The sequence below is a fragment of the Acanthochromis polyacanthus genome, chromosome 12, assembly GCF_021347895.1.
Source record: "Acanthochromis polyacanthus isolate Apoly-LR-REF ecotype Palm Island chromosome 12, KAUST_Apoly_ChrSc, whole genome shotgun sequence".
NCBI lineage: Eukaryota > Metazoa > Chordata > Actinopteri > Pomacentridae > Acanthochromis > Acanthochromis polyacanthus.
The window spans coordinates 4,349,616-4,450,944 of NC_067124.1; the positions used below are offsets into that span (position 1 = coordinate 4,349,616).

General features: G+C 41.4%; 3 protein-coding genes across 7 annotated transcripts; all 3 read left to right on the plus strand.

Moving 5' to 3' along the window:
* Window positions 1–225: 225 nt before the first annotated feature.
* LOC110966515 (acidic amino acid decarboxylase GADL1-like) lies at window positions 226–18,928 on the plus strand. Of its 2 annotated transcripts, XM_051956424.1 has the most exons (15): window positions 226–324; window positions 791–984; window positions 1,077–1,203; window positions 5,346–5,436; window positions 5,887–5,996; window positions 6,321–6,436; window positions 11,255–11,334; window positions 11,519–11,573; window positions 11,685–11,801; window positions 11,893–11,957; window positions 12,128–12,209; window positions 16,587–16,783; window positions 17,844–17,895; window positions 18,012–18,101; window positions 18,194–18,928. In XM_051956424.1, exons 1-15 carry the CDS (start codon window positions 255–257, stop codon window positions 18,365–18,367), a joined length of 1,620 nt encoding a protein of 539 aa, XP_051812384.1. In that variant the 5' UTR covers window positions 226–254; the 3' UTR covers window positions 18,368–18,928. The 2 variants fall into 2 exon arrangements, with proteins under 2 accessions (XP_051812384.1, XP_051812385.1); XM_051956425.1 differs by lacking the exons at window positions 226–324; window positions 791–984; window positions 1,077–1,203; ... (1 more) ...; window positions 5,887–5,996; window positions 6,321–6,436 and adding an exon at window positions 9,488–9,612.
* On the plus strand, window positions 9,488–70,179 carry LOC110967372 (acidic amino acid decarboxylase GADL1-like). 4 transcript variants are annotated; one of them, XM_051956426.1, is made up of 15 exons: window positions 53,144–53,328; window positions 53,791–53,984; window positions 54,077–54,203; window positions 56,292–56,382; window positions 56,956–57,065; window positions 57,390–57,505; window positions 62,034–62,113; window positions 62,298–62,352; window positions 62,468–62,584; window positions 62,676–62,740; window positions 62,911–62,992; window positions 67,942–68,138; window positions 69,200–69,251; window positions 69,368–69,457; window positions 69,551–70,179. In XM_051956426.1, the coding sequence occupies exons 1-15, from the start codon at window positions 53,310–53,312 to the stop codon at window positions 69,722–69,724; spliced, it is 1,569 nt and encodes a 522-aa protein (XP_051812386.1). In that variant the 5' UTR covers window positions 53,144–53,309; the 3' UTR covers window positions 69,725–70,179. The 4 variants fall into 4 exon arrangements, with proteins under 4 accessions (XP_051812388.1, XP_051812386.1, XP_051812389.1 ...); XM_051956428.1 differs by lacking the exons at window positions 53,144–53,328; window positions 53,791–53,984; window positions 54,077–54,203; ... (1 more) ...; window positions 56,956–57,065; window positions 57,390–57,505 and adding an exon at window positions 9,488–9,612; XM_051956429.1 differs by lacking the exons at window positions 53,144–53,328; window positions 53,791–53,984; window positions 54,077–54,203; ... (1 more) ...; window positions 56,956–57,065; window positions 57,390–57,505 and adding an exon at window positions 59,372–59,581 and having other exon boundaries at window positions 62,034–62,170.
* Window positions 70,180–88,455: 18,276 nt separating this feature from the next.
* Window positions 88,456–91,230, plus strand: LOC110967369 (potassium voltage-gated channel subfamily G member 2-like). The gene is made up of 2 exons (XM_022216942.1): window positions 88,456–89,187; window positions 90,346–91,230. Exons 1-2 carry the CDS (start codon window positions 88,456–88,458, stop codon window positions 91,228–91,230), a joined length of 1,617 nt encoding a protein of 538 aa, XP_022072634.1.
* Window positions 91,231–101,329: the final 10,099 nt, after the last annotated feature.

Sequence of the window (101,329 nt, forward strand, 5' to 3'; positions counted from 1 at the left end):
ACCTCAGTCCAAAAACTACAGAGCTGAAATAGATGTGCCAAAACTAAATCAGAGAAAGTAAATTGAAAAAATTAGTCACACATTGGAGTAAAACGGCTGGCTGGAGACTTCAAACATCCTGTGTTTTGTGTAAGGCAGCAAGCCAGTAGTTTTCCAGGCTTGTTAGGGGAATTTTTCTCACTCAGCACAAGCCTGTGTGACTGTTGATGTGGAAACTTACAGGAAGTTGGCCAACGCCGTGGTGCAGCATTGTGATGAATAAAAAGCTCAATGGGAGGCAGTTAGCACAGACAGAGGCATTAAACATGGAGAGACATGTCAAAGGTAAGAATATAAGACTTTTTTCTTAATTAGGTTAGAATTATTTTAATAGATACATGATTCATTCTAAACAATATTGTAAATATTTAACTGTTTTTCATAACATCACTACTTTGCAGGTGTCTAAAATCAGTTGTCTTGCAGATAATAAAAACAAGTTCTCAGGGAGTTGAATGAGGAACTATACAAGTGTGAAAAAATAGAAAGTACCAGGAGAAGAATTAATGGCCAAGTCACCAGGAAACCACATAACTGGCTTATTTGGAACAGAAGACCTTAGGAAGAAAGCTGTTAGCCTTCTGCCTGCCTGCAGGCCTGTATTGTATTGTATTACATCTTACAAAGAAGGCTTTTGTTGGAGTAATTCTGAACATGATCCACCTCCACTCAGCTTTTCATGGAACATACAGCTGTTTTTTTGGAAAAACCACTGATGTCCAAACTCAAATGATTTGATTTGTCTATTCAGAAGAGATTCCCAGTGAAGGCCAGAGTCCTGTAGCAGACCCTGGACTTTCAGAGAAATGTTCTCCGGTTGTGATTGATGATGTTCCCCTGAACGGTCCCACTCTGGACGGACTTGCAGCAGAAGAATTCATTCACCAGTCCATGGCCATCATTATAGAAGATGCAGTGAAAAAAGCGACAGACGTAAAAGAAAAGGTAGGATCGTACTTATTTACTCTTCTTTGTAACCATGTCATTAAATTCTACAGCTGTCTTTTCTAGCTGTCTTTGACCTTTTTGTCGGATAGGTTTGTGAGTGGCGCTCCCCCGATCAGCTGAAGGAGCTGCTGGACCTTGAGCTGAGAGATGGAGGAGAGTCTGACTCCAAGATCCTGCAGCGCTGCAGAGATGCCATCAGATACAGCGTCAAGACCAGTAAGTCTTCTAACTTTAATGAACTGAGATCAAAATACAGACACAGTTTTTACAAAGCAGCTTACTCAGCTGTTCTGGCATTCTTGAAGTAGTGTGGAGATGCTTTCGATGAACTCTGACAGCCATTTATGCATTAAATACTTAATAGTTCACCCTGACCTAAACCATGGGTGGCTTATGAGACAGTGGGTCCAGGGTGCATCTTTTGGAAGGTTGCTCTGAGTCTCTTTGCAGACTATTTTGCATCTTTATGTAGCCACTATGAGTCCTTTTACTTTCTGGTGTCTCTTTGTAATTGCTTGATGTGTTTTCATGCTAGATTTGTTCTAATTAGGATCATTTCACATCTCTGATTTATTCTTGTTGCATTTTTTTTTCTAAAAGTTGTGCATCTTTTTGTAGTCACTTCAGGAATCTTAGTGGTAGTTTTATGTTTCTTGCATCTCTATGGGTGTTGGTTTGTTTGTCTTTGATGTGCATCTGTTTTTAGTTGTTCTCAATCCTTCATAGTTGATTTGCGAGTCTTTGTAGTCATTTTGAGTCTTGTGGTTGTTGACTAGGAACAGTGTAGTATCTGATCTGAGATATATGTTGAGATACACACGTGGACAAAATTGTTGGTACCCCTCAGTTAAAGAAGGAAAAACCCACAATTCTCACTGAAATCACTTGAAACTCACAAAAGTAACAATAAATAAAAATTTATTGAAAATTACATAATCAAAAACAGCCATTACTTTTGAATTGTTGATTAACATAATTATTTAAAAAAACAAACTAATGAAACAGGCCTGGACAAAAATGATGGTACCTCTATAAAAGATTGAAAACTATTTGACCAGAGTGACATGATTAACTCAGGTGTGTCATTTAATTGACATCACAGGTGTTTCCAAACTCATAATCAGTCAGTCTGCCTATTTAAAGGGAGACAAGTAGTCACCCTGCTGTTTGGTGAAAAGGTGTGTACCACACTGAACATGGACAACAGAAAGCGAAGGAGAGAATTGTCCCAGGACAGCCGAAAAAAAATTATAGACAAACATCTTAAAGGTAAAGGCTATAAGACCATCTCTAAACAGCTTGAAGTTCCTGTGACAACAGTGGCTCATATTATTCAGAAGTTCAAGACCCACGGGACAGTAGCCAACCTCCCTGGATGTGGCCGCAAGAGGAAAATTGATGACAAATTGAAGAGACGGATCGTTCGAATTGTATCCAAAGAGCCCAGAGCAACCTCCAAAGAAATTAAAGGTGAACTCCAAGGCCAAGGTACATCAGTGTCAGATCGCACCATTCGTCGTTGTTTGAGCCAAAGTGGACTTCATGGGAGACGACCAAGGAGGACACCACTGCTGAAAAAAACTCATAAAAAAGCCAGACTGGAATTTGCAAAAATGCATGTTGACAAGCCACAAAGCTTCTGGGAGAATGTCCTTTGGACAGATGAGACCAAACTGGAGCTTTTTGGTAAGGCACATCAACTCTATGTTCATAGACTCAAAAACCAAGCATACGAAGAAAAGAACACTGTCCCTACGGTGAAACATGGAGGAGGCTCAGTAATGTTTTGGGGCTGCTTTGCTGCATCTGGCACAGGGTGTCTTGAAAGTGTGCAAGGTACGATGAAATCTGAAGACTATCAAGGCATTCTGGAGAGAAATGTGCTGCCTAGTGTCAGAAAGCTTGGTCTCAGTCGCAGCTCATGGGTCTTCCAACAGGACAACGATCCAAAACACACAGCCAAAAACACCCAAGAATGGCTGAGAGAAAAGCGTTGGACTATTCTAAAGTGGCCTTCTATGAGCCCAGATCTGAATCCCATTGAACATATGTGGAAGGAGCTGAAACATGCCATTTGGAGAAGACACCCATCAAACCTGAGACAACTGGAGCTGTTTGCTCATGAGGAGTGGGCCAAAATACCTGTTGACAGCTGCAGAACGCTCATTGACAAATACAGAAATCGTTTAATTGCAGTGATTGCCTCAAAAGGTTGTGCAACAAAATATGAAGTTATGGGTACCATCATTTTTGTCCAGCCCTATTTCATTAGTTTGTTTTTTTAAATAATTATGTTAATCAACAATTCAAAAGTGATGGCTGATTTTGATTATTTAATTTTCAAAAATTTTTTATTTATTGTTACTTTTGTGAGTTTCAAGTGATTTCAGTGAGAATTGTGGGTTTTTCCTTCTTTAACTGAGGGGTACCAACAATTTTGTCCACGTGTGTATATGTTGCTTATTAGAATAGATGTGTTTTTTTTGCTGAATGAAGTCATTTCTGTGATTAGATTGGGGATCATTATGTCCAGGTAATGATAATTGTTCTTTGGGGCCCTAATGACTCTTTGGGTGTCTTAATGATATGGGGTTGATCTGTGGGGTCTTGTTCCATGACCAGATCTTTTAATCAGGAAACATATGTTGTGACCTCATACTTGTCCAAAACATATAAATGTGATCTCAGATTGCTGTTCGGGGAGATTCATTTGGCCGGATTCTCCCAGAAAGTCTCTCTGTCTGATTGATGCTGTTCTTCCTCATAATAACTTATTATTAAGCAAGTCAGTGTCGACGGACGTTTCTTTTCCACCTGCACTTCACGAGCAGAGAAACTACGACAACAGCTTGCCGGGCACAAGACCCTTTAAAGAGAAGAAATGTCAACTTTACAAATTAAAAGTCAGTTGAGGGCTCTATTATGAAACAAGTTTGACATAGTCAATCTTTCCTTGCACAAGTTTGCTCAATAAAACTAAAACCTCAGACAGAGATAACAGGTGTCCAAAAGGCAGTAATCAGCTTTCTTTCTTAACTCAGTCTTTGTGTGTTCACATAAAGAGGTCATTTAACTGGTTCTGAGACTCTTCTTTTACAAAAAACGATCAGATGGTGTTCCACCTAGTACATTAGTCCACAGGCTGTTTTAATGGAGCGCTACAACGAATATAAAAATGTATGTCAGAAAGGAATTCTGGTAGAAAACTCTCATCATGCATTAACGTATTTGTTTTACTGATCGATGCAGCCACTTTTATTTTCTGCACAACAGCTGGACCTTGGAGCTGGTGAACTTAAAACTCCATTTATTCCAACCTATTGTACTGACGTGCATCAAATCAAAGTGAAATGTTATTGACTGAATCATTGCTGTGATGAATGCTGTGATCATTTTCTAATCTGTGTTTTATTAGCAGCAATGCCAGCAGTGTAAATGGATTTGGCAGCAAATCAGGACCAAACATAACTGTAGCTCAAAGCTGTAACTGCATTACAGTTTACAGATACAACATACTGCCTCAGATAAGATTCACTCAGAGAATCATCAGGGAGTGATCTGATTGAAGGCAGACACTTCCTACAGTCCATTTAAATGCAAATCTCAGAAGATTACCTTCTCCAGACCAGGTTAGTAATGCAGCATAAGTTACCATGGTGCTCTAGCCAGGTTAGAAGAGAGCTAGCTTCATGACACTGAAAACTCTGACTTCAAGTTTAACATACCTCACCACCCCACTAATCTTGCTTTGAAGTACAGCCCACTGGTATGACCGGTAGCTCATGGTGACTAGTGTTAGAGTAGCAAATTAGAGGAGATCCATAAGTAGAATCACAGAGCCGAGGCAGGATTAAGACAAAACCAGTGACTTCGCTGAACAAAGCAGAAGAGCGAGGCATCGGGCAAAAGCTCGAAACAGGGAAGCAGCCACTGGTTAAAATCAAGATAAAAACCACAAAAGACTGAAAAAGCAACAGGTGAGTGGCAGAATGAGCAAGCTGACAACTGATTGGCTGACAGACAAAGCAGGGGGAGTGGCAGTGGGTGGAGACTGTGTGCTGGAAGAACAGTTGGCAGATGCTGATTGGAGAATGAGAGGAGGGCGGGGTTAAGAGGAGGGAGGAGGGAAGCTCATGGCACCAAACTTCAGAGAAACAGTGCTGCTGTGTTGCTGGCACTTTTTGAGTTAGATTTACGGTTCCACTTTTTCTTGCTGTTATACTAAGAAGCTGGAGTAGATTTGTGCTGTGTAACTGCCACTCATGGCTGCAAAAAACATACATCAGAACACACACATACATACACAGTTAGTAATCCCACAGTGTTACCGTGCTAATTGTGTTTTCTGCTATTTCTAGCTCATCCTCGTTTCTTCAACCAGCTGTATGCTGGAATGGAGCCCTACTCCATGGTGGCTAGCTTCATTGCTGAAGCCCTCAAACCCAGTCTGTGAGTTACGCTACATATTGTAACAGCTAAATGTCAGAAATCCTACAGGATGTGGCATCATGGTGTTGTCATGGTTGTATTGTAGTATTACATAAATTTGTGCTCTGTGAGAACTGCAGTCATTCCATATTTGTGTCAGGATGGTGCCTTGTGAACTTTTCTTCTCTTTTTTTCATTTAAAATGAGAAATTGAAGTAACATTTCAGCTTTATATGCTGTGTTTGCTTAAACCATTGTATAAATGTTACAAATGCTAATTTTGGAATGTTTTCAAGCACCTTTGAAATACTAGTGGGCTCTGTCTTAGCTCTTGACTTGAATATATATTTGATTGATATTTTTTCTGATGCAAGTCATTAATATAACGCGATTGTGGAACAGAGTTAGAAATGTGCAATTCCTCAATGATGCATTTTCTTTGAGCATCGATACATGTGTGGTTTCCATCAGATACACATATGAAGTGGCTCCAGTCTTTACCCTGATGGAGGATGCTGTGCTGAGGAAGATGAAGGAACTAATTGGCTGGGAGGAAGGAGGAGATGGAATTTTCAATCCAGGTACAATCACTGACAGATACTGATGTTTAGTCCTCTGCTGCTAGGACAAGAGAAAATCAGTTCCCTGATTGCAAAATCTGGCCCACATGCTGTGAGGAGTGATGACCCACTCAGGACTGCCAACTGTCTGCCACATGCAGGCCTCTAATCAGGAGTGGACCACCTACGTATCATCATTCCATGTTGTAAAATGGAGGCCAGAATAATTTTTCCATCTATTTCCATGTGATACATGCAGTGTGTAAGGAATCAAAGGCAGATCAGTGATAATGTTCCACCTTAATATCTTGAATAATGTTATCCTTTGTACTGTTTCCCTTCCAGGTGGCTCAATGTCCAACATGTACGCCATGAATTTAGCCAGGTACAATCACTCTCCTGACATTAAAGAGCTCGGCCTCTCTGCTGTTCCACGACTGGTCGTGTTCACGTCACAGGAGGTAGGTTTGATAAGTGTGGAAGGAGATCACTAAATGCCACCCCAAAAGGTACTTGTGGGTGGGATTTTGTAGTGATTGTTGATCTGAGTTAAATCAACACATATTTCCAGGGACCAACTTTTCCTTTTTCTTAAGCTACAATTCTACAATTTCATTTAGCAGATGCTTTTGTCCAAAGCGACGTACAACACAAGCAAGAATTCAGACATAAGGAAAAACCTGTAATAAGTGCAAAAAGTGCTTCAAGTGCGATTGGTCAAAGGTGTTGCCATCAAGTTGCAGAAGAATTGCCAACCCCCCCCCCCCCCCCCAAGCTAAATATGTCCTTTTTTGCCTTAATGAAAATTCTTAATATAAGTTGTCTGTACTGAAATTTCCTTCCATCTTTATTCTTACCATTCTTTTTAGTCAGTTGTTCAGAGAAATTAATATCTTAATCACAAAGAAATTCAAATTGCTTCACACAGATCCTATAAAACATGAACAAAAAGTAATAGAAATAAACAACAAAGGATAAATTTAAAATTGAGAATTAAGTAAAACACACACAATGTTGATTGAAAGCAACAGTAGACAGACATGTCTTTAGCTTTCATTAAACAGTAGCTTTATCTTGTGTTTGAGTTTGTTTCAAATGTGAGCTGCAAAGAAGCGTGAGGCAGCTTCACCATGTTTAGAGAAAGAAGCAGAGCCAGCAGACCTGAGAAATCTGAAGAATTCAGGCACAGGCAGCATGGCTAAGATTTACTTCCAGCCAAAGCCTGAAGTGATTTATGGACTTATTTATGGACTTTTAAAGTCAATTCTCTGTCAGACTGGGAACATGTTTTTAGGCAAACCCTTATAAAGTAAGTTACTGTAGTTCAATCTACTAGGCATAAAGTTAGGCAGGAATTTCTCCAGATCTCATATGACATAAAATTAATGATTCTTCTAATATTGCTAAAGCTGGGGTAGGCACTATTTTTTTCTGCGTCATTGTGCAAAAATTCTATACTAAACTTTCAGCATTATAATTAAACTGGCCTGAGAGAAAAGTTGACTTATGTTTATTCTTTAAAAAATCCAACCCGTGATATGGGATTTTATCCAATCACAGTTCCTTTCACTCATCAGATGACAGTAAAAACACCAACAAGATCCAGGTGTTTTGGTAGCTCAGCTGGTTGAGTGGGCGGCCCATAAACAGGCCCTGACGCAGTGGTCACGGGTTTGAATCCAGCCCATGGCTCTTTGCTGAAGGTCTGCCTCAATGTGTCCTGTCTCTCACCACGTCCTATATAAAAAGATCCAAAAAATAACTGGAAAAAAACAAAAACAAAAGATCAACAAAATCCTCAGTGAGAAAAGGATATGTTAGCACGATGTGTTAAATGAGGATCTTTCACTCCAGAAAGTGGAGTGTGAATTATAGGAGTAGCCCCAAATCAAGCTGGACTTACATATCATTGTGTGTTCGAGGCGCATGCTTGTCTGGTGTTAGGGGCTCAGAACAGAGAGAGGAAGAACTGAAGGAGAAATGTTGTCTTTCTTTCCTTTTACACATTTCTGCCTGCTGTAGCTTAAAGGTGGTAGAAGGCTGATCTGATTATCTGTGGCTACTGGAATCTCTAGAGTAACGCCCACATTTCTAGATTGGGTTTTCTTCCTCTAGTACAGGCTGTGTCAACATAGACACATATAGGAAAGTGGTCAATTAATACCTATCAGTGCAAGTCTGCTGATAAACAACTAACAAAATTTTAAGGTTTGTGTTCAGAACATCAAGGTACCTTCACATGAAGATTATTTCCTCAAGATTTTTGGGTTTAGTCGAATCAAATGACTAATCTTTACCATCTTTGTTGAATACTGAGGCAAAATATTGTGATTCAGTGGGGTAGAACTATAAGTTTTACTGATAGTTTGTGCAAAAAAAAATAAAGAAAAGTCATTGCCTGCCATATCATGTTTGTACATTATTATTGTCATTATTTTTATACTTGGAGAAAAAGGGACTGTCTCAGACTTTTCAGCCTAACACTGTAAATATGACGACTCTCTCTGCAGAGCTCACAGTATTTCTGGAGTTTTATTTATTTATTTTGCCTTTTATGTTCTGCTGTGCTTTATATTTTTTCTTTATTTGGCATTTTGACCAGTGGGGCAGTGTGCTTGTCTGATTTGATTTTAAAGTTAAAGTTGTCTAAAAGGTCATTAAATGAGGTTGAAAAGGAGGAAAGTCATGGAGGAAGCATGAATAAATGCGACACTAAGTTTTCACTGATGTATTGCTTTTTAAATGATATCAGACCTTCTACGAGTGTGTGAGGTGGCAGTCATATTAAAGAATGCACAGGAGGGATCTACAATATAACTTTAGAGATATTAAGACTTTCAGAGGTAAACAAATCCTCTTTAGGACTTTTACTGTGGTTGGATTTGTGTAAATGCTGAGAAAGTCCAGATGTTTCTGGAAAAGATGATTCTAGAGTGATCATTGAAAAATGTTACCACGTATTTTGGTGAGTTAAAAAATGTTTTTAATTGCTTCTCTTAATATGTCAGAAAGATATAGAAAGGATTTAAAAGGACTGAGTGATATTCTCTTTACCACTGATTAAACAGTAACTCCACTTCCTCTCTGTTCTGCTCTGAGCACATTCACAAAGCTGTGGTACCATTGTTTTGGTTTTATTATGTCTGTTAAAATATAAAATCCATTTATAATCTGGGAAAATAGTCGCTAGTCAAAAAGATTTTCCTGGGAGGGTTCTGACATTTAGCAGTGCCAGGTGCTGTGTTTGAACAATTTTCTATTGAGGGGAAACAGAACTTGATAATACTGCAGACTGAGCTGCACACAACTTCTATCCTTCAGCTCTTTTTAAAAGAGGAATTTGGGAAGGTGTTGACATGATAGCATCGTCTCCACTGGATCTGAATCCCATATTTGAACTTTTAGGAATGACGTCTCCATGGTGACAGGGCTCCGTATTGCTTTGTGCTGGTTTCTATGGGTGCAGCTGGCAGCGCCAACTGTGCTCAGTTCAGTCGGTACAGACGGAGATGGACGGGTGGTGGTTGTCCTTTGTTTCTCTCTCAGATGATGGCTGGCACTGAGGCCAGAGATAGGAGGAAGACTGAGCTAGAGAGCAAGAGGAAGAGGTGTACTAGACAATGCAAACTGAAAGGAGGTGAGGAAGAGGACATGTTTGTGAATTGCATGTCTGATGTAGCAGAGGTAGAATGTAGCCTGCTATTGGCTGTTTACTTAGTACGACTTTCTCCTCCTCTTTATCTATTCATGTTTCGTTTTGTTTTTTTTAAAAATCTCTTTCACTATCAGAAACAACAAGAATGATGAAGGTGGTGGACCGTGCAATACCATTTTTTCTCTGTTGATTTAACTATTTTAGTGACAGTACTTGCCTCCCTGTTCCACTGAAACAGTTCCAGCAAATACATTTTGAGTGACAACATTGCTTAGCACCGCCCAACACAGCAGTGGTTAGTTTTAAGAAATACAAACACATATTCTCCTGTAGCAGAGTGATAATGAGACGCACTCAGACCATTCACCATGTCGCTGTGTCAGCGATAGAGAATGTTCTGGCTATGCGAGACTTGTTGCCAGCTTGGATCAGCGCTTCCTTTCTGACAGTGAAGCCCAGCTGAGCAGATGAGAGAGAAAGAAAGATGTCCACAGAGAATGTAGGCTGGACTTTCTGGGATGTTCAGAAGGAAGGCAAAGATGACATACAACACAAGATTATTATGTAATGATTGGTTTGTCTGTTTGTTAGTCTGTCTGTCTGTTAGCTACATTACTCAAAAATGAACTAATGGATTTGGATGACATTTTCAGGAAAGGTGAGAAATGACACAAGGACCAAGCCATTAGATTTTGGCAGTGATGTGGCTTAAAGTCTGGATCCACAGATTTGTTAAAGATTTCTGTATCATCTAGAACTAAGACAACAAGTGAACACTAAGTCAGCTGCTTTTGGTTCTAAAAGTCTTCTTACAATCGTCATATCTGTATGGTCTTTCCTCAGTGTGGACACGTTGGTGAGCTTTGAGACGAGAAATGTAGTTAAAGCCTACATGATTGCATAATCACATGATTGTGATCCTGCTAAAAATTGACCATTGTGGACAGTTTACCTAAGCTGTTCCTCATGAGTACATTCTATGTAATGTGTTTTTTTTTTGGTTAGTTTTTTTTTAACATGTTTTCTCCTACACTTATCCAGAGCTACTGTAATCTAAGCTGATTCCTCTGTTTCAATGCAACATAAAAATCCAGTTTTGCCTTTCAGTTTTGCTCCAGGATGTTTCCAGAGAGATGAAGGCCTATCCTTCCCACTTAGCCGTGTCTGCTGGCTTAAGCCAAATTCAGGAAATGTGACGTTATCCCCCAATCTTTGCTGCCCATTGCAGTTATGAGCAATAGGGCTCCTAGGGGCGTACTAGAATTGTATCATGAAGTTCACTGCTTGTTGCAATTGCAGAAATTGCAGTTTCTAATCCTGTAATCTTCTCCTACACTTTGTGGTTTAATGTGTATTTTGGAAAGCCCAGAGTGCCTCTTTCTCAAAAAGTTTATTGCACCTGTCAGAAGTCACAAAAGTCGTGTTACAACTGAACAAGTGGTCATTTGAAACTCAAAACCCAGAGAAAGACATCTGATGAGAGTCTCTCAGCTCACAAAGCTTCCACTCCTGAATTCATTAGACAGCAATTCACATAGAGAAGCAGAAATCACATCTGCATTGTGTGATTATACTTGTTATGCTTGTGTTCGAAGAAATAACTCTTTTTAAACATCTCTTTCAGTGTCATTACTCCATTACCAAAGCAGCAGCTTTACTGGGAATTGGAACTAAGAACGTCTATGTGGTTCCATCTGATCAGAGGTAGAGCTCCTCACACATACTTTCCTGATATTCTGGTTCTTTCCCAAGACATCAGAGGTAATGTGCTGGAATAAAAGTGTATTAGCTTGACTCGGATAGTGTTAAGATTTAATAAATTTGTTCACTGATTTGTTGTTTTATCTCAGACTGACTCATGACTTGTGAAACTGTGTGCATTTTTCAGAGGAAAGATGATTGTTTCTGCCCTGGAGAACAAAATAAAGACCGCTAAAAGTGAGGTGAGGAAGCCGTCTTGTCATTGGTTTTGTTTGGAGGGCTTTAGATGCTGCAGAAATATAGAGTAATATTTTCTTGTGTATGTGTGTGTGTGTGTGTGTGTGTGTGTTCAGGGTGCATTTCCCTTCATGGTAAACGCCACAGCAGGAACCACGGTGCTCGGAGCTTTTGATCCCATCGAAGAAATTGCCGACATCTGTGAGAAGCACAACCTGTGGCTGCATGTGGATGTGAGCTCAGTAATTAATTAGTTCCTCCATTCCCTGTAATCATGTCTCACCGTCGGTGTGCATCATCTTATTTTCTCGTTCACTTCTTCAGGCATGTTGGGGAGGAGCAGCTCTCATGTCTAAGAAGCATAAACACTTGTTAAAGGGCATCCACAGGTAAACAGTGCCATCGATTTAACAACATTACTGACTGAGATCATGTCATTGCATTTTGTTAGTGCCTGAACTGTGGAAAAAATATTGCTACATGTTAGCGAGATGAAATTTCAGATGTCTCTCGTGATAACACACTGTAAAGTTGTTCTCTGCTGTGTGCTTCTGTTAAGAGCCGACTCTGTGGCCTGGAACCCTCACAAGATGCTGATGGCATGTCTGCAATGCTCTGCTTTCCTGGTCAGAGACAAAACAGTAAGACAAGGGTTTTTACTTTTAATTTTTTGGCTCTATAGTGCCCTAAAGTGAGGCTTTGCAGTTAGTCATTCAATATGTTTTATTTTAATTTTGTCAGGAAAAAAATGCATGACAATAAACAAAAGTGTGTTTGTCAAATTAATTTTTTTTTTTTTACGTGCCACACACAAGTAAGAGAGAAAACACTAATTTATGCTTACATAACATTACAATTCCATGTTTCGGTAGCTTGCACCATTTTTCATGCACCTCAGAAACAAGGAAAGCATGTATTTCCTGTTTCTTCATGATGTTCACTTGGTTTGTATGGATTCACAGGTCAGGCTTTACCTTTATTCAGCTTTGACTGAACTCATGTACTTATTCAGTTGCTAGAAATGTAGAAGTCACCACATTAAGTACATTTCCACACTAATACACTACAAACTGTACTGTTGCATTCAAGAACGATACAAAAAAATTTGAGTAAGGTGTGGCCAGGTTTTTGTAGCCATGAGCTGTTCATAGACCGATCTCATTTGTCTTTTCACGTCTTAAGTGAGATTTCAGAAAAAAAGTTTGATGTTGCATTTTTGTGCTATCATGTTTTATTGAAACCACATGCAACAAGTGAGAGGCAGATCTGTCTGACAAGTCAAGGAAATTAAGCTCTACGATGCGATATCAACCTTTTAATTAAGCCTTGAAACACACCCTCTTTTACTGTCATTTTCTCTCCTAACAGGAGCATCGTTTACTAAATGTACCATATTGTACTGAAAGAGACTTGAAACTAGAGACTGAGACCATAAACTCATCAGAACAACGTTTACCATGGTAACAGATTAAGTGAGAAGTAGACTTATAGGCTTCTTTTTGAAGCCCTTAAAAATTCTATGCACCTTCTTCCCACATCTTTTGTAACACACTACATCATTTTTACTGATGACTCAACTCGAACAATTTCATGACAGTCCAAACTATAGAAGTGTTCCATCTGTATTGTAAAGACCTTTGTAAACATACGCTCTGAGCACCCTGGGACCTTTTCTGCAGAAGTTGTGACAGTTGTCTCAGTAGGTTTGATCTAGTATTATTGACTTATCATTTTCAAAATGGGGCAAATCTGAACCACAAAACAGCTCGACATACTTCAGCTTGTGTGAGGCAGTTTGGGGAAGATTTTTCCACATTTTAGCATTAATACTTGTGAAAAAAACATCAATATGTCACAATTTGTGTGCCAAAATCATAAAACTCTTTTTTAGTTTGCCTGACAATTTCACACAAACCGAAATGTGCATAAAATAAAACTGTGAATTTAATTTGTTACATCCAGTCGGAGTCTTTCCTCCAGTTTATTTAATACTGGCAGCATCAGATGAGAACAGGATCCATATGAACCTCTTCAAAACAAGACAGTTGCACACATTTACACATGTGGCATAACAGCAGTAACTTCAATAATTACTTAAACATAAAAAATATCCCCAAGCTGGAGGACAGCATCAGTCCAAGTTGAGTATTGAGCTCCATCAGATCTGTCTAAATAGTTTTATTTTGCTGTTGGTGAAGTGGTAGTTGGATTATTGTCACACATGGACAGTATTTTCAGTGTTTTACAAACCATAAATATACTAGAATAGTATTATATCATATTTTTGGACAGTTTGACAAACTTGCTATTAGGTTAGATTCAGCCATTTGCTGATTAATGCATGAGTAGACATTATACATCACTTGATGTGCTGTCCAGTCTTGTGTTTGTGACAAATGTTGTTGCACCATGACTCTCTGTGACAGTCATGAGTTTTTCTGAATGAAGCCATGAGGAACATTAACGTTATCAAGTTGAGACCTAAGTGGACATAAAATTCCAGTCTAACCTGTATGTGTATGCAGACAGTGTAGCATTTGGCAATAAAACAAAACAAGAGCAGTGGAAACCTGTTCCTGGTCTCAGGATGACAGTGCAGTTCACTACAGTCCTGTTTTCTCATAGTCTCACATTAGAAGGCTGAAGTCAAGCTGACAGAGCAATTTGGTTTGTTTGAGACTTGGAGAAAGAGAGATTTGTAAGAGTGTGAGTGGCAGCAGACATATTCTGTAAAATGCAACCTGCAAAATATCGTCATTATAACAACCACAGTTATAGAGGAGGAGTTGGACAGTTTGGAAATATACAAGGATTTTTTGCTACAAGTTGGATGAGAAAATGGATTCAACTGGCATATTTGTATGTTATCCAGTATACGAAGCAACAGGCAGCAGCTGGTTGACTTAGCTTAGCATTAAAAGCGAAAACAGGAGGAAACATCCTGTCAGTATAACAAAATGTGTTCTGGCAACCCTTCTGAAGTTCATTGACTGACACATTACTGTCAGACTAACTGTCCCACTGCTTCCAGTCTTTGTGCTAAGCTAACTGTGTCATGGCTGTAGCTTCATTTACTTAACAGACTCTATAGTGGTGTCAATCTTATCAGTTACACACGTGGACAAAATTGTTGGTACCCCTCAGTTAAAGAAGGAAAAACCCACAATTCTCACTGAAATCACTTGAAACTCACAAAAGTAACAATAAATAAAAATTTATTGAAAATTAAATAATCAAAATCAGCCATCACTTTTGAATTGTTGATTAACATAATTATTTAAAAAAAACAAACTAATGAAATAGGGCTGGACAAAAATGATGGTACCCATAACTTAATATTTTGTTGCACAACCTTTGGAGGCAATCACTGCAATTAAACGATTTCTGTATTTGTCAATGAGCGTTCTGCAGCTGTCAACAGGTATTTTGGCCCACTCCTCATGAGCAAACAGCTCCAGTTGTCTCAGGTTTGATGGGTGTCTTCTCCAAATGGCATGTTTCAGCTCCTTCCACGTATGTTCAATGGGATTCAGATCTGGGCTCATAGAAGGCCACTTTAGAATAGTCCAACGCTTTTCTCTCAGCCATTCTTGGGTGTTTTTGGCTGTGTGTTTTGGATGGTTGTCCTGTTGGAAGACCCATGACCTGCGACTGAGACCAAGCTTTCTGACACTAGGCAGCACATTTCTCTCCAGAATGCCTTGATAGTCTTCAGATTTCATCGTACCTTGCACACTTTCAAGACACCCTGTGCCAGATGCAGCAAAGCAGCCCCAAAACATTACTGAGCCTCCTCCATGTTTCACCGTAGGGACAGTGTTCTTTTCTTCGTATGCTTGGTTTTTGAGTCTATGAACATAGAGTTGATGTGCCTTACCAAAAAGCTCCAGTTTGGTCTCATCTGTCCAAAGGACATTCTCCCAGAAGCTTTGTGGCTTGTCAACATGCATTTTTGCAAATTCCAGTCTGGCTTTTTTATGAGTTTTTTTTCAGCAGTGGTGTCCTCCTTGGTCGTCTCCCATGAAGTCCACTTTGGCTCAAACAACGACGAATGGTGCGATCTGACACTGATGTACCTTGGCCTTGGAGTTCACCTTTAATTTCTTTGGAGGTTGCTCTGGGCTCTTTGGATACAATTCCAACGATCCGTCTCTTCAATTTGTCATCAATTTTCCTCTTGCGGCCACGTCCAGGGAGGTTGGCTACTGTCCCGTGGGTCTTGAACTTCTGAATAATATGAGCCACTGTTGTCACAGGAACTTCAAGCTGTTTAGAGATGGTCTTATAGCCTTTACCTTTAAGATGTTTGTCTATAATTTTTTTCGGATGTCCTGGGACAATTCTCTCCTTCGCTTTCTGTTGTCCATGTTCAGTGTGGTACACACCTTTTCACCAAACAGCAGGGTGACTACTTGTCTCCCTTTAAATAGGCAGACTGACTGATTATGAGTTTGGAAACACCTGTGATGTCAATTAAATGACACACCTGAGTTAATCATGTCACTCTGGTCAAATAGTTTTCAATCTTTTATAGAGGTACCATCATTTTTGTCCAGGCCTGTTTCATTAGTTTGTTTTTTTAAATAATTATGTTAATCAACAATTCAAAAGTAATGGCTGTTTTTGATTATTTAATTTTCAATAAATTTTTATTTATTGTTACTTTTGTGAGTTTCAAGTGATTTCAGTGAGAATTGTGGGTTTTTCCTTCTTTAACTGAGGGGTACCAACAATTTTGTCCACGTGTGTAACTTTAATACAGAAAGCACAGACTGACCTGGGGTTGGTAACCTTATAACCTGATATGGTACCATTTGCATTTGTTTTGTGTACACATGCTCATTCAGAGTAACATTATTCATTCTTTGCTATCACAAACGCCCTCCTGACTGCTGTTAAAATGTCTTTGCTTCATTTTTGATGGTAATTCAAGTTTCTTGCAAGGCCATGCAAACTATTCCTTCATGATTCTTTCCTCCCTGTGTCTATAAACCGTTCTTGTCATTGTGCTTCTTCAGAATCTCCAGCTATGCCACTCTTCTCGGGCCTCCTACCTCTTCCAGCCAGACAAGTTCTACGACATCAGCTATGACACGGGAGACAAGTCGCTCCAGTGCAGCAGGAAAGCAGATGCCTTCAAGTTCTGGCTCATGTGGAAGGCTTTAGGAAGCAGTCAGCTGGAGGAGAGAGTGGACAGAGCCCTCGCCATGGCCAGGTTAGTCTGGAGAAAGATAGGTAATGTAGGGCTGCAGGTTAACCTCAAATGAGATGGCAGACTTGGTTAAATCAGACGAGCCTGATGCAGAATTCTGACATACTACTGGACCGTAGTTTATGCAGACTGCAGGTAAAGACAGAAATCAATTTTTGGATGTTAATGAAGAAGATTGAGATGTTTGTTTGTGTAAGGATATTTATTTGCATAAAGTCACAATTATTACTCAATTCACTGACAAATTGAGAGCAATTCTTAACACACATGTAGACTGAGGAAGAGACTGCAGCATTAAAAAGTACTAAATAATCCATAACGAGCAGTCTTTTTGGCTTTAATTTAGAGAAGTCAGTTGGTGCACAGTGCCCTCTGCTGGTGATTTGAAGTTAAGCTTACTTTCATCCATCTATTATCTGCACACCACTTAATCCTCATGAGGGTCATGGGGGAGCTGGAGTCTATCCCAGCTGACTTAGGGTGAAGACAGGGGACACCTGGACAGGTCACCAGTCTGTCACAGGGCTACATGTACAGACAAACAATCACACTCACACTCACACCTACCGACAATTTAGAATCACCAATTAACCTCAGCATGTTTTTGGACTGTGGGAGGAAGAAAACCCACACATGCACTGGAGGAACATGCAGACTCAACATGGAAAGATCCCAGGCCCATGCCGGGATGCAAACTGGGGATCTTTTAACTGTCAGGCGACAGTGCTAACCACTGAGACACTGTTCAGCCCTTACTTTCATCCATTTTATTTAAAAATGTGAAAAATTTAAAAAATCTAAAAAACTATGTATGATTAATACTATTTGTCAAACACACAATGCCTAAAATTAATAATTACCATTTCATTTTGATCATTTCTGTGCCTTTGTCTCAGATGGTTTCACTTTCACGTTTGTCTTACTATGAGCTTGTAAAACACATCCAACTGCTCCATCCTGTGCTAAAGGTGTTATGCAAATGAAGTTTGATCACAAGGGCTTTTGGCCTACATGTCACAGAGTAAGCTTTCTTTGCTCTGACACTAAATGTGCGTTTTTGCAGGTATCTTGTGCAAGAGATCAAGAAAAGAGAAGGATTCCGTTTGCTGATGGAAGTAAGTTTATCCATAATTACATCCTAAACCACTAAATTGCACATGATTATGCTTATTTCATGGTGAAGCTATAAAATACTAATGAAGCACATGTCAATGATTTCCCCCTTTTACAGCCTGAGTTTGCAAATGTCTGCTTCTGGTACATTCCACCAAGTCTGAGGAACCTTCCTGACGGCCCTGAGCTCTACCAAAAGCTCCACACTGTAAAAATGTCATTACTAAAGAGAAATACCTTGATGTCCAACTCAATATTTTTTAATGTCAGTCATTGTAAATATCCTCCCTCATCCTGCAGGTTGCCCCAGTGGTTAAAGAGCGCATGATGAAAACAGGCAGCATGATGGTGGGCTACCAGCCCCACAGGGACAAACCCAACTTCTTCAGAATGGTCGTCATCAGCCCTCAGGTCAGCAGGCAGGACATGGACTTTGTCCTGGATGAGATACACAGTCTGGGGAAGGACTTGTGATGAAGGATCAGTGTCTTTCACCAACTTTACTCATCTGTCAGGGAGACATTTGTGGGCAGCCAGAGTGTTCATGCATTGTTTCTTGTCTGATTCTTCAACTGGTTTTGGGAAAATGAACCTCCTGCTGGCATCAGTTGGAAATTACACCCTCTACTGACAGTTTCCTCTCATCTCACTTACCTTCTCTTAATCGGCTCTGAGCTGAAATCGACTTTTGCTTCCTGTAATACAGTTTATTCAATACAAGATAATGTCTGTCTGTATTTTTGTTGTAACACTGACAGCATAATCTAAAATCTGTTTCTGTGTATTAATCTGAAGAGTTGTTGTTTACAACTGGTGATTTGAAACATGTTGCATTTTAAATCTATGTAAATGCAAAAAGGTGGGAAAGTAATTTGTGGAAAAGGTCTCCAGATGTGTATTTATTTCTGTGCTTAACTCATGAATCATGGCAGACTGTGCTGTTAAAGTGCAGCTATGTTCTCTGATTTATACTGTGAATATGTCCCTTTTCAATAAAAACAAACAACCTGACAATAAAAAAAAAAATCAATTGAGTCTGGTCTTGGTTAAGTGTCCGTATGTTTTATTCAAGGTCCAAACAGAGACATCAGTCATCAGCATGTAAATGAGGTATTCTGTGACTATTTACTCTGTTTGCAAGCAATGGTTCACACAATCAATGTGGAAAACTGAGCTTGGCTGTTTTACTAAAGCCCAGCAGGTCAACAAAGGCCTTGTAGACTCAGCTGGGGAGCATCTTAAAAGCCACAGCATTCATTGTGTTTGATTTAAAGTGAGTATATTTTGCAGGCGTCAATGACCTGAAATACTTATAACCCTGTGAGAGCACATAATAAAGTGTCTAGCCGTCAGACAAGTGGCTAAAGACACAACAAGCATAAACAGGAGTAAAATGACTTCAGTATACAGGATGTAGAACATACCAGCTTCTGATCTTTTTTGATTGCAGCTCCAAACATCTACAGAAAACTGTAGCATCTTTCAGCTCATTGCTTTGGGGTGAAACTTTACTGTTTTGAATAAGTCTCACTATTCTCATTAGTATCATTTCCAGCTTCTGCAGGTGTTTTCATGTGTGTGTGTGTGTGTGTGTGTGTGTGTGTGTGTGTGTGTGTGTGTTTTCAAAACAACAACACTAAAAAAATACTTACTGCACACCACTTGTGCACCATTTAAAGAGCGGACAAATAGATGGAGGCCAGCTGGTGGAGATAGTGAAGCATTTAGCAGCTGAAGAGGCAGATTTTCCCTCAGGAGATGTGAAGAACAAAAACAGAGCAAAAAGATGGAGTCAATATATGACAGGAACCTAGCTGAATGCTGAAGTTGCTCTCGGTACCTGTTTGCTCATAGTTTTGCAGTAGCACCTTTATAAGATGATGACATACCATTATTTAAGTCACAAATTGTTGCAGTAGCCGAGTGAAATAATCCACAAATAAATGCAATCAAATCCATGACACATATTCTTCCCCAGGTTGTTATCCAGGACAAAGTCCAGGTCCTCCCTGCTGACCTGAGGGTTGATGATGATGAGCATTCTCAAGATGTTGGGTTTGTCACAATAAGGCTGGTAACTCATCATCATACTGGCCTCCTTCATCATCCATCCATCCATCCATCCATCGTTTATCTTTACACCACTGCCTTCACCCCAGCCGACTTAGGGTGAAGGCAGGGGACATCCTAGACAGGTCACCAGTCTATCACAGGACTACATATACAGAAAAACAATCTCCTTCCGACATTTTACAGTTAACAATTAACCTGAACATGTTTTTGAACTGTGGGAGGGAGCCAGAGTACCCGGAGAAAACCCAAACATGCACAAGGAGAACATTCAAACTCCATGCAGAAAGATCCCAGGAAGACACAAACCAGGGATCTTCTCGCTGCAAGGCAAAAGTACTAAACACCAAGCTACTGTGCAGCCTCCTTCATCATGCACTCTTTAATCACTGGGGCCACCTGCAGGATCAGGGAGGACATTGCAATGACTGCTACCTTCAATAGAATTCAATTCAATTTTATTTATATAGCGTCGATTACAGTCAAATTGTCTCAAGACGCTTTACAAAACCCATATGCCTGACCCCCAGAGCAAGCCCAAAGGCGACAGTGGCAAGAAAAAAACACCCTTTTAACAGGGAAGAAACCTCGAGCAGAACCCGGCTCTATATAGGGGGGACCCATCTGCCTGCTGGCCGGGCGGGTTGAGAGGGACAGAAGAGGGCAAGGGGGAGGGATGGGAGAAGAGGGAGGGGTGGGAAAGCAAGGAAAACACAACACACATTTGGATACATGCATGACAGGATATGTGACACAGACAAAGTATAAGCTAACATTGAAAACTGACTCATAATTTACTCTTATGATGTACGGCTCTGACATTAAACATACTCCACATATAGCTAGCAGTAAAATTCAAACAGTATGTAAGTTAGCATAACAAGTATAGTGAAGGCGATGCGGAGTTGACTGGTGGAAAAAGGGAGCTGGAAGCAGAGGGCTGGAGGAAGGTCAGCAGCAGCATCCCACAGCGGACATGATGGAGACTGGACCAGTTGGTGGAACATCGACCGCAGATCTGAAGCATCCAGCTCTGGGACCAGGGACACTCGGAGAAATAGCACAGGGGGAAACAGAGTGAATGTACTGCAATAACGGTACACATATTAAATGTAAAGGTAGATAGAGAAGGGCTCAGTGCATCAAGAGAAGTCCCCCAGCAGCCTAGGCCTATAGCAGCATGACTCGGGGCAGAACGAAGGGACGTCCAAGAGGGAGTCAGCTGTGCAATGAAGACACAAGCCGAACCCCTGTGGGTCACTCAGTCAGCCCCAACTATAAGATTTGTCAAAAAGGAACGTTTTAAGCCTGGTCTTAAAAATAGAGAGGGTGTCTGCCTCCAGAACCCAAACTGGGAGCAGGTTCCACAAGAGAGGCGCCTGATAACTGAAGGCTCTGCCTCCCATTCTACTTTTAGAAATTCTAGGAACAACAAGTAAGCCTGCAGCTTGAGAGCGAAGAGTTCTACTAGGATAATAAGGTACTATCAGATCTTTAAGATATGATGGAGATTGGTTATTAAGAGCTTTATATGTCAGAAGAAGGATTTTAAATTCTATTCTGGATTTAACAGGAAGCCAGTGAAGAGAAGCAAGTATAGGGGAAATATGATCTCTTTTGCTAACTCCTGTCAGTACTCTCGCAGCAGCGTTTTGGATCAACTGTAGATGTTTCAGAGAGCTATTTGGACAACCCGATAATAAGGAATTGCAATAGTCAAGCCTGGAAGTAACAAAAGCATGAAGTAATTTTACTGCATCGCTCTGAGACAGAATGTTCCTGATTTTTACAATATTACGCAGGTGAAAAAAGGAAGTCCTACAGACTTGCTTTATGTGTGAGTTAAAGGACATGTCCCGGTCAAAAATAACTCCAAGATTCCTCACAGTAGTACTGGAGGCCAATGTGATGCCATCCAGAGTAACTATTTGCTTTGAAAGCGAGTTTCTAAGATGTTTGGGGCCAAATATAATGACTTCAGTTTTGTCTGAATTTAGCAGTAGGAAGTTAAAAGTCATCCAGGTTTTAATGTCCTTTAGACAATCTTGCAGTCTAGCTAACTGATCAGTTTCATCTGGCTTCATAGATAAATACAATTGTGTGTCATCTGCATAACAATGGAAGTTAATACAATGCTTCCTAATAATATTGCCTAAAGGAAGCATGTATAATGTGAAAAGTATAGGTCCTAAGACAGAACCCTGAGGAACTCCATGATTAACTTTAGTATGCTCAGAAGAGTCATTGTTGACATGCACAAACTGGAACCTATCTGATAAGTAGGATTTAAACCAGTCCAGTGCTGTCCCTTTAATGCCAATTGAATGTTCTAGACGCTGTAATAAAATTTTGTGGTCGATTGTGTCAAACGCTGCACTAAGATCTAACAAAACAAGTATAGAGACTAGTCCATTATCTGATGCTATGAGAAGGTCATTAGTAACTTTCACCAGAGCTGTTTCTGTGCTATGATGCACTCTGAAGCCTGACTGAAACATTTCAAACAAATTATTCCTTTGTAAGTGTTCACATAATTGATTTGCAACTGTTCTTTCCAGAATTTTAGAGAGAAATGGTAGGTTGGATATCGGTCTATAGTTAGCTAACACATCTGGATCTAAAGTGGGCTTTTTAAGCAAAGGTTTGATGACAGCAACCTTAAAAGCCTGTGGTACATAGCCTGTTACTAGAGAGAGATTAATCAGATCTAACACTGAAGAATTAATTAAAGGTAAAATCTCCTTGAAGAGTCTCGTTGGGATAGGATCTAAAAGACATGTTGATGGTTTGGATGTAGAAACTGTTGAAATTAGTTCAGAGAGACATATAGGAGTGAAGAATTCTAAAGATTCATCAGGTCTAACAGCCAATTCAAAAGCATCTGTGACATTTGTAGGAAGGGCCAGATTAATTTTTATCTCTAATCAGAACTATTTTATGTGTAAAGAAGCTCATGAAGTCGTTACTGGTTAAAGCTAAAGGAATACAAGGTTCAGCAGAGCTCTAACTCTTTGTCAGCCTGGCTACAGTGCTAAAGAGAAACCTAGGGTTGTTCTTGTTCTCCTCTATTAAAGATGAAAAATAAGTTGTCCTGGCATTACGAAGAGCTTTTTTATAGATTACTAGACTATTTTTCCAAGCCACATACACTTCCTCTGAATTAGTGGAATACCACTTTCTTTCCAGCTTTCGGGATGCCTGCTTTAAAGTCCGCAGCTGGGAATTGTACCAAGGAGCAAGTCTTCTCTGAGATATAACTTTCTTTTTTACAGGTGCAACACTATCAAGAGTTGTAGGCAGTGAGGCTGAAGCATTATTAACATGATAATCCACTTCTGTGGGGGTAAAATAATAATATCTGCCTTCTGATTTATCAGTAAATGTTGCTGAAGTAAACAGTGATGGTATTATTTCCTTAAATTTAGTTACTGAATTGTCAGATAAACATCTACTGTAATGATATTTTTTCCCATCTGCTAAACAATCCTTTACTTTAAATTGAAATGTTATAAAATGGTCAGAAAGAAGAGGGTTCTGGGGAAATACTGTTAACTCTTCAATTTCTATGCCATAAGTCAGGACAAGGTCAAGAGTGTGATTAAAACTATGAGTTGGTTTATTTACATGTTGAGAAAACCCAATTGCGTCTAATATTGAATTAAAAGCTGTCGTAAGGCTGTCGCTGTCTATGTCAACATGACTGTTAAAGTCACCCGCAATAATAACTTTGTCTGAACTGAGCACTAATTCAGATAAAAAGTCTGAGAATTGAGATAAAAACTCAGAATAAGGAGCAGGAGGACGAAATATAACAACAAATAAAACTGGTTTCTGAGCTTTCAAATTTGTATGAGAGAGACTAAAGGTCCTTACACACCGGGTGCGTTTTTTACGTGCGTTTTTTTGGGACGTCAATATTTTTTTTCGAACCTGTATCCAGTCAATATACGCGTTCACATCGGCAACGTTTTGTCGCTCAGCGATTTTGCGGCATTTATTTTTTCGCATCACGGTCGATTTTTCTAAAGTTTCGCATTCTTTGTGACCACTTCTGAGCAATCAGACTGCGTGTTGTTGCGACGTCCCGCTCCAGCTGCTGCTGTGACAGGTCAGTGACACTGGATTTCTGCTTACAATCGGTGATCTCTGAGATTCAGACATGTGTAGGCTTTTAAAGAAACTGTCAGAATGGCGGGGTGTTTTGTTTTGTTTTTTGAACAATCAAACAGAACTTTCCGCTCATTAAATACGCACATTATAAACAACTGTTGCAGACACACGGCCAGTCGCTGCTCCGGATCAATCGGCTCCCTGAAATTAGTCCTTTGCTTCTTCAAACTTGGAGCTAGCTGTTTTAGAAGAACCTCAAACTGGCCGACGGACATCCGAAAATAAGTTCTGAAGCGACCGTGGTATAGTTTAAGCTCCTGAACCAAGCAGTGGAACTCACCAAGTTCTCTTTTTTTGTAGTATTGGGTGCACCCATGTGCTGCGCTTCTTTTTCTTTTTTCTTTCTCGCTTCCTCCTGGGACGCGTCTTCCTCCCCTTCGGAAAGTCGCAAAAACGCATCGTGCTTGATATGTATGGACAGGTGCGTCAAAACTCGCATCCGAATATTTTGCAATTTCGCATCGTTTATTCGCATTGCTCCCAGTGTGTAAGGACCTTAAGAGTGAGATTTTTAAATGAGCTGTAATCAGGTTTAGGTCTCTGGTTCAATTTTAAACTAGAATGGTAGATTGCTGCTACTCCTCCTCCTCGGCCTGTGATTCGAGGAATATGACAGTTAATATGACTAGGGGGAGTTGATTCATTTAGGCTAACAAATTCTTCCTGCTGCAACCAGGTTTCAGTCAAACAGAACAAATCAATCTGGTGATCAGTTATCAACTCATTTACTAGCAGAGATTTAGACGAGAGAGATCTAATATGTAACAGACCACATTTAATTGTCCTGTTTCTTTGCTCTGTTGAAATAGTGGTATTAATTTTTATGGTTACTGTTACTTTTGTATATTTTTGATTTGTTTAATTTATTGAATTTTGGTGGTCGGGGGACAGACACAGTCTCAATAAAGCTAACTGAATTACTGGAGGGTGTCAGCTGTGAGGAAACTGCAGAGAGGTGTGTAAAACTACAGCTCTTTTTTTTTTTTTTTTTTTGTCTGCAAATCCACTCAAAAATGACACCAACCACCCATGGTGTCATTACTTAAGCTTCATGCAATTTTTTTTTCTTCTTTGTGACTGTGACTATCACCTGCCCTCATGGCAAATTAACCTATCATGTTTATTTCAAGCTGTTTCCTACATTATGCCATTGAGGGCTGTGCACACCCAAGTGAAACATAAAACAAACACAGGACAGCCTCTGTTACACTGTTTGCACGGAGAAGGAAAGACTGTTCTGTCAACTTGGCTAGCATTAGCCGTCGTTGGGCCCAGCTAGCACTAGCCGTGGAGCTTACTTTTCGCTAGCAAAAGCAAAACAAGCTTCCTACTGACAACGGAGCATGCCACCACTCACCTCTCCACCTGGCCCCTGCGATGGCTGTTTTCGGCTCAATCAAAAAGTCGCCGAACTATAAACCAGGGTCTCCATCAGATCGGGGAAGACGAGCGCCTCATTGACTCCATGCTAGCGCAGGGATCCAGCGCTGCTGGAGCCGGAGGAGGACCCCTGGACGACACCGTGCCATGGACCGGCTCGCCCACCGGGGACCAGTGGGCACCTCTAGGAGCCAAGCCCAAGTCTCTCCGGTGCTCAACTCCGGGGCAGCCGGCCCCATGGCGCCCAGTTCACCGCCGCGGCAGATCACTGAGGCTCTCACCACCCTGTCCTCCTCCACCAGCCCAGGATATCTGCCTGTCAAACAGGTTTGCTGTCCTGGATGAAGAGGAATTCCCACCAGTGTCTCGTGACTCGCTGCGGCCGCCCGGGCGAAGACGGTCTGCTCCCCCCTCGGCGCTGCACCGGAGCACAGTTTCGGTAGCGGCTCACTCTATTCTCCGAAAACCGGCAGCTTTTGTGTTCACCCCGCGGCCAAACCCGACTGCGTCTGGTCCATCCTGCCCTCTGGTTCCCAGGAGCAGGAGCCCAGGAAAAACTTTACCAGACCTTGGGATGGCCACTCAGCCCGCTCCGGTAAATGCCACCGCCGAAAGGCCACCAGATGCCATCAGGAGTCCACATCGTCGGGTGATCATCGGAGACTTCACCGTCAGACATGTGAGGTCTCGCCTCTCCACCACGCTGTGCTACCCCGCTGCCACAGTGAATGACATCACCACCAAGGTCCGCGAAGTACTGGAGGCACACCCCTCTGTCAAAGCGGTGGTCGTTCACGTGGGCGCAAACGATACAAAGAAACGACAATCAGAAATCCTTAAAAATGATTTCACCCAGCTCTTTCAGGCCCTAAAACAATTTGATGTACTCACTTTCATCTCTGGTCCTGTGCCGACTGTCGGCCGCGGGATCAGCCGCTTCTCCAGGCTCCTGAGCCTCCACACCTGGCTCTCCACCGCTTGTCGGCAGCACGCTGTTTTTTATTGACAATTTTAATCTTTTATGGGAGCGCAGGGACGCTTTTAGACAGGATGGCCTCCACTTGAATCCCCGTGGCGCCTGGCTGCTCTCCTCCAACATTCACTTCTCCCTCAATAACCACATGGTCAATCACCATCCACCTGTTCAGCTCGGATCATTATCACTCACGTCACTACCACCTTCTTCTTCACGTTCCTGACTCCTGATGCCACATGACCCAGGTACTGTCACCACCACTCACAACACAACTGGCTCCACCTGCAGTCTCACCGCTGACATTCTCTACTCATCAATTCCCGTCATCATCACAAACAGAAATAGTATCAGACCCAGTTGTCGCAGCATCAGAACTATAAACAAGGACAATCTCGCCTTCCCACCACCCATCACAGATCAAAAGACAGCAGTAACCATAAACATGGCACTTTTAAATTCACGCTCTCTTTCCAGTAAAACTTTTATTATTAACGAGTTGATTGTAGATAACCATGTTGACTTCTTGTTTTTAACTGAAACTTGGCTGGGGGCAGATGCATCAGCAGTTCTCGCAGAGGCCTCCCCACCAAATTTTAACTCCGTGTTTTCATTAAGGCATGGTAGGAGAGGTGGTGGCACTGCATCAATCATTTCTGGTTTATTCTCAGTTAAAGAAATTTTATTTGATCAGTACACCACTTTCGAATACCATGCCTTTACTTTTAACAATCCCTCAATTTTATGCATCACAATATACAGACCACCAAAACAATGTGCTGCTTTTAGCAATGAATTCTCTGAGTTTTTAACAATAATTCACAGCATGTATGACAGGATCATTATTACTGGTGAATTTAACTTACATATAGATAAGCTGTCAGATCCTATGTCTAAAGATTTTATTGATGTTCTTAATTGCTTGGATTTTAGACAACACGTCACACAGCCGACTCACAACAGGGGACACACTCTGGACCTGGTCATTAGTCACGGTCCTCTGTCCATCAGTGTGTCCTCTGTTGACTTGGCTGTGTCCGACCATTTCTGTGTGTTTTTTGGAGTCACTGGTTTTATCCAACAGGAGGCCCCACTGTGAGAAAGCGCTATTTGACTTCTGAAGTGGCTGCAGATTTTTTAGGCATTTTAGAGAACTATCCTCCTGCTTTTCTACCAGCTCCCTGCGATTTTATTGTTGACTATTTTAACTGTAAACTCAAGTCAAGCCTCGACTCAGTTGCTCCCTTTGTAACAAAACAGATACATATAAAAAAACATACCACCATGGAGGACTGAGGAAACAAAAACACTGAAGAGGAAATGCAGAGCAGCGGAGAGAAAAATGGAGGAAAAACAAATTGACAGTAAATTATCAAATATTTCGTGATCTAGTGTAGTGAATCGTGTTCTGCGTTGTGTTTGAATTTCGTATTAAACAACACAAGGATGGTAGCTTCGAACAGGACATTTATTTTCCTTCCCATGAGGAGTCACCATAAAAAGAGGAAGCAAGCAGAACAAAACACCCAATGTTATAAACAGCTTGACAAAAACACAGACTATATTAACTAAACAAAACGTTCCATTAAGGGAAAAACAAAACAAAACAAGGAAACACAAAGAGTGACAAAAACACATACCTTCCCATGAGGAGTCGCCATAAAAAGAGGAAGCAATACACCGCTTTTCAAAATAAAATACTGACCACACTTCCGGTGATTATTAATCCTCCTCCCTAATGGACATACTAAAAAGCTCATAACCATAACCGTAGTTAACTAGTCTCCCCACAGGATGTGGCCAATATTCAACATATTATTTAAAAAAAAACATAAAAACAATAAATACAAATATAAACAAAAATAAATACAAATTCATATAGCGCAACAACATCAATCTCATTCTATTACACTAGTAAAAACATACAACAGTGCACTTAAGCAAGCCCGAAACAACTACTTCTCAAAACTGATTGCCAGCCACAAAAACAATACCAAATTTCTTTTCTCAACCATCGACAAACTACTCAACCCCACTTCCAATAATTATAAGGGCATCATAAGTAACACATTCTGTGAGGAATTTGCAGTCCACTTCGGAAGGAAGACAGAGTCCATTAGATCTAGCATTTTATCAAATCTGAAAACTGCCTCTACTTTTACTGCTTCCGCGACTCTGTCTTTAACTGAGGAAACACTGGACAGTTTTGACCTGGTTGATGCAAGCACATTTGGTAGAATTTTATCCCAAATGAACCCAACAACCTGTCTTTTAGATCCCATCCCCACTTCATTTTTTAAGACATTTTGTGGGCATCTTGAAGACGAGCTTTTAAACATCATGAATTGCTCCCTTCAGACAGGGGTCTTCCCTGCTGCTTTTAAAACAGCAGTGGTGAGGCCCCTTCTGAAGAAGACTAATCTGGATCCTGCTATTTTTAATAATTACAGACCAGTATCCAACTTACCATTTTTTAAGCAAAGTTTTAGAGAAAATTGTTTTTACTCAGCTGAATGCTTTTTTAAAAAGACACAATATTTTAGAAAAATTTCAGTCAGGTTTTAGGATGAACCACAGCACAGAGACGGCTCTGTTAAAAATTGTTAATGACCTCAGGAGTAATTTAGACTCCCATAAACTTTTTGTTCTGGTGCTACTGGACTTAAGTGCAGCCTTTGACACAGTAGATCACCCAACTCTTTTATCTAGACTTAAACACCTGGTTGGCCTCTCTGGGACTGTTGTCATACAACAGGATTGAACCCAGGCAGCAGGCACAGACGGGTTGGTGAATTTAATAATTAAGTTTAATAAGAACTAAAAAACACTCAAAACAGGAACACAAGGAATAAACTCACTGGCATCGAAACTGAAACTAAAGCGACAGCGCACGGCTGCGGTGGGGAACTAAACAAAACTAAATACAAAACGGGAAAAGGAAACTCACTTTTAGTCCAAATGGTTCAGGAGATGGCACAGAAACAAAGCTAGAATACAGATAGCAGGGACATGACTGGGGCAATGGAGCAGGCAGAAACAGGAGTAGATCCAGGAGTTTGTGGAGCGGAGCAGGGAGGACGATCAGACGTGGGTTCCGAGGTGAGAAGGGGAGATGTGGCAACGGGTATCCCGGGGAAAAAAAAACAGAGTCCAGGGGGAAGACGACACGCAGGGAACGGTGAACAGCCGGTATCAGAGTGAGTAGTGTGGCGAGGAGGATTGTCAATGACGCAGCGTTGGGGAAATGAAGAACTCCAGGCTTTATGCAGCACTGATTGTCAATTACGCCCGGCTGCGTACTCCGCACAGCTGTCTGTCATTTGATAATCAGTCTGATCACAGGAGCGAGAGGTGTGACAACTGTTTTAAAATGGTTTTACTCCTATCTCTCTGACAGAAGTTTCTGGTAAGTTTGGATACATGCTCATCAGATGTCCACAAAATGAAATATGGCGTGCCTCAAGGCTCAATTTTAGGTCCCATTCTTTTTAACTTATACATGCTCCCACTTGGAGATGTCATCAGGAGACATGGAATCAGTTTTCACAGTTACGCTGATGATACTCAACTTTACATTGCCGTGTCTCCTGATGACACAGGGCCAGTCGATGCCCTTTTTAACTGTATTTTAGACATCAAATCTTGGATGGCAGAGAATTTCTTGCAGCTCAACCAGGACAAGACTGAGGTTTTAGTTATCGGCCCTGAAGCCAAGAGAGAGAAACTTTTATCAAAACTGTCTTCGCTATCTTTTAAATCCGTTGTTTCTGTAAAAAATCTGGGCGTCATTTTCGACTCTGAGCTTAATTTCATACCTCACATTAAACAAGTAACTAAAACAGGTTTTTACCATTTAAAGAATATAGCCAGAGTCCGCCCATTTCTCTCTCTAGCAAACACAGAGATGTTAATGCATGCTTTTATTTCTAGTAGAATGGACTATTGTAATGCCCTGCTTTCTGGTCTTCCCAAAAAAACTATCTCTCACCTCCAATTATTGCAGAACTCAGCTGCACGAGTCCTGACGAAGACCAGAAAGCGGGACCACATTACACCAATTTTAAAATCACTGCATTGGCTCCCTGTGTGCTTCAGGGTAGATTTTAAAATTATTCTAACAGTTTTTAAATGTATTAATGGTCTTGGGCCTTCATATTTGTCTGATCTACTTTTACCTTATGAACCCTCACGGACCCTCAGGTCCTCTGGCACTGGCCTTTTAACAATTCCCAAGGCGAATACAGTGACACATGGCGAGGCAGCTTTTCAACATTATGGCCCTCGCCTGTGGAACAGCCTGCCAGAGGACCTGAGGGCCGTAGAGAACGTAGAGACTTTTAAACGCAGGCTCAAGACTCACCTTTTTAAACTGGCTTTTATATAATGCTTTTATTTTTTCTTAATGCATTGATTTATACTGTTTATTCCCTGGTTTTGCTTTTATTTATACATTTATTTTATTATATTGTATACTATATTATTATTTCACTATTTTAGTATTTATTTTACTATCTATTTTACCATTTATTTTACTATTTATGTACTATTTTACTATTCTTTATCCTTTAGTAGCTATTTTATTCTTCAATTTTTAGTTTTACCTGTTATTTTTAACACGTCTATTTTAGATTCCAGTGTTTCCTCGGTGAGGAGCCGTCTGCATCTGGGGCTTTGTCAGGGCCTGGGCCTAATGGCCCTGGAGCTAGCTGGCCTGTTGGGCCTGACGGGGCCTGCTGCTGCCCCGGGTGCGGGCGGCTCTCATTGATGGTGTTTCCTCTTTCTGGTGCCTCTGCTCTCAGCCAATAGACACTATTATTTCTGCTACAAAAGTGTGTGTGTGTGTGTGTGTGTGTGTGCGTGGCTGTGTGACTGTCTCTGTGTGTATGTCTTTGTGTTCTTAGGAAGTATGTTGTGGGGCAGGGTTTGGGAGGGATGTGGGGCATTGTCTTTTTTTTTATATTGTTTGTTTTTAACTTGTTAAGCACTTTGTGCTACTTTTGTATGAAAAGTGCTATAGAAATAAACTCTGATTGATTGACAGACAGAAAGGTGAGGCATAGACAGTGTTCTAAGAGAAAAGGTGCATTTTATTTGTTTGTGCTCTTTAATTCACACCTTAAAACCAGTTACAAATCTAAGACCCTTCACAAACACCAGATATGACAGAATCCCAACTGGATCAATCATGAAGATATCAGGAGACCACAAGAAGGATAGATCAAGCAAAGTGAGATCCACAGACACTAATCCAGCAACCTCCACTGACTCAGCGACCGGAGGAACAAACTCTATTGAGTTTTGATAAGTGCCGGTGTGGTGGGTCTGGCATGCATGAAAACCTCCACCAAAAGAAGGGAACTGTCTCCTCCAGCCCAAGGAGGTCCACACAGCCCCCCCGCAGGAGCCACCGAGCAGAGAGCCAGCCCAGGAACCCGGAGTGACCCCCACCGACACAGCCAGAGCCCCAAGGCCAGCGCAGCAGAACAGGCCATAGCAGACCCCCACGGCGCCCCACCGGTCCACAGCTCCATCCATCCATCCATTTTCTTTCACTTATCTGGGGTCGGGTCGTGGAGGCAGCAGGTGAAGCAGGTCATTCCAGATGTCCCTCCCCCCCAGCGACGCTTTCCAGTTCTTCCTGGGGGATCCGAAGGCGTTCCCAGGCCAGATAAGATATATAATCCCTCAAGCAAGTTCTGAGTCTACCCCAGGGTCTCCTCCCAGACGGACATGCTTGGAAAACCTCCAAAGGAAGTCTCCCTGGAGGCATCTGAATTAGATGTGAATATTAGAGATATGTAATAGAATACAACTTATCAGTCAGTCCATCCATGTATCCATTTTCTACCAGTTATCCGGGACCGGGTCGTGGCGGCAGCAGGCGAAACAGGTCATTCCAGAAAGAGCAGCAGCTCTACTCCGAGCTCCCTGCGGATGTATGAGCTCCTCACCCTATCTCTAAGGCTAAGTCCAGCCACCCTACGAAGGAAGCTCATTTCAACCGCTTGTATCCAAGATCTTGTTCTTTCTGTCACTACCCAAAGCTCATGACCATATGTGAGGGTTGGAACATAGATGGACTGGTAAATTGAGAGCTTCGCTTTACGGCTCAGCTCCCTCTTCACCACGACGGTTCGGTACAACGCCCGCATCACTGCTGACACTGCACAATCCGCCTGTCCATCTCTGGCTTCATTTTCCCATCACTCGTGAACAAGATGCTTGGGGAAGCAACTCTCCCCTAACCCAGAGGGAGCAATCCACCGGTTTCCGGCAGAGAACCATGGCCTCGGACTTGGAGGTGCTGATCCGCATCCCTGCCGCTTCACACTCGGCTGCAAACTGCTCCAGTGCTTGCTGGAGGTCACGGTCTGAGGACGGCAACAAAACCACATCATCTGCAAAAAGCAGAGATGCGATCCTGAGGCCCCCAAACCAGACACCCTCCCCACCACTACTGCACCTTGAGATCCTGTCCATGAAGACCACAAACAGGATCAGAGACAAGGGGCAGCCTTGGCGGAGTCCAACACCCACTGGAAACGTGTTTGACTTAGTGCCGAGTATGCAGAAATAGCTCTCACTTTGGTCGTATAGGGACTGAACAGCTCGTATCAACGAGCCCGGTACTCCATACTCCTGTAGTACCCCCCACAGTGCCCCTCGGGGGACACGGTCATAGGCCTTCTCCAGATCCACAAAACACATGTAGACTGGCAGGTCAAACTCCCATGAACCCCTCAGCAGCTCCACAAGGGCAAAAAGCTGGTCTGCTGTTCCACGACCGGAACGGAATCCACATTGCTCCTCCTGAATCCGAGATTTGTTCGGAGCCTCCCTTCCAGCACCCTAGAGTAAACTTTCCCGGGGAGGCTGAGAAGTGTGATATCCTGGTAGTTGGCACACACTCTCCGGTAACACTTTTTGAAAATGGGAATCACTACCCCAGTCTGCCACTCCACAGGTACCGTACCCGATGCCCACGTGACATTGTATAGACATGTCAACCAAGACAGTCCAACAATGTCCAGAGCCTTCAGCATCTCAGGGCGAATCTTGTCCACACCTGGCGCCTTGCCACCGAGGAGCTTCTTAACTACCTTGGCAACCTCTGCCACGGATCCCCCCGAGACTTCAGGCTCTGCCTCCTCCACAGAGGACGTGTTTACCAGGTTTAGGAGTTCCTCGAAGTGCTCTTTCCACCGCTCAACGTTATCCACAGTACGGGTCAACAGTTCTCCACCCCAACTGTACACAGCCTGAGCAAAACCCTCTCCTTCCTGAGGCATCGAACGGTTTGCCAGACCTTCCCCGAGGCCGACCGAAAGTGATTTAGTAGTGTACTGTAAACATGTTTTCCTATTAAATATGACCTCCCTTAGCACGGCCCATTACAGGGGAGAAGCTGTGGGGGAGTCACATTTTGTTAACAGTTAACAATATCTGACTCCCCCATTATAGGAGATAGAAAGTTTTATCAGTGAACAATTATTTTATTGACACATATACAACACTGACGGAATACGAAAAATCTTTGGCGATTACACCCTGTCCTGATGTCCTCATACGAGTGAAGCTGAGAGTCACGTAGAATCTCCCCTGATGGCATTTAGACACTGGCGGTGCTGACATACGGATGAGAAGAAGAGGAGAAACTACCTAATCATATTTAACAGGAAAATATGTTTACAGTTTGCTACTTAATCACATTTAACCTGAAAATCATTAAAAAAAAACAAAAAACCCCAACAAAAAACAGTCAATGTACAACAGAAAACCCATAAAGTGGCCACAGAGTGAAACGTAAGCCGCGCACATTCACCTGAAGGGGGAGACAGATTTAGCTGAGGAGTAGGAAAAAACTACAACACTGGTAAATGTGGGGGGCCAGAGAGTCCTCAGCTCTCAGTCAGTCAGACCAATCACTGCTCTCTGGCTCCGCCCTCTGAGAATCTTCGTCTCTGGCTCCAAAAATCCAAGATGTCAACCAGGAGGTAGCAATATCCTGGCTTCATTTTCTCAGTGCAGAAACCAACAAATGATGTAAAGGTAGCTACGTCCATCTTTATTACACAGTCTATGGACAGGAGAAGGGTTTTGTGTCAACTTTAGGCCACAACCAAAGCCCACAGGCACTCATTCACACTGGTATTTCTAACTGAGATTGATATTGATTAAGACATTTGTTGCTGTAGCCTACAAGCAGTTCAACTTTACCCTCGTTTGTGGTGATAAGTTAGCTTATCACTTTATCAATGATTAACAGTAATTAGCAGTGGTCTGTTGGTGGGAGCCAGTATTGCAGTCATAAAGCTTGTTTTATGCTTGATGCTTCTGCGAGGTCAGCGTGGACAAGTTACGTCATTTTAGCAGCCACGCCCCCTCACGCGGCCCTTCTCAAGTGGAAAATTTCCACGTTGTGCACCTCCAAATTTTTCTAAAAACAACGTGATGGGAAAAGATCACGGGAGAACAAGAGCTCCTAGCAGCAGAAGTTCATGTATACAGGCTTCATCACACAAAGATCACAGTGCTAACAGGGTTACGAAGAATTCATGGCGTGAAATTTAAACTAACTGCTGAAATGCAGCTATTCGGTAAAATGCCATGTTGTAAGTGGTGTAAACTAGTGATGTGTCATGCAAAAGATGTGGCTCTAAGAGCGATGCTTTGTTGTGAATCAGAAGAGCCGACTCCCAACTTTAACACTGTCCTTGCAGAAACCACATTACTGGATTGTAGGTTTAAGAAGCTTGCCTTCAGTGACAACAGAGCTGTTGATGAGACACTTCAGAGAATAGGAGCAGTAGCAGCAGCCTGACACCTCCACCATTAGAGGACCAAGTGGAGGAGGAACCTCAAACTTCTACTGTGTGGAGGCTCTGTGATGGAAGAGCTACTGGAGATACTACAAGGAGAAATCCTACAGCTGATGTTGTAATGGAGGTGAGATCATATCTTGAGGAACCCCTCTTCCAACGAGTAGATGACCCACTGAGCTGGAGGCAGGCCAATGCCTCAGTCTTTCCCCCACCTGGTGAAGCTGATGGAGGGGAGACTGTATTGTGGCGACTTCTCTTCCTTCTTAGAGAATCTTCTCAAAAACAGGGCAGATCCTCACCAAAAGAAATCGTATCAGCCCATCCAAGCTCAGGTATCTGATTTTTCTGAATGCCAACCTGCACTGAGGACATTTATACTGTTTGAAAACGAGTTTGGTTCTGTTTCTGTTCTGGTTTGTTCTGTGGGTTTGTATGTAGTGTTCTGTTCATTTGGTTTTTGTGCAAAAATGTTTGATTAAAATGTTAAACAAAAGTAAGAATGCCTGCTTTTAAAAAAAAAAAAACAGAACAAATGCACAAAATAAGGCAATTATGAGGCTTCTCATAACAATACTGAATACAAAAGGGTTTATCAGAACACTAAACATTCATATTTACCAGGTTATGCTAAAATGTGAGGGTACAAATAATATTAAATTAGGAGCCGTTTGGGAGCTGAAAGAGCAGTCCCTTCTTTGGGAGCTGAGCCGAAAGAACCAGCTCTGAAAAGAGCCAAATTTCCTATCGCTAGTGTAAACGATGGCAAAGTTCTTCTATTCTAGTTTAATACCGTGGCAGACATATGTTTACGATACACTGTGCCCTACAGTTTGGGAGCAGATGCCACATGGAGTATAAAAGCCACACATGGTCTCTCATGCTGATTCCAAGTGTATTATTTCCTCGCATCACGCTCGTGCAGAAAGCATAACTAGCCATAACCCAGCCATTAGTCATGCAGAAATAAGAAAAGTTAAAGTTTTAGATTCCGATTTGCGAAAGCAGAATAAAATGGTGCATGTTCACTTTCACCTACAAAATATTCTGTGGTTTTAATCCAATACAGGTGTTACGGCCACCAGTATTGGTGTGCCGTCTGTTTTGAGAGGGTGTTTTGTTGGGGCCTTTGTGTGGGAGAAATGTTTGTGTGTGGGTTCAGCTGTGGCTTGTTACAGAGCCTTTTGGAGCCCCAGCTGCCAGCCGTTTCAGCTGATGACGAAGCTGATGACGACCTGCACTTTCGTCTGGTTCTCCCTGCCCTCCGACCGTCCTGATTGGGCCGCCCTCCAGCTCCTCCTCCTCCAATCAACCGGAGGCAGCCAGGCACCACACCTGCGACCTATAAAGCCCCACCATACCATCAGTCGTGGTGGCTGGTATTTTGACCAGTCCACCCTGGTGCTCTCTTTGTTCTGTGTGGTCTTTCGGTCTGGAAGCACTTGTGGTGGGTGCTACAGACAACTCCGACCTTCTGTTGGCTTTAGTTTAGTGTGGAGACTGAGGCTCCACTTCGTAGTCTGCCAACTCTGTGTAGAAACCACTATGTATGTTGAGCTGTTGTAAATTATGCTCATTATGTACACTGTTTCAGAGGCACCAGTTTTGTTTAGTTGTTTTGTACACATTTTGTATTAGTTTTTGTTTCCGGTGGTGGGTGTTGCTTCTATAGTTCGGTTTGGCTAAGGAGTTTAGTTGTTTTCTTTGTGTTTAGCTTAGTTGCAAACTCTGTTAGCCTTTGTTATGTTTTATTCTGTTCTTTGTTTTAGCAACACCCACTCGACTTGTGTTTTATTGTCACTTTTCCGTTCCTTTTACTACTAAGCAATACATCCCTTAACCTAAACCAATTACATCTGGTTATTTTGTTGCATCCAGCCAACCCCTAGAGGTTGGATTGTAACAACAGGCAATGCAAATGTAAATAAAAGGAGTAGAAATGGAGCTCCATAAAATGTTTTCACTCTATGTAAACATCACAGGGATATAATAAAGAGCCGGAACAAGCTGATGCTCCCAGTCACAAGAAATGCATTTTTAGCAGCCTCAGCAGTACCAAAAGGGGAAGCAAAGGGAAACATATGTTAAAGCATTAATTACATTTTTCATGACACTTACGTAATAAAACATTTAACTCAAAGCTTGGACACTTACAATCGTTAAATAATGATGAGAACTGAAGCAGCTGAGAAATTGTGCCTTGTAGTCCAAGTATGATGAGTTAACCCCAGATTGTGTTATTACCTTGTATTTCAGTTACATGGCCAAGTATCTATGTTTTAGTAGGATTAAAAGAAATACTCTGACCTTTAAAAAAGTAAGAGATTACGTTACAACAGTGACCCTGATTCTAGAAGTGCTTCTGACACGTACAGTCTTCTAAACATTTAAGTAAAACAGAGTTACATCTAGTGTAAAAGATAAAACAAAAACAGTTTGAGTGTTTAGTAGCTAATTGAAGGGGAAAAGAAATGTGCCACGTTAATCCTGACTCCATCAAGGTATAGAAAATAACACTAAAGACATGTGGAAATCAACTCCATTTCGCAGAATTCACATTTGCTTTTGATTTTTATTGCATTGCCCAAAAAGAGAAAGATACATTTTACTCCCCAAGACACAGATTGAGAAATCTTTCATTTTTCTCGTGCAGCCAACAGGCAGGACTTTTATCCAGATGACTGCAAGACTGCATGAGGATTCTGGAAAGACATTCACAGGGAAGTTTAATATGTTAATAATTTGTCCACTAATTAACTAAATGTACCTTTATTTTCTCAGTTTATTTATAAATTTTAGTTACTTCAACCATTGTAGATTGCTACTACTTTAGTCTTTTCACCCTTTATACACTACTTTGAGCTAGAACTAAAACTAAGCTGACTGTAAATGTGTTGATGCTGTAAATATGCAAATGCCCGATGGCGTGGCGAGCAATAAAGGATTATCTTATCCTATGTTATCTTAAAACATTGTTTTATTACCTTTAGTTTAATATTTCAACTGTTTACACACCACTTAGCTTCTGCATCATATTTCACTAGATATTTTTTTCTAATTATTTTTAACCACAAAAATTCAACAGTTTACCCATAACTTTAAGCTGCTGTGACCCTTTCTTGTAGTTGTTCATGTTCACTAAATATGTGGATATATTTTTAATCAAATGATCTGTTTTGTGGCTGTTGTAAAAGTACCATTAAGGTACAAAATAGATTGTCTTGTTTATATTTTTGTGAAAATCATACACATTTCTGTGATGTCAGTGTAAGCTACCTTTAGATGAATTTAAGATTTTTCACTTTATTAACCTAAAAGTTGTTCTTGCTGATGGATCAGCAATTTACGCACCATAAATGAATAAAAAATATTAATATAATACATTACACTTTCAACCACACAGTCGTACCATTTGTTTCTGCTCAAGAAGCTCAATGCTTAACACTGTTCACATTTTCTCTTCAGCGCTATACACGGTAACAAGCATTGTGTCTTGGCTGAGCAATACAAAAGGCTGCTTTATCTCCCTACCAGGAAACATCTTCACTGGCCCATAAAACAAAGTTGCAGTCCTACAGCAGTTTGGGGAACCTGAGGCCATTAAATCTATGTGTCTTGGATACAAGTAGACAGACAGAGAGGTTCTGTTAACATCCATCCTGGTAAAAAGAAACGAGGAGAGGGATAGTGCCGAGACGAAAGAGCCTCGCTGCTTTGGGAAGACCTCCAGAACTTGACAATTCATCAATTATCTGTTGAAGCAAAGGGAAGCTTCCTGAACAAAAAGAAATGTTTGGAGGCTGTAATGAGGCTCACCTCCATGACGAACTGAGTCAGCTCTCTAGAGAAGAATCATGGAAGAGGCTTAACCCTGACAGCAGTGTCCCTGCAATGTGCCAGACTAGCCATTGTTCAAAGGTTTCTCAGGAAATTAACTTGCAAATTAAATCTAAATGCTTGTGTTTATGCCATACTTTTTTTTAGGTCTTTTGTACATTATTCATTGTTCTGTCTGGTTTTCATGATGTTGTTCTCTTTTTTTCTTACTTTAGGAAATGTAAGAGGACAGAGCACATGGACAGATCAGTTTGGTTTTTAGTTCTCCCACTTCTACATCAATTTATTACTTTATCTATATCAATGATTAACTATGTTTTGACAAAGTTAAACAAGATATTCCATGTGAAAGGTCGGTCTACCAGACCCTGTGCTTCAGTGGTTTTCTTCTTATTTACAATTCCTGTAAACCTTTTTTCTCAGTCAACTTCTACATGAAAGTGGTCTGCCAAAGTTGCTTATTTCACAATAAAGATGTTTATTTTGCCCCTGGGCTCTTCACACATTAAATATTGTACTGTTTAAACATTTTATGTGAAAAACAAACAAGCAGATCTTTCTTAAGATAGATTTTTTTGGTGATTGTTAATCTGATGAAAGCAAACAATTTCATTTTCTGATTAAGTAAATGAAATTTAAAGTAAAACTCTTTGTTTTGTTTTTTTAACAGAAACTGTATCATAAGATTCCACAAGGATCAATTCTTGGGCAACTCAATTTTAATTGTTTCTATTTATTTTAACCTGGAAAATGCCACTGAAGCAGATTTATTGCACACTAAGACATAAACCAGCTACACAGAGATGAAAACAACTACACTATATTGCCAAAAGTATTTGCTCACCCATCCAAATAATCAGAATCAGGTGTTCCAATCTCTTCCATGGACACAGGTGTATAAAATCAAGCACCTGGGCATGCAGACTGCTTTTACAAACATTTGTGAAAGAATGGGTCGCTCTCAGAAGCTCAGTGAATTCCAGCGTGGAACTGTGATAGGATGCCACCTGTGCAACAGATCCAGTCGTGACATTTCCTCACTGCTTCCTCCCAGGAAAACCATCTGGACGCCAAATTCCTTCGTGGAGTCATCCGGGCTCTGGAATGAAAGGATTTCCAATTCCCTTGTTGAAGTGAAGCCGGCTCTCCCCTGAATGTACGCTGCCCCGCCTTTATGTCAGTACGGTTTTCCAGCCCTAGTGACACCAGAAGTATTTTTGTGATGTTTTCTATGAGGACCTTAGTGGTAGCTTGTCTATCTAGTTAGGTTTTAGGATTTAGTTTTGTGCTATCGTCAGTATTACTCAAGGCAGGTTTTGTTAAGGTTAGTTCTCCCTGTTTAGTTGTTTTCCTGCCTTGGTCATACCACTACTGGGTTAATTGTTTATTTTCTGAGTTGCCATTAGTTCTCCCCACCACTAGAATTCCTGAGTTTACTTTCCGTTTCCGTTTGTAGTTCTTCTGTGTTTGTATTATGTGTTGTAATAAAGAAGCTTTTCATTCTACTCGTGTTCTGCACTCTCATTTCCTGCTTCTGAGCCTCATGCACCCGCCATAACAGCTCCTAAATATTCCACAGTCAACTGTCAGTTGTATTATAAGAAAGTGGAAGTGTGTGGGAACGACAGAAACTCAGCCACCAAGTGGTCGGCCACGTAAACTGACAGAGCGGGTTCAGCGGATGCTGAGGTACATAGTGCCAAGAGGTCATCAACTTTCTGCAGAATCAATAGCTACAGACCTGCAAACTTCATGTGGCCTTCAGATTAGCTCAAGAACTGTGCTTCAGCAGAGAGCTTCATGGAATGGGTTTCCATGGCCGAGCAGCTGCATCCAAGCCGTACATCACCAAGTGCAATGCAAAGCATGGGATGTAGTGGTGTAAAGCATGCCGCCACTGGACTCTAGAGCAGTGGAGACGCCTTCTCTGGAGTGACCAATTGTGCTTGTCCATCTGGCAATCTGATGGACCAGTCTGGGTTGGGTGGTTGCCAGGAGAACCATACTTCCTCTTCCAACATGACTGTGCACAAAGCAGGGTCCATAAAGACATGGATGACAGAGTCTGGTGTGAATGAACTTGACTGGCCTGCACAGAGTTCTGACCTCAACCCAATAGAACATTTTTGGGACGAATTAGAGTGGAGACTCAGAGCCAGGCCTTCTGGTCCAACATCAGTGTGTGACCTCACAAATGCACTTCTGGAAGAATTGTCAAAAATTCCCATAAACACACTCCTAATGGGCTTATGAATGGGATGTCACTTGTGCTCATATGCGAGTCAAGGCAGGTGAGCAAATACTTTTGACAATATAGTGTACAAAAAGACAAAAAAAAACTATAGAAAGATGCAAATTGACTACAGAAATTCTCACATTGACTGTAAACACACCCAAATTGACTATAGAGAGATTACACTACAAAAAGACTGAAAATGAGATGCAAAGCTACAACAAAGGGCAAAACAAGCACAAAGAGATACAAAACAACTACAGAGTGATGCAAAGTGACTACAAAAAACATTAAACAACTGTAAAGTGACACAAAACAACCTCAGAAAGCCGAAAATGAATACAGAGATGCAAACATGGGGCGGCTGTGGCTCAGGTGGTCGGCGGTTCAATTCCTGCACATGCCTAGTCATGTGCTGTTGTGTCCTTGGGCAAGACACTTTACCCCCCTTGCCTCTAGTTCTGCTGTCACACTGGTGTATGAATGGGTGTGAACGTTGGTGGTGATCAGAGGGGCCGTAGGTGCGGATTGGCAGCCACGCTTCCGTCAGTCTGCCCCAGAGCAGCTGTGGCTACAAATGTAGCTTACCACCACCAGAGTGAGAATGTGTGAGTGAATGAATAATGGATCCATTGTGAAGTGCTTTGGGTGCCTAGAAAAGCGCTATATAAATCAAATCCATTATTATTATTATTATTAAACAACACAAAGAGGCAAAGTAATCACAAAGAGACATAAAACAACGGCATAAAAATGCAGACACAACAGACAACCACACAATTACAGTTTCAGCCAAATTGAATATAGCAAGATGACATTACAACGGGACATAAAAATGAGGTGCAAAGCTACAAAAAGAGGCAAAACAAGCACAAAGAGAGACAGAACAACTAGAGAGTGATAAAAAAGTAACTACAAAATGCACTGAACAACTTCAAAATCATCTTACAGAGGGAAAAATGAATACAGGAAGATGCAAACAACAACAAGAGGGAAAAATAATCACGAGGCAAAAAACAACTTCATATTGTTAAATGGTTGTGTATAATGATTGTTCAGGAGGCTTCTAACTCTTTAGCCGGAGCTATGCTTTAATGAACATTTCGGGTAACATGGAGTAAAACATACAGACATGTACTCGCGAGAGTGTATGAGATCTCCCTGTTTTACTCTCCAATGTGTTACCGTAAAACCCCTTGTAATGCGCAGGTACATTACACATCCACTTTGTATGACAGGTTGTATTTATATAGCGCTTTCATCCAAAGCGCTTTACATGATACATCACATTTACCCATTCACACACTGATGGCGGAAGCTGCCACGCAAGGTGCTAACCACGACCCACCAGGAGCAATTTGGGGTTCGGTGTCTTGCTCAGGGACACCTCGACATGAGCTCAACGGGCCGAGGATCGAACCGGCAACCTTCCAGTTACAAGACGGCCACTCTACCCACTGAGCCATGCAATTGTTGCCACAAGACCACAAAAATACATGAAAGAACTACAAATAGACCTAAAATAACTGCAAAGGTGCAAAAGGGATAACAAACCAAATATCTTTTTCAGCCTATGTGTCATATGTTTGTGTGACTGAGTGTTTTATTGCTCTGCCATGAAACACAGCAGAGTTATGTGACGATCGGCGTACCTTTGTCCTGCTGTGAATCTGTCTGTGTACAACATTACTCAAAAACAGACTAACAGATTCAGATGAAATTTTCAGGGAAGGTAAGAAATGGCACAAGGACCAAGTGATTAGATTTTGGCAGTGATACAGTTTATAGTCTGGATGCACGGATTTGTTAAAGATTTCTGTATCATTGTGAGATAGCGGTACGGAGTCACTGTAACCATGACAACAAGTGAATGCTACGTCAGCTGCCTGCTGATGATCACATGATTGTGATCCTACTACAAATCCACCCCTGAGGACTTATCTGTCAGCAATGATCTAAGGAACAACTGATTAAATTGTGGGGATGTTTCTGAGTCCCATCAGTTCCCACCGCCAGCTACATATTTTGGTCATGTGATTTGGTATCCGTACATAATATACACATGCAAGCAAGGTCATTGTGTTTGTGGGTACATCTATACTAAATGGACACATTCTATGTTGTTGTGATTTCTGATCATCAATAACAAATAAACAAATGCTACATTTCTACAAAAAATGCTGCATTTCAGACAATGCCATATGGGGGAATGAACAGCCTTGGTGGTTACTGGGCTCTCCGAGTGCTTTTCTTGTTGTTTGTCTGTGTTAGTGGATTTTTAAAACTAGAGACAATACATGTGTTCACGTTAAATCCCTGAAATACAGTGTAAAAACAGCCAAGACTAGAATATTTTCTGATCCCTTCTTTTAAAGTCAAGTCAGTGACGTGTACGTCTGTGTGGTGCATGTGGGTTGTTCACTGTCACTGGATTAGCGAGTGGTTGCACATGCATTAATAAAAAGCATACATACTGAGTTTATTTTGAATAAACTGTGTTTAAGGAAAATAGCCTTGTCTTCGTGTAATGTATGTAAAGGCAGCTGACGTGTGTTTCTGCACTGGTTGCTACAGTCCTTTCATGGCTGTCCATTCTAATTCACAGCGCTGACTGTTTCACCTTTAACAATACTCGAGGGATTCTTTTTCAGTCTGTACATGCATTATGTCGTTCCCTAGAAGTCAGTAAAAGAGTGAGATGCAGGCCTTTGTGACAAATAATCGCAAAGGAACAATTATTTTTTCTTCGAGCAAAATGTACACTATATTGCCAAAAGTATTCACTCACCTGCCTTGACTCGCGTATGAACGTAAGAATAGACCAGAATCTAATCCCTTTATTCTTCCCTGAAGGAAAATTCAGTTGTCAGGGTTCTTATCTGTTTAATTTTGAATTGAATAACCTGACTGCTGATGGCAAGAAAGATTTGATTTGAAGTGACATTCCATTCCTAATCCATCGGGTTCAGTATGATGTCGGTCCACCCTTTGCAGCTATAACAGCTTCAACTCTTCTGGGAAGGCAGTCCACAAGGTTTAGGAGTGTGTTTATGGGAATTTTTCACCCTTCTTCCAGAAGCGCATTTGTGAGGTCACACACTGATGTTGGACCAGAAGGCCTGGCTCTCAGTCTCCACTGTAATTCATCCCAAAAATGTTCTGTTGGGTTGAGGTCAGAACTCTTTGCAGGCCAGTCAAGTTCATTCACACCAGACTCTGTCATCCATGTCTTTATGGACCCTGCTTTGTGCACAGTCATGTTGGAAGAGGAAGGGGCCAGCTCCAAACTGTTGCCACAAAGTTGGGAGCATGGAATTGTCCAAAATGTCTTGGTATGCTGAAGCATTCAGAGTTCCTTTCACTGGAACTAAGGGGCCAAGCCCAGCTCCTGAAAGACAAGCCCACACCATAATCCCCCCTCCACCAAACTTTACACTTGGCACAATGCAGTCCCACAAGTATGGTTCTCCTGGCAATAGGGTGACCACCCGTCCTGCGTAGCGCGTGCACGTACAGCGTTTTAGGCTCAATTCACGCGTCCTGCAATTTGAAGCTTTGTCCCGCAAAATCAACATGGTCACAGTCCCAGAGTGAGCGAGCCCCCAGGCAGCCAAAAGAACAACTGGACATGAAACTGTCGCTCTGAGTGGGTGGGGTCAGAGCAGAGGTGGCCATTGTCATCATAGATATGAACAGTGGCGGTTTTTCACGGAGGCCAAGGGAAGTCTGGCTTCCCCAAAAATATGCAAGAAAGAAAAAATATAATCTTCACCACTATCTATTTTATGTTTTATATTTTTGTCATTCCTTGTTGTCAAAACACTACATCAGGCATTTCTGCTTTGTGAGGAGCAAAACAGCGCCCCTCTTGTCAAGCTCTTTTTGTGCATTACACTACGTCTCTCATGCCCTCTGTGCTGTCTGTCTGTTCAGAGGCCAGCTTCGCCTTGCCTCCCTTAGAGAAAAAAAAAGTCCGTATTAGCCAATCATATTGAAGCAAGGCTCATCGCTTAATGGTCGATGCATCATTTAAAAAAAACATAAGGGAGGCCAGATCAAATCTGGCTTCCAACCAATCACAAACTGTGATGAACAATACCCACACTAATGCAGCTGTCCCGCCAGGCACCAGCAAGCCCACACAGCAAGTATAGCCATCAAGCTAGCCAGAGAATGGATGGTGACAGGGACCTTGAGTTTCTTGTAAAAAATGACTTCACAAAACTTCTTTTGAAGTTCAACTACAAGTTAAAAGGGATGGTAGGCCAACTCCAAAGCTCAATCTAACTAAGTGTCGAGCTAATGGAAAAGCTCGCTCTTTTTGTGAAGCTAACTATGCCAGAAACGAGTGGCTAATGGGAAGTACCAAGCTTAACCGGCTTTTCTGCTGGCCATGTCTCCTATTTGACCGGTCTACCGGCTCCCTGAACAACCCCTGGAGCACTTAACCTCTTTTTTTTTTCACTGAAATGAATGAGAAGTCAGTAGAATAAAGGTACTGTAACAGTAGTCTGATTTGTTTACATGAAAATAACAGTTAAAATACCGAATCTAATTTGTTGTTCACACTGTCTTCCTCGGTAATTTTGGTCACGGGCCGTCACTGCCTGTCCTTCCTCAGCAATGCGCTGAAAATTTTTCTGTGAAAAGTATGCTGTGCTTGTGCTGGAGCAAGAAAATAGGACTGTCTGTGAGGTCTATGAGATGATGTCCTCTCTGAAAATCAAGCTACAGCAATGACGTAGTGAGTTTCTTTGGGGCCCAGACAACTGTACTCCTGCAGCAGTTTCCAGACAGACAGGCAGCTGTAATCAGAGAAGACATATCCAACTTCTATCAGTCCTCTCTCACCTACCTGGAGCAGCGCTATGACTTCTCAGACTCGAACTACCAAAAGAAAGCGGCTAACCTGGCACTACAGAAGAGCCCATTTAACTTCTCCCATCTCTGTGAATCTGTTGAGGACCTGCAGCTGACCAAGAAGTTGGACATGGATGCGCTGTATGATGAGTTCTGTGTCATTCTGCCACGGCAACAGGCCATCTTGCAGTCAGGAGCTCCAGTTGTGGAGAAGTGGGCCACCTTACTCAAACACACACACACACACCAAACCTAACAGCAGTTGCTTCATTCATCCTAAGTGTTCCCATCACCAATGCTTCAGTGGAAAGGGTCTTTTCACTGATGACAGGATGCTGGACGGACACAAGAAACAGATGTTCGGTGAACCTGATCAAGTCTGAAATCCAGGTGAAGAGCAACTTCTCATTGAGCTGCAAGGACTTCTACACTTATGTAGTGAAAGAAAAGGCCCTCCTCAATGCTGCATGCTCAAACAAAAAATACCAGTTCAAGAAAAATGTATGTATGTAAGTGTATTCACTTTGAATATATATTCAGTGAAAGTGCATCTGTCAATTTAATTGATTTTTTAAAAGAATATTATGAATCTTTATTTAGAAAAAATACACATTGAAAGCTAAAGGTTTATTAACAATGGTTGCCTATTCATGACCATACATTAGCAATTACAAATGTTTATGGGAAAAATATGTTATTAATATACCATTTAAAGAGGTATGTGATAGAAATGGCTTCACTACTATTAGTGAGTCTGGCTGCAAAGTGAAGTCACTGTCGCGCCGAGTGGTGTCCCACATTGTCCCTCAGAAACGTACCCCTTGTCCCCCCTTGGGCTTATTGGTAGGTGGTCGACCTACCTGGCAACCACCAAACCCAGACTGGTCCATCAGATTTCCAGATGAAGAAGCGTGATTGGTCACTCCAGAGAAGGCGTCTCCACTGCTCTAGAGTCCAGTGGCAGCGTGCTTTACACCACTACATCCCACGCTTTGCATTGTACTTGGTGATGTATGACTTGGATGCAGCTGCTCGTCCATGGAAACCCATTCCATGAAGCTCTCTGCTGAAGCACAGTTCTTGAGCTAATCTGAAGGCCACATGAAGTTTGAAGGTCTGTAGCAATTGACTGTGCAGAAAGTTGATGACCTTTTGGCACTATGCGCCTTAGTATCCGCTGACCCCGCTCTGTCAGTTTACGTGGTATTATTTGAGTTAATACCAATGTCTGGTAGAAATTTGGTTTGAATTGCATCTTTGGAAATAAATGTGATGAGAAAAAAGTTGACGTGTTCAATACTTATTTTTCCCACTGTATTTCTCTTGCAGACTGAAAAAGATTGTCCCCCAGGATTTCAGTGTATTTTGCAGCATTCATTCTGCCCTCTATCTTTACAAGCTTTCCAGGTCCAGTTGCTGAGAAACATCCCCACAGCATGATGCTGCCACCACCATGCTTCACAGTGGGGATGGTGTGTTTTTGGTGATGTGCAGTGTTTGGTTTCCGCCAAACATGTCGTCTTGTCTGATGGCCAAAAAGCTCAATTTTGGTCTCATCAGACCAAAGAATCTTCTTCCACTTGACCATGGAGTCTTCCACATGCTTTTTGGCAAACTCTAGTCGAGATCTAATATGACTTTTCTTCAACAGTGGCTTTCTCGTTGCCACTCTCCCATAAAGCTTTGATCGGTGAAGAACCCGGGCAGCAGTTGCTACATGCACAGTCTCTCCCATCTCAGCAGCTGAAGCTTGTAACTCCTTCAGAGTAGTTGTAGGGATCTTGGTGGCTTCTCTCACTAGTCTCCTACTTGCATGGTCACTCAGTTTACGAGGGCGGCCTGATCTAGGCAGATTCACACAAGTGCCATATTCCTTCCATTTCTTGATAATTGATTTCACTGAACTCTGGGGGATGTTCAGTGCCTTGGAAATTTTTTTGTAACCATCCCCTGAATTGTACTTCTCAATAACCCTTTCCCTGAGTTGCTTAGAGTGTTCTTCTGTCTTCATGGTGTAATGGTAGCCAGGAATACTGATCAACCACTCTCTGGACTCTTCAGACAGGTGTTTTACAACTCAGTCACTTGAAACACACCCACACCACTCAGGTGATCTTCATTTCACTAATTGTGAGACTATTGGCAACAATTTGATGGACCTCTATTAAATTAGACCATTAAATTAAAAAGGGGGTGAATAATTATGCAAACAATTATTTTCATTTATATAATTTTCTTTCATTAACATTACTTTATAGAAATCTGTTTTCACTTTGACAGTAAAGAGTTTTTTCCAATAAATTTTTGTGTTAAGAGAGCCAAATTTGATTGACCATGATTGATTTATGAAAGCAATAAAAGGGTAAACCATCAAAGGGGGTGAATACTTATGATAGGCACTGTATAAACTTTATTCTTAAAGAAAACCTGTTTTAGCTGAATTAGCATCAGTCTGTTGCGCTGCTGAATTATTCACTTCATAGCTTTAATGGTTCTTGAAACTATTGGATGTGGATTTTAAACAATGGATTTGTTCTTCTTCTTAGTGTTCTTGACCATTGTCCCGCTGGTGTCAGAACACTAAAAAGTGCATTTATAGTATAAATTACATGATTATGTGTACAGTATATTACTCATTGTGGGGTCATAACGGTAAACCTGCATGAGCACCTTCACAGTATAACCTGTATAAACCCTTGCCTGCACACAGAAACATCTGTTAAATGTCCATTCCCTTCCATTGACCTGGCAGCAATGCAACTTTTCTGTAAAACTTACAACAGACCTATGTCCGGTCAGTAACATTTCCCTGTCAACTTCAGCATAGCACAAGTCCTAAACTGCATTATGTCACAATACTGGAACCGCACACCCAGGTGATACACTAAGTGTTGTGTAAAACGATTTTGGCAGGGGATTGTTCACATTTCATGGTCAATAATTTATAAGGCTCTTTTCGACTTAATTCCTCCCTATTTGTGCACTTTATTACAAAGATAGATAGATAGATAGATAGATAGGTAGATAGATAGATAGATAGATAGAATTAACTTTATTAATCCCTTTGGAAAGTTCCTCAGGGAAATTGTGGTTCCAGTAACAGCATAGCACAAAACAGTACAAGATAAAATACAGAAAAGAAAGGAACACCCAAAATAGATTAAAATTTAGTGCAAAGATAAGTACAATCAAAAGTCAGTATATAAATAGAAAAACAAAATTGAAAAGTACGAATTAAAAATTAACGGTATGTGTTATTGCAACTCTCCCTTGCCATTCCACATATCCTGCTGGGCATTATAATGCACTATACCAACAGTGTCAACATCCCCCATCACCTATCCCACTGAGTGCAGAGTTGTACAGTTTGATGGCTCGGGGGATAAAGGAGTCCTTAAAACGGTTGGTCCTGCAACTGGGGAGGAGCAGCCTGTCACTGATCAGGCTTCTCTGCGCCTTGATGACCGTATGCAGAGGGTGACTAGCATCATCCATGATGACAAGTAGTTTGTTCAAACTTCTCCTCTCTGCCACTGTCACCAGGGAATCCAGCTTCATGCCAACAACAGAGCCAGCTCGCCTGATCAGCTTCTCCAACCTATTTATGTTCTTCTTTGATGTACTGCCCCCCCAGACCACCACAGCATAAAACAAAATGCTAGCAACCACAGTGTGGTAAAACATCCACAAGAGTTTCCTGCAGACGTTAAATGATCACAGCCTCCTCAGGAAGTACTCTGGCCCCTCTTGTACAGGTAGTCTGTATTGCATGCCCAGTCCAGCTCTTTGTCCAGCCACACACCGAGGTACTTGTAGCTGCCTACGATCTCGACCTCATCATCCCTGATCGATACTGGGCGTGGACGCGGTCTGGACTTCCTAAAGTCCATAACCAGCTCTTTAGTCTTTGAGGTGTTGAGCTGGAGATGATTTCTTTCACTCCAGGCAACAAAGTCATTTACCAGACTCCTATACTCATCCTCTCTATCATCCCTAATACAACCCATAATGGCTGTGTCATCAGCAAACTTCTGGATATGACACAGCTCTGAGCTGTAACAAAAGTCTGAGGTATATAGGGTGAAGAGATGGGGGGCCAGCACTGTCCCCTGTGGTGCTCCAGTTTTGCTGACCACGATGTCAGATGTAGCGTCGCACAACCTGACATACTGTGGTCTGTCAGTAAGGTAGTTGGTGATCCAGGATACCAAGCAGGGGTCCACCTGCATACTCAACAGTTTATCCTGGAGGATAAGGGGTTGGATGGTATTAAAGGCGCTTGAGAAAAAGGATCCTCACAGAGCCATTTCCCTTATTCAGGTGGAACTAGGTACGATGCAGAAGACAAAGGATGGCATCCTCCACACCAACCTCTGCCTGGTATGCAAACTGTAGAGGGTCATGAGCCTGCTGCACCTGGGGCCTGAGAAGGTTGAGAAAGAGCCACTCCAATGTCTTCATCAGCTGTGATGTGAGTGCCACCGGTCTATAGTCATTCAGATCACCAGGCCGATTCTTTTTTGGAACCGGGATGATACAGGATGTTTTCCATAAGGTGGGCACTTTCCCTAGCTGGAGGCTAAGGTTGAAGACATATTGGAGAGGCTCACTCAGTTCAGCAGCGCAGGTCGTCAGCAACCGAGAGGGCACCTTGTCTGGGCCCGCTGCTTCATCAGTTCTCTCCTGACCTGGTCTGATGTTATACAGGGAGGAAGCTGAGAGGAGGGGAGGGGGGAGGGGAAGAGGGAAGTGTGTGGGAGGGGCAGGAGGGGCGAGGAGATCATGGCCGCAGACACATGGGAGGCATTAAGATGAGGGGAGGGGGAGGAGAGCACCAGGGGCAGAAGCCGCAGAGAGGGCACGGGGACCACGGGCCGGTCAAACCGATTGAAGAAGTTGTTTAGTCTATTTGCCTCCTTCACCGTCCCTCTCTCCATAGATGGAGGAAACAACAGCAAGAACAAACAGCTGCTATGCCTTACGTTCCTGCGCTACTCTTGTTTTATCTGTTCCTCATGGAAGGACTGAACTTGGAAAAAGAGCTTTCAGCTTTGCTGCCCCAGTCTGAACTGAAACTGAATTTATTCCGTTTGGAGCCTTCAGTTTTATCCTGAGGGACAGACAACATGAGACCATTGAAAAATGCTGGTGCTTTTAAATCTTAAATTGTTGTTTGTTGTCTGTGTTACAACTCCCACTTTTTATTGTAAAACACTTTTTTGTCTGTTTTAAATTCTACTGTCACCTTTTTGTAACTGATTTTATGATGCGTGCTGCTGACCTCTTGGCCAGGTCACCCTTGTGAAAAAGATCCTGATCTCAATGAGTTTTATCTGGCTGAATAAAAATAAATAAATAAATAAAATATTGCTCTAAAAAACATCACAGAGAGTGTCAAAGGCAGAGTTTGCATGCCAGAACACAAAACCTGTTTCTCATTGATCACTTAAAATTCTAATTTATCCTAGACAGGGAGACAGGATTGATCAGGATGTAACAAAAAGTTACACCGTGCACTTTTCTCTGCTCCAGAGAGGTGATCGGTCTCACACAGAGTCACTCTTAGCTGCACCTAAACCATAACAATAGTTACAACATTTGGTTAAGTGTTTTATTTATTAATGCAATCTTATGTTCATGACAAATATTCCACATGTGCTGTAGCTCTTTTCTTCACTGCTGTGCTAATGTCTGAATGTAGTTGTGAGGAACATTAATGTAAAAAAATGGCTGATGCATTACTTTTACAAATTGACAAAGCCTTGAGAAACAGAAGAATGATGATCAGCAGTGTTTGCTGCTCTCAGACACACATTCCTTCAATCACAGCCACAGACTCACAGCAACATGAAGTCCCTCCACCTCACACACCTTGACGTTTACTGTTCTTCACCATTGTTACATAACTGGAACCAGATTGTAATGTAGAACTACGGAATTTAAAAAAGTGAGATTCGGGGGGAAAAGGGATTTATATTAGTTCAAAATGTATAAAGCTTGATTGATTGCTAGTTACAGTTGCATGCAAAATTATTCAACCCCTATGATATAATGAATACTGTAGACCTAAGAACATTGCTGAGCTGGAGTCCATTGCCCACGAGGAATGAGCTACAATTTCCAAGGAGCGCCTCCAGAAGCTTGTTAGAGACGATACCTCCCATCTACAGCAGGTCATGTAATAAGAACTGATGTGGCATTTTGGAATGGCTTGTGGAAATCTGACCAGAATATAATAGACTGGACTAGTTGACATGTTTTGATCGCAAGGACAAGTGGGTTTATATTTGTCATATTTTCTCCCTATCACTAATTTTTAGAAAAGAAACATGAAAAATTTATTTAATTTAGTTTTTGGAAATGGCTACAAATACAACAAAATGTGCTCCAAATTGTGCCAGAATGTCCCATTTTGCATCTTGATTTTCAGCAAAAGGGTGCCGAAGATACTGCCTCATAGGGGGGTGAATCATTTTGCAGCCTGCTTCTTGCAAAAAAGTTGAAATTCTGACTAGATTCTGAATAAAATCTTGATTTTTGCTTTCGTATTGCATTTCAATAGATGACGTGATCACCTCTTATATGATTTAGTTGCCTGCAGTTGTAATATGGCTCATTTTGCCAGAATTTCAAAAATGCCAGTGGGTTGAATAATTTAACATGCAACAGTAAACATTTCCATATGTAGCCCTAGCCCAAAATCTACAGAGCAGACATTGAGGTGCCAGAATGAAACCTGAAGCCGGGTAGTAGTAGGTTCTCTTCCCCTCCTCCCTTCTCTTGCTCCTTCTCCTGATTTGGCCAAAAAGAAAATAAATAGAAAAAAAAAATAGTCACACACTGATGTAAAACAGCTGGCTCGAAACCTCAAACATTCTATGTTTTGTCCAAGCAAAGGCAAGCCAGTAGTTTTATGGACTTGTTAGTGGAATTTTTCTTACTCCCCACAAGCCTGCCTCACTGTTGACATGGAAAGTTACTGGAAGTTAGGCAACATCACATCACATGCAGCTACAAATACAGAAGTCACTCAGTGAGCGCACACAGTGATCAGCACAGACAGAGGCATCAAGCATGGAGAGACAAGTCAAAGGTAAGAACATAAGACTTTTTTCTTTATTAGGTTTTAATTATTTTTAATAAATAAATGATTCATTCTAAACAATATTGTAAATATTAAACTGTTTTTCATAACATCACTACTTTCCAGGTGTCTCAAATCAGTTGTCTTGCAGATAATAAAAACAAGTTCTCAGTAAGTTGAATGAGGAACTATACAAGTGTGAAAAAGTAGAAAATACCAGGAGAAGAATTAATGGCCAAGTCACCAGGAAACCACATGGTTTATTTGGAACAGAAGACCTTAGGAAAAAAGCTGTTAGCCTTCTGCCTGCCTGCAGGCCTGTATTGTATTGTATTACATCTTACAAAGAAGGCTTTTGTTGGAGTAATTCTGAACATGATCCACCTCCACTCAGCTTTTCATGGAACATACAGCTGTTTTTTTGAAAAACCACTGATGTCCAAACTCAAATGATTTGATTTGTCTATTCAGAAGAGACTCCCAGTGAAGGCCAGAGTCCTGTAGCAGACCCTGGACTTTCAGAGAAATGTTCTCCGGTTGTGATTGATGATGTTCCCCTGAATGGTCCCACTCTGGACGGACTTGCAGCAGAAGAATTCATTCACCAGTCCATGGCCATCATTATAGAAGACATAGTGAAAAAAGCGACAGACGTAAAAGAAAAGGTAGGATCGTACTTATTTACTCTTCTTTGTAACCATGTCATTAAATTCTACAGCTGTCTTTTCTAGCTGTCTTTGACCTTTTTGTCGGATAGGTTTGTGAGTGGCGCTCCCCCGATCAGCTGAAGGAGCTGCTGGACCTTGAGCTGAGAGATGGAGGAGAGTCTGACTCCAAGATCCTGCAGCGCTGCAGAGATGCCATCAGATACAGCGTCAAGACCAGTAAGTCTTCTAACTTTAATGAACTGAGATCAAAATACAGACACAGTTTTTACAAAGCAGCTTACTCAGCTGTTCTGGCATTCTTGAAGTAGTGTGGAGATGCTTTCGATGAACTCTGACAGCCATTTATGCATTAAATACTTAATAGTTCACCCTGACCTAAACCATGGGTGGCTTATGAGACAGTGGGTCCAGGGTGCATCTTTTGGAAGGTTGCTCTGAGTCTCTTTGCAGACTATTTTGCATATTTATGTAGCCACTATGAGTCCTTTTACTTTCTGGTGTCTCTTTGTAATTGCTTGATGTGTTTTCATGCTAGATTTGTTCTAATTAGGATCATTTCACATCTCTGATTTATTCTTGTTGCATTTTTTTTTCTAAAAGTTGTGCATCTTTTTGTAGTCACTTCAGGAATCTTAGTGGTAGTTTTATGTTTCTTGCATCTCTATGGGTGTTGGTTTGTTTGTCTTTGATGTGCATCTGTTTTTAGTTGTTCTCAATCCTTCATAGTTGATTTGCGAGTTTTTGTAGCCATTTTGAGTCTTGTGGTTGTTGACTAGGAACAGCTTGCCGGGCACAAGGCTCTTTCAAGTGAAGAAATGTCAACTTTACAAATTAAAAGTCAGTTGAGGGCTCTATTATGAAACAAGTTTGACATAGTCAATCTTTCCTTGCACAAGTTTGCTCAATAAAAACTAAAACCTCAGACAGAGATAACAGGTGATCAAAAGGCAGTAATCAGCTTTCTTTCTTAACTCAGTCTTTGTGTATTCACATAAAGAGGTCATTTAACTGGTTCTGAGACTCTTCTTTTACAAAAAACGATCAGATGGTGTTCCACCTAGTACATTAGTCCACAGGCTGTTTTAATGGAGCGCTACAACAAATATAAAAATGTATGTCAGAAAGGAATTCTGGTAGAAAACTCTCATCATGCATTAACGTATTTGTTTTATTGATCGATGCAGCCACTTTTATTTTCTGCACAACAGCTGGACCTTGGAGCTGGTGAACTTAAAACTCCATTTATTCCAACCTATTGTACTGACGTGCATCAAATCAAAGTGAAATGTTATTGACTGAATCATTGCTGTGATGAATGCTGTGATCATTTTCTAATCTGTGTTTTATTAGCAGCAATACCAGCAGTGTAAATGGATTTGGCAGCAAATCAGGACCAAACATAACTGTAGCTCAAAGCTGTAACTGCATCACAGTTTACAGATACAACATACTGCCTCAGATAAGATTCACTCAGAGAATCATCAGGGAGTGATCTGATTGAAGGCAGACACTTCCTACAGTCCATTTAAATGCAAATCTCAGAAGATTACCTTCTCCAGACCAGGTTAGTAATGCAGCATAAGTTACCATGGTGCTCTAGCCAGGTTAGAAGAGAGCTAGCTTCATGACACTGAAAACTCTGACTTCAAGTTTAACATACCTCACCACCCCACTAATCTTGCTTTGAAGTACAGCCCACTGGTATGACCGGTAGCTCATGGTGACTAGTGTTAGAGTAGCAAATTAGAGGAGATCCATAAGTAGAATCACAGAGCCGAGGCAGGATTAAGACAAAACCAGTGACTTCGCTGAACAAAGCAGAAGAGCGAGGCATCGGGCAAAAGCTCGAAACAGGGAAGCAGCCACTGGTTAAAATCAAGATAAAAACCACAAAAGACTGAAAAAGCAACAGGTGAGTGGCAGAATGAGCAAGCTGACAACTGATTGGCTGACAGACAAAGCAGGGGGAGTGGCAGTGGGTGGAGACTGTGTGCTGGAAGAACAGTTGGCAGATGCTGATTGGAGAATGAGAGGAGGGCGGGGTTAAGAGGAGGGAGGAGGGAGGAGGGAGGAGGGAAGCTCATGGTAGCAAACTTCAGAGAAACAGTGCTGTGTTGCTGGCACTTTTTGAGTTAGATTTACGGTTCCACTTTTTCTTGCTGTTATACTAAGAAGCTGGAGTAGATTTGTGCTGTGTAACTGCCACTCATGGCTGCAAAAAACATACATCAGAACACACACACACATACACAGTTAGTAATCCCACAGTGTTACCGTGCTAATTGTGTTTTCTGCTATTTATAGGCCATCCTCGTTTCTTCAACCAGCTGTATGCTGGAATGGAGCCCTACTCCATGGTGGCTAGCTTCATTGCTGAAGCCCTCAAACCCAGTCTGTGAGTTACTCTACATATTGTAACAGCTAAATGTCAGAAATCCTACAGGATGTGACGTCATGGTGTTATCATGGTTGTAGTATTACGTAACTTTGTGCTCTAAGAAAGTGCATTACTCCTTAAAATTGTGATTTTCATCTGAATAACCTCACTATACAATAATATTTTCAGTTTGTGGCAAATCAGATGGACTTGCGGAGGTGACGATGTTGCATTAGTTTACTTTCAGCAATAAAAATGCCCTCTGTGAGAACTGCAGTCATTCCATATTTGTGTCAGGATGGTGCCTTGTGAACTTTTTTTTCTTTTTTTCATTTAAAATGAGAAATTAAAGCAACATTCCAGCTTGATATGCTGTGTTTGCTTAAACCATTGTATAAATGTTACAAATGCTAATTTTGGAATGTTTTCAAGCACCTTTGAAAAAATTTGTGAGCTTTGTCTTAACTCTTTATTTGAATAAATATTTGATTCATATTCTTTACGATTTGATTGTGAAAAAAGAGTTAGAAATGTGCAATTCCTCAATGATGCATTTTATCTGAGCATCGATATGTACGTGGTTTCCATCAGATACACATATGAGATGGCTCCAGTCTTTACCCTGATGGAGGATGCTGTGCTGAGGAAGATGATGGAGCTAACTGGTTGGGAGGAAGGAGGAGATGGAATTTTCAATCCAGGTACAATCACTGACAGATACTGATGTTTAGTCCTCTGCTGCTAGGACAAGAGAAAATCAGTTCCCTGATTGCAAAATCTGGCCCACATGCTGTGAGGAGTGATGACCCACTCAGGACTGCCAACTGTCTGCCACATGCAGGCCTCTAATCAGGAGTGGACCACCTACGTATCATCATTCCATGTTGTAAAATGGAGGCCAGAATAATTTTTCCATCTATTTCCATGTGATACATGCAGTGTGTAAGGAATCAAAGGCAGATCAGTGACAATGTTCCACCTTAATATCTTGAACAGTTGTATCCTTTGTACTGTTTCCCTTCCAGGTGGCTCAATGTCCAACATGTACGCCATGAATTTAGCCAGGTACAATCACTCTCCTGACATTAAAGAGCTCGGCCTCTCTGCTGCTCCTCGACTGGTCGTGTTCACGTCACAGGAGGTAGGTTTGATAAGTGTGGAAGGAGATCACTAAATGCCACCCCAAAAGGTACTTGTGGGTGGGATTTTGCAGTGATTGTTGATCTGAGTTAAATCAGCACATATTTCCAGGGACCAACTTTTCCTTTTTCTTAAGCTAAATACACCCACTGTCAAAAGTTTTAGGACACTTTCTCATTCAAATAAAGTAGAACCTGTCCTACAACTTTTGACAGGGGGTGTATCTACTAAATTTGGTACACATATGCAGCATATCAGGCTGAACAAAAAAGTCAGTGACAGCCATATTCTAAACCCAACAGGAAGTGAGCTATTTTGCGTTGAATGTCAGATTTTGCCCATTTTTCATTTTTTTCTAGAGCGAACTCCTTCTAGGGGGAAACTCCAATTCACCTCAAATTCGGCCAGTACATACAGGAGGCCTTAATGATCCAAAGTTATTAAAATCTTTTTCCAAAGTCAAAGGGCGTGTCCGTGGCGACCTCTGGAATTTTGATCCTTCGCCATGAAATTTCAAATGCTGTGTAAATGCCCTGAACATGCTCCAATCTTCCTGAAACTTCAGATGTATGATCAAAGTCCTGCCCTGATCACATCCATATGATGAAATACACCCCCTGTCAAAAGTTGTAGGACAGGTTCTACTTTATTTGAATGAGACAGTGTCCTAAAACTTTTGACAGGGGGTGTATATGCTTTGAAAGCGAGTTTCTAAGATGTTTGGGGCCAAATACAATGATTTCAGTCTTGTCTGAATTTAATAGTAGGAAATTACAGGTCATCCAGGTCTTTATGTTCTTAAGACAATCTTGCAGTCTAGCTAGCCGAGTAGTTTCATCTGTCTTCATAGATAAATAGAATTGAGTGTCATCAGCATAACAATGGAAATTAAAACAATGCTTCCAAATAATATTGCCTAAAGGAAGCATGTATAATGTGAACAGTATTGGTCCTAAGACAGAACCCTGAGGGACTCCATGATTAACTTTAGTATGCTCAGACAACTCATTGTTGACATGCACAAACTGGAACCTGTCTGACAAGTAGGATTACCAGATATGAATTTAAAGTTAAAGTTGTCTAAAGGTCGTTAAATGAGGTTGAAAAGGAGGAAAGTCATGGAAGATGCATGAATAAATGCGACACTACTGTTTTCAGCTGACTTAGAGTATTGCTTTTTAAATGATATCAGACCTTCTACGAGTGTGTGAGGTGGCAGTCATATTAAAGAATGCACAGGAGGGATCTACAATATAACTTTAGAGATATTAAGACTTTCAGAGGTAAACAAATCCTCTTTAGGACCTTTACTGTGGTTGGATTTGTGTAAATGCTGAGAAAGTCCAGATGTTTCTAGAAAAAATGATTCTAGAGCGATCATTGAAAAATGTTACCACATATTTTGGTGAGTTAAAAAATGTTTTTAATTGCTTCTCTTAATATGTCAGAAAGATATAGAAAGGATTTAAAAGGACTGAGTGATATTCTCTTTACCACTGATTAAACAGTAACTCCACTTCCTCTCTGTTCTGCTCTGAGCACATTCACAAAGCTGTGGTACCATTGTTTTGGTTTTATTATGTCTGTTAAAATATAAAATCCATTTATAATCTGGGAAAATAGTCGCTAGTCAAAAAGATTTTCCTGGGAGGGTTCTGACATTTAGCAGTGCCAGGTGCTGTGTTTGAACAATTTTCTATTGAGGGGAAACAGAACTTGATAATACTGCAGACTGAGCTGCACACAACTTCTATCCTTCAGCTCTTTTTGAAAGAGGAATTTGGGAAGGTGTTGACTTGATAGCATCGTCTCCACTGGATCTGAATCCCATATTTGAACTTTTAGGAATGACGTCTCCATGGTGACAGGGCTCCGTATTGCTTTGTGCTGGTTTCTATGGGTGCAGCTGGCAGCGCCAACTGTGCTCAGTTCAGTCGGTACAGACGGAGATGGACGGGTGGTGGTTGTCCTTTGTTTCTCTCTCAGATGATGGCTGGCACTGAGGCCAGAGATAGGAGGAAGACTGAGCTAGAGAGCAAGAGGAAGAGGTGTACTAGACAATGCAAACTGAAAGGAGGTGAGGAAGAGGACATGTTTGTGAATTGCATGTCTGATGTAGCAGAGGTAGAATGTAGCCTGCTATTGGCTGTTTACTTAGTACAACTTTCTCCTCCTCTTTATCTATTCATGTTTTTTTTTTTAAAAAATCTCTTTCACTATCAGAAACAACAAGAATGATGAAGGTGGTGGACCGTGCAATACCATTTTTTCTCTGTTGATTTAACTATTTTAGTGACAGTACTTGCCTCCCTGTTCCACTGAAACAGTTCCAACAAATACATTTTGAGTGACAACATTGCTTAGCACCGCCCAACACAGCAGTGGTTAGTTTTAAGAAATACACATATTCTCCTGTAGCAGAGTGATAATGAGACGCACTCAGACCATTCACCATGTCGCTGTGTCAGCGATAGAGAATGTTCTGGCTATGCGAGACTTGTTGCCAGCTTGGATCAGCGCTTCCTTTCTGACAGTGAAGCCCAGCTGAGCAGATGAGGGAGAGAGAAAGATGTCCACAGAGAATGTAGGCTGGACTTTCTGGGATGTTCAGAAGGAAGGCAAAGATGACATACAACACAAGATTATTATGTAATGATTGGTTTGTCTGTTTGTTAGTCTGTCTGTCTGTTAGCTACATTACTCAAAAATGAACTAATGGATTTGGATGACATTTTCAGGAAAGGTGAGAAATGACACAAGGACCAAGCCATTAGATTTTGGCAGTGATGTGGCTTAAAGTCTGGATCCACAGATTTGTTAAAGATTTCTGTATCATCTAGAACTAAGACAACAAGTGAACACTAAGTCAGCTGCTTTTGGTTCTAAAAGTCTTCTTACAATCGTCATATCTGTATGGTCTTTCCGTCTTTCCTCAGTGTGGACACGTTGGTGAGCTTTGAGACGAGAAATGTAGTTAAAGCCTACATGATTGCATAATCACATGATTGTGATAACTACAATTTTTTTTAAAGATTTCATCCACTGGAAATCACACAACGACTGAGCAGCCTTGACGGAGTATTGTGCTCTCTGAGTGCTTTTCTTGTCTGTAAACATTTTCATTCCATATCACCTGCAATGAAGTCCGTCAGCACTGGAAAGATGATTTTTTTCTCCAAAACAGATTGAAGTTGTCAATGAAGTTCATTTGCTGTGTATTCAGTCCCAGTAGTCCACTGTAAGTGGCAGTCCATAAACAAAAGGTTGAAATGTTTTAACTTACACAGTTCAATATGGATGTCAAAGACTCCCACGTGTACAACAATCTGAGTAACGTTTTGATTTTGTACATTATATGGTAGATTCATTTATAGGTATTTTCTTTAATACAACATCAGGAAAGCAGCATATATATATAGTATATACATTAAATATATAAATATATATAAATATACATATTATTACTATATATACATATAGTAATTTTACAACTCACATATGAGATGATATAATCTCATGGGTCATTTCACTAAAAGCCTCGTGTCTGAGCATCTTCAGTTTGACAGAGTTTTTGAAAATTAATTTTATTGATTGAGTTGACCTGTGTTAAATCTGGGGTCTTTTGTAACATTAGTTTTTGAGTTAAAACTTCTTTAAGAAGGTGGAGTCATGTTGATTTTTGCATCATTTTCTTTGAGCCAATCTGTGGACCAATGTTTGAAGATACAGAACTTGAGAAATCATCTAGGCAGAGACCCTTCTACCATTACTACCACAGGTTCAGATCTCTGGCCTGTCAGCGTTTCATCTCGTCTTCCATCTGATTTGCTGACCTTTCTGAGTCCTTTCAGTTTACCTAAGCTGTTCCTCATGAGTACATTCTATGTAATGTGTTTCTTTTTTTGGTTAGTTTTTTTTAAACATGTTTTCTCCTACACTTATCCAGAGCTACTGTAATCTAAGCTGATTCCTCTGTTTCAATGCAACATAAAAATCCAGTTTTGCCTTTCAGTTTTGCTCCAGGATGTTTCCAGAGAGATGAAGGCCTATCCTTCCCACTTAGCCGTGTCTGCTGGCTTAAGCCAAATTCAGGAAATGTGACGTTATCCCCCAATCTTTGCTGCCCATTGCAGTTATGAGCAATAGGGCTCCTAGGGGCGTACTAGAATTGTATCATGAAGTTCACTGCTTGTTGCAATTGCAGAAATTGCAGTTTCTAATCCTGTAATCTTCTCCTACACTTTGTGGTTTAATGTGTATTTTGGAAAGCCCAGAGTGCCTCTTTCTCACAAAGTTTATTGCACCTGTCAGAAGTCACAAAAGTCGTGTTACAACTGAACAAGTGGTCATTTGAAACTCAAAACCCAGAGAAAGACATCTGATGAGAGTCTCTCAGCTCACAAAGCTTCCACTCCTGAATTCATTAGACAGCAATTCACATAGAGAAGCAGAAATCACATCTGCATTGTGTGATTATACTTGTTATGCTTGTGTTCGAAGAAATAACTCCTTTTAAACATCTCTTTCAGTGTCATTACTCCATTACCAAAGCAGCAGCTTTCCTGGGAATTGGAACTAAGAACGTCTATGTGGTTCCATCTGATCAGAGGTAGAGCTCCTCACACATACTTTCCTGATATTCTGGTTCTTTCCCAAGACATCAGAGGTAATGTGCTGGAATAAAAGTGTATTAGCTTGACTCGGATAGTGTTAAGATTTAATAAATTTGTTCACTGATTTGTTGTTTTATCTCAGACTGACTCATGACTTGTGAAACTGTGTGCATTTTTCAGAGGAAAGATGATCGTTTCTGCCCTGGAGAACAAAATAAAGACCGCTAAAAGTGAGGTGAGGAAGCCGTCTTGTCATTGGTTTTGTTTGGAGGGCTTTAGATGCTGCAGAAATATAGAGTAATATTTTCTTGTGTATGTGTGTGTGTGTGTGTGTGTGTGTGTGTGTTCAGGGTGCATTTCCCTTCATGGTAAACGCCACAGCAGGAACCACGGTGCTCGGAGCTTTTGATCCCATCGAAGAAATTGCCGACATCTGTGAGAAGCACAACCTGTGGCTGCATGTGGATGTGAGCTCAGTAATTAATTAGTTCCTCCATTCCCTGTAATCATGTCTCACCGTCGGTGTGCATCATCTTATTTTCTCGTTCACTTCTTCAGGCATGTTGGGGAGGAGCAGCTCTCATGTCTAAGAAGCATAAACACTTGTTAAAGGGCATCCACAGGTAAACAGTGCCATCGATTTAACAACATTACTGACTGAGATCATGTCATTGCATTTTGTTAGTGCCTGAACTGTGGAAAAAATATTGCTACATGTTAGCGAGATGAAATTTCAGATGTCTCTCGTGATAACACACTGTAAAGTTGTTCTCTGCTGTGTGCTTCTGTTAAGAGCCGACTCTGTGGCCTGGAACCCTCACAAGATGCTGATGGCATGTCTGCAATGCTCTGCTTTCCTGGTCAGAGACAAAACAGTAAGACAAGGGTTTTTTTCTTTTAATTTTTTGACTCTATAGTGCCCGAAAGTGAGGCTTTGCAGTTAGTCATTCAATATGTTTTATTTTAATTTTGTCAGGAAAAAAATGCATGACAATAAACAAAAGTGTGTTTGTCAAATTAAAAAATTTTTTTTACGTGCCACACACAAGTAAGAGAGAAAACACTAATTTATGCTTACATAACATTACAATTCCATGTTTCGGTAGCTTGCACCATTTTTCATGCACCTCAGAAACAAGGAAAGCATGTATTTCCTGTTTCTTCATGATGTTCACTTGGTTTGTATGGATTCACAGGTCAGGCTTTACCTTTATTCAGCTTTGACTGAACTCATGTACTTATTCAGTTGCTAGAAATGTAGAAGTCACCACATTAAGTACATTTCCACACTAATACACTACAAACTGTACTGTTGCATTCAAGAACGATACAAAAAAATTTGAGTAAGGTGTGGCCAGGTTTTTGTAGCCATGAGCTGTTCATAGACCGATCTCATTTGTCTTTTCACGTCTTAAGTGAGATTTCAGAAAAAAAGTTTGATGTTGCATTTTTGTGCTATCATGTTTTATTGAAACCACATGCAACAAGTGAGAGGCAGATCTGTCTGACAAGTCAAGGAAATTAAGCTCTACGATGCGATATCAACCTTTTAATTAAGCCTTGAAACACACCCTCTTTTACTGTCATTTTCTCTCCTAACAGGAGCATCGTTTACTAAATGAACACCATATTTGTCACAGTCATGGGTTTTTCTGAATGAAGCCATGAGGAACATTAATGTTATCAAGTTGAGACCTAAGTGGACATAAAATTCCAGTCTAATCTCTATGTGTGAATGCAGACAGTGTAGCATTTGGCAGTAAAACAAACAAAAAAAAAGAGCAATGGAAATCAGTCAGCATCAACCTGTTCCTGGTCTCAGGATGACAGTGCAGTTCACTACAGTCCTGTTTTCTCATAGTCTCACATTAGAAGGCTGAAGTCAAGCTGACAGAGCAATTTGGTTTGTTTGAGACTTGGAGAAAGAGAGATTTGTAAGAGTGTGAGTGGCAGCAGACATATTCTGTAAAATGCAACCTGCAAAATATCGTCATTATAACAACCACAGTTTTAGAGGAGGAGTTGGACAGTTTGGAAATATACAAGGATTTTTTGCTACAAGTTGGATGAGAAAATGGATTCAACTGGCATATTTGTATGTTATCCAGTATACGAAGCAACAGGCAGCAGCTGGTTGACTTAGCTTAGCATTAAAAGCGAAAACAGGAGGAAACATCCTGTCAGTACACACGTGGACAAAATTGTTGGTACCCCTCAGTTAAAGAAGGAAAAACCCACAATTCTCACTGAAATCACTTGAAACTCACAAAAGTAACAATAAATAAAAATTTATTGAAAATTAAATAATCAAAATCAGCCATCACTTTTGAATTGTTGATTAACATAATTATTTAAAAAAACAAACTAATGAAATAGGGCTGGACAAAAATGATGGTACCCATAACTTAATATTTTGTTGCACAACCTTTTGAGGCAATCACTGCAATTAAACGATTTCTGTATTTGTCAATGAGCGTTCTGCAGCTGTCAACAGGTATTTTGGCCCACTCCTCATGAGCAAACAGCTCCAGTTGTCTCAGGTTTGATGGGTGTCTTCTCCAAATGGCATGTTTCAGCTCCTTCCACATATGTTCAATGGGATTCAGATCTGGGCTCATAGAAGGCCACTTTAGAATAGTCCAACGCTTTTCTCTCAGCCATTCTTGGGTGTTTTTGGCTGTGTGTTTTGGATCGTTGTCCTGTTGGAAGACCCATGACCTGCGACTGAGACCAAGCTTTGACACTAGGCAGCACATTTCTCTCCAGAATGCCTTGATAGTCTTCAGATTTCATCGTACCTTGCACACTTTCAAGACACCCTGTGCCAGATGCAGCAAAGCAGCCCCAAAACATTACTGAGCCTCCTCCATGTTTCACCGTAGGGACAGTGTTCTTTTCTTCGTATGCTTGTTTTTTGAGTCTATGAACATAGAGTTGATGTGCCTTACCAAAAAGCTCCAGTTTGGTCTCATCTGTCCAAAGGACATTCTCCCAGAAGCTTTGTGGCTTGTCAACATGCATTTTTGCAAATTCCAGTCTGGCTTTTTTATGAGTTTTTTTCAGCAGTGGTGTCCTCCTTGGTCGTCTCCCATGAAGTCCACTTTGGCTCAAACAACGACGAATGGTGCGATCTGACACTGATGTACCTTGGCCTTGGAGTTCACCTTTAATTTCTTTGGAGGTTGCTCTGGGCTCTTTGGATACAATTCCAACGATCCATCTCTTCAATTTGTCATCAATTTTCCTCTTGCGGCCACGTCCAGGGAGGTTGGCTACTGTCCCGTGGGTCTTGAACTTCTGAATAATATGAGCCACTGTTGTCACAGGAACTTCAAGCTGTTTAGAGATGGTCTTATAGCCTTTACCTTTAAGATGTTTGTCTATAATTTTTTTTCGGATGTCCTGGGACAATTCTCTCCTTCGCTTTCTGTTGTCCATGTTCAGTGTGGTACACACCTTTTCACCAAACAGCAGGGTGACTACTTGTCTCCCTTTAAATAGGCAGACTGACTGATTATGAGTTTGGAAACACCTGTGATGTCAATTAAATGACACACCTGAGTTAATCATGTCACTCTGGTCAAATAGTTTTCAATCTTTTATAGAGGTACCATCATTTTTGTCCAGGCCTGTTTCATTAGTTTGTTTTTTAAAATAATTATGTTAATCAACAATTCAAAAGTAATGGTTGTTTTTGATTATTTAATTTTCAATGATTTTTTATTTATTGTTACTTTTGTGAGTTTCAAGTGATTTCAGTGAGAATTGTGGGTTTTTCCTTCTTTAACTGAGGGGTACCAACAATTTTGTCCACGTGTGTATAACAAAATGTGTTCTGGCAACCCTTCTGAAGTTCATTTACTGACACATTACTGTCAGACTAACTGTCCCACTGCTTCCAGTCTTTGTGCTAAGCTAAGCTAACTGTGTCATGGCTGTAGCTTCATTTAGTTAACAGACTCTATAGTGGTGTCAATCTTATCAGTTAACTTTAATATAGAAAGCACAGACTGACCTGGGGTTGATAACCTTATAAGGTACTATCAGTGGTGTAGTGGTCCCTGGAGAAGTGGGTATACTCTTAATTTTCACCTTTTTTAAAAAAAAATTAGTCCAGAAAAACGCCCCGTTTTAGAAACAGTGACATAGAAGACTACTCTATTCAATTTTTTCAGTCACTTCTACTTGCCCACTATTATAAAATTATCATGACTTGATTAGGAGCAGTTTGTAGTTATTACTGGTCACACAAGCAAACTGGATTAATGTAACATGTATTTATCATGAGGCAAACATGGTGTTTCAGTTACTTTTGAACATTTATTTAAATATAATACTTCAAATATGAAGTTGACAGTGCATCCTTGTTCATATTTCATCATGAATAAAACTTCAATATTGTTTTAGGTCGAATCTTAAACTACCTGTCCCCATTCTTGTGTTTTTACTTACTTTAAAATCAACTACCAGCCTAGAGGTTTTCCCACATTATCCCAATCTAGCTAGCTTCAGACTTACGTTAGAATAACGTTAGCCTTTCAAAACGTTAGTCAGACTCGGCCCGACACTCAGTTTAACCCGTTGCACTTCAGTTACGCTTCAGTGTCCCGTCCGCGGTACACTTTGAGATCTGCATCAGCAGATTATACAAACGCGATTATACAAACACTATACGCCGATGGAAAGCTTAGATTCTCATGAATCCGCCGGTATAAACCACTTTCAGATGTGATTACCACAGCAGGTAATATAAACACATTTGTCCAACAAACAACGAATATCCATCCATCCGTTCTCTATACACGGCTTCAACACAGCGCGACTCACATTTCCGGGTTCATTATTACACACAGATGAAAATATTCCACAAAAAACGGCCAGAATCCAACCTTGGACATCCAGACGAAACAAGCCAGTAAACTATTTTGTCCAAAACATGTCTTGAAGACGGTATATAATCCACGAATAGGTCGTTTTCGAGGAAATGCACCTCGCGATGCACGTCCAATATTCCTGTATTTCTAGTCATATTTTTATTTACAAATAGAATATTAGCAATTTTTTTTGTACTGAAAATGGCTGGAATTGACTGCAGCTTTAACCACTGGCGACAAAATATCCTCTCCTTGAAATGTGCAGTCATGTTGCCAGTAGTTTAAAACAATGATTCATTTGGAAACCACCTTAAAACTTACCTGAGAATTATATCGTCTGTGAAAGTAGGTTCGCTCCATACGTGCCACTCACTTGAAAGGTGTTTATTCTGACTCTCGCATTTCCGCGCATCTTTCAAGCAGACCTGTCAATCAACTGGAGTGCCACAGAGGTGTTAGCAAAATTTTCCTCTGTATGACCCGCCCTACTCTGCCTCTGATTGGCTCATCCCTAAAGTTAACCAATCGAATCAGTGAAGGCAGCATGTACCAGCCAATTACAGGCAGAGGAGGGTTGTTCATGGCTTCATCATCCTTAAGGAAAAGAGGGCTACCTGGCACACAGATATTACTGAATGATGCGCACCAGGGAGCATTAGAAGTGGGTATACGCAATGCTAACTGAAAAATAAGTGGGTATACGCCGTATACCGCCGTATACCCTGGACTACACCACTGGGTACTATTTGCATTTGTTTTGTGTACACATGCTCATTCAGAGTAACATTATTCATTCTTTGCTATCACAAACGCCCTCCTGACTGCTGTTAAAATGTCTTTGCTTCATTTTTGATGGTAATTCAAGTTTCTTGCAAGGCCATGCAAACTATTCATTCATGATTCTTTCCTCCCTGTGTCTATAAACCGTTCTTGTCATTGTGCTTCTTCAGAATCTCCAGCTATGCCACTCTTCTCGGGCCTCCTACCTCTTCCAGCCAGACAAGTTCTACGACATCAGCTATGACACGGGAGACAAGTCGCTCCAGTGCAGCAGGAAAGCAGATGCCTTCAAGTTCTGGCTCATGTGGAAGGCTTTAGGAAGCAGTCAGCTGGAGGAGAGGGTGGACAGAGCCCTCGCCATGGCCAGGTTAGTCTGGAGAAAGATAGGTAATGTAGGGCTGCAGGTTAACCTCAAATGAGATGGCAGACTTGGTTTAATCAGACGAGCCTGATGCAGAATTCTGACATACTACTGGACCGTAGTTTATGCAGACTGCAGGTAAAGACAGAAATCAATTTTTGGATGTTAATGAAGAAGACTGAGATGTTTGTTTGTGTAAGGATAGCTGTATTTATTTGCATAAAGTCACAATTATTACTCAATTCACTGACAAATTGAGAGCAATTCTTAACACACATGTAGACTGAGGAAGAGACTGCAGCATTAAAAAGTACTAAATAATCCATAATGAGCAGTCTTTTTGGCTTTAATTTAGAGAAGTCAGTTGGTGCACAGTGCCCTCTGCTGGTGATTTGAAGTTAAGCTTACTTTCATCCATCTATTATCTGCACACCACTTAATCCTCATGAGGGTCATGGGGGGGGGGGGGGTCTATCCCAGCTGACTTAGGGTGAAGACAGGGGACACCTGGACAGGTCACCAGTCTGTCACAGGGCTACACATGGAGACAAACACTCACATTCACACCTACCGACAATTTAGAATCACCAATTAACCTCAGCATGTTTTTGGACTGTGGGAGGAAGAAAACCCACACATGCACTGGAGGAACATGCAGACTCAACATGGAAAGATCCCAGGCCCAGGCCGGGATGCAAACTGGGGATCTTTTAACTGTCAGGCGACAGTGCTAACCACTGAGACACTGTTCAGCCCTTACTTTCATCCATTTTATTTAAAAATGTGAAAAATTTAAAAAATCTAAAAAACTATGTATGATTAATACTATTTGTCAAACACACAATGCCTAAAATTAATAATTACCATTTCATTTTGATCATTTCTGTGCCTTTGTCTCAGATGGTTTCACTTTCACGTTTGTCTTACTATGAGCTTGTAAAACACATCCAACTGCTCCATCCTGTGCTAAAGGTGTTATGCAAATGAAGTTTGATCACAAGGACTTTTGGCCTACATGTCACAGAGTAAGCTTTCTTTGCTCTGACACTAAATGTGCATTTTTGCAGGTATCTTGTGCAAGAGATCAAGAAAAGAGAAGGATTCCATTTGCTGATGGAAGTAAGTTTATCCATAATTACATCCTAAACCACTGAATTGCACATGATTATGCTTATTTCATGGTGAAGCTATAAAATACTAATGAAGCACATGTCAATGATTTCCCCCTTTTACAGCCTGAGTTTGCAAATGTCTGCTTCTGGTACATTCCACCAAGTCTGAGGAACCTTCCTGACGGCCCTGAGCTCTACCAAAAGCTCCACACTGTAAAAAATGTCATTACTAAAGAGAAATATCTTGATGTCCAACTCAATATTTTTTAATGTCAGTCATTGTAAATATCCTCCCTCATCCTGCAGGTTGCCCCAGTGGTTAAAGAGCGCATGATGAAAACAGGCAGCATGATGGTGGGCTACCAGCCCCACAGGGACAAACCCAACTTCTTCAGAATGGTCGTCATCAGCCCTCAGGTCAGCAGGCAGGACATGGACTTTGTCCTGGATGAGATACACAGTCTGGGGAAGGACTTGTGATGAAGGATCAGTGTCTTTCACCAACTTTACTCATCTGTCAGGGAGACATTTGTGGGCAGCCAGAGTGTTCATGCATTGTTTCTTGTCTGATTCTTCAACTGGTTTTGGGAAAATGAACCTCCTGCTGGCATCAGTTGGAAATTACACCCTCTACTGACAGTTTCCTCTCATCTCACTTACCTTCTCTTAATTGGCTCTGAGCTGAAATCGTCTTTTGCTTCCTGTAATACAGTTTATTGAATACAAGATAATGTCTGTCTGTATTTTTGTTGTAAGACCGACAGCATAATCTAAAATCTGTTTCTGTGTATTAATCTGAAGAGTTGTTGTTTACAACTGGTGATTTGAAACATGTTGCATTTTAAATCTATGTAAATGCAAAAAGGTGGGAAAGTAATTTGTGGAAAAGGTCTCCAGATGTGTATTTATTTCTGTGCTTAAACCTGCTGTCTGGAGTTTCCGTTTGTTTTCAATTTATGTATCATTTTTAACAAAGCTTAAATGTGTTAGTCTAGTTCGATACTATAATATAAAGTTAGTATAACGCGGTATGAAAATTAATTCTTGAGCTCCGCCTTCCTCTCATAGACCCCCATGTTATTCCAAAAAGCGCCGGTCGCTGCCGACCAATCAAGTTCGAGCTTCAGCTTTGTCATGCTGTCAATCAACGGTTACGCGCACAGCAAGCAAGCCCATGCAGAGGTGGGCGAGCTACGCACTACGCAACCGCGCGCACATTTGTTTTGCTTGTGGAGGAGAGAGCATCAGGGATCAGCAACTTCCAGAAAAGTTACCAATCCCACGGCTTGTCAGGCCAAGAGACTGCAGGACGTTTTTTGGCTCGGGGTGCTCGCGTCGCTCCCCGACCACGGCCCTCCATAGCCCGCCTGACGGCTTCGTTTAGATGCCCGACCTCTGGAGGAAGATGTTGGGGCGTCTGGGACATACTCTTCGTCAGAGGAGTCATGCAATTCTGAACTCTAGATAGAAATAAATAAACAATGTAACACATATACACGCGTAAATGCACTAAGTTTGATAAACAACGTCATCGAGAGGGATACACGAGTGTAATCACATATTGAAACTTTACTCGTTCGTCCTAGCAGATTCATGTTATTTTGGTATTAGGACAAGTTAGACTCAATACAGCATTCTAACGTAATTCCTTTATTATTTACTAAATGTACTAAATGTAGAAGAGTGGAAAACAGCAAAACAGGCGAGATGCTGCAGCACTCCAGGAACTCCTCAGGTACTGCGCGCGTGCACAAATAAAGGGGCGAAATCAGAGGGAGGGACCAACAGCGTTTTGGGAGACGCTGCGATTCAAACTCAGGACAGCAGCTTTAACTCATGAATCATGGCAGACTGTGCTGTTAAAGTGCAGCTATGTTCTCTGATTTATACTGTGAATATGTCCCTTTTAAATAACAACAAACAAGCTGACAATAAAAAAAAATCAATTGAGTCTGGTCTTGGTTAAGTGTCCGTATGTTTTATTCAAGGTCCAAACAGAGACATCAGTCATCAGCATGTAAATGAGGTATTCTGTGACTATTTATTCTGTTTGCAAGCAATGGTTCACACAATCAATGTGGAAAACTGAGCTTGGCTGTTTTACTAAAGCCCAGCAGGTCAACAAAGGCCTTGTAGACTCAGCTGGGGAGCATCTTAAAAGCCACAGCATTCATTTGTGTTTGTTTTAAAGTGAGTATATTTTGCAGGCGTCAATGACCTGAAATACTTATAACCCTGTGAGAGCACATAATAGAGTGTGTAGCCGTCAGACAAGTGGCTAAAGACACAACAAGCATAAACAGGAGTAAAATGACTTCAGTATACAGGATGTAGAACATACCAGCTTCTGATCTTTTTTGATTGCAGCTCCAAACATCTACAGAAAACTGTAGCATCTTTCAACTCATTGCTTTGGGGTGAAACTTTACTGTTTTGAATAAGTCTCACTATTCTCATTAGTATCATTTCCAGCTTCTGCAGGTGTTTTCATGTGTGTGTGTGTGTGTGTGTGTGTGTGTTTTCAAAACAACAACACTAAAAAAATACTTACTGCACACCACTTGTGCACCATTTAAAGAGCGGACAAATAGATGGAGGCCAGCTGGTGGAGATAGTGAAGCATTTAGCAGCTGAAGAGGCAGATTTTCCCTCAGGAGATGTGAAGAACAAAAACAGAGCAAAAAGATGGAGTCAATATATGACAGGAACCTAGCTGAATGCTGAAGTTGCTCTCGGTACCTGTTTGCTCATAGTTTTGCAGTAGCACCTTTATAAGATGATGACATACCATTATTTTGGTCACAAATCGTTGCAGTAGCCGAGTGAAATAATCCACAAATAAATGCAATCAAATCCACATGACACACACAATGTAAAAAATATCAAACAGAAAACAATAATGTACAAAGTGCACAAAACATGCATATGTTAAAAGACAAATATATACATTTGGAAAAATAAAACTGCAAGTGATATATTGTTTGTCACTAGACATTTATGAACAACATGGCATGGCCTAAATTCTAGTTTGACTTTGGTATTTTTTTATGGACAGAAAACACAGTTCATCAGTCAAATCATCATATATCTTTGTAAATCATCTAGTTATTACAATATTTTCAATTATCAGAACTGCTACTCAGATGCTGCTGTTGTGAGAACGTCCGTCTATGACAGACAGATTAAAGGTTCTTTGTCGATGTCGATCATTCATCGCAAGTCCTTCCCCAGGTTGTTATCCAGGACAAAGTCCAGGTCCTCCCTGCTGACCCTAGGGTTGATGATGATGAGCATTCTCAAGATGTTGGGTTTGTCACAATAAGGCTGGTAACTCATCATCATACTGGCCTCCTTCATCATCCATCCATCCATCCATCCATCCATCCATCCATCCATCCATCCATTATCTTTACACCACTGCCTTCACCCCAGCTGACTTAGGGTGAAGGCAGGGGACATCCTGAACAGGTCACCAGTCTATATCACAGGACTACATATACAGAAAAACAATCTCCTTCCGACATTTTACAGTTAACAATTAACTTGAACATGTTTTTGGACTGTGGGAGGGAGCCAGAGTACCCGGAGAAAACCCAAACATGCACAAGGAGAACATTCAAACACCAAGCAGCAAGATCCCAGGAAGACACAAACCAGGGATCTTCTCGCTGCAAGGCAAAAGTACTAACCACCAAGCTACTGTGCAGCCTCCTTCATCATGCACTCTTTAATCACTGGGGCCACCTGCAGGATCAGGGAGGACATTGCAATGACTGCTACCTTCAACAGAATCCGTCTATTCATTATCTATACTCTGCATAATCATCATTAGGGTCGTGGAGGGCTGGAGTCTATCCCATCTGACTGAGGGTGAAGGAAGGGGACACCCTGGACAGGTCACCAGTCTGTCACAGGGCTACATATACAGACACACAATCACACTTGCATTCACACCTACGGACAATTTAGAGTAACCAGTTAACCTCAGCATATTTTTGGACTGTGGGAGGAAGCCGGAGTACCCGGAGAATACCCACACATGCACAGGGAGAACATGCAAACTCCATGCAGGAAGATCCTGGGAAAGCCGGGACGCGAACCAGGGACCTTCTCACTGCAAGGCGAAAGTGGTGACCACTACATCACTGTGCAGCCCCTAAACAGACTCCATCTATTCATTATCTATACACTGTATAATCATCATTAAATGTGGTAATTTGAGTAACTGTCTGTATCTGTAGTTACCACTCTGTCAGTTATAAAGTCGCAATTTTTGAGATTAACAATTGAAAATATGAAGTTGTAAATTTGACCTCCCTGACTCCAGATGTTGACTGCTAAATCATGTCTAAATCTATTTATTTTTGTGTTTTATACTGGTTGAAACTGATGTTGTTACACAGTTACATTGCTGTGCTGATCATACTGTTTGCTTTTGGATGTCCTTTAACAAGTGTCTGTTTCTCAGACATTGCAGCTGCTCCTCTCCAACATTTTTAAAGAAAAGAAAGAAAATGCTGCTGACTGCTGATGATGAATACAAAGAATGAATGAACAGATTAATTACTGTGCGTACATCTACAAGCAACCAACTCTAATTGAATATAAGACGGCTTCCTCATCCCACTTTTTGTTAATTTTATTTGACCCTCCAGAGTTGATCTGTCCTTTAAAAAAACACAAACAAATCTCTATGAGATTAAGGAAACTGGTCAGATAATTTCTGATAAGGCAACGCTATATTTAGGTATTTTCCTCTACAGCTCTCTGGTTCAGTTAGTAAATCATTACAAAGGTTTTTGTAATCTTCATTTATTTTTTAAAATTCATTTTCATATCCACAAATGCTTTGTTGAATGAAATCGGGCCACACTGATCACAAAGGAGGAACCAACAACCTGTATCAGGTAGGATTATAAAGTGTGTCTGTGTGAAACAGTTTTATCAGATGGCATCACGTAAACATTCTTAGTGCTGATTCCCAGTAAAGCTGCTGCTTTGGCAAGGACTCTGAAAGAGATAAAGCAAGAGTCACTTCTTCAAACACAACCACAACAAACAGCAGCTGCAGAACCAACTAAAATGTAGGTTTTGGTTGGTGTTTATTTGCTTCGCTTCCCTCAATCACCACAACCACGACAAATATAATCACACTTGGAATGAGTCTTATTTCACCATATGAATTTAAGTTTTAAGGATGAAATTCTAGTAGATTCATGATTCATGCCAACACTCATGTCTGTGAAAGATTGTCTGTGAAAAATACTCATGACAGCACAATTCTGTTCTATTAGTTATATAAATATGTATTTTTCCACATGTGAAAGTAGTCCCACTGAAATACACAAATTACTCCTGTCTGAGTATTTTTCTTATGAAATAAATTGCCCTGTTGATAGTCATCAAGCATTTCTTAAAATCTAACTCCATACACCCATCAGACACAACTTTATGACCACCTGCCTAATATTGTGTTGCTCCCTAGCCTCGCCACGCTAGACAACCCACGGCAACGAATTTAATTCTCTGCCAGGGTGGGTCTAGTTACCCTCGGTAAGCCTCGAGGTTGGATGCTCCTAAAACTGGCCGACGAATCACCATGAAGTGTAGAGTCAGAAGGCGGGCGTAACTAAGTGACGACAGAGGCGCGACGATTCTGACAGAAACAACCGGAAACAACTAGCTAGACAACCCACGGCAACGAATTTAATTCTCTGCCAGGGTCGACAACAAAAACAAACAGTCGTTGAGCTCCATTAGCACCGACTCTGAATAATCTTTCTGTTAACATGTCTGTAATATACTTGAGCTTCACCCATTGACTGTATAAATAAGGCTTCACTGAACTCCCACATCCTCTGATTTCCTGCGCTCTAGGAACTACACCAGCCTATTCGTTGCGCTGATTGGTGGTATACCTACCCAATTGCTGCAGAGTGATTTGAAAGACAACCTTTTAGCCCGCCTCCCTCCCTGTCCAGTCTTCAGACCTGGGTCTAGCGCTGCTAGGCTAGTTGCTCCCCCTTGTGGCATCAAAAACGCTCTGAACCAGTGGGTCTGGACCAGAGGACCTCTCAGGGTGTCCTGTGGGGTCTGGACCAGGATGCTGGCGGAGGATCCTTTTGGTTCTCTGGGTTGTGCAGTGGGATCTCTGTAAATCAAATTTGTTGCACTGCATCCTGTTGATACTTGATCAGAATGGGCTTCAGGAAGTCTGGAGGTCAAATCAACATCTTGGGTGTTTTTCATGTTCCTCAAGATGCTCCTGATTGTTTGATGTTTTTGTGATGTGGTGGGGTGCATTTTCCTGTGACATTTAGGATTGTCATTTGTATGAAGGAGTATGCTTGTTCTGGGACAATGCTTATTTGGGTGTCTAAGTCTCATCAACATGGATCCCAAAATCCAAGTTTTTCCAGCAGAACGCCTCATAGTACCAATCCATCCTCTATACACCGCTTTATCCTCATTAGGGTTGCGGGGGGTGCTGGAGTCTATCCCAGCTGACTTGGGCGAAGGCAGGGGACACCCTGGACAGGTCGCCAGTCTGTCACAGGGCTACATATACAGACAAACAATCACACTCACATTCACACCTACGGGCAATTAAAGGTCCTTACACACCGGGAGCGATGCGAATAAACGATGCGAAATTGCAAAATATTCGGATGCGAGTTTTGACGCACCTGTCCATACATATCAAGCACGATGCGTTTTTGCGACTTTCCGAAGGGGAGGAAGACGTTGCCGTAATGTATTTCCACCTCTTCTTCTGTTTTCTGCCTGCCTGGCCACTCCTCTTCATTTCTCCCTCCTCTCTCTTCTTTCTCACGTACGTGTCCCTCAAATTCCTCCACATCTTCTTCACTTCTTCAACTATAAAGTATGAATAATAATAATAATATCTACCATATGCCACAGATACTAAAAGCAGAAAACACAACACCGGACGGATTATTTTCAGTTCTGATTAGATGCGTTGCGATGTCTTTCTGTCTTGATATCATGTACTGTAATGTGAGTCGGGGCCAGTACCGGGTAAGCACAACATTAAACTATAATCCATAAATGTAAGGTAACAACCGAGACCTAATTGATGACCGTGACATCAACGCAATTGACAGTGAAAAGTATGTTGTATGCCGGTGAATGGGACGTCGCAACAACACGCAGTCTGATTGGTCAGAAGTGGTCACAAAGAATGCGAAACTTTAGAAAAATCGACCATGATCCGAAAAAATAAATGCCGCAAAATCGCCGAGCGAGAAAACGTTGCCGATGTGAACGCGTGTATTGACAGGATACAGGTTCGAAAAAAAATATTGACGTCCGAAAAAAATGCACCCAGTGTGTAAGGACCTTTAGAGTGATCAGTTAACCTCAGCATATTTTTGGACTGTGGGAGGAAGCCAGAATACCCAGGGAAAACCCACGCATGCACAGGGAGAACATGCAAACTCCATGCAGAAAGATCCCAGGCCCACCACGGGATTCGAACCGGGATCTTCTCGCTGCAAGGCGAAAGTGCTAACCACTACGCCGCTGTGCAGCATAGTACCAATATGATCAATGTTATTCATTTCACCTGTCAGTGGTCATGTCGTGGCTGATTGGTGTACACCTGAGTTCTATTTTAAGATATATCTGTTCTAACTAGTGAATAATCTGCTTGGGGCTGCGAGTTACAGAAAAATGCATTGATAGTATTTGTCTTTGCATGAAAGTTGTTGCTAGTAATAAACAATATGCAATCTTTAATCCATTTACATGCACGTTTTCAATTTGAATTTCAAAAGTCCAGAGTGTAAATGGTTAAAATAATAAAAAAAGAAATTCTAAATACTACACAGAAGTATTGAACTGTGGCTTTTTTTGCTTTTAATTGAAAGGTTTTTTAAATGAAGTCTATGATGACACATCACGTTTTTGTTGTAGTTTCTAAATGTAACTAACTGTGGTATTCAATGTAAGTTTTCTTCAAACATGTTCACTGTTGGAAGTTTGACTGGAGTTTTAATGATATGACATGTTGTTGCACTCTCTTTCTCTGTGGAGCAACAGGAGAGTTAGTGTCACCAGCTGTTTTCAGTTCTTACCACTTCCAAGAGGTTTCAGACTGTCTCGAAATTTAACTGGTCATCAGTAGGAAGAAGAGCAGGGCCGTGCAGAGACCTTTGGATGGGCAGGTGCTCAAAGTTAAAAGGGGGCACATACAGCACAAATTTGAAACACACGTTACAATATAACTGGCTGAATTGTAGTAACTCATATTCATGAAGACTGTAATTTGGAAGCAGTAGTGCAATGGTTAAGCTATACCAAAGCAACACATACACAAAACACGTAAGTCCAAGGCATACGTAATCTACGTAACTAGGCCTGAGCCAGAAGATTTTTGATTGACAGGAAAGGGAGCAAACCAAACGCCTCGGTCCGAGCGCATTGATTGGCTGATGTTTTTCAGGTCCTGCCATGTCCACAGTTATTTTTTTTAATTTTTTATTCTTTTAGAGACCATACATACAAGTCCACTAAAGGTCAGTATATTCATTTTATGTGAATCAGACAAATTAAACAAAAAAAAAACATCCTCCATAATGCCTTTAAGGGAACACAGATAGCATCAGACACCACTCACACACTGTACAGATACTACAGTTTGCTGCCCTCAGGTCAGAGATACAGGTCACTCATTTGTAAGACCAGGAGAGCCATGTCAAGTTTCAGCACGCCCCACTTTTCAGTTTTTTATTTGTTAAAAAAGTATAAAATATCCAATAAATTTCATTCCACTTCACGACTGTGTCCCACTTGTTGTTGATTCTTGAGAAAAAATTACAATTTTATATCTTTATGTTTGAAGTCTGAAATGTGGCGAAAGGTTGAAAAGTTCAAGGGGGCCAAATACTTTCACAAGTCACTGTACAACTTACACACAGATGCTCTGGCACAAATGAAGTTCCTATCGGAAAAATAAAGTTCTTTTGAATTGAATTTGAATTTGAATTTGAATTGAATCCATGGATTTGCTCCATGGTGCTGATTCATAATCCACCCTTAATTATTCGTAGTGCTCATAATAAAGTAAAAACAAACAGAAATCATGTATTTAAATGTATTTGTGCTTTTATTCAGTTTGACTATCCACTTTGCTCAAGACAGCAAATTTATAAAAGTTTTATATTTTATATTTATGCATATTATATTTAATTTGTCTATATATACAAATGTTATAAACAAGCACTGATATCTTTAAATGAGAGGTTGAGAAAATCACAATTCAAATTCTTCTAATTATTATTGTTATTGTATTTATACTGCAATAGTCCAAAACTATGTGAAAATGCATGTATATAGTTTTAGTAAGATAACATAACCTATCATTGCCTCTAGAAACATGGGAAACACACTGCAACTCATTGACAGTAAAATAATTCATCTCTCTGATGCACTTTGCCCATGACAACAGAAACAGAAACAAAAAGAAGCCTGGCATATTTTATCCTCTCAGCACGCTGTGTGGTTAACTTGCGGCTATAGCTGATGAGAGGTGTGTGTAGAGTCAGACACACGCACAGGATGCTCACTTCACTTCGTCAGTCATCTTGTAAAAATACACCGTGCACAAACAAATCCTGCTGCAGAACCTCCTCACGGGACCATCAGTTGTTGAAGTCCTCCCTTGGGTCGCTAGCTGAGCTACAGGCACGTCCAGGCACTTCAGGACAGTAAGGGACGTCTACGTAGATCATGTGACCAACCGAGGGCAGATCTGAATTATTACTATTTTTATTTTTGCTTTATTTATTTATTTATTATTTTGGGCCTCAAATACTTTTACACACACAAACTTACAAATAAAAAAAACTAAATCAAATAAAATTAAATAAAATTTAAAAAGCAACTTTGACAAAAGGGAACTTTGGGCATCAAGGCAAAAGGGGCAGGTGCTTCAGCCCCCTCCGCCCCCTCCATGCCTGAAGTGACACCTTTGACTACCTTATTTATTCATCTACCATAAAAGCCTTGTTATTTCACTTTTCTCATGTGTATAGTGGCACTCTTTAAGATCTATTCAATTCAATTTTCATTTTCATCTTTTTATAGCGCCAGTTCAAAACCCTCATGAATCTTAAAGTGATGACCCAAAGATCCAAAGTTCCCTTTGAATTCTGTATGAGCAAGGAGTCACTTTTGAAATTCACTTTGCACCATATATAGACCTTTTTCCGAAACATCATCATCGAACATTGAATATTCTGGCAAAATGGCGGCGCACACAGATGCAGCGACCTGGAGCTCCTACTCTCACACTTTGTTGGTGGTGCTGTGTATTATATCATACAGTATTTGCACGTTTAGGTACAGCAGTAACGAACTTTTACAACTAGACGGAGATTATCAGCTGTCTGTGGAGTATCTGATTCCCCCGGAGATCGTCCGACCACCCCCGGGGACACCCGCAGCAGCAAGCTGGAGGAGGAAGCGCTGCGAGCGGAGGCAAAAGAGAGGAAAGCGGGGGGGGGGGGTGTGGGCTCGGCTGAAGGCTAGCCCCTTTAAACCACCACTCCCGACCATCTTTCTCTCAAATGCAAGGTCAATCCGTCATAAGCTGGACGAGATACGACTGCAGATGGCTACGCGATGGACTTTAAACCACTCTTCGTGTTTCATTTTCTCCGAGACCTGGCTGGATAGCTCTATTCCAGATGCGGCTATCGAGTTAGCTGGCCGCACCGCCTACCGAGCCGACAGGACCGCGGACTCTGGTAAGAAGACCAGCGGGGGACTGTGTATCTATATTAACAACTCCTGGTGCACGAATGTCATGGTAGTGGATAAACTGTGCAGTCCAGAGGCAGAACTGATACTGTTAAAGTGTCGCCCATTCTATCTTCCACGTGAATTCTCTTGTGTTTACCTCTGCGCTGTCTACATTCCACCGGACCCTAATGCTAAGCTAGCGTTAGCTCAAGTGAGCAGCAGCATCAACAACAGCCTGGTCGCTCATCCGGACAGTGTTTTTGTTGCAGCAGGGGACTTTAATCACGCGGATTTAAAATCAGTGCTTCACAAATTCCACCGTAATGTGAAGTGTGCTACCAGAGGAGATAGAACTTTGGATCAGGTGTACACTAATGTAGCAGATGCATACAGAGCCCAGGCTTTTCCCCACCTGGGTCTGTCAGACCACCTCTCGCTTCTGCTACACCCAAGGTATATACCTAAGATCAAGAGCGTTGGAATCTCAGTGAAAACAGTGAGAATATGGCCAGAGGACGCTGTTTCTATGCTCCAGGACTGTTTTTACCACACAGACTGGGATGTATTTAAAGGGCAGGTCACGGACAATCGCGTTGCACTGGACAGTTACACCTCCACTGTTCTGGATTATATCTGCTTCTGTGTGGACAATGTCACACGTTGGAGACAGTTCCGTGTGTTCTCTAATACACCACCATGGATGACACACGACGTAAAACAACTTATCCGAGCTAGGGATGTTGCATTCCACTCTGGGGACCAGGAGGCATACACGGCTGCCAGGGCTAATCTCAGGAGGGGCATCAATACTGCCAAACGTTACCACCGGAGGCGTATTGAGGCCAGGTTTGAAAACACCACAAACCCGAGACAGGTCTGGGAGTGCATCAGGGCCATCACAGACTATAAGAGGAAACCACCACCACCCTCAGTCAACAGTCCTACTCTGGCTGAGGACCTAAACCTCTTCTATGCCCGCTTTGACAGGGACAACTCCGATCCTGTCCTGCCCCTCCTCCCCTCGACCGACCTCGCTCCAGTCCTGAGCACACATGAGGTGAGATGTGCCTTCCGCCGCATCAACACCAGGAAGGCGGCCGGTCCAGACGGAGTACTGGGCCGGGTGCTGAAAGACTGTGCTGCTGAGCTGGCTGACGTCTTCACCCCTATCTACAACTTCTCGCTGTCCTGCTCATTGGTCCCCGCCTGCTTTAAGTCAGCCACAATCATTCCTCTTCCAAAACAGTCCAACGTCACTTGTCTGAATGATTACAGACCCGTGGCTCTCACCTCAATCCCTGCCAAATGCCTGGAGAGACTGGTCATTAAACACATTAAAGCTTCTTTGCCGCCATCATTGGATCCACACCAATTTGCATACAGAGAGAACCGATCAACAGAGGATGCCATTGCTACGGTGCTGCACACACTTCTGGAGCACCTCGAGCATAAAAACACCTATGCACGGCTCCTCTTTGTGGACTACAGTTCGGCTTTTAACACTATCCGGCCGTACAAACTCCGGTCCAAACTCCTCCAACTGGGACTCAATACCACCCTGTGCAATTGGATTGTGGACTTTCTAACAAACCGCACACAGAGGGTCAGAATGGGAAAAAACACCTCCTCCACCCTTGTTATTAACACCGGTGCCCCTCAAGGGTGTGTTCTGAGCCCTCTGCTCTACACCCTATACACCCATGACTGCTTTGCCTCCTCAGCGACCAATCTCATCGCCAAGTTTGCCGATGACACTACAGTGCTCGGACTCATCTCCAACGACGATGAGACAAACTACAGGAGAGAGGTGCAACATCTGGAGTCATGGTGTCTCAATAATAATCTGGCCCTAAACACCAAAAAGACCAAGGAGATGGTGGTGGACTTCCGTAGGAAAAGATGCATCAACCACCAACCGCTCTTTATAGGTAACGATGTGGTGGAGAGGGTGAGAAGTTTCAAATTCCTGGGAGTAATACTGACTGAGGACCTGTGCTGGAGTGACCACGTTGCCACAGCGGTGGGCAAGGCACAGCAACGCCTCTATTACCTGAGGAAGCTGAGGAGCACTCGCATCCCCAGACCTTCGATGGTGAACTTTTACAACTGTGCCATCAATAGTGTTCTGACATATGGGTTCTTAGTGTGGTTCTCCAGCTGCACTAAGGCTGACCAACAGGCTCTCCAGCGGGTGGTCAATGCTGCGGAGAGAATCATTGGAACTACTCTCCCTGAGATCAACACCATCTTCTCCGCCTGCTGCTTGAGGAGAGTGCGCAACATCATGCGAGACCAGCACCATCCTGCTCACCACTTTTTCCACCTGCTGCCTTCAGGGAGGAGGTACAGGTCCATACAGGCCAAAACTGTAAGACTGGCCAACAGTCTGTATCCACAGGCTGTGAGGCTACTCAATTCTGCCCCTCTCCCCTCTCTGCTCCCCCATTCTCACGGTCAATAACCACACCCACCAATTATAAATCTGATCTGGTTTGCATAGTTGCAGAATGTCACTATTCACCACCCCCTCTCTCGTGATCCTTCTTCCCCAACGGTTATGTCTTTGTTGCACTGGGTGATTTACGGTATTTAGTATTTATTATTGTGAGTACTCGACTATTTATGATATTTATTACTGTGAGGTCTTTTTTTTGCACTTACCAACTCTGTTGTATGGATGCTCCGAGCGTAATTTCGTTGTCCTTGTGACAATGACAATAAAGATTCTGATTCTGATTCTGAACGTCACTGCCGGCCACCGCCCCTAGCAATGCGATTCCGCCATTTTAAGAGGGGTATGCTATTGCCTTGACGACCAGTACTTTCCCATCCGATTTTAACAACCAAAAGCAGATATGCCCAAAACCTGCGCTGTTTTTGGCAGTAGTTCTCACTCATGGAGCAACAAGAACATTTCCTTTTACAGAATTCCGACTGGAAAGGGCCAGAAAAGGACTTTATGGCTCAAAGCATTGAGGCGGATTAACAATGATGGAACCACATGGAGCCCACAGTCAAAATGGTCCTATGTTTGCAGTCAGCATTTCGTCAGTGGTATGTTGTGTTTCATGAAATTATTACCCCTTAACTGATTTTCTGAAATTATTAATTAATAAGCTTAACCCGTTGCGCTTCAGTGTTCCGCCCGCGGTACACTTTGAGATCTGCATAAGCAATTTGCTAAATGTCTGAAACTGCAAACGCGATTATACAAACACTATACGCCGATGGAAAGCTTAGATTCTCATGAATCCACCGGTATAAACCACTTTCAGATGTGATTACCACAGCAGGTAATATAAACACATTTGTCCGACAAACAACAAATATCCATCTACGGCTTCAACGTACACAGCGCGACTCACATTTCAGGCTTCATTATTACACACAGATGAAAATATTCCACAAAAAATGGCCATAATCCAACCTTGGACATCCAGACGAAACAAGCCAGTAACATATTTTGTCCAAAACATGTCTTGAAGTCGGTATATACTCCACGAATAGGTCGTTTTCAAGGAAATGCACCTCGTGATGCGCATCCAATATTCCCTGTATTTCTCGTCATAGTTTTATTTACAAATAGAATATTAGCGATTTTTTCTACTGAAAATGGCTGGAATTGACTGCAGCTTATGATGTCTATAATTATCTGAAATGTTGAGGGCTAGTTACTTAGCTTAGGCTAGAGCTAGCTGTGCTTCCTTTCTACTCACACTGCTATTTTTAAACACTCCTAAACTCAATACTGAACAAACAAGTCTCCCTTCTCTCCTTCCTTTCGTTCTGCTAACTACTATGCTGTAATCAGCAGCATTGTCCTCATTATTGTTAGCACCTCATACCCTTGGGCCTAGGGTGGGTAGAGCTCATTTACAGGTATCTGACTCTTAGTTTTGATAATGCACATCTAACTAATATACATACACTACTTCCACTTGAAATTAAAAGGTGTATTGGCTCACCCCGTTAGCTTAACATTAGCTTAGCATAGCGGAGCTGGTGTAGCCGTATCTTACAAGGCATTTATCATTCTGACATTAACCTGTATGCACAAAAACATATAAATATCAGCAAGGGCGTCAGTTTGTTTTTAAAAGTGGGGGGGACGGAGACCGCAGCACTTTGAGAAAATGTCGAAGAACGGCGGCAAAATACCACATGCTGGGCTCGAACTCACAACCATTGCACCAAAGGCGAAGGCGCAACCTGCTGCGCTATCGGTGCATGTAGGTGAAGGGGTCTGTGGGCCGCTATAGTACTAATTCTCCTGGGCCGAAATTTTGCCCCTGCACGCCTCTGGTCGGAGCTTCCACTTGGCACGGGTGCAAATTTAGCATCTGCGCGTTTTTTTTGACCTCACGAAGGTGTGCTGCATGTCTGTGCAACTCTCAGCGTGCGGAGTGCGAGTGCGGATGGTGCGTTCAGGAGCGTCGGAATTTTCTATACTACTGAAAATAACTGGGTTTACAACGGCTTACATGTGAAGAATTTGAATGTGTTGGAGACAAAATGACCCCTGACAAAAAGTGGGGGGACACACGTCCCCACCGTCCCCCCCTAAACTGATGCCTATGAATATCAGCATACCTCAAAGAAAACGTATGAGTCCAGTCTACCAAGTCTTCATCTTCTCCATTGTGTGGATGCCTGGGCTGTTGATAAGGTACTCGTAAATGGAGTGCCATTGAAGATCTGGCCACGTAGTAGGGTCGTTTTCCCATGATCCCACTGCAATTTGGTATGGACATGACTGCAAACCAACCAGTTCTATTTTTTCTTTATACCGTAGCTTGGCTTTTGGCTCAAGATTTCCGAAATAATCACCAGACATTTTTCTCCGGGTCAAAACCGCGTGGTTTCGGCGGTCAAATCACGGTTGCTAAGGATTTTGTGTCCCCCTCTTTTAATGGTGGCGTGCGTTGCTAAGGAAGGTGTGGTCACGTGTCCCAGATTCTGATGTCATTGCGAAAAGGTCTATCTTTTCTTTCCTGTCATCTTTTTCTAATAACTGTCACTCCATAAGCAGCACTTTAGTTAATTTGTCTCTGCTTGCAGTTGCTTTGGGTTTCTTGCATTTGTTCTGCAGCATTGTTTTTAAAAATGTCTTAATGTCTCTTTTTGGTTGTTTTGTATCTCTTTAAAGTTGATTTTGGTCAATTTGTGGTTACCTTGCAGATGTGACAGGAGGCTGTTTTCCTCCTGGCCACGATTGGGCGCCGTGCCAGTGGTGCAGGCACCGTGATTGCTGGGCGGAATTATACGCCCTTTATATTCAGGTGTGCGGCAGTGGAGCGTCTGGTCTTCCACTTCCTGCTTATTCTCGTGGTGGTTGTGGTTCGGCGTGGTGGCATTATTGGATGCAGCTGTGGTGATCGCCGTCAAGGCACACATCTTTACATGTGAGTGCACTGCCGTTTTCCCTTTGTTGCATGTGAGTATGCGTGGTGGTCATATGATCTCCGCTCCTTTCAGCGTGGCTGACTGTCAAGGCCTGGGGGAGCCGTTACCTGCTGCACCCCATTTTATCCTCTCCTTTCCCAGTTTTTTTTTTTTTTAAAATCTTGTTCAGTGTGTACAAACTGGTGTGGGACATCATTTCTTATTTGTTAATAAAATCGTTTAATTTGAACACGTCTCGTCTCCCTGTGTTAATGGTACCCGTTAAGCCTGGATTAGTTTAGTGATAGTGAAATACATCTGAATTAGGATTTCCTGGGTGCAAGTCCCAGGCTGCATTGTCAGGATCACAATTAGCGTGATTGACCTTCCTAGTCTTGCCACACATTGCTTTGCCTTTCTTGCATTAGTTTGGGTTTCTTTGTGTTTTAGACATCTTTTTTTGCAGCTCTGAAATATTTTTTGTCTTTCTTTGTGGTCAGTTTCGCTGTGTAAAAGTTATACTGTACAGCTACTACATTAAACATTTCTACATGTGCATTGATGCATCACTATCAAGTAGGATTATCAGTGCAAAATTTAACAATCTTACACTACTGTTTAAAAGTTTGGGGTCACCCAGGTGAGGGTGACAAGGGTTTTCTAATCATCAATGAGCCTTTCAGCACCATTAGCTAACACAATGTAGCATTAGAACACAGGAGTGATGGTTGCTGGAAATGTTCCTCTGTACCCCTATGGAGATATTCCATTAAAAAGCAGCTGTTTCCAGCCAGAATAGTCATTTACCACATTGACAGTGTCCAGACTGGATTTATCATTCATTTAATGTTATTTTCATTGAAAAAAATGCTTTTCTTTCAAAAATAAGGACTTTTTAAAGTGACCCCAAACTTTTGAATGGTAGTGTATATAATTCTAAATATCCAAGCTTTGACAAATTGAAAGAAGTTGCCTAAATCTGCAAGGGCATTAGAACCATGCAATGACAGCCAGTAAATCAGTGAGAACAGAATCATGCAACATCCCAATTGTCAGGCCCAGTCATAATAATGAATCAACTCATGGTTCTTCAATGCACTGGCAAAATGTGATGTTCAAGAAATGAGACAAAGTAGCAGACATGTCAACATTTTTCTTCCTGGTTTTGTGGAGCCATGAGACTTCAGTGTGCACAGTATGTTCAAACAGAGAAAGAACGGCTGAAAAGTCACAGTGAATTTTTCTACTTTTTAATTTCCATGCAAAAAACTGCAATAAATGTTGCTGCCTTAAAGCAGTGTGGGATGAAAGTCTGTCTTACTGCAGTCAGACCGTTAACTAACAGAGCAGAAAAACCAGTCTCCTCCCTGATGGAGACTGTAGCTGTAAAGATGACCATAACAGTGGGATGATCTCATCACTGTGATTGTGTCGGCAGCTATGCTGAGGTTCTGGATTAGTTTAGACTGACTGGTTTTTAATGGTTGTAACATGCTGGAGTTGTGTGTCTACATTGCTGTGGTTGCTGAGTGCGAAAAGACGTCATGTTTGATAGAATCTGAGTGGCTTAATGTTGATCTGAAATGTTAGAGGAGCAGTAAAGAGTCACATCCATGCTTTAACATCAAACATGCAAATACAGATGAGAATGAAAGGATGTATTTTAAATCAATTATAAGTTAATCTGGAAAATTTTCATTACAAAAATAGTGCAAAGGCAATACAATACACCCCAATGTGTACGCAGTATATTTTCACTTTCAAATACACAAGCTGTTGGTATCATTTCTATGTTTAATGTATCTTTTGTTCTTTATCTTCTTGATATTATTCTCATTAATCCTTCTCCCTGTGGATGAGTCAGTCTGTCCACATTGAGTTCTTTTTTGGTGGATTTAAGCGAAAAGCTTATAGTGTGACAAAATTAAGTGATGATGTTTTAGATCACACTGGAAAGAAAGCGCCCTGATTATGTTCAGACTAACTGCAGGGTCATCCATTAGTCCCCCAGACACCAGGGTTTAGAGAGGAACACCAGAAGGGGACAGAGGATGAACAGATCAGCTGGTAGAGTTTTGTTCTTTTAACCTCTGAGCTTCTCTCTCACTTTAACTTCACAGTTCTGCTGGTATGATGACAAATTTGCCTGCTGATATCACAGATCTTATTTTCTAAAAATAATTCATCTCAAGGAAGGAAGACAGCAGCTGCACTTGAAATATCTGGAAACATCATTTTGAATGGATTTGTTCACCACATCACCAATTTAAGGTGAGTTACAGAACACTTTGACATGAATAATGTGGATGCTTAAGGCTAAAGATTAGTTGTAAACCTCCAGATATTACACTTTAAGCTTCTTCCAAATGACAGTGATTTAGCAAACCACGACCACCTGATTAAAAAAACATACAAAAAATTGAACATTACTTCTTGATATAAACAAACAATTGTTCAAAGTAACAAACAATTTTTATGATCTTTAAATAGTGAAGGTAGACAAGATGTTTACAATGTCAGACAAAAATAAAAGTTGAATGTTTCACCTGTTAATTGTGGTATTTTTCGTATAAGCATAGTGAATGTGGATTTGAAAAGCAGTTTTTGTTATATCAGCTTATTCCATAAGGCCATCATGATAAGAGTGAATAATATGTTAATTCATCTATGGGACTGTTTGCAATTAGGTCAAAAACAGGTCAATATATAAATATGGGCAATTAATCAAACCAGTATCTGATTTGCCTAATTTTATTCAAAAAATACATTTTCTTTGTCCATTCTATTTCTCCTAATTGAGCTAATATTAACATAAATGTGACAGTTTAATCCCAATTCCAGTTTAAGATCTTAAAATGTTATTTTCTCTCACTGCACTGTGCACTTGTCTGAAATCATCAGTTATTGGGAGAACAGTAAGCTTTCCATTGGAGTGCATGATTGTGTAATACAAATACAACAAAAGACGATCACACTCGATCTGAATTACCAATGTACTCCATAATTTCAGGTTTTCTTCGCCATCACTACAGTGCAGCTCTTTTGTCAGACAGCCACCTTACACCATGGCCATCATCGGTGCTGGTTTAGATGAACAATCATTCAGCAGTGACGAGAGTTACAACCACCTATTTCTAGAGTCAGAGGGCCCCACGGTCAAAGGCTTGTACTTCCAGCGTGGTAGGATTCTCCGAGGACCAAAGGCCTTTCGTCCGATCCTCGATCCCTACAGACAAGCCCTCATCAATGTGGGGGGTGTCAGGTACACCTTCCTCTGGAGCACCCTGGAGGAATTCCCCAAGAGCCGTCTGAGTCGTCTGCACTCCTGCACCACCCTGAAGGAGGTAGCAGAGTTTTGCGATGACTACGACTCAATGCGTCATGAGTTCTTTTTTGACCGTGACCCTTTCGCCTTTCGAACTATCTTCTGCTTCCTGGCGAATGGGAAGCTGAGGGTACTGCAGGATGTCTGCAGCGTAGCGCTGCACACCGAGCTGCTGTACTGGGGTATAGATTTAAACCAGATGATGCCCTGCTGCCGCCATCGTGTGGTGAACTATGTGGAAAATGTGGCCCAGCAACAGCGCAAGGAGAATGAGTGGCGGGAGAGAAGGAAGGCCATGAGGGCATGCGTGGTAAAAAGAAGCCTGTTCTACAAGCTGGGGGAAGTCGTGGATAACCCTGATTCGGGTTTAGCAGGGAAAGTGTTTGCCTGCCTGTCTGTTATCATGGTAGTGGTCACTGTGCTCAGCCTGTGCATCAGCACCATGTTAGATGACCAGCAGGAAGGAAACAGGGTATGTATGAACCAAAGCTAAGCCATGTACAGGTCTGAGATGAACACATTATGTTGTCACACAGTTTCTCCTAGCTGTTAAATGCTACTGTTCTGTGAAAGCCACTGTCATCTGAGAGAACGGATATGGTGACTGTAAAAGTTCTTTTCAAAAGTGCATGGTCACTTGACGGCTGCACAGTGTCGTGGAGATTAGCACTGTTGTCTTGCAGCGAGAAGTTCTGGGATCTTTCTGCATGGAGTTTGCATGTTCTCTCTGTGCATGCGTAGGCTTTCTTCAGGTACTACGACTTCCTACTACAGTCCAATAACATGCTGAGGTTAATTGGTGATTCTAAATTGCCCGTAGGTGTGAATGTGAGTGTGATTATTTGTCTGTATATGTAGTCCTGTGATGGACTGGTGACCTGTCCAAGATGTCCCCAGCCTTCACCTTAAGTCAGCTCGGATAGACTCCAGAGGCTGTGTTTATCAGTCAGCAAAAACAAAGACACCCAAAGTAGAGATTAATAAACTGTAAATGCCCCGGTTCAACCCCACCAGGTGATCTTATCCTATTGAGTTTTGTGTACCATTACCCTGACAGTCTTTTAGCATCAGTGGCAATTAAATGAATTGTTTTTGTGTTAACAGTTCAGCAAATGATTAAACAGATCTGAATTAGACCTACTTAGAGAAAGCTAACAAAGATAACAGTTTTGAAATATTATAAGACAATCTGAAAGCCTAAAATAATAGTAAAACTGATTGAAAGACTTCACATTACATGGCTAAACTTCAAAAGGCATGTATGGGGCTTGATTGGGTGCTGGGAGATGAGTCTGGTCCAATCAACTGTTGGCGATGAAGGCTGACAAACGCTAACAAACGTAGGGGCCAATCGGAGTGCAGGACCTGACGTCCAAGTCTGTACACAATAGATCATTACAGTCACAGGGAGAAGCAGTGCAGCAATCCATGGCCGTAACAAAATAATGTTGTTTTTCTCAGAGAGATGATGTTGAAGACTGATATAAAACTTGAGCTGAGCCACCTTAACACACAGTCAAAGATCGATTGACTTTTCAAGTCTGCTGATTGTTGGTTATTTCAGCAATATGAAAAAAAATCATCTAATTTGTAAGCCTGTTAAACTTTGTGTCTTTTGTTGTTTCCACAGGGTGAATGCTTGCAGCAGTGCCGCAACATGTTTTTGGTAGAGACAGTTTGTGTGATGTGGTTCACCTTAGAGTTGTTGGTGCGATTTTTCCACACACAAAGCAAGCTGGAGTTCATTCGAGGTCCTTTCAACATCACTGATGCGGCCGCCATCTTGCCCTACTATATCTCGCTGTTTCTGGAGCTCAGGGACGAGACAGTGCACGATATTGTTGCAGAAGGAGGGAAGAGCACCTTGGATAAGCTGGGTCTGATCCTGCGGGTTCTCAGGGCGCTGCGTGTCCTGTATGTGATGAGGCTGGTCCGTCACTCTACGGGCCTGCAGACTCTGGGTTTGACCATTCAGCGGAGCTTCACTGACTTTGGCCTGCTGCTGCTCTTTGTGAGCGTCTCCGTGGCTCTCTTCTCTCCCCTCGTCCACCTTGCAGAGAGTGAGGTGGCACCGAATGCTGCCAAGTTACCCCACCTCAGCTTCAGCAGCATCCCGGCGTCGTACTGGTGGACCATCATCTCGGTGACCACTGTGGGGTATGGGGACATGGTGCCACTCAGCACCCCAGGACAACTGATAGCGTTAGTCGTCATCTTGTCAGGGATCCTCATCCTGTCTTTCCCTTCCACATCAATCTTCCACACCTTTAACCGCACTTACACTGAGCTGAGGGAGGAGCGCAAAAGGCAGCACAAGGAGAAGATGGATGCCGAGCTGGTCACTGAGATGGAAGAAAGCCTGAAGGAACGGGACACATGGCCTGATAACTATTCAGAGACTGACCTTTTACCTGGTCTAGAGGATCCTCATTACCTCTTCATGGCAGACATTAAAGTGTTGGCTAAGAGCACAAGTCGCCAACCTCTTATTTCTGTAGATCAGAACCTTAAGTAAAGGAGAATCTAGCCAAAAATGAATGGGACAGGGGTTGAGAATGATCTGCTTTTCCAAATTTGGCTGTTTGGATCCTTAATGCTTATACATTTCCTTTACTGTTTGGATCTAGTTGTTGTAAGTTGTGCTGTCAGGTCTCAGTCACCTTTGTAATTGACTTTTTGCCTATCTACTACTAGGATTTGAGTTAAACAGATTTTAATTCTGCCCTCAAAAGTGCTCAAACACATCCTTTTAATAATTCCTTAACATTAGAGCTGATGAAAATATTGATGTGTGGGGTCCATTCAGTTAAATAAAATTATGTGTGTGTGTGTGTGTGTGTGTGTGTGTGTGTGTGTGTGTGTGTGTATATATATATATATATATATATATATATAGATATATATAGATAGACATACACATATGGACACACCTTCTCATTCATCCGTCCATACATCCATTCTCTATACACCGCTTTATCCTCACTAGGGTCATGGGGGGTGCTGGAGTCTATCCCAGCTGACTCGGGCGAAGGCAGGGGACACCCTGGACAGGTCACCAGTCTGTCACAGGGCTACATATACAGACACACAATCACACTCACATTCACACCTACGGACAATTTAGAGTAACCAATTAACCTCAGAATATTTTTGGACTGTGGGAGGAAGCCGGAGTGCCCAGAGAAAACCCACGCATGCACAGGGAGAACATGCAAACTCCATGCAGAAAGATCCCAGGCCGGGATTTGAACCAGGGACCTTCTTGCTGCAAGATGAAAGTGCTAACCACACCCCCTGTTCTCATTTAGTGCTTTCTGTTTATTTGCATTATTTTCTTCATTGTAGATGAATATTAAATACATGAAAACCATAAAAGAATACATATGGAATTGTGTTGTAAACAAAAAATAGAATCTGAGTGGCTTAATGTTGATCTGAAATGTTAGAGGAGCAGTAAAGAGTCACATCCATGCTTTAACATCAAACATGCAAATACAGATGAGAATGAAAGGATGTATTTTAAATCAATTATAAGTTCATCTGGAAAAATTTCATTACAAATAGTGCAAAGGCAATACAATACACCCCAATGTGTACGCAGTATATTTTCACTTTCAAATCCACAAGCTGTTGGTATCATTTCTATGTTTAATGTATCTTTTGTTCTTTATCTTCTTGATATTATTCTCATTAATCCTTCTCCCTGTGGATGAGTCAGTCTGTCCACACTGAGTTCTTTTTTGGTGGATTTAAGCGAAAAGCTTATAGTGTGACAAAATTAAGTGATGATGTTTTAGACCACACTGGAAAGAAAGTGCCCTGATTATGTTCAGACTAACTGCAGGGTCATCCATTAGTCACCCAGACACCAGGGTTTAGAGAGGAACACCAGAAGGGGACAGAGGATGAACAGATCAGCTGGTAGAGTTTTGTTCTTTTAGCCTCTGAGCTTCTCTCTCACTTTAACTTCACAGTTCTGCTGGTATGATGACAAATTTGCCTGCTGATATCGCAGATCTTATTTTCTAAAAATAATTCATCTCAAGGAAGGAAGACAGCAGCTGCATTTGAAATATCTGGAAACATCATTTTGAATGGATTTGTTCACCACATCACCAATTTAAGGTGAGTTACAGAACACTTTGACATGAATAATGTGGATGATTGTGTTGAATTCTGTTGTAAACAAAAAAGTCCTAATATTCCATAGAAAATGATTAAATAAAAGCTGTTGAATGAGAAAGTGTGTCCCAACTTTTGGCTGGTAGGGCATATACAAGCCAAAAAAAGTGACAACTGTTTTAATATTTAATACAGAGAAACATTACATGACTACATGACGTCCCATCCATGTATTCACACAATGATGCAATTTGACAAGCATTAGAATACAAAACAGAGGTTCTTTTCAGTCCATCAAATACACGTTTCATCAATAACACTACGATTCTCATTTACAGCAACATGTATGTGAACCTTTAATGTGTACAGCAATATGTTTATTTTTTTTTATTTTTTAGGAACAAACAGTTTGTGTTTAGTTATAAGGATGCAATAATATAAAATCTGAATCTCTATATAGACTTTATCACTTATCTTTGTATCAAACTGCTGCAGACTGAAGCTGGATACTGGATATTTGCTGCAAAAAAAATAAATAAATGAAGGAGCACTGATTTAAAAGCCTTTGGGGAAAAGGCAACAGTAATAAATTTAATATGTGAAAATACTGGCAACAGCCTTCTTTAACAATATTTACTGACTAAACACTGAGGCAGCATTTATCATTGAAAATCAATGCATGCCATAAATTAGGACATTAGTCACGCTCTGACTCTTGGCTTTGTTTTCTCCACCAGAGGGCAGAAGTGTTCCTTTCCTCGCCATACTGGTCAAGAGAAACACTATTGGATGTCAGTGAAGAAAACAGAACATTTGTTCCACCACAGACTGCAGTAAAGTAATACCGTGGTAGTAATTATTTCAGTGATTACACCCTGAATGGAGACTCTATTTAGATGTGCCCACATTAGTTTACGATGTTAACACCGGGTGGAAAAACGAAGATGTAATTCCATATCCACCGTCTATTCCAGGCAGGTACTTCACACCTGGAAATAATCTGCAAAAACACTGATTGTGGGAGGTTGACTGATCCGGTGTGGTGATTTGAGCGCAGCGAGCGGGCAACAGAGTGAGGCCTCTGGAACAGATACAAAACACTGCACTGCTACTGAGGCCTATAAAAAAATGGAAAAGAGGCCAGGAGTTAATTCTAGACACAGGATGTTTGCCTCTGATGAGTAATCAGAGATGCCAGGAATATACCAACTAAGACTGCTATGAGCTTTAGGATGGAAAGAACAGGAGAGAGCCAAGGAGAAGGACAGGAACAAGAGAGGAAAGAGAGGAAGGACAGGAGGGCAGCTGACTGCAGACGTCTGGGCACTAAGTGACAAATTAAACATCTTGCTGATTTTGGAGTGAAAAATGTAAATGCAACCCCAGCAGCAAGCATGATAAACAAACTTTACCTTTTAGATCATGAACTTGAAGCATCTTTATCTCAGCTGACTGGTCAGGACTTGTGAGGCAGGTTGAGAATCATTGTTGGGAATTGTCAGCTGACCAATCCAGAGCTGTTAAATCTTCTGTCTCATCCAACCTTTACGGAAAAACTCCACAACCATCCTCTAAGTAACCAACTGAGGATCCAAAAACACTAACGCTCACAAAGTAGGGGACGGCTATAAAAAGATATTACAGTGCTTCCAGCTTGTAGTTTCCACTGTCCAGAATGTCATTAAAAATGGCAGGTTAATAGAACGGTGGAAGGGAAGTCAAGATCTGGAAAACAAAGAATACACTTGTATGAAACTGCACATCTGTTGAGAAGAAAATTAAAGCAACATGGTGAGCTGCTTATTAACACAGGAGAGGAGTTTAATGATGATGCTCAGACAGGGTCGACGTTGAAGATGAGAAGGAAAGCTGAGCAGCAATCTGATCACAGAAGCCAATGTCTAAAGGCAGGACACAAGTGCTGTACACATGTGAAGCTAAAAAGAGAGCTCTTTGGCCACAGACACTAGAAGTATGTTTGGAGAAAAAAAACAACATTGTTTGATGAAAAGAACCATTTGCCAGCTATTAAGCACAGAAGGGGACATATTTGGATCTAGAAGCTCAAGCTGGAGCTTTAGCAGTGCCCCCTGACAACAACATCAGTGAAAATCTCTGCTTAGATCTTAAAGATGCTGCTGCCCACAGGACAGACCAAGTTTTCCACTATCTGTTTGCTGCAGGGCTTGTATTTCTTTGTTTTCACTTCAAGAGTCGACCAAATATATCATTTGCCCAGAGGTGCCCAAATGTTTGCAAACAACTGTATGTGTGTGGGTACTTATGTTGTGGGGACATAAATCTATTCATACAGTCATACTGTGGGGAGCCGCCTTCTTTTGGGGGCAAAAAGAAAGTCCCCATAACAAAAATAATTCAGTTTTAGAAAGAGGTCTAAAGATAGGGTAAGGTCAGGTTTGACTGAGGGTAAATGTAGCTCAATGAAATGTCTATTGAAGTTAGGGAAGCGCGACTGTGTGTGTGTGTGTGTGTGTGTGTGTGTGTGTGTGTGTGTGTGTGTGTGTGTGTGTGTGTGTGTGTGTGTGTGTGTGTGTGTGTGTGTGCGCGCATGTGATGTGGTGCCTTCTGGTCCCTGGTTCTGGGGCCCGGCAGGCCTGTCATTACATTTCTCTGGTACAAATCTGGTTTGGAGAGGAATGTCTACACCACAGTCACACACACACTGTGTCTGACTCACAGCTCATCCCACTACAAACACTACAGTTTCCACTCTGCTCCAAATAAAAGGGCTAGTCCACTCAGCTGACCCTCAGTGCTCTTTGGCTGCTGACCGTTTCAGGGCTTTCTCAATGTAAAGGAGGGCCATTAATACAAGAGAGCATCATTCCTCTAGCTCTACTCCAAATCAAACTATAGCACTGCAAATAACGACAAAGAGGAATACAAAATGGAATCACCTCAGACTTATAAAGACGAGGACCTGACAGCACCACGCTATGACTAATTCTAAGCAATGTTTTTACAATGACAATGGATCAGATGACTAAGTTGAATGTGAAGAGGGAGAGAATAATTAGTTTGACTCAACCCTGCAGAACTTTGTAGCATCGTTTTTTGTTTACTCTCATTCCTTTCATTGCTGTTTGTTGTAAAAAGGCTCGAAGAAGTCACGGAACACTTACTGCTTAACAGCGAAGAACAGACAGACACAATAAGTGACTAAATGGTGAACACAGTGAAGCATTTAGCAACTAAGAGGCCAGATATTTCCCTCAGGAGTCGATGGAAACCCAAAACAAAGCTAAAAGAGAGTCAATATTGGGCTACATTACCATGTCACACTTACAGTATGATTGCTCCGGATCTGCAACTGTTGGCTGAAGTGCTCAGTATAACAGCACATACACTACCGTTTAAAAGTTTGGGGTCACTTAGAAATGTCCTTATTTTTTAAAGAAAAGCATTTTTTTCAGTGAAGATAACATTGAATTAATCAGAAATACAGTCTAGTTAATGTTAATCTGGTTCCTAACCTGTCTGTTTTGTCTTTTTGGTTTTTTGTATGTAAGCTGCTGAATACTTGAATTTCCCTCAGGGACTGACAAAGCTTGATTAAGGTAGAAAAAAACATCACTTTGATCCTGCAATAAGTCAGTTAACTACGCAGATTATAACTGAGTTAATGGTAAGGAGAGAAGCAGACTTCTGTAAAGAAAGGTGGTCTAACTACAGGTGTTATGTTTCCCTAGTCTTTTTTTTTTTTTACTTTTTCAAAACAAAAAAAAGGAACCAGAATGTACATTTGCAGACACTTCAAATCTATCTATCTATCTATCTATTGTTAATGTGGTAAATAACTATTCTAGCTGGAAACGACTGATTTTTAATGGAATATCTCCATAGGGGTACAGAGGAACATTTCCAGCAACCATCACTCCTGTGTGCTAATGCTACATTGTGTTAGCTAATGGTGTTGAAAGGCTCATTGGTGATTAGAAAACCCTTGTGCAGTTATGTTAGCACATGGATAAAAGTGTGAGTTTTCATGGAGAACAGGAAATTGTTCTTTGTGACCACAAACTTTTGAACGGTAGTATAAATATATATATTATATGCTGATAATAAGGCTTTTGTATGCTGCTCCTAAAAGATTTGATTTGACAACCAAATCTCCCATAAAAAAGAAATAAGACTGTAACAGGCAGGTCTTGCATACGTGCACATCCATGGTCCTTTCCACTGAATTAACTTCATAATACAACTATGTGATTGAAAAATGCACAATGATCAGTATGTTGCAGGCCAAGCCTGCCCCTTTAACCTAGACAGGTAGCGGTGGGTGTGGCTTCAACATGTCCTCAAATTCATACAACCACATCGGTCGTTTGTAACGTGCACCGGAATACGACCCATGAGAGCGTATTTACGTTAGCGCCCCTACGGAGAAAAGGAACGCATTACGGGATTTAATTCGAGAAACGGCTTTTCCCTCACAAAATGGCTTTTTCCTCACTTTCCCAGCACGGGTTTAGGGTTATGGTTAGGGTTAGGGTGAGGGAAAAGGATAGGGATAGTGTTAGATAAAAGTTTGTTTCATGGTGACGTTTCACCTGCGACACCGGAGTGTCGATATTTACTCAACCGCCAGAGGTCGCATAGTCAAAATGTAACACTCGGTCGTAATACGGTCGTGTACAGACGACCTATGTGGTCGTTTTTGGTTTGAGGAGTGTGTATGTGTGCGAGTAAAGCGTACGTAAGGGGCCCGCGGCAGGTGTGTGTCGGTAGCAGAGACGGAGATGTATCGAGCTGCACATGATGAGACAGAAGTTACTGAGAAAAAGTGTGAGAAGTCGTTGTACGCTCTGCGCAGTAAGTGTGGACAGTCACTGCTGTTAAATAAAGTGCCCTGTTCTTCCCAACTGCAAAGTTTTGTTGGACTGTAATGAGCCGTGCTAAGCTAGGCGGGCTAGCACTACCCGAGGCTGCCCAACCACGGTTCGGCGGCCGACAGAAAACGGGTCGGTAACAAGTAGCATTTAGTGTTTGGACTTTAGTGCAGGTTGCCGGTGAACCGTTGACACCCTACACACTCCCCCACCCACAGGATTATTTCAGTTCTGGATGGTTAGACCTACTCAGGTTTAAAATGGGAAAAACTGCATATGAAATATTGAAATATTGAGAGGTCTCACAAAGTGGGAATTGTTTTGCACTAACAAGTAACTCAGCTCACAGTGGGAGCAACAGGCCTGTCAGTCAAGCACAATGTGTCCATTCCTCAGAAGAGGTGTGACGATTGGAAATAACTGAATCACGTACGAAGCGAGAGCAGCATTTTAACTGTCCCTTCTGAAATTTCTGTAATTTCTCTGTGGAGCTTTATGCTGCTACTTTAAATCGTTATTTCTTTGAATCAGTAGATGAACTAGGGAAGAATTTCAAAGATAGGGAAATGGATATTGTCCCTGTGAATGTTAAAGAGGACGTTTTCGATCTGTCCCTCACAAATACTAAAGAAGTGAGTAAAATAATTACATCCTTAAAAAACTCAAAATGTAAGGACAACTACCAGTTAGACACTATGTTTATTAAAAGACATAGTGATTTCCTTGTTCCACCTATTACTCACCTAATTAATCTATCACTTTCACAACGTCTTTTTCCCAGCGCATGGAAAAAAGCAATTATCGCTCCGATTTTTAAGTCTGGAAATCGCCGTGAAACCTGTAATTATCGGCCCATAAGTATTCTGCCTGTATTGTCCAAGATTGCTGAGAAGGTTATCGCCCAACAACTGACATCATACCTTGACACTAGTAATTTTGGCTTACATGCAATGCAGTTTGGTTTTCGGTCCAATCACTCCACTGAAACAGCTACGCTTTATCTAATAGAGCAGATAAAATCTCAATTGGATAAAGGAGGGGTGGTTGGTGCCGTTTTTTTGGATCTTAGAAAAGCCTTTGATACAGTTAATCACAAAGTTCTTATATCAAAACTCTCAAAATGTAATTTTTCTCCTGGAGCACTACAATGGATGTCTTCATATCTTTCTGACAGATTACAGTGTGTCAAAGTTAACAGTTCTCTGTCAGACAATGTTATGTGCTCCATGGGTGTTCCCCAGGGTTCTGTGTTGGGGCCTCTGTTATTCAGTCTTTATGTCAATGACCTTCCGCAGGTGTGCCATGGTGTAGACCTACAAATATATGCTGACGACATGGTCATTTATACTTGTGCAAAAACTGCAGAGTTAGCAGCTGAGACACTAACGAACACTTTGGGAAAGATTACAGAGTGGCTCGATCAGTCATGTCTCAGCCTCAATGTTACCAAAACAAAAGGGATGTTTTTTTCCAAAACAAAGCAGTCTGTCAGTGCTGAAATTTTAATTAGGACTGAAAAAATAGAAATTGTAAATGAGTTTAAGTATCTAGGCTTAATGCTGGATTCTAATCTAAATTTTAAGTCGCATATCAAAAACCTTGCAAAAACCATAAAATTTTACCTGTTAAACTTTCGTCACATTAGAGACTGTCTATCTGTGGATGCTGCAAAGACATTTATGCATGCTATGATTCTGTCCCACATGTCATATTGTATCACATGTTGGGGACAAGCTGGGCAGGCAGTCATCAAACCACTGGAGTCTCTTTACAAACAGACTTTGAAAATCCTGGACAAAAAACCAACACAATACCACCATTGCAGGATTTTAGATAAGCATCGTCTACTGAGTTTTGAAAATTTTAAGTTATTTTCAAATATGTGTCTTGTTTTTAAAATTTTAAATGGTTTGGCCCCTCCTCCGCTACAACAGTTTGTTCAGTATCGCTCGGCAAAGTCTATTAAATCCACAAGGATATCTTCCACTACTGACTGTGCAATACCTTTTCGACGCACCACCTTTGGACAGTCATCTTTTTCTGTAAAAGCTACGGCTCAGTGGAATGCCCTGCCTGATGACATTAAGACTTGTAGTTCCATCAGCAGTTTTAAAAACAAACTGAAAAACCTGCTTAAGAGCACTCAGAACTGCAACCATTAATGTCTTTTTAATTGTCATTTATGTGTGACTGTGTGTACATGTCGTGTGTGTGTATAATGTTTTGATTCACTGTTATGTATTTTAGTCTAGCAATGTTATTTTAATTGCTATTTTTGTGTGAGTGTCTGTGCTTTTAAGTGTGTGTGTGTGTGTGTGTGTGTGTGTGTGTGTGTGTGTGTGTGTGTGTGTGTGTGTGTGTGTGTGTGGAATATTTTGTTAACTGGTTATGTACTTTTTATAACGTAATGTTGTGATGTTTTTATTGTGACTTGCTGGGGGACTGCAGATGAAAATTAGCTTAAAGCTATCTCTGGTACAATGCATCGAATGGAAACATTTATGTTTAATATTGTACATGGTCCCTTCTTAAATAAACTCATAATAATAATAATAATAATAATAATAATGCACTTTGGTGAAGAAGGATGAGTGAGGATGACATTAGTTGTACTTGATGGATTTACATCCACCCATACATTATCTATATACCACTTGATCCCTAATTAGGATCACGGTGGGCTGGAGTCTATCCCAGCTGACTTAAGGTGAAGACAAGGGACACCCTGGACAAGTCTATGGATTGACAGTTAATCCAAATACTCCAAGTTATGAAGACAGCCACAAAGTCTGGAAATGGCATCATAATCCCAACGATGTGTAATGAAGATAAATCAGTTCTCAGCATGTGTGATCAATCCACTGTAGTAAAAATCACCACAACTGTTGACATTTTCATTTGACAGCCTGGTTGTAGTCCTTGTTCTTCACCCTGACCTCATCCTGCACAGTATTTATAATAAAAAGTCAGATTTCTTTCCAGCAGGCAACTCTGGCATCATTTTTATTATGTGGCCAACGTAGTGGGGTGGTGCACTTCCTATGGCATTCCTACAGAGGCCAGAGAGGAGGAGGAGGAGAAAAATAGATGAGTGGGATAAAGAGAAAGCCAGGAGAAGCATTTAGCTTAAAGGCAGGGAGGAGAGGCTGAAATAAAGAGGGAGAAATAAATTGAGCTGAAGAATGTGTGCACTGGGATCAAATTAATGAAGGGAAGAAAAAGAGAAAAAAAATGGACATGCAGGAGTAGTAAAAGCAAGACTGAAGGCTCTGGTAAAAGCAGGACATAAAATAAATTAATTCAAAGACTTAATCACACCTACTGTAATGTATTGGAGCAACATTTAAAAGTCTCATGTGATCACAACAAGTTTAAGTGGGATCTAGATAGTGGTTGGATGGATGTGTGACATCTTGAGCATCTCCAGGAACTGTTTTTAAATATACACTTGCAACATATATATATGATGATGTATGGAAGATGACTGCACACCCATGCATGCAGGGAGACCTGTCAGTAAGGAGCTGCAGTAGTCCATGTGTGATACTGCAAGAGAATGGACCAGTTGTGTGCAGCATATTCAGGAAGGGTCTGATCTTCCTGATGTTCTACAGGACGAATCAACACAACCTAGCAACAGAA

Excerpts from the sequence above, each read along its gene's own strand:
- LOC110966515 (XM_051956424.1), top strand. The coding sequence starts at position 255 with ATGAATAAAAAGCTCAATGGGAGGCAGTTAGCACAGACAGAGGCATTA. Across the intron at positions 16,784-17,843 it reads AGAGCCCTCGCCATGGCCAG|GTATCTTGTGCAAGAGATCA; the intron begins GTTAGTCTGGAG and ends GCGTTTTTGCAG. Across the intron at positions 17,896-18,011 it reads GATTCCGTTTGCTGATGGAA|CCTGAGTTTGCAAATGTCTG; the intron begins GTAAGTTTATCC and ends CCCCTTTTACAG.
- LOC110967369 (XM_022216942.1), top strand. The coding sequence starts at position 88,456 with ATGGCCATCATCGGTGCTGGTTTAGATGAACAATCATTCAGCAGTGAC. Across the intron at positions 89,188-90,345 it reads ACCAGCAGGAAGGAAACAGG|GGTGAATGCTTGCAGCAGTG; the intron begins GTATGTATGAAC and ends TTGTTTCCACAG.
- LOC110967372 (XM_051956426.1), top strand. Across the intron at positions 68,139-69,199 it reads AGAGCCCTCGCCATGGCCAG|GTATCTTGTGCAAGAGATCA; the intron begins GTTAGTCTGGAG and ends GCATTTTTGCAG. Across the intron at positions 69,458-69,550 it reads TCTACCAAAAGCTCCACACT|GTTGCCCCAGTGGTTAAAGA; the intron begins GTAAAAAATGTC and ends CTCATCCTGCAG.